Source organism: Oncorhynchus clarkii, chromosome 3 (genome assembly GCF_045791955.1).
Source record: "Oncorhynchus clarkii lewisi isolate Uvic-CL-2024 chromosome 3, UVic_Ocla_1.0, whole genome shotgun sequence".
Lineage (NCBI taxonomy): Eukaryota > Metazoa > Chordata > Actinopteri > Salmoniformes > Salmonidae > Oncorhynchus > Oncorhynchus clarkii.
This window is the reverse complement of record NC_092149.1, coordinates 27045389-27172077: the sequence shown is the minus strand read 5'-3', so window position 1 is coordinate 27172077 and position 126689 is coordinate 27045389. Positions and strand designations below refer to the sequence as shown.

The window sequence follows — 126689 nt, the reverse complement described above, 5'->3', positions numbered from 1 at the left end:
GGTTGGGCCAGGTTTAGGCCAGGGTTGGCCAGTTCTGACAGTTCTCCCAGGTTTGGGAAAGACACAGACGCTCTATTGTAGCTGGGGCTCAGCTGGAGTCTGACTGCTGAATGGGTCAAACGAGGCGGTTCTGCCACAAACACAATGGTCTAGAACCACGTCAACACCCCTCCCCATCTCCAGCCTGCAAGGTGTGTACCAAACACGGCAGAGTTGGTATTCCTCGGGCTGGTCATAGTCATAGATCCTCTGTGTCTGGACCAGTTTGTAACTGAAAGCCTTCCCATAGTAGTCTATGGTCAAGACAGACTGGAGTTCAGTCTGTTTGGCTGTGTTTATTTAGCTCAGGCCCAAGCCTTGTTGGTCTATGCCATAATGCCGCCCTGTCCTGACACATACGAAACATATTGTTCAGACATCCCACAGACAGACAAAGGCCTGAGTGTGTGGACTGAACATATCTCTGGGCATCTGACCCAGAGACCCCGACTCTGTGTATCCACATCAACTCCCTCCCACACACACACAGTGAGGGACAGCCCCTCCCTGTCTGAGAGGAGTTATTAAAGCCTCTCCACACTCCTCTGTCTCTGCGTTGACTCTACCTCTCCGTCCACCACCCCCAGATGGACTGATAGACTGCTTTATTAACTAGACCTGCTGCTGAGAGACAGACAGGCCAGGGGAGGGAACACATAGATACACACACAGTCGGTTATACACACACACTTTCTCTCTCCCTCACACACACATACATAAGCACTCTAACAAAGACACATCATTTATCACACATTAACTTTTCCCTTGGACAGACAGAGACACACACACACACGCACACACACACACACAGTCAGTAGCCATTTCATTAGCAGCTGTCCCAACACTGGTGTCTCCCACTAAGAACCTTTTCTCTGTGGTTCCAGTGGCCCCAGCACTGCCTGTGAGTTGGATGGGACTGGAATCCCCCCTCCTATTGGGAGTGTAATTTGCTTGATCATGCAGTGGTTTACCAGAGGGGTTACTGACTTAGACACCACGACTTCTGGGATTACAGCCCAGTGTTTACACAGCCGCGTGAACATAACCCCAACCTCCACCCACCTCTCATACAGCTTGTGTGTGTGTGTGGCGTGTGCGTGTGTGCTTAAAGAGAGCATAGAGGAGCTAGAAAGGTAACTGGTCTCTGACACCGGAATATGTGTTTGTCTGTATATGTGGTGCAACCCAAGTCTCCTGTTCCACCGACAATTACCTAGCTTGTATACTGTCCCTTCCTCTTCTCTCTCTGTCCCCTCCTCTCCTCTCTCTGTCTCCTGCTCTCCTCTCTCTGTCCCCTCCTCTTCTCTCTCTGTCTCCTGCTCTCCTCTCTCTGTCTCCTGTTCTCCTCTCTATGTCTCCTTCTCTCCTCTCTCTGTCTCCTGCTCTCCTCTCTCTGTCTCCTGCTCTCCTCTTTCTGTCTCCTGCTCTCCTCTCTCTGTCCCTTCCTCTTCTCTCCTATCTCTGTCCTCTCCTCTCCTGCCCTCTCCTCTCTCTGTCCTCTCCTCTCCTGCCCTCTCCTCTCTCTGTCCCCTCCTCTCATCTCTCTGTCTCCTGCTCTCCTCTCTCAGTCCCCTCCTCTTCTCTCCTTTCTCTGTCCTCTCCTCTCCTCTCTCTGTCCCCTCCTCTCTCTGTCCCCTCCTCTCCTCTCTTTGTCCCCTGCTCTTCTCTCTTCTCTCTCTCCTCTCCTGACCTCTCCTCTCTCTGTCCCCTCCTCTTCTCTCCTCTCTCTGTCCCCTGCTCTCCTCTCCTGTCCTCTCTCTGTCCTCTCCTCTCTCTGTCCCCTGCTCTCTCTGTCCCCTGCTCTCCTGTCCCCTGACTCTACCTCTCTTTGTTCCCTGCTCTTCTCTCTTCTCTCTCTCCTCTCCTGACCTCTCCTCAGGAGGATAGATTGCTTTATTAACTAGACCTGCTGCTGAGAGACAGACAGGCCAGGGGAGGGAACACATAGATACACACTCAGTCGGTTATACACACACACTTTCTCTCTCCCTCACACACACACACACACACCCACACACACACACACACACACACACATACATACATAAGCACTCTAACAAAGACACATAATTTATCACACATGAACTTTTCCCTTGGACAGACAGAAACACACACACACACGCACACACACACACACAGTCAGTAGCCATTTCATTAGCAGCTGTCCCAACACTGGTGTCTCCCACTAAGAACCTTTTCTCTGTGGTTCCAGTGGCCCCAGCACTGCCTGTGAGTTGGATGGGACTGGAATCCCCCCTCCTATTGGGAGTGTAATTTGCTTGATCATGCAGTGGTTTACCAGAGGGGTTACTGACTTAGACACCACGACTTCTGGGATTACAGCCCAGTGTTTACACAGCCGCGTGAACATAACCCCAACCTCCACCCACCCCTCATACAGCTTGTGTGTGTGTGTGGCGTGTGCGTGTGTGCTTAAAGAGAGCATAGAGGAGCTAGAAAGGTAACTGGTCTCTGACACCGGAATATGTGTTTGTCTGTATATGTGGTGCAACCCAAGTCTCCTGTTCCACCGACAATTACCTAGCTTGTATACTGTCCCTTCCTCTTCTCTCTCTGTCCCCTCCTCTCCTCTCTCTGTCTCCTGCTCTCCTCTCTCTGTCCCCTCCTCTTCTCTCTCTGTCTCCTGCTCTCCTCTCTCTGTCTCCTGCTCTCCTCTCTCTGTCTCCTGCTCTCCTCTCTCTGTCCCCTGCTCTACTCTCTCTGTCTCCTGCTCTCCTCTCTCTGTCTCCTGCTCTCCTCTCTCTATCTCCTGCTCTCGTCTCTCTGTCCCCTCCTCTTCTCTCCTATCTCTGTCCTCTCCTCTCCTGCCCTCTCCTCTCTCTGTCCCCTCCTCTCTCTGTCCTCTCCTCCCCTCTCCTCTCTCTGTCCCCTCCTCTCCTCTCTCTGTCCCCTCCTCTCCTCTGATTTCTCTGTCCTCTCTTCTCCTCTCTATGTCCCCTCCTCTTCTCTCCTCTCTCTGTCCTCTCCTCTCCTGCCCTCTCCTCTCTCTGTCCCCTCCTCTCTCTATCCTCTCCTCCCCTCTCCTCTCTCTGTCTCCTCCTCTCCTCTCTCTGTCCCCTTCTCTCTCTGTCCCCTCCTCTTCTCTCCTATCTCTGTCCTCTCCTCTATCTGTCCCCTCCTCTTCTCTCCTCTCTGTCCCCTCCTCTCCTCTCCTCTCTGTCCCCTCCTCTCCTCTCTCAACCCTTCATTCCCACGTTGCCAGCCTCTACGTTTTGTTTTTAGATTAACATACAATGCTGTTGTGGCCGTTTAGTCTGGACCATGCTCACACACAAATCACACACGCACGTCACATCACAGAGCAGGGGACACAGGGGAATGCAGGCGCTCTGTGAGGCCTGTGTGTATTTTGACTATGGCCCCCTGAAGCTCTAAAGAGCACCCGCTCTTTTCTCTTAGAGGGGAAGCGGAGCGGAAAATCTTTGTTTTGAAGAGAAGGTGATAGGACCATTCTCTTCTGGGGAAATGTTATCAACTTGTTGACATTTGTTTGGCTGTTTTTTGTGTTGCTGACGGGAGTGTACAGTGTTGCAGTCAAACTTCTTTGAACCCACACCATACATATCAATACACACTATCATGAACCCACACCATACATATCAATACACACTATCATGAACCCACACCATACATATCAATACACACTATCATGAACACACACATACAGTGGGGCAAAAAATTATTTAGTCAGCCACCAATTGTGCAAGTTCTCCCACTTAAAAATATGAGAGAGGCCTTTAATTTTCATCATAGGTACACTTCAACTATGACAGACAAAATGAGAAAAATAATCCAGAAAATCACATTGTAGGATTTTTAATGAATTTATTTGCATTATGTACATGTAGGTAGAGTTATTAACGTGATGATAACAACCTAGAGTAGCATCGGTGTAAAGGGGGGGCAATACAAATAGTCTGGGTAGCCATTTTATTAGATGTTCAGGAGTCTTATGGCTTGGGCGTAGAAGCTGTTTAGAAGCCTCTTGTACCTAGACTTTGCACTCCGTAACCGCTTACCGTGCGGCAGCAGAGAGAACAGTCTATGACTAGGGTGGCTGGAGTCTTTGACAATTTTTTAGGGCCTTCCTCTGACACCGCCTGGTATAGAGGTCCTGGATGGCAGGAATCTTTGCCCCAGTGATGTACTGGGCTGTAAGCACTACCCTCTGTAGTGCCTTGAGTTCAGATGCCGAGCAGTTGCCATACCAGGCAGTATTGCAACCACTCAGGATGCTCTCGATGGTGCAGCTGTAGAGCCTTTTGAGGATCTGAGGACCCATGCCAAATATTTTCAGTCTCCTGAGGGGGAATATGTTTTGTCGTGCCCTCTTCACGACTGTCTTGGTGTGCTTGGACCATGTTAGTTTGTTGGTGATGTGGACACCAAGGAACTTGAAGCTCTCAACCTGCTCCACTACAGCCCTATTGATGAAAATGGAGGTGCACTCAGTCCTCTTTTTCCTGTAGTCCACAATCATCTTCTTTGTCTTGATCACGCAGAGGGAGAGGTTGTTGTCCTGGCACCACACAGCCAGGTCTCTGACCTCCTCCCTATAGGCAGTATTGCCGTTTTTGGTGATCGGCCTTCCACTGTTGTCATCGGCAAACTTTATGATGGTGTTGAGGTCGTGCCTGCCCGTGCAGTCATGAGTAAAAAAGGAGTACAGGAGGGGACTGAGCACGCACCCCTGAGGGGCCCCTGTGTTGAGGATCAGCGTGGTGAATGTGTTGTTACCTACCCTTACCACCTGTGGGTGGGCCGCCGGGAAGTCCAGGATCCAGTTGCAGAAGGAGGTGTTTAGTCCCAGGGTCCTTAGCTTATTGATGTTGAACACTGAGATGTAGTCAATGAATAGCATTGTCACGTAAAGTTGAAGTCGGAAGTTTACAGACACTTAGGTTGGAGTAATTTAAAACAGTTTTTTCAGCCACTCCACAAATTTCTTGTTAACAAACAATAGTTTTGGCAAGTCGGTTAGGACATCTACTTTGTGCATGACACAAGTCATTTTTCCAACAATTGTTTACAGACAGATTATTTCACTTATAATTCACTGTATCACAATTCCAGTAGGTCAGAAGTTTACATACACTAAGTTGACTGTGCCTTTAAACAGCTTGGAGAATTCCACAAAATGATGTCATAGCTTTAGAAGCTTCTGATAGGCTAATTGACATAATTTGAGTCAATTGGAGGTGACCTGTGGATGTATTTCAAGGCCTACCTTCAATCTCAGTGCCTCTTTGCTTGAGATCATGGGAAAATCAAAAGTAATCAGCCAAGACCTGAGGAAAAAAATGGTAGACCTCCACAAGTCTGGTTCATCCTTGGGGGCAATTTCCAAACGCCTGAAGGTACCACGTTCATCTGTAGAAACAATAGTACGCAAGTATAAACACCATAGGACCACGCAGCCGTCATACCGCTCAGGAAGGAGACACGTTCTGTCTCCTAGAGATGAACGTACTTTAGTGCGAAAAGTGCAAATCAATCAGAACAACAGCAAAGGACCTTGTGAAGATGCTGGAGGAAACAGGTACAAAAGTATCTATATCCACAGTATAATTAGTCCTTTATCGACATAACCTGAAAGGCTGCTCAGCAAGGAAAAAGCCACTGCTCCAAAACCTCCATAAAAAAGCCAGACTACGGTTTGCAATTGCACATGGGGACAAAGATCGTACTTTTTGGAGAAATGTCTGATGAAACAAACATAGAACTGTTTGGCCATAATGACCATTGTTATGTTTGGAGGAAAAAGGGGGAGGCTTGCAAGCCGAAGAACACCATCCCAACCTTGAAGCACGAGGGTGGCAGCATCATGTTGTGGGGGTGCTTTGCTGCAAGGAGGACTGGTACACTTCACAAAATAGATGGCATCATGAGGGAGGACAATTGTGTGGATATATTGAAGCAACATCTCAAGACATCAGTCAGGAAGTTAAAGCTTGGGTCTTCCAAATGGACAATGACCCCAAGCATACTTCCAAAGTTGTGGCAAAATGGCTTAAGGACCACAAAGTCATGGTATTGGAGTGACCATCACAAAGCCCTGACCTCAATCCCATAGAAAATCTGTGGGCAGAACCAAAAAAGCATGTGCGAGCAAGGAGGCCTATAAACCTGACTCAGTTACACCAGCTCTGCCAGGAGGAATGGGTCAAAATTCACCCAACTTATTGTGGGAAACTTGTGGAAGGCTACCTGAAACGTTTGACCCAAGTTAAACCATTTAAAGGCAATGCTACCAAATACTAATTGAGTATATGTAAACTTCTGACCCACTGGAAATGTGATGAAAGAAATTAAAGCTGAAGTAAATCATTCTCTCTACTATTATTCTGACATTTCACATTCTTAAAATAAAGTGGTGATCCTAACTGACCTATGACACAGAATTTTTACTTGGATTAAATGTCAGGAATTGTGAAAAACTGAGTTTAAATGTATTTGGTTAAGGTGTATGTAAGCTTCCAACTTCAACTGTAGGTGTTCCTTTTGTCCAGGTGGGAAAGGGCAGTGTGGAGTGCAATAGAGATTGGATCATCTATGGATCTGTTAGGGCGGTATGCAAATTGGAGTGGGTCTAGGGTTTCTGGGATAATGGTGTTGATGTGAGCCATGACCAGCCTTTCAAAGAACTTCATGGCTACAGACGTGAGTGCTATGGGTCGGCAAGTTACCTTAGTGTTCTTGAGCACAGGGACTATGGTGGTCTGCTTAAAACATGTTGGTATTACAGACTCGGACAGGGAGAGGTTGAAAATGTCAGTGAAGACACTTGTCAGTTGGTCAACGCATGCTCTCAGTACACGGTAATCCGTCTGGCCCTGTGGCCTTGTGAATGTTGACCTGCTTAAAGGTCTTACTCACATTGGCTGCGGAGAATGTGATCACACAGTCTTCCGGAACAGCTGGTGCTCTCATACATATTTCAGTGTTATTTGCCTCGAAGCGAGCATAAAAGTAGTTTAGCTCGTCTGGTAAGCTCGTGTCACTGGGCAGCTCTCGGCTGTGCTTCCCTTTGTAGTCTGAGCCGGTATAGTGCGATTCGATTTTAGTCCTGTATTAATGCTTTTCCTGTTTGATGGTCCGTCGGAGGGCATAGCAGGATTTCTTATAAGCTTCCGGGTTAGAGTTCCGCTCCTTGAAAGCTGCAGCTCTAGCCTTTAGCTCAGTGCGGAGATTGCCTGTAATCCATGGTTTCTGGTTGGAGTATGTACGTACGGTCACAGTGGGGACGACATCATTGATGCACTTATTGATGAAGCCAATGACTGATGTTGTGTACTCCTCAATGCCATCGGAGGAATCCCGGAACATATTCCAGTCTGTGCTTGCAAAACAGTCCTGTAGCTTAGCATCTGCTTCATCTGACAACTTTTTTATTGATCTAGTCAATGGTGCTTCCTGCTTTCATTTTTGCTTGAAAGCAGGAATCAGGAGGATAGAATTATGGTTAGATTTGCCAAGTGGAGGGTGAGGGAGAGCTTTGTATGTGTCTCTGTGTGTGGAGTAAAGGTGGTCCAGAGTTTTTTTTCCCTCTGGTTGCATATTTAACATGCTGATAGAAATTTGGTAAGACTGATTTAAGTTTCCTTGCATTAAAGTCCCCGGCCACTAGGAACGCTGCCTCTGGGTGAGCGTTTTCCTGTTTGCTTATGGCGGAATACAGCTCATTGAGTGCGGTCTTAGTGCCGGCCTCAGTCTGTGGTGGTATGTAGACAGCTACGAAAAATACTGATAAACTCCCTAGGTAGATAGTGTGGTCTACAGCTTATCATGAGATACTCTACCTCAGGCCTCATAAAATGAACATCTGCAAACATATTTGACGTAGGTTAGTATGACAATGTTAGTGATGGTGATGCTGTTGTGGTATTGGGTTAGCGTTACAGCTGGGGACTGTTTGCTGATGTTTCCTCTGCAGAGAGGCCCACGGTAAAACTGATGCTCTATTTAGTCTAGAACAGGGGTGTCAAAGTCAAATGGACGGAGGGCCAAATAAAAAAATCAGCTACAAGACGAGGGCCGGACTGTTCGAATGTTCATTGAAAAATTTTTAAATGACGCATATAGTCTAGTGAACCTAATTGAACCTACTGAAAACCTAACAAATATATTACAATATGATCAGATAAATAAAGCAATATTTTCTTATGGCTCTGTCAGTAATCTTTAATTTTCAACAGACACAAAAGACAAATTTCCTTTATATAAATATCCCCATAACATGAACATTAAATGAAAGAAACCGGTATTCAAGGCACCATCAGTAGACTATATTTTCTATTTTAGCAAAAGTGGGCTAAATTTACTTCAAAGAAAAAACAATAATAGCAATTTTCTATCATCCACTCAACTGAAATATTTTTAAAATATAATTGGATTGAAATACAAAAAAATAAAGTGCAAAAATCTATTAATCAAAAACAACACTTTGTTTAAGGAGAAGTAACATGCAGTGAAAACAAATATTAAATTTTAACTTTTAAACTTGAACTGAGTAAAAACTCTAAATATGTGATTGCACAGTAATGTTCACTTGTTTGAGGTTGAGGGTGATACTTGGTGGTGTCCCATCTTTTCCACAAGTTCATCAATGTTCGGGGTAAGGCTCTGAGCTGAAGAAATCCTCAGAATTGAGTGGAGGTGTTCAGCAGTAAGTCGACTTCTGTGTGATGTTTTGTTCAGGTTCATCAAAGAAAACAGTTGTTCACACAGGTATGTGCTGCCAAACATAGACAACGTTTGAGCAGCCTGGATGCGCAGCTGGGGCATTGTGCCGGGGAGGAAACGGGCGAACTCCGCAGCACCCACTGCCGCATATTTTGCCCTCAGTGCATCATTGCATTGGAGGTCAATCAACTCCATTTGGAGGTTTGGTGGTGAGCTTTCCACGTCAACAGCAAATGGGTTACCGAGCAGTTCCAACCTGCTTTTTTGTGCTTCAAAGTCAGCAAATCGGCGTCGAAAGTCAGCGGCAAGCATACCTATTTTATCAGCCAACTGTGTGCTCGGGAACGCACTGGTAGAGAGCTTCTCTTTCATGGTCTGGCAGCTGGGAAAGTGGCTCAAATTTTCTTTCCGCATCTGCGTCTCCCACAGAGTCAGTTTGGTTTTAAATGCCTTCACTGTACTGTACATATCAGAGATGACACGATCCCGACCCTGCAGCTGCAAGTTTATTGCATTCAGATGACTCGTAATGTCACACAGAAAAGCCATTTCACACAGAAACATTTCGTCTCGGAGTTGTGTTGTGTCTTTCCCTTTGCTGTCCAAGAACAGACAAATCTCCTCACGAAGCTCGAAACATCTTTGAAGCACCTTTCCCTGGCTTAGCCATCGCACCTCTGTGTGATAAGGCAAATCACCATGCTCCGTTTCTAACTCCGTCAGAAATGCCTTGAACTGGCGGTGATTCAAACCTTTGGCTCTGATAAAGTTAACTGTGCGCGTGATGATGCTCATTACATGCTCCATTTTCAAGGCTTTACCGCACAACGCTTCCTGGTGTATGATACAATGATAAGCTGTCAGCTCACCTGTCGCGTTTTCCTCTTGCATCTTTTCCCGTATCTTCGCCACCAGTCCGCTCCTGTGTCCACACATCGCAGGTGCTCCGTCGGTTGTCAAACCCACGAGTTTTTCCCAAGGCAGCTCCATCTCATTTACACATCTTGACACCTCTTCATACAAATCATGCCCCGTAGTTGTGCCATGCATAGGACGTAAAGCCAAAAACTCCTCTGTCACGCTTAGGTTGGAGTCCACTCCGCGGATGAAAATTGACAACTGGGCAATGTCAGAAATGTCGGTGCTCTCATCCACAGCCAAGGAATATGCAATAAAATCTTTTCCCTTTTTCACAAGCTGCTCTTTTAGATTGATGGACAACTGGTCTACTCTCTCGGCAATGGTGTTTCTGCTCAGACTCACATTTAAAAAGAGTTGCCTTTTTTCTGGGCAAACTTCGTCACAAACTTTAATCATGCAGTTTTTGATGAAATCCCCCTCCGTAAATGGCCGGGCTGATTTAGCGATCTCTTCTGCCAAAATAAAACTGGCCTTGACAGCAGCCTGGCCTTGTGATTTGGCTTTTTTGAACAGAGCCTGTCGAGATTTGAGGCCTCGTTTTAATTCCTCTGCCTTTTGTAGCCTTTGTTCCATGTCCATATTCTTGTTTTTGTCCGCGTGTTTCGTTTCATAATGTCGTCTCAGATTATACTCTTTCAGTACCGCCACACTTTCTCCACACAGAAGACACACAGGTTTTCCAGCTACCTTCGTGAACATATACTCCGACTCCCACCTTGTTTGAAACCCCCGGTTCTCAGTATCCACCTTCCGTTTTGCCATTTTTGATGGGTATCTGAAAGTTAATTTTACTGTGATGCTGACGACTGCTGTGCCAATAAATATTGAAATGAAGCAGCCTACTGCTCGGTGCGTCACCTTTGCATTGTGGGAAATGTAGTATTGGTGCGTGTAAAAGATCTGCGGGCTGCCGGCTTGCTGCGGGCCGGTTCTAATAATAAATCAAGATCATCCCAGGGGCCGTAAAAAACCTTCTTGCGGGCCGGATGTGGCCCGCGGGCCTTGACTCTGACATATGTGGTCTAGAAGGTTCCACTTAGTTACTTTGTTGATCAAATAAAAATAGGAGAGGACCTGACTCTCTTATGCTTTAACCCCATCTTTTACGATGGAAATGTTTATCAAGTCCTGATATAATGGCCCTGTTAACCCAAAAGGGTTCTGGTTGTCTGGATGGAAAATGTCTGACAGCTCTTTTACTGCTATGTGATCGCCCATGTATTTCTGTCTGGGGAGTAGCAGCAGCAACTGAAGTGTTGATGTGGTTTGGACTTGGGTCTGTCACAATGGGACTGATTGTAGAAGGAAACCTGACTGTCAATCAATGCTTGATTCTGACAAAGGGGGTGGTGTTTGTCAGGAAGATGTTTGTGACTTCATGCATTTTACTTTGGCTAGTTCTCTCTCTCCTTTCTTTCTCTCTTTCTCTCTCACCCACACACAATTCTCTCCCTATCTAACACACTCCCATACTATCCCATTCTTTCAAGCATGAGCACACACACGCGCACTTTCTAACTCCTATCAATACACACACACACACACACAGAGATCTGATGTGTCAGTTCCCCTGGTGTCTCTACTTGTTCGTGTCTTTTCAGCTGCTGAGGAGTGAAGTGTGGACAGAGAGGCTTCTCTCTCTCTCTCTCTCTTATTTATATATATATATATATATATATATATATATATATATATATATATATATATACACCTGAGTCTCCCAATCAGAGTAGTAGTGACAGACAGACAGTGTCCAGCCTGGATTAGCCCTGTCGCTACCGCACAGCACAGGATTAACCATTGCTACACACACACTCCATCTATAGAGACATAGACAAACTTTCATGTATGTACTCAAACACCCACACACACAGAATATTTGCATAATCAATACATACATATCAACCTAAACTCTATATTCTGCTGTGTCTGCGTGCATTTGTGTTTATATATGAATGAGAGAGTTCAGCTTTTCCTCGGGGCAGGTCACTACAGCCATCCTCTTTTATGTGTGATTGGAAAAGATCTGAGGGAGTACGCGTGCGTGCCCGGTTCTCCTCCGTGTTACCCAAATGGAAACCCAGCTCTCAGTCAGGACAATAAGACACTGCTCCCTGTTTAACTGGCCCACTTCTACTGGCACGTTGCTGCTACTTCACACAGGCTTCTACTGGCACGTTGCTGCTACTTCACACAGGCTTCTACTGGCACGTTGCTGCTACTTCACACAGGCTTCTACTGGCACGTTGCTGCTACTTCACACAGGCTTCTACTGGCACGTTGCTGCTACTTCACACAGGCTTCTACTGGCACGTTGCTGCTACTTCACACAGGCTTCTACTGGCACGTTGCTGCTACTTCACACAGGCTTCTACTGGCACGTTGCTGCTACTTCACACAGGCTTCTACTGGCACGTTGCTGCTACTTCACACAGGCTTCTACTGGCACGTTGCTGCTACTTCACACAGGCTTCTACTGGCACGTTGCTGCTACTTCACACAGGCTTCTACTGGCACGTTGCTGCTACTTCACACAGGCTTCTACTGGCACGTTGCTGCTACTTCACACAGGCTTCTACTGGCACGTTGCTGCTACTTCACACAGGCTTCTACTGGCACGTTGCTGCTACTTCACACAGGCTTCTACTGGCACGTTGCTGCTACTTCACACAGGCTTCTACTGGCACGTTGCTGCTACTTCACACAGGCTTCTACTGGCACGTTGCTGCTACTTCACACAGGCTTCTACTGGCACGTTGCTGCTACTTCACACAGGCTTCTACTGGCACGTTGCTGCTACTTCACACAGGCTTCTACTGTCACGTTGCTGCTACTTCACACAGGCTTCTACTGGCACGTTGCTGCTACTTCACACAGGCTTCTACTGGCACGTTGCTGCTACTTCACACAGGCTTCTACTGGCACGTTGCTGCTACTTCACACAGGCTTCTACTGGCACGTTGCTGCTACTTCACACAGGCTTCTACTGGCACGTTGCTGCTACTTCACACAGGCTTCTACTGGCACGTTGCTGCTACTTCACACAGGCTTCTACTGGCACGTTGCTGCTACTTCACACAGGCTTCTACTGGCACGTTGCTGCTACTTCACACAGGCTTCTACTGGCACGTTGCTGCTACTTCACACAGGCTTCTACTGGCACGTTGCTGCTACTTCACACAGGCTTCTACTGGCACGTTGCTGCTACTTCACACAGGCTTCTACTGGCACGTTGCTGCTACTTCACACAGGCTTCTACTGGCACGTTGCTGCTACTTCACACAGGCTTCTACTGGCACGTTGCTGCTACTTCACACAGGCTTCTACTGGCACGTTGCTGCTACTTCACACAGGCTTCTACTGGCACGTTGCTGCTACTTCACACAGGCTTCTACTGGCACGTTGCTGCTACTTCACACAGGCTTTTCTTTTTTATTATTATTATTGTTTTATTTTTTTTATTTGACCCCTTTTTCTCCCCAATTTCGTGGTATCCAATTGTTGTAGTAGCTACTATCTTGTCTCATTGCTACAACTCATGTAGGGCTCGGGAGAGACGAAGGCTGAATGTGCAGTGCGTGCTAGCCAAGGTTGCCAGGTGCACGGTGTAGTCTCCGACACATTGGTGCGGCTGGCTTCCGGGTTGGATGCGCGCTGTGTTAAGAAGCAGTACGGCTAGTTGGGTTGTGTATCGGATACAGGGTTGGATGCGCGCTGTGTTAAGAAGCAGTACGGCTAGTTGGGTTGTGTATCGGATTGTGTATCGGATACACAACCCAACTAGCCGTACTGCTTCTTAACACAGCGCGCATCCAACCCGGAAGCCAGCCGCACCAATGTGTCGGAGACTACACCGTGCACCTGGCAACCTTGGCTAGCACGCACTGCGCCTGGCCCGCCACAGGAGTCGCTGGTGCGCGATGAGACAAGGAGATCCCTACCGACCAATCCCTCCCTAACCCAGACGACGCTAGGCCAATTGTGCGTCGCCCCACGGACCTCCCGGTCGCAGACGGTTACGACAGAGCCTGGGCGCGAACCCAGGGACTCTGATGGCACAGCTGGCGCTGCAGTACAGCGCCCTTAACCACTGCGCCACCCGGGAGGCCCACACAGGCTTTTCTGTTGAGTCTTAACCAGTTCTGTCTTTTTCTGGTTTATTTGGTTATTTTTACACTGGCTTGCCTGTGGGGATCATTTAGGAAGGCTAGACAAAAGAGCCGGAGGCCGCAGGCGGAAAAACAGGCCAGTTTATATGGCCCCTCAACTAACACACACAGCCTTGATACACACTCAGCCTTGATACACTGTGCTCTAGCAACAATGACGCTCTACACACTGGATCGTGTAGGTCACACACTGCACCTGACCGTGCACATCAGATACAGCACCCTGGCCTACACACTAGAACTCACCTCCCACACGATACACACTGAACCTTTCAGACGGAGCCATGCACACAAAAAGCCAGTACACACACACTTCAGCCAGGACTTTGTAAGCCCTAGACGATTACCCAGCTGATTGGAGTCCCTCTCCGGAGTCTCTAAACACACACAGTCTTTTAGAGCACTCACCACAGCCCCCCTACACACACAGCACTCTCCTTTCTCATGGAGATAAGGACGTCTCATTGTTGGGAGACAATTATCTTATCAAAGAGCCAATCCAATGTGGGGGGGGGGGGGGGGGGGGTGTGATGCGACAGGTGCCGTTGTAATACAATTTGTCTGGGAGGGTTTGGAAGCCGTCTGAACTTAATTGTACCGAGGGTCACAGTCCTCTCTGCTGTACTGTACATAATAGCATTGTTTAACAGTATGCTAACCACAGCATCGGCACAATGCAAATCTAGGATCACCTTGACATCTTACATTGCTAACTTGAGCGGACTGACAACTCAAATCAAATCAGATTGTATTTGTCACATACACATGGTTAGCAGATGTTAATGCGAGTGTAGCGAAATGCTTGTGCTTCTAGTTCCGACCATGCAGTAATATCTAACAAGTAATCTAACAATTTCACAACAATTACCTTATACACACAAGTGTAAAGGAATGAATAAGAATATGTACATATAAATATATGGATGATTTATGGCCAAACGGCATAGGCAGGATGCAGTAGATGGTATAGAGTACAGTATACATATGAGATGAGTAATGTAGGGTATGTAAACAGTATATAAAGTGGCATTGTTTAAAGTGACTTGTTTAAAGTGACTAGTGATACAATAATTTATTTATTATTATTACATCCAATTTTTTATTTTTAAAGTGGCTAGAGATTTGAGTCAGTATGTTGGCAGCAGCCACTCAATGTTAGTGAGGCTGTTTAACAGTCTGATGGCCTTGAGATAGAAGCTGTTTTTCAGTCTCTCGGTCCCAGCTTTGATGCACCTGTACTGACCTCGCCTTCTGGATGATAGCGGGGTGAACAGGCAGTGGCTCGGGTGGTTGTTGTCCTTGATTATCTTTTTGGCCTTCCTGTGACATCAGGTGGTGTAGGTGTCCTGGAGGGCAGGTAGTTCGCCCCCGGTGATGCGTTGTGCAGACCTCACTACCCTCTGGAATGAGAGCCTTACGGTTGTGGGCGGAGCAGTTGCCGTACCAGGCAGTGATACAGCCCGACAGGATGCTCTCAATTGTGCATCTGTAAAAGTTTGTGAGTGTTTTCGGTGACAAGCCAAATTTCTTCAGCCTCCTGAGGTTGAAGAGGCACTGCTGCGCCTTCTTCACCGCGCTGTCTATGTGGGTGGACCATTTCAGTTTGTCCGTGATGTGTACGCCGAGGAACTTAAAACTTTCCACCTTCTCCACTACTATCCCATCGATGTGGATAGGGGGGTGCTCCCTCTGCTGTTTCCTGAAGTCCTCGATCATCTCCTTTGTTTTGAGTGTGAGGATGTTTTCCTGACACCACACTCCGAGGGCCCTCGCCTCCTCCCTGTAGGCCGTCTCATCGTTGTTGGTAATCAAGCCTACCACTGTAGGCTGTCGTCTGCAAACTTTATTATTGAGTTGGAGGCGTGCATGGCCACACAGTCATGGGTAAACAGGGAGTGCAGGAGAGGTGGAGTGGAGATGTTGTTTCCTACCCTCACCACCTGGGGGAGGCCCGTCAGAAAGTCCAGGACCCAGTTGCACAGGGCGGGGTCAAGACCCAGGGTCTCGAGCTTAATGACGAGTTTGGAGGGCACTATGGTGTTAAATGCTGAGCTGTAGTCAGCATTGACAGCATTCTTTTTCTTTTTAAATTTTTTTTTACCCCTTTTTCTCCCCAATTTCATGGTGTCCAATTGTTGTAGTAGCTACTATCTTGTCTCATCGCTACAACTCCCGTACGGGTTCGGGAGAGACGAAGGTTGAAAGTCATGCGTCCTCCGATACACAACCCAACCAAGCCGCACTGCTTCTTAACACAGCGCGCATCCAACCCGGAAGCCATCTGCACCAATGCGTTGGAGGAAACACCGTGCACCTGGCAACCTTGGCTAGCACGCACTGCGCCCGGCCCGCCACAGGAGTCGCTGGTGCGCGATGAGACAAGGACATCCCTACCGACCAAGCCCTCCCTAACCCGGACGACGCTAGGCCAATTGTGCGTCGCCCCATGGACCTCCCGGTCGCGGCCGGTTACGACAGAGCCTGGGCTCAGAGTCATCAGATTCTCTGATGGCAGAGCTGGCGCTGCAGTACAGCGCCCTTAACCACTACACCACCCGGGAGGCCTATGAACAGCATTCTTACATAGGTATTCCTTTTGTCCAGATGGGTTAGAGCAGTGTGATTGCGTTGTCTGTGGACCTATTGGGGCGGTAATCAAATTGGAGTGGGTCTAGGGCGTCAGGTAGGGTGGAGGTGATGTGATCCTTGACTAGTCTCTCAAAGCACTTCATGATGACGAAAGTGAGTGCTACGGGGTGATAGTCATTTAGCTCAGTTGCCTTAGCTTTCTTGGGAACAGGAACAATGGTGGCCCTCTTGAAGCATGTGGGAACAGCAGACTGGGATAGGGATTGATTGAATATGTCTGTAAACACACCAGCCAACTGGTCTGCGCATGCTCTGAGGACGCGGCTAGGGTTGCCGTCTGGGCCGGCAGCCTTGAGAGGGTTAACACGTTTAAATGTTTTACTCACGTCGGCTGCGGTGAAGGAGAGTCCGCAGGTTTTGGTATCGGGCTGTGTCGGTGGCAATGTATTGTCCTCAAAGCGAGCAAAGAAGTTGTTTAGTTTGTCTGGGAGCAAGGCATTGTGGTCCGCGACGGGGCTGGTTTTCTTTTTGTAGTCCGTGATTGACTGTAGTGTCTGAGCCGTTGAATTGCGACTCTACTTTGTCTCTATTCTGACGCTTAGCTTGTTTGATTGCCTTGTGGAGGGAATAGCTACACTGTTTGTATTCGGTCATGTTTCCGGTCGCCTTTTCTGATTAAAAGCAGTGGTTTGATCTTTCAGTTTTGTGTGAATGCTGCCATCAATCCACGGTTTCTGGTTGGGGAAGGTTTTAATAGTCGCTGTTGGTACAACATCACTGATGCACTTGCTAATAAACTCGCTCACCGAATCAGCGTATTCATCAATGTTGTTGTTCGACTCTATCCGGAACATATCCCAGTCCACGTGATCAAAGCAATCTTGAAGCGTGGAATCAGATTGGTCGGACCAGCGTTGAACAGACCTGAGCACGGGCGTTTCCTGTTTTAGTTTCTGTCTGTAGGCTGGGAGCAACTTTATGGAGTCGTGGTCAGATTTGCCAAAAGGAGGGCAGAGGAGGGCTTTGTATGTGTCGCGGAAGTTAGAGTAACAATGATCCAGAATGCTGCCAGCCCGGGTCGCCCAATCGATATGCTGATAAAATGTAGGGAGCCTTGTTTTCAGATTAGCCTTGTTAAAATCCCCAGCTACAATAAATGCAGCCTCAGGATATGTGGTTTCCAGTTTACATAGAGTCCAATGAAGTTCTTTCAGGGCCGTCGAGGTGTCTGTTTGGGGTGGATGTTCATGACTGTGATTATAATCGAAGAGAATTCTCTTGGTAGATAATGCGGTCGGCATTTGATTGTAAGGAATTATAGGTCAGGTGAACAAAAGGACTTGAGTTCCTGTATGTTGTTATGATCACACCACGACTCGTTAATCATAAGGCATACACCCCGCCCTTCTTCTTACCAGAGAGATCTTTGTTTCTGTCGGCGCGATGCCTGTTAGCTTGAGCACAATGCTAATCAAATCAAATTGTATTGGTCACATGCACATATTTAGCAGATGTTATTGCAGGTGTAGCGAAATACTTGTGTACCTAGCTTCAACAGTGCAATAGTGTCTAACAATTCAATCTTAACCTATATTATGAACAGTGTTATCCATAGCTAACACCACAGGAGAGCATTTGGCTCAGATTCCCCTCAGCCTATTGGTCACCACTAAATGACAGAACATCTCTAAACCACGCATCAGAGATGGAGAGAAGGGACTGTCTATCCGCCATCACAGATGAATCCCAAGTTAATGACGTGTGGGAGTTCTGTTCATAATAACGTGTTAATCACTCCTATCTCTCTGTCTGGCCCTTTTCAGATAAAGAATCCAAGGACAAGAAAGTGTCTGCTGAGGGGCCAGTCAAGGAGACAGTGGAAGAGACTGCAGAAGAGCCTGTGAAAGAAGTGAAGAAAGAAAAGAAGGAGTCCTCTAAGGAAAAGAAGGAGTCGACCAAGGAGCCTAAAGAGCCCAAGGACCCTGGGAAAGAGTCAAAAAAGGAGTCTTTGAAAGAGTCCAAGGAAAAGAAGGAGTCCTCCAAGGAAAAGAAGGAGTCCTCCAAGGAATCTGGAAAGGAGTCTTCTAAGGACACCAGCAAAGAGTCTTTGAAGGAGCCTGGGAAAGAGAAAGTGTCAAGAAAGTCATCTGTGAAGGTCAAGGAGAAAAAGAAAGAGCCAGATGCTGCTGCTGGAGAGGGCTGATAATTTCATGCAATAAATACATTCAGTTACACACACCCACACACAGTCTCACATATACACTCATATTCATTGACAAACACACTTCTATCAGGGCGGATGCTGGTCCATAGTCAGGACTTCTGGTGTCTGTGTTAGATGAAGGTGTGGTGTAGAAGATGAGGCCCAGTCAGAAACTCCAGTAGAACAGTCTAGGAGTTGGACGTGCGACATCAAAGCCCTTCCCCTCCCTTCCTTCCAGTGGCAGCGTCTCGCAGTGGAACCCACAGCCCTGTGCGTCGGTAAGCCCTAAACACCCCGCCTACACGCGGGCACTCTGACATCTACCCCGCCCTCTCGCCCCCTCGTGTGGCACCATGCCTTGCCAAAGCCACACCCGCCTCAGGCTAAGAATAACCCCCGCGTTCCGTCCATCCCTCCGTATGTCCCCTCGGGTAAAACAAGGTCACTTTCACCCCCCCATCAGCAGCTTTCAGCACACAGAAGCAGGAAAACCTTAAAACTGAGACAATAGCAGAGAAATGAAAAGTGTGGGGGGGGGGGGGATTCAAGCAGCCCTCATGATCGTTTGTGAGGACTTGCAGGAACATACTCAATCACACACACCTGAATCCACAAACACATGCACACAAACCCAAGAATACAAACATGCACAACCATACATGTAAAAACACTAGCTAGCACCTGCTCGTATTCTGCAACACACAGCCCTGCAAGCGGTACAGTGTTTCCAGCCAGCCAGACCACCTTCTGTTAGAGGATCGCTGTGCCAGCCTGACCAATGACAATCCAAACAGCTCTTTGTATTGTACTGTACCTGTACGTCCTGTATCTGTGTGTTGTCTGTACGTGTCTTGATGAATTTAGATGTGTATCGTTTCCTAACTCAGCTTAATGAATGTATTATAGCAAAGGTTTTGTACCGTAATCAGCTAGTCTGATGCACCAGGCACCTGTTCTATGCCTGTTTTTGTAGACAAAGCAGGGTGATTCAAGTTAGTGCTATGAAACTATTGTTTAATGTTTGTATCTTCTTAATCGCCCTCTGTATGTATGTCTTTCTCTCTCCCTTTAGGTCTGTCTCTTTTCACTCCTTGCTTACTGAGTATGAGGGACAGTGTGTATGTTAGAGTATATAGGAATGGTCACTGTTAAAATGACTTTGTCCTTGGCCAGTGGCTTTAGGTTTGTTTTTTTCCTTACTGTTGTGTAAAAGGTCTGTGCAAATTTTCTTGAGCTCGGCACACGTAACTGTGAGACTCACTGTTTCATTTGGCCCGGGTGGTTTGTAGATGTTGCGTTAAAGTCACGTTGTGGAAGAAGATGGGGATGGACTCCGGCGGACTCTCCTCTCAGGTCTGTGTTATGTTATGTTATGTCTGTTTGACGTCAGTGGGTTCACTTTTTTTTTAATTCTCCTCAATAACTTGTGTCTTTGACTAAACGCTTTGTGGCGCTCTGTGTTTCACAACATGAATGTTGTACAGGACAAGTTCACGTGCAAAAAATGATTGAACTAGGACCAAACATTGTTACATGCCCCACTGTGAAAAACGAACAGTGCCGCACAGTTTTGAGAGAATGTAATAAAAAGCCCTTTGGATTAGACTTTTAGAAACAAATGGGTTGGTGTCATTTTTATTAAAGAAGCTGTCTTGTGAGAGGCTTAGGAGAGAATGTATATCGGATGTATGTGCATCAGAACAGTATGTAACGCTAATGTGTATCTGAGAGGAGATGAACTGTTATCCCTACTTCCCTGTGACAAGCTTGTAAAACGATGGAAAGTATTGAGTGTAGTAGGTCCCAGCCCCAGACTAAATCTACAGCTCCCACAATGCTCTTTGATAAATGCCTCTGTTTTTCCTCTCCCCTGTCTTAAAGAGACACTTATTTTCTCTGAGTGTTTTTGTGCATGATTGTGTTTTCTATGTCTGCGGTTCTATTCGAGTGTTCTGGTGTGTTTCTAGATGTGTGTGTGTGTTTCGTCTCTGATCGGTGCCCAAATGAAGTCGCCTGTGAGTCGCCCGCTCACACAGCTGTAGCCCGCGGGTACCCGACCTCTCACCCTGAAGAGGTCAGAGTTCAGGCTTGTTTTAAGTTTGGATGGAGCGAGGGTATCCCTGGATCCACCGTGGTGCTGCTGTCTGATCCAGGCTGGCGTGGGTCTGAACTGGACGGAGGTCGCGCTCCAGTCTTGACACGACAGCTGAGTCTAACCCCTTCCCCTCTGGACCCAGACCCACCGTCTGCCCGCAGTCTTAACCCTGGGCAGCTGACTCCCAGGGCTCTCTTAACGTCTGTGCAATGTCTCCACAACGTCTGCCCCATATCAATAAGATGTAGTAGTAGACACAATATAAAAAAATTCCCTTCACACTGATTACATACATATTGACTCAAGCAGGGACAGTGACACAAAAGCACAACACTCTATAATATCTGATATAATATATACCATTTAGTAGATGCTTTTATCCAAATCGACGTATTCATATTCACACAACAGCACAACACTATAACAGGGATGGACAACTCTTCCCCTCTTTTGTAGGCCCGTGGACCAGTTTCACCCCAAAATAAATCAAATACAAATATTATTATAATTTTTTTAAGGAACTTTTTTTGAATAATAGAATACACAAGGTGCAACTTGGAAATTTGGTTGTGCATCAGCAGCCACTCAATTAGCCCATGTCAACAACAACAAAAAATTGATGGTAAATTAGTCTAGTGGCCAGCTATCTAAACATGTAGTGAGCATGGTTGAATTGGTTGATCATCAGTTCTAATATTAAAAACGGCAAAGATTTGCCTCCAGCTATTGTAAAATGGGTAGAATTGCAGCAAACTTGTTTTAAAACGGAACTTTTCTTTACACCCCATGGCAAAATGTGCAGAATTACAGGAAATGTACTTTTAAACAATATATATATATATATATATATATATAATATATTCACTGTGACGAGGGGAGCTGCTGCGGCCCCTCATGTGACGAGTTCCGTTTTTTTGTGTCCCCCGACTCCATGAAAGTTGCCCATCCCTCCCTGCTCTACAATATATATGCCATTTAGCTTACGCTTTTATCCAAAACGTACTTATGAGTTGTCCCGTGATTCAAACCCACTACCCTAGCATTACAAGCACCATGCGCTTCCAACTGAGCTACAAAGGACCATACTAAGGAATACGACAGCGCAATAGGCCTATGTCGTTTTGGAGTGGAAGAGGGTCATTTATGGCACAGTTAAATAAATAACTGTTTCAACTCAGCATCTGTAGTAATCTTGCGGAATTTGGGAATAGACACCTCTACTTCAAAGGGATGCTCTTTGGCGCCATCTTGCGTTCAATATCAACACAACGTTAATCTGTACTGCTGCACACACACTATCGACACAAAGACAGTGACACACACTCTTTCTCTCTTATCACACAGACACACCATTCGCTAAATTTACTCGTCACTCGTGGCATGTTTACAATGCGAAGTAACAAGAGCAATAGAATTAGATCAAAGAAAACATTGTTCCTTGACAGTTAAATGCTGTAAATACAGGGTTGGGTCATAATTGGATCTTTGAAGAAATGCTTTTCCTTCCCATTTGAGGTTCTTCAGAAGCACAATTTTAAGAGTGACAAACTGTTTTAAAAGGTGTAGATTTCTAAATCTGTCTCAAACAACAGTAACAGACATTTCATGTCATGCAAGCTGGTTAATGTCGCCTAAACTAGATATGTGCCCTTATTATAGGCTATTGAAATGTTATAGATCATATATACTGAATTGACATCAGACCTTTGAAGTGGGGTCAAACAAAGAAAATGCCTAATTTATCAAATAAGTGTTGCATTGAGGATATGACTGGAAATGTAAAATATATGATACTGAACAGACAGACATTGTGGTGCGCCCCATCAATGCGGGTGGGGGGAGATCAACAATTGTGGGATGACGCTTGGTCCACGGGCAGCTTCGAGGGGCGCAGAAACCCCACCTTGATACAAAGTGGCCTGAATTAGTGAATTTTCGTTGTTCCATTCTCCGTTTCACACTGTTTTGCAGCGTGACCGTGTTGAGAGAGCGCAGCAGAGATTAACAGTAAAGACAGGTGAATCGCATGTTGTGTATCCAGGCTTGTTTGTAGTGAAACGAGATCCAGCCTCGAGATCTGATTGAAGTAGGTGGTTCTCTCACAGCGCGGTATTGTACGGAGTGTTTCATTACCAGAGCTGCAGCCAGCCGGGAGCAGCGGGCAAGATTGTACTTCAAATCACTCGGATTATTAAACCCCCGGCAACAATTGAAACATTGAGGGGCCGTTCTCGTTTTGTTTGGAGGAGGTTCCAGCACCCTGCGGGGATGTTTAACTGGAGTAGAAGGGTTTCTATTACGCTGGCAACGCCGTGTGCCTCAGTAGGAGCAGTTTAATATAACTTTGGGCTGGAGGTGATTCGCTTCTCGCGAGTGAGAGAGACCAGTGCCGGCTCGTGTAGCCTAACCTAAAGCCCGCTACTAAACCTGAGACAGTTGGACAGCATCTCGGCGCAAAACGGACCTACAATTCCAAACTCAACCGGTTTCTTTTAGCACTTGACAACAACTGTATATTTTTGATATTTCCAAACATTAGGATTTTTGAAGACATTTAATTACGAGTATATATTTAGGCTATTTTGGGGAATTTATTTCCAAATACTTGTATTTTTATTTTTTATTATACGCATCTGTTTTATTTTAATATTTTATGAAATTTGTTTTTCACTTTATTTGGAAACTTTTTCTAAACCCTGCACTTATTTTGGGAACACGAGCGCTCCTTGACGCGACATGAGGACTGTCGCCTGGCTGTCCGCACGGCATTGTCATTGTAATTTTCACGTGTCATGTCGATAGTCGGATGCCGGAGGACACGGGATGTCGTTTAGCATTTTGACAAACTGAAGGTTATGGTCTGGAACAAAACCAACTGAAGAACGCTATAGTAGCCTGAATGGGGGCAATTATGCTGGAGTCCCATATATTCTAGGGTTTTCATTCGCACACCAACCCATGGGGATTTAAACATTTATATATATGTATATTCTAGCATACCATTTCCTTTTTTTACGTTTTCCTTCTTTTTTTTTTACTGGACCAATTTTAGGATGATGTTGTATTGCTGCTCGAGCGCCTTGGAACTTTCTATTAAGTTCACCTGCAGCTTTTTATTCGTGTTTTTACTGTTCCAAATGCCACAGTCCTCCTCGCCTTTAATTACAGGTAAGATACATTGACTTGGCCTATTTGGTTTCAAAACATGTCAAGCAATTGACAAAAACAAGAAAAAAGCCCAAAAGCTAGCCTATAGGCCTAGAGGTAGTCTATGCACTGTTCCCGTTACTTCCCACTCCGCACAGACGTCAGCTCAATGTCTAACTCTAGTTTTGATTTACATTTGGTTGAATTGTCAACTAACTTGAAATCAACGTTAAATCAACAACAAATGTCATTAGATTGACGTTAAAAGTTGAGTGAAAAAAAATATGCTCTGTCGGGTAACTGGTGCCCCGGGCTCGTTTGAAACCTCATGACAGGAGCATTGGCTCACCAGTATAATTTGCCCATCTACTGTTGTTTAGGAAACTCGAGTTGGGTCGCGCTGTCGAGGTCAGTATCCAAGTCACCTGGCGCCTTATTGTGCAAACATAATCATTTATTTCAGGGGAAAGAAAAACCTGCGTATCGGTATCAGCTGAGTAGGCTACCATTAAATTCCCATGCGGTGTCGCTACCTGGTATTCGAAATATGCGGTATGTCATCTGTCTATTGTTTTCCCTGCAGGGCCTGGGTTGAACGCACCGTTTTCGTGGAAGAGGAAAGTTGTCTGGTTGTAAAAAGACAAATGCCCCCTGTCACTGTGCTCGGCTGCAAGAGATGGATGAAGAGTAAACAACATTTATAGGGCTATTCATTCATCTCTGCTTTATAAAAGAAGAAAAGCCTCATTGGATTTAGGCTAAAGTGTTGGGTTTCCCCACAATCACTTAAAGCTGTGCTGGTTTAATTACACGTGAAGGTTGTAGGGTACGCTACTGTCGGGGCAATTGCCCTGCTCCTGTAATTCTCACAGAAACCACTTTGTCACCAAATCCCCCCCCCCCCCCCCCCCCCCCCAACACTTTCCCTGGCTGCCACTACCCTGCTCAACTAAAAATGTTAAATCTCAACTAAATTTAAATCACTCTGACAAAAATATTCTGAGGTAAACTGATCGAATATTTCGTAATTTAGAAAAGGTTATAGGCTATAGCCTATATAATCCAAATAAATTAGAAATATGAACTTGTCGATAAAACTCAGACTATTAGGCCTACTTATTCTAACGTCTACAAAATATACGTTATCGCATAGCGGGTACAATTCGTGGTAGGCCTGAAGAAAAAACACATTTGGAATATGGCGAGTCTGTCCATGACGTAACTTCTCTTAGGCGCGAATTTATTGCCTCTCTCCTCGCGCCCTTCACAGGTACAGAAGCCAGCTGCGAGAACGAAGGCGAGGTGCTCCACATACCCAACATAACGGACAACCCGTGCATCACCTGCGTCTGTCTGGTGAGAACAAATCCCAATTCTTGCTAAATAACTTTCAAATGGTGTTAGGGCAGGTAATTGTTAGTTGACATTGAGCTTCCCTATTGGTTTTTGGCACGTAGGTGCCACTGAGGAGGAAAAAAACGCAATTGTTGTGCGTAATTCTTCCCTCTGCGCTTGACTGAATAACTTTAATATTCATATTGTGACCTAATTATGTATAGTCTATAGCCGAGTTGTAGGCCTAAGTGGGCAAATAGGCCTGTACTGTTTTTTCTATTAATCACAAAGAATGATGAGTAATGTTTAAATAAGAGCAGTAGGCTAGCTATGTAATTATTTCCCTTCTAAGCCCACACTGGCTTTTAAACAAAATGGAATTGTTTGTTTAAAGACCTCCTTGTCTTTATGCTGACTTTGCCACGACTTCCTGTTAAATCGAGGCTAATGTGAAAGGAGGCGTCTTTCCTGGAACATTTGCTCTTTGACCTCTGTCTCTCCTTGCTTTGAAGGTCATTGTTTTAGGGTTGAGAATGCAAGTAAGAGGCTTTTCTGTCACCAGCAGCCAGATTCAATAATGCTCTCCCTCACCTGTCTTTTTAGTCCCTCTTTAAAAGTGTCATGTGGTGAGGAAGTTTCTACAAATGTTGTGTTTGACTTGCAGGGTATTTGCCCTATGTGAAACAGAGAAACAGTGTGTAAGGTTATATATTTATGTGTGCACTGTGCACGCTACTGTGGCCGTGCTGCCTCGGCTGTCTGTAGCTGCTCTGATAGTCTCTTTGATATGTCTCCCTCTGCTAACCACCTCCTTATCAGGCTTCCATCACTAGGAGCCCTGCTGAATGCTATCAGTCATCAGAGGGCCACGGCTAGCCTTTCATCTTGGCCCGTCCGTCATGTCACTGGCCCCAGAGTGCCTCACAGGGGAGGGAGGCCAGCCTGAAAGACACTTGTGTCGCCATGCTGTCTTTTAGGGGGGGTTAGCAGATTTTAAAGGGTGGGGGGTGAGCTGTCAGGGCTCTAGTGTCAATCACAGGCTCCCAGTTGCGGCAGAGTATTTGTTAATGGCCCTTCACTGGCGGAAACTGAGGCACACAGAGAAGCCATTCTTTTCGCCAGCCATCTCACAAGACGCAGGAATCTGCCTCCCGCTCGCTAAACATAATATACAGGCAGCCAGGAGGCAGCTCTCATTAACCTGCTATCTACTACTCTCCCTCGCTTTTTGCCCCCTCTCCTCTTTCTCAGTAGCAGTGATTGATGAGCTCAGTGGGCTGACCAGTGATCTGCAAACATTTGGGAAGCCAAAGGTCCTTTCCTGTTCCAACCGCTCCACAAACATGGAGATCAATACTCACCGTGTACCTTTACAGTCTTTACCTCTGCCACTGGCGTTGTCAGTGTTGATATCTCTACATTCTTAGAAAAAAGGTGTTATCTAGAACCTTAATGGGTTCTTCAGCTGTCCCCATAGGAGAACCTTTGAAGAACCCTTTTTGGTTGCAGGTAGAACCATTTTTGGTTGCAGGTAGAACCCTTTTGTGTTCCATGCAGAACCCTTTCTACAGAGGATTCTACGTGGAACCCAAAAGGGTTTTTATCTGGAACCAAAAAGGGTTATCCTATGGGGACAGCTGAAGAACCATTTTGGAACCTTTTTTTTCTAAGAGTGTAGTATAGAAGACTCAAAGAAGACACAATCCTCCTTTATTTTCCGCTCTCTTTCTCCATCCCCCTCAGTTTTCCCATTGGTCTATAGAGCAAAGGTGGTGTTAGAGAATCGCCAGAGCAGCTTTGCTATTGGACCTCCCAGGATACTTCTAATAGAGGGGTAGAGACAACAAAAAATATGTATATATATCCAGGCTGTATCACAACCGTCCGTAATCGGGAGTCCCGTAACGCGGCGCACAATTGGCCCAGCGTCGCCCGGGTTAGGAGAGGGTTTGGCCGGGGTAGGCTGTCATTGTAAAATAAGAATTTGTTCTCAATTGACTTGCCTTATTAAATAAAGGTTAAATAACAAAAATACAGTACCAGTCAAAAGTTTGGACACACCTGTTAATTGAAATGCATTCCAGGTGACTACCTCATGAAGCTGGTTGAGAGAATGCCAACAGTGTGCAAAGGTGTCATCAAAGCAAAGGGTATCTACTTTGAAGAATCTAAAATTGTTTAACACTTTTTTTTGGTTACTACATGATTCCATATGTGGTATTTCATAGTTTTGATGTCTTCACTATTATTCTACAATGTAGAAAATATTAAAAATAATGAAAAACCCTGGAATGAGTAGGTGTGTCCAAAATTTTGACTGGTACTGTATATATGTTTTATAGTCACACACCAGATAGGTGCAGTAAAATCTGTTGTTTTACAGGGACAGCCATAGTAGTACGGCACAGGAGGTTGGTGGCACCTTAATTGGGGAGGATGGGCTTGTGTTAATGGCTGGAGCTGAATCAGTGGAATGGTATACAAATTCATCAAACACATGGTTTCTGTCCTCCCCTCAGCAGTCTCCACTATAGTACGACGCCCCTGGATTAAATAGGGTTAAGTGCCTTGCTCAAGGGCGCATCGACAGATTTTCACCTTATCGAATCAGATATTCTAACTGCTAGGCTACCTGCCAGGACATAAAGAAGGATAGGACAACAACCATCTGAATTCAAAGAAAAGTCATGGAGCTAGCCTACCTATCGGAGCCAAAAGTTACATTCAGTTCATTCAGCACCATTCACTTTCTACCACTGGTGCAGGAATAGGCCTACTTCTTGGATAGGCTTGTGACTTCTCAGTGAAATGTATATATTGTTGCCCTTATCTTTTTTTCATTCAGTTTTAAGCCACAACTGCTGCTCCTGTGGGGTCGCGACCTGTTTGTTTTGGAGGGAGGTGAAGGGTCACGAGGGCAAGGAGTCCAGCTTTAAATAGGCCTTTGATTTGAGTGCTTCTCTAAAAAGCCTTTTAGTGATCTCTCCATCCTTCCATGAAAGACCGACGGCACGGTGGCTGGCGAGCCTGTCAGCTTGTTTTGACATGCCCTCTGAGGTCAGACTGAGAGAGAGAGTGATAGTGGAAAAGACTAGGAGAGAGATTAGGAGGGAGGGAGAGATAAATTATCCATAGACCATGGTTTGACTGAACACATTTTGATTATCTGAAGTTGGCAAATGGAGATAGTGAAACTGACTGTGCTGTCGCCATCTAGTGATCATCTTTCCACAGTACATGACCATCACGTCAGTGATCAATGCATCTTACATACTCTACATATATCTTTTTAGATGCTCACATTAACCTATGTTATTACCCCTCAGGTCAAATATTTCTCTAGTTATTACAAGAGATTAGCAGTAGTCCAATAACAATCCCCAGACCACCCGTTGGCCTATTAGAAGCCACGACATACCACCAGTAGACCAGTAGACCAGTAAGAAGCCTCAGAAAGTGCACGGTATGTTGAGTGTTTATGAGGCGTGGTGACCTGATTTGACCCCTAATCTTTGTTGAGAGAAGTCAAACCTTTTCACACCACTTAGTGTTAATGGCTGCCGAGTGGAATGGCTCCAAAGCCCAACTGGGAAAGCACAGGTGTGGAGAGACATAAAGATTCAAGGACAAATACGTGACCTCTATGACACTACTAGATATTCCAAGATGGCGTAGCAGTGCAGACATGTTTTGTTCGTCCTTTCGTGTACTTTTGTATTTTTTCGTCTTTTTTGTATATATTCAATTTTATTTTCAATCTCTTCTCCATTTTAGTTCAATTATATCTTCCGGTAACCTGCCTCACCCAATGTGATGCGGAACCGCTATTATTTGCCACCCTGGATGGTTCCGACCTTGAATATGTGGACATCTATAAGTACCTAGGTGTCTGGCTAGACTCTAAACTCTCCTTCCAGACCCATATCAAACATCTCCAATCGAAAATCAAATCAAGAGTCGGCTTTCTATTCCGCAACAAAGCCTCCTTCACTCACGCCGCCAAACTTACCCTAGTAAAACTGACTATCCTACCGATCCTCGACTTCGGCGATGTCATCTACAAAATTGCTTCCAACACTCTACTCAGCAAACTGGATGCAGTTTATCACAGTGCCATCCGTTTTGTCACTAAAGCACCTTATACCACCCACCACTGCGACTTGTATGCTCTAGTCGGCTGGCCCTCGCTACATATTCGTCGCCAGACCCACTGGCTCCAGGTCATCTACAAGTCCATGCTAGGTAAAGCTCCGCCTTATCTCAGTTCACTGGTTACGATGGCAACACCCATCCGTAGCACGCGCTCCAGCAGGTGTATCTCACTGATCATCCCTAAAGCCAACACCTCATTTGGCCGCCTTTCGTTCCAGTTCTCTGCTGCCTGTGACTGGAACGAATTGCAAAAATCGCTGAAGTTGGAGACTTTTATCTCCCTCACCAACTTCAAACATCTGCTATCTGAGCAGCTAACCGATCGCTGCAGCTGTACATAGTCTATTGGTAAATAGCCCACCCATTTTCACCTACCTCATCCCCATACTGTTTTTATTTATTTATTTTTCTGCTCTTTTGCACACCAATATCTCTACCTGTACATAACCATCTGATCATTTATCACTCCAGTGTTAATCTGCATAATTGTAATTATTTGCCTACCTTCTCATGCCTTTTGCACACAATGTATATATAGACTCCCCTTTTTTCTACTGTGTTATTGACTTGTTAATTGTTTACTCCATGTGTAATTCTGTGTTGTCTGTTCACACTGCTATGCCTTATCTTGGCCAGGTCGCAGTTGTAAATGAGAACTTGTTCTCAACTAGCCTACCTGGTTAAATAAAGGTGAAATAAAAAATAATTAAAAAAAAAAAAAAATTTAGACCTTATAGCAAGAACCACCTAGCCATCAGAAACTAACCAGCTAATTAGCTACAAGCTATTTAGTCATTGTTAGCCACTGCTAGCGGCCTTTACCTTCTGCACATGTACCAGCCCTTTTTTTAGCTTGGATAATACTCGCCAGCCTACCAGTAACGGACTGTCTCTCCACTACTACAACAAAATTCTCCTGATCTTCACAGCTAGCTAGCACCCACCGAGTTACCCAGTACCGAAACTATCCCTGAGGCCCACCTCCCGGCCTACTAAGTTGTTCACCCGGACTCCACCCAAACATGGCTAGAACCCACTACTCCACCGGATCCTTGCCATAAGCTCTGGACCTTGGCACCGGATCACCGCTGCTACCGAGTGGCTAATGCCCCTGCCCCGAAGCTAGCACCAGTTAGCCGTGAGCCAGGTGCATCTCCCGGATAGAAAACTAAATTACTACAACTACAATACCTCTTTCGCCATCTGGCTTGGATCCTTAGTCGACACGGCGATCCCGCTGCACCACCACGACAGGTCTGCCGACGAATACTCCATCCACTGTGCCTTCAACCGGCCTCCGCCGGACGTCGGAGCAGACACTCCTATTAGCCCCGGGCTACTAACTTTAAACGTTGGTTCCCCCGCTAGCTTGTGTGGTAGCGACTACTCCGCGGCTTCCCTGTTCCATCGATTGCTGCCCCCTGGACCCTATGATCACTTGGCTACATAGCTGTTGCCCGCTGGACTGTCCATTAATCACGGTACTCTTTTTATTTTTTATTTTATTATCATTTATTTATTATTATTATTTTCTTTTTTAATCTGTCGGCCCTAGCCGCAAACTCAGGCTTTGTGTGTAGTTAACCGACCCTCTCTGCCCATTCATCGCCATTTTACCTGTTTTAGCTGATTAGCTGTTGTTGTCTCACCCGTTGTTGTCTTAGTTAGCTCTCCAAATCAACAACTGTGATTACTTTATGCCTCGCTGTATGTCTCTCTCATATGTCAAAATGCCTTGTATACTGTTGTTTAGGTTAGTTATAATTGTTTTAGTTTACAATGGAGCCCCTAGTTCCACTCATTATACCTCTGATACCTCCTTTGTCCCACCTCCCACACATGCGGTGATCTCACCCATTATAACCAGCTTATCCAGAGATACAACCTCTCTTATCATCACTCAGTGCCTGGGCTTACCTCCGCTGTACCCGCACCCCACCATACCCCTGTCTGTACATTATGCCCTGAATCTATTCTACCACGCCCAGAAATCTGCTCCTTTTATTCTTTGTCCCCAACGCTCTAGTTTTGATAGCCTTTTAGCCGTACCCTCATCCTACTCCTCCTCTGTTCCTCGGGTGATGTGGAGGTAAACCCAGGCCCTGCGTGTCCCATGCACCCTCATTTGTTGACTCCTGTGATCGAAAAAACCTTGATTTCATGCGTGTCAACATCAGAAGCCTCCTCCCTAAGTTTGTTTTACTCACTGCTTTAGCACACTCCGCCCACCCTTATGTCCTTGCCGTGTCTGAATCCTGGCTTAGGAAGGCCACCAACAATTCTGAGATTTCCATACCCAGCTACAACATTTTCCGTCAAGATAGAACTGCCAAAGGGGGAGGAGTTGCAATCTACTGCAGAGATAGCCTGCAAAGTTCTGTCATACTTTCCAGGTCTATACCCAAACAGTTTGAACTTCTAATTTAAAAAATCAACCTCTCCAGAAATAAGTATCTCACTGTTGCCGCCTGCTATCGACCCCTCTCCTCTTCCAGCTGTGCCCTGGACACCATTTGTGAATTGATCGCCCCCATCTAGCTTCAGAGTTCGTTCTGTTAGGTGACCTAAACTGGGATATGCTTAACACCCCGGCAGTCCTACATTCTAAGCTAGATGCCCTCAATCTCACACAAAACATCAAGGAACCCACCAGGTACAACCCTAAATCCGTAAACATGGGCACCCTCATAGACATTATCCTGACCAACTTGCCCTCCAAATACACCTCCACTGTTTTCAATCAGGATCTCAGCGATCACTGCCTCATTGCCTGTATCCGCTATGGGTCTGCGGTCAAACGACCACCCCTCATCACTGTCAAACGCTCCCTAAAACACTTCTGTGAGCAGGCCTTTCTAATCGACCTGGGCCGGGTATCCTGGAAGGATATTGACCTCATCCCGTCGGTCGAGGATGCCTGGTCATTCTTTAAAAGTAATTTCCTCACCATCTTAGATAAGCATGCCCCGTTCAAAAAATGCAAAACTAAAAACAGATATAGCCCTTGGTTCACTCCAGACCTGACTGCCCTTGACCAGCACAAAAACATCCTGTGGCGGACTGCAATAGCATCGAATAGTCCCCACGATATGCAACTGTTCAGGGAAGTCAGGAACCAATACACTCAGTCAGTCAGGAAAGCAAAGGCTAGCTTCTTCAAGCAGAAATTTGCATCATGTAGCTCTAACTCCAAAAAGTTTTGGGACACTGTAAAGTCCATGGAGAACAAGAGCACCTCCTCCCAGCTTCCCACTGCACTGAGGCTAGGTAACACATAAATCCATGATAATCGCATTTCTCAACGGCTGGCCATGCCTTCCTCCTGGCTACTCCAACCCCGGCCAACAGCTCCACCTCCCCCGCAGCTACTCGCCCAAGCCTCCCCAGCTTCTCCTTCACCCAAATTCAGACAGCAGATGTTCTGAAAGAGCTGCAAAACCTGGACCCGTACATATCAGCTGGGCTAGACTATCTGGACCCTCTATTTTTAAAACTATCCACCGCCATTGTTGCAACCCCTATTACCAGCCTGTTCAACCTCTCTTTCGTATCGTCCGAGATCCCTAAAGATCGGAAAGCTGCCGCAGTCATCCCCCTCTTCAAAGGGGGTGACACCCTAGACCCAAACTGTTACAGACCTATATACATCCTGCCCTGCCTATCAAAAGTCTTCGAAAGCCAAGTTAATAAACAGATCACTGACCATTTCGAATCCCACCATACCTTCTCCGCTGTGCAATTCGGCTTCCGAGCCGTTCACGGGCGCACCTCAGCCACGCTCAAGGTACTAAACGATATCATAACCGTCATCGATAAAATACAGTCCTGTGCAGGCGTCTTCATCGACCTGGCCAAGGCTTTCGACTCTGTCAATCACCGTATTCTTATTCGGCAGACTCAATAGCCCTGGTTTTTCTAATGACTGCCTCGCCTGGTTCACCAACTACTTTGCAGATAGAGTTCAGTGTGTCAAGTCGGAGGGAATGTTGTCCGGACCTCTGGCAGTCTCTATGGGGGTACCACAGGGTTCAATTCTCGCACCGACTCTTTTCTCTTTATATATCAATGATGTCACTCTTGCTGCTGGCGATTCTCTGATCCACCTCTACGCAGACGACACCATTCTGTATACTTCTGGCCCTTCCTTGGACACTGTGCTATCTAACCTCCAAATGAGCTTCAATGCCATACAACACTCCTTCCGTGGCCTCCAACTGCTCTTAAACGCTAGTAAAACCAAATGCATGTTTTTCAACCGTTCGCTGCCAGGCACCCGCCCACCCGACTAGCATCACCACCCTGGACGGTTCCGACCTAGAATATGTATACCTAGGTGTCTGGCTAGACTGTAAACTCTCTTTCCAGACTCATATTAAACATCTCCAATCCAAAATCATATCTAGAATCGGATTTCTATTTCGCAACAAAGCCTCCATCACTCACGCCGCCAAACTTACCCTAGTAAACCTGACTATCCAACCGATCCTCGACCTTGGCGATGTCATCTACAAAACAGCTTCCAACACTCTACTCAGCAAACTGGATGCAGTCTATCACAATGCCATCCGTTTTGTTACCAAATCACCTTATACCACCCACCACTGCGACCTGTATGCTCTAGTCGGCTGGCCCTCGCTACATATTCGTCGCCAGACCCACAGGCTCCAGGTCATCTATAAGCTAGGTAAAGCTCCACCTTATTTCAGTTCACTGGTCACGATAACAACACCCACCCGTAGCACACGTTCTAGCAGGTATATCTCACTGATCATCCCCAAAGCCAACACCTCATTTGGCCGCCTTTCCTCCCAGTTCTCTGCTGCCTGTGACTGGAACTAATTGCAAAAATTGCTGAAGTTGAAGACTTTTATTTCCCTCACCAACTTTAAACATTGACTATCTGAGCAGCTAACCGATCACTGCAGCTGTACATAGTGCATCTGTAAATAGCCCACCCAATATACCTACCTCATCCCCATATTGTTTTTTTATTTTATTTACTTTTCTGCTCTTTTGCACACCAGTATCTCTACTTGCACATCATCAATCTGCTCATTTATCACTCCAGTGTTAATCCACTAAATTGTAATTATTCGCTCCTATGGCCTATTTATTGCCTACCTCCTCATGCCTTTTGCACACACTGTATATAGACTTTATTTTTTCTACTGTGTCATTGACTTGTTTATTGTGTTATTGGCTTGTTTATTTTTTCTCCATGTGTAACTCTGTGTTGTTGTCTGTGTCACACTGCTTTGCTTTATCTTGGCCAGGTCACAGTTGCAAATGAGAACTTGTTCTCAACTAGCCTACCTGGTTAAATAAAGGTGAAATAAATAACATAAAAAACTACTGTGGTCGTCAGAAGACGCATAACTCTCCACTCTTTCTATTTCTTTATCTCTCTCTCTCTCTCTAAAAATCCATCTCTCTCTCTCTTTCTCTCTCAAAATCCATCCCTCTATCTATCTGGCATCATATATCTCACTCTCAGACATATTTGTCTCAAACTGGCTGTTGAAAGTGCTCTGAAAATCTCTATGATTTAGACCAGTGGTTTGGGGAGCGCTTTACAGAGACTATGTATGGATCCCATGTGCCTTCGCCTCTCTCCACCCTTCTCTCGCCTTCACTGATGGCATCACCCAAACCAGCGTGGTTAGAGAACCAGTGAAGGCTCTCTGTAAATAAAACCGCCCAGTTTTATTTGAGTTATATGGGCCACGGTCCAGCTTTGAAGTTGACTCATTATACAGTCCAGTTAGGTTGCACTGAGTAAATGGGGACTATATAAAGGGAGTGTATAAAGCTAGTGGCAAAGTGATAATGTTTAGCGAGTATATAAAGTGGGGTTGTATATAAATTGAGAAGAGAGAAAGAGAACATCTGCATAAAGTACATGTAACCAGAGTTCATTTTAGCCTGTAAAAGGGGAGTGTGTCGACAAAGAATGTGTAGGAGACTTTATAATGTGAATACACTGATGGCAATCAAAAAGCATCTTCTTTCTCTCCCTCTATCCCTCCGTCTCTCTCTTCCTCTCTCTCTCCCCCCTCTTTCTTTCTCTTTCCTCCCCCCTCTTTCTTTCGATCTCTATCTCTCTACCCCCCCTCCCACCCTCCCCCTCTCCATCAGAAGGAGAAGGCAGACTGTAAACAGGAGAAGTGTCCCCTGGTGTCTGAGGACTGTGCTCTGGTTGTCAAACAGACGGGAGCCTGCTGTGAGAGATGCAAAGGTGAGCAGCACACACACTCTACTACTCTCATCACCATGAAAACATGCGGTCGAAGGTTAGGGGATGCATGTACTGTTCTGTAGTCTCAGCGAGACCAATAGACTTGGAACTTTGTCTAGTGGAGTGAGTTAGGTCTATCTCTGAATCTCTTTAGTGTTGATGTATAGACCTTGCTGCAGCATTGCAGTGATGTTGTTTGACGGTCATTGATGCTACCTGTAGGAGTGAGGGTGACGTGACAGCTTGAGTCCCACAGTAGAAGACAGTCAGTCCAGCTGCACTGGTCATCCTACTTATTTAACCACTACTGCCTCCTTGTGGAGGAATGAGGAATAGTTTTTCTTCCCACAGCACAATAGTTACTATGCGTGTGTATGTATGTGTACTGTATCAGACCAATTGAAGATTCTGCTTGAGGGTAAATTGCTACATACACAAACACATATAGCTATTATTTTCCAGGCTTCTGCTCACATACACCCACAAACATGTGACAGGCGTACAGCAAATCGTATTTAAGTCTTCAGACCTATTCTTTCTCACACTGTTTGCCAGCATCTCTCTCTCTCTCTCTCACACACACACACACAAACACACACACACACACACACACACACACACACAGCTGCAGTGGTGGACTTCTCCTCTCTGGGACGGGTTGGGACCCGTTGGGGTTCAGCGTTGGGTTTACGGGGCACAGAAATAAACCTAGTTTTACGAGCCTCTCAGCCTCCCAGACTAGGACCGCACTCATTCACCTCCCAATCAGAACACACAGGGGTCGCGTAGTGTTGGGATCACCTTGGACACGGTCCACAGCATTGACCACCTCATGGTCTGGGGCGCGGTCCTTTGTTTGCGGTCAAGATTATACGAGACTAGAGTTAATTCAAATGAAAAGAGGTGGAGCTCGCTTAAGTCGACCATGGAAAGCCCTATGTTGTCATGGTGAACGGTATTAGTGCCTATTGTTCCTCCATTGTGGTTGACTTTGGGTTTTATTCATGACCATGTCTACATTTAGAACAGGAACTTGCTCGTGTCAGCACAAAAACCTCCCACTGTTCAAGTACTTAATGCAGTGGTTTTATCATAGGAATGGTTTTGCTGTGTTTCCATAACCAGACAACCCTATATCTGTTGAAATTGAAGATCGTATTAATTTAGTCCCTTATTGACTGTGGGTGGTGTATCTGGAGCGTTGTGATTGCTCATAGTGGATCTCAGGCCCATTTCACATGGTGTTTTTATCATGCCCTTGGAATGGACCTGGACACTTCACAACAACATGTTCTGGTATCTTGATACATCTATGTAATGGATTAGGGTTGTCAGAGTGTGTGCATGCCTGTCTGTCTGTCTGTCTCAAGTGTCTGAATTGCACATAACTGACAGTGTCGAGACTACTAAACCTCACCATCACTATGCCAAATCATGACAATCAAAGAAAGGTCTTCCCAAGCCATAAGGGGCACTATAGCCAGCTGGCTCTGACGGTGGTGGCAGACAGACTCCCTCCAGGCATCGCATACAGTGGATTCATAACCCTGTGTTAAATCTGTCTCAACACGTATGGTCTGGAGAGGCAAACAGCTTTATGTTCACACATGTGGTCCATTTAGTGCTCCCTGTAGACTTTTAGTTTCCACGAACTAGTAAACATTCACATCCAGGTTTGGAGTGCTAACTTTCTCTCACTCTCCCTCTCTCTGTCTCTTTCGCTCTATCCCCCCTCTTTCTCACTCTCTCTCTATCCTTCCCCTCTCACTCTCTAGGTTGTCAGCTAGATGGAGAGTCCTATAATAGTTCTGTCTCCTGGACCAGCTCCATCAAGCCCTGCATCTCTCGCCGCTGTCAGGTGAGTGTCACACAGAGAAATGAAAGAGAGAAAGGGAGGGTGAAAGACATAGAGAGAGAGAGAGAGAGAGATGATGATGAGAAAAGTAAGTAGAGGGAATGTAAAGTAAATGACGGAGAGAAGGAAAGAGGGAGTACTAAGCCAGAGGCAGACAGGGAGAGGGAAAGAGAGAGAGAATGAAAGAAGGGAGTGAGTGGAAATGAGGCAAATGGACAGAGGGGGAGTGAGTGAAAGAGAGACGGGTGGAAAGGGAGAGAGAGATTAATAAAGAAATGGAGAAAGATAAGTGGGGATCTAGGGAAAGATAGACATACATTTAGAGTGGGAGGCTGAATGACGCAGACAGAGACACAGAGTTGGGGAGGGAACGAGAGGTGAGGGAGAGAAAAAATGAGACAGTGGACAGATAGCCAAGGGGTTGGAGGAAGAAGAGACATAAAGAGAAAGAAAGGCAGATGAAGTTGGGGGGGCTGAGAGAGAGCGAGTGAAGGAGAGGGATAGAAAGATAAAGGAGGATGATATATGTCTCAATATCTTTGGGAGAGGAGCCAGGTGAACTTGGCAGTACAGTCCACCCATCTGGTTCCAAGCCTCCCCAACCCAGTGTCGACCTCACAAGACTAACCCCACACGTCTCCTCAAAACACACTCAAACCACATGTACACCCAACCTCACTTACTGAATACACACCACGCACTCACAGGGTCCCACAATACCACTTAAAACACAAAACACACGCACAGATCTGAACACTGTAAGTCAATGGCTGTCATTGTAAATATATATTAAGAATTTGTTCTTAACTGACTTGCCTAGTTAAATAAAGGTTAAATGTAAAAAATAAAACAAAATAAAATGGCAGTGGACACAGCTGTGTGAGGGAGTGTCAGCTCCAGTATTGGGGAGGTCCAGTCAAACTAGGCTATGTGTTAGTCTGCATGTTGAAGGGTGGTGTGCGAAAAAAGCTGAGCTCCACACACCACTCATTTACTCCATCCCCAAGATACCCACTCGGAGGGAAAGGGGGGGGGTCTAACCAGTATCCAGACCTCACACACAAACAATGTGTTGAGGTCCCTAGTTCTAACACTCCTACTTCTAACAATCCTAGGGTATGTATAATACATGTCACTTCTATTGAACTAAACACATGGCAGACTACTGAGATCTGCCCAACAAGGGAGGTGTGTGCGTGTGTGTTTCTGAGCTTCAGTTTGTGGTTCTCATGGAATATGTTGTTGATTCAGGATATTTTTTCAGGTACATTTCCAGTGAGTGATCAGGGGTGTCCCAGTGTGTAGAATAGTTGCATGTGTGAGATGCAGAATGGAATGTTCCTATCTAATGGTATGTCCCTATCTAATATCCTGCTTACGTAGTACATGCCTTACATAACTGAAACAGGATTCAAACAGCTAAGCAACCGAGAGACGAGTTTGTCTAATACAGGAATGAGAAGTATGCAGCAGAATATTCACTGATGTACGTAGCCTAGGACTGGACAGGGATGCTGCTGGGAATATGTCGTAGTAAATTTGCTCGAACAATAATAAATAAATCGCTGTTTTAATTGCTTCCTGGTTTTGACAGGAAGGTGTCGTAACTGAAGCGGAAGCACAATGTGTCGTCCACTGCAGGAACCCCAAGATTCACCCAAAGAAGTGCTGTCCAACGTGCCCGAGTGAGTGAGTGAGTGAGTGAGTGAGTGAGTGTGTGGGTAGAGTCCAGTGTGTGTGTGTGTGTGTGTGTGTGTGTGTGTGTGTGTGTGTGTGTGTGTGAAAAAAAGGAAATACATCGATAATAAAGCTAACCTGTGTGTCTCTTCTGTTCCAGGCTGTATCTTGGAGGGCCATCTGTACAAAGAGAGGGAAGAGTTTCACCCTGAAGGAAAACCCTGTATTAAATGCACCTGCACTGTGAGTATACACTGTATAGACATGCATGTCTCCAGTCCCCACAGTACAGTAACTGGCTCTCTGTGGTCCAAATGAGTTTGTCTTGGCTCTCAGGGGACTCACAGTGGTCACGCTCCTCCTCCCCTTAGTAAACAAACAGGGGAGGTGAGTGAGTAAACACATTGTGAGGTGAGTCTATAAACACATTAACGCCTCAGTGGGACTAGTGTACACTGTGTCCTGTACCAGCCGTTAATGAGGGCACACTGCTACAAGGCCAGGGGGAACTGTGAAAACCGTCTGGCATCTAGAGTAGTTGTGTTTGTGAGCTGTTAAAGGTAGCAATCCGGGTTTCACAGGTGCAGACAAAGGTAAAAATGATATTGTGTAAGGGAAATGGTCATTAAGTGGAGATAAGTTGAGTAATGCATAAGAGAAGATTAATGCAGCGTTGTTCTAACGTCTATGTATATAGCTTCCTTATTCTTCTTTCATTGGAGTATTTTTTTTAACTTTAGTTTATTTAGTAAATATTTTCTGAACTCTATTTTCTTAAAACTGCATTGTTGGTTAAGGGCTTGTAAGTAAGCATTTAAGGTCTACACCAGTTGTATTTGGCGCATGTGAGAAATAACGATTTGATTTGATATGATATGCTGTGTTCTTTCAGGGAGGGCGGACCCTATGCGTCAGGGATGTGTGTCCTGTCCTCTCATGCCCCGCCCACCTGAGCCACACTCAGCCCGGACAGTGCTGTCCCAAGTGCCTCGGTAACACCCATCTCTCATCAAATACCTCATAGGACTCTCCGATAGAAGTCTGGAGAACATATTCATATTTCATGAATTATTATTATTAAAACATCACACATTAAAACATCTTAAGTCAGAATAATTATCATCAAGCATATATTTTTTTATTTCTCTCTCCGTCAGGTCAGAGGAAAGTGTTTGACCTGTCGATGGGGAGTTGTCTGTTCCACAGTGAGGTCTATGAGGACGGCACCTCTTTCAAGCATGACAACTGCACCACCTGTACCTGCAAGGTAAGAACTGACCAGAGAACCAGGCCCCAGAACTCAATTCAATGTATGTGCCATATCACCAAGTTACCATCAATAACTGACCCCTTCTCCTTCTCCACCTTCTCAGAATTCCACTGTGGTGTGTAGGAAGCGCTGCTCTCGGCCGGGCAGTTGCCATGGTGACCAGTGCTGTGAGGCGTGTCTGTCCTTTGTGAAGGTAGCGGAAGTGAAGTACTGCCGGGCCAGGAACAAGATCTACCGGGTGAGACAGTCTGGGACAACAAGTCCTAATGCTGCATCCTTGATATCAACTGGGAAAATAGAACCTTACCATTGCCTCAACATTCAACACTGATACTTATCCACCGCAGTTGTCCTCATTCTTACATTTATATGCATATTTATACAGCCATTAATACTTGTTTGATTGATGTGATGGTTGATTGGTTCCCTCTCTGCTTCTTCCTCTGCTCTAGGAAGGAGACATGTGGTCGTCTGTGAACTGCACCCTGTGTGCCTGTGTCAAGGGGGCCATCGAGTGCCAGCCAAAGCAGTGTGTGCCAATCACCAGCTGCCCCTCGGTGAATGACAGGCTCAAGGCCCAATCACAAACTGTCTCTCTTTGTATTGCGCCTTTTCATTCCAGGAATTTTTCAATGAATTGATGTGAATGACAACATTGATTAGAATAGACTTTAAAAAAATATTAATGCTCACTCACTTTACCTATCATCTTAAAGCTGGAATCTGTACTTGATGAAACTGCTACACTCGTTTGCGATATTACATCAACAAAGAAGTTACTTCAAACAACAACCCCTGTTTTTTTCTTCATTGGACCCATGATAGAACAGCAGAGCATGTACTGCAAATAATTTTTACCACGATACTGAATGCTCCTCTCCTCCGTTTCATCAACAAAATAAAAACGAGAACAAATGCTCTGGGGCGGACAGTGGCGCTGTTTCACCATATGCAGATTTCAGCTTTAAGCAATTTCCCATCTGCAACTTAAATGCACTTATGTTATGAACACTGCCTATATCTATAGGACATAGCCCTGGGGTCCCTCTGTTCTCCCTGAATCATCAACATGAGACAGTCCCTTTCACACTTCACCACGTCCCCATCCATCTGGTCCCCCTCCCGCTGAGACAGACAGAGGCTGTCTACTGTCCAGAGTTACTGTCTGTGACTAACCGCCACATGTTCAATCCACTTGCGTGACGTGTTGGTGTCACAGTAGGCAGCTGACTGGAAGCTGATTTTGCGGTGGAGCGTTAAGGAGGAGTCAAAACCGATTCACCTGGGCCAGAACAGTGTGGTGGGCCAAGGCACGACCCTGGTAACTTACCACAGTAACCATAGCTTCAGCTGTCAAGTTTTTTAGGCTGAGTAACAGTCCCAGTTCACAGGGGGGTCACCTGTCTTGGGGTGATGTAGTAGATTCTTTGCATTCCAGCGACCAAATGATCAGTTACTTATTCATGCTGCCGTAATAGTCGTAATAGTCACATAACAGCCAACTGAGACACGGTCACCTAGCGGTCAATTGCAATATAGATCTGGTCACATAGCGGTCACCTGTCATACAGTATCACAACATCCACTCATCATACCTTCCTGGTGGTCATGTAGCATTCACTTGTCACACGGTCACAGTGTGGTCACCCATGTGTCTGCCCCTCCGTCCCATAGGAGACACACAGTCTCCAGTCAGGTCTTTGTCTGGGTGAAGTTTGAGTGACAGTAAAGAAGAGCTTCCCTATATTTAGATCCTGAAAGCCAATCTCTCCTTCTCTCAAAGAGCTTCAAAGAGGGAGAGCCCTTTGTGCACTGTGATGTGGGTCAGGTGGGACCCGGGTGTGTGTGTTTGTGTGTGGGGGGGGGGGGAGTGTAAGTGATGAGGACAGCCCTGGGGCAAAGGTAAGTGGAGGTTGAAGGGGATAGAGTTCTCAAATGTGCACCTCTGATGGAGGTTGAAACGTACCCCCCACCATCTCTCTTGCAAACACACACATACACCAGGCAGAGAGTATAAATTGTCTGTATCAATGTCTCACTGTCTGGCTGTCCACGTTTGACTGGTTTTATCTGTCTGTGTCTATGTGTGTGGGTATTAATGTGTAATGTGTCCAACTGTCCAGTTGACTGTCTGTCTCTTGCACTCTGACTGGCTGCCTGCTGATCTCTCACTGTCTGTGTATCTATTATTATTCTCTTCTAGAATAAGATCCTGAACAGGACAGGCTGCTGCCCAGTTTGCACTGAAAGTGAGTAAGTTACTCCCCTCTTCCTCTGCTGAGTCCTCACACACCTTTGTGGGTTGCATTTGACAGTTTTGTGGCGGTTGTTTCTTTCTTGATCTTCTCTCAAATAGACATTTAGTTATGTTGTATTAAACACAGATTTCTCATGCAAAATACAGGAATACAAGTTGGATCAAATTGATGCCCATAATTAAACACACTCGCCTCTCTCTCTCCCTCCTATCACTTCTTCCAGAGCCAGGCGTATGCACTGTATTCGGCGACCCCCACTACAACACCTTCGACGGGCGCACATTTAACTTCCAAGGAACCTGCCAGTATGTTCTAACTCGAGACTGTGGTGGCGCCCCCTCTGGCGGGGGTGGAAACAGCGCCGGCTCTGACTCTGGCTTCACGGTTGTGGTGAGGAACGATGCGAGGCGAACCCGCTCCTACTCCTGGACCCAGTCAGTGGAGCTGAGGATAGGAGGGCTGAGTCTCAGCCTGCACCAGCACCTAACGGTGAGGAGGAACGGCACACGCATCTCCCTGCCCTACCATGGCCCTGGGGTCCACATCGACCTGGATGGATACCTGCTCAAACTCACCACCATTGCAGGTTAGACAGGATTCATGTTAACTTCATTGGAACCTAAAGGACACTGCTAAAGTGCATTTTAGCTCCTTTTTGAAGCATAACTCTTGTCTCTTTCTTTCTTTCTCCCTCCTCCCCTTCCCTCAGGTCTGGAGATCACATGGGACGGGGACAGCTTTGTGGAGGTGGTGGCTGCTCCTCACCTGCGCGGTCGTCTCTGCGGCCTCTGTGGGAACTACAATGGACACAAGCGGGATGACACCATGGGCAGCGACGGCCTCTTCAAGTTCGTGGTGGATGAGTTTGCAGAGTCGTGGCGCGTGGAGGGGAACGAGGTTTGTGCCCAGCCCGTTAGGAGGCCCACCTCGTACCTCTGTCCCGGCAGTGTAAAGGTCAGGTTCCGCGCTCACAGGGAGTGTCAGAAGCTCAAGTCCTGGGAGTTCCAGAAGTGTCACCAGGTGGTGGACTTTGCCTCCTTCTTTAGGTCAGTGGTTCTTGGGGTGTCTCAGGAATGTTGGGGAGCTTAATTTGTAATGAGATTTGTCCTAGAATCTGCAACATTTCAAAATGCTCTTGTGACATTTTGTTCATATAGCAAATGTGATATTTGATTGTCTCCAATGTGCATAAAATGTCCAATGTTAAATATGGAACCCTATCAGTATAGAAATACATTTAATCCAGTCCATTCAATTTAATTCAACATGTATTTGTCTTATCTCTCTCTCTTTCTCCCTCTGTCTCTCTCTAGGTCCTGTGTAACAGACATGTGTGAGTGTCCGGTGCATAAGAACTGTTACTGTGAGTCCTTCATCGCCTACAGTCGGGCCTGTGAGAGGGAAGGAGCCCCCTTCTACTGGAAGCCAGAGGCTGCCTGCATGGGTGAGTGACAGCACACACAGCCTATCACTAAACTTCATGGAACAGGGGACTCCCCCCACATTCAATTTGCTCAATAGAATTGATCGACGCATCTCTGAAATCCATTCATGTTAGGCGATCTGCAGTTATTTCTAACCAACTCCCATCTTCTCAGCCACCCAGTGTAAACACGGAGCGGTGTACGACACCTGTGGCCCGGGCTGCACCAAGACCTGTGACAACTGGAATGAGATCGGGCCCTGCCACAAGCCCTGCGTTGCCGGCTGCCACTGCCCAGCCAACCTGGTGCTGTTCCAGGGCCGCTGCATCAAGCCCACAGCCTGCCCTGGCCGGTGACCCTAGTGCCCCAGGGGAAGGGGGCTGAGAGAGGGCCAAACAGCCAACACTGCCTAGCACTCAGGGTCCATACCTGAGGAAGGGAGGAGTGGGGGGGACATTGGGGTGAGTGTGGGGTGATTAATGGATTTGTAGACAGGCAACGATGGACTGAAGGGATTCTCAGAAGACAGGTGGGTCAGGTAGAGGCCTCATCCACTCTGAGGGAGATAGATACCGGCCATCACAAACTGGAGTTTGGAACTCCGCTGTCGGCTGCTCTTACTCGTCCACCACTACCTTGTGTTTCCACAGGATGGCGCCCATGTTGTCATTCAAATGGGATAGGAATCTGGAGGGAAACATCACCCTTGTAGTTAAAAGAGGAAGAGACCCTTTGGGAAAGCCTTTGTGGCTACGCTTCTTTAGTTACTGGACACTCAAGGGACATTCATCCAGACTGTCATGGACCTTCAGGAAAAGGGTGGGGCTGGCTCTGTGTTGAGCCAATATGGCCTCAGTGTTTCACTCTGTTGCAGCACACAGACATTCAAAATCAGGAAACCAACCAATGCATCTTAAACAAGCATGTTCACCCTGCCAGCATAAGAGATAAGCTCTATGATGAACATATTGAACAACCCCCAGGTATCACGTGCATAAGATTATTTTATACTGTAAACTAACAAGACTTGCATAAAAACAGATAGCTTTTTGTATTATTATTATTGTTGTTGATATTGTTAATTTATATAGCGATCAATAAATATGTTGTAGCAAGAGCCAGAATCATAAATGTAATTTTGTTATAAATGATTTAAAGGGAAAAAAGCTATTTATGTGTTTGTGTAATTGTGTCTTGTGTGAAGAGAAATGCCCATATGTGACTCGGTTGTTGCATCATCGCAGGGAAGAAACGTACTGTATTTTTAAATGCTCAGTGTACAGGTTGTTGTGTGTTGATTCTCAAACTGAAGGTGTTCCTCAAGACGTACATTTCACTTGACCTTGTAAGTTATTATTTAAGACCAGCAATATATAATTTTCATGAAACTCATCGCTGACTGTTTTCTTCCTTTATTTTGGTTGACTGATAAAAAGTTAATTCCAATTGAAATACATGTGCACACTTTAATAAACCTCAAAGCACATAAAACTAGAGATAGAAGTCAACCACTTTGATAAATGTGTCAAGAGAGGTTGTACTGGGACAGTAACAGTATGGGTCAGAAATAACACTGGATGCCAGAGAGACACAAATTGGAAATAGCGTTAGCCATCCAAGTTCATGGATCCAAACTGCTGTGAAAACAAAACATATTACATTTGTATACCCATCGCTGTATACCCATGTCCCAGACACACAACAGCACCAGTTAAATACCATTTAAGCACCTTATGAACACACATCCGAACTGGGCACAAACTGGTTGAATCAATGTTGTTTCAACGTAAATTTGTCAATGTATTGTAACATGGAATCTATGTGGAAAATATATTGGATTTGAAAAAACTATTGTTTTGAGGGTGAAATGTCAACCACAGGATTATGTCATCGTTGTAACCCCTTTTCAACAAAGACAACCCTTGTGTAAAATATGTTGAATTTGTACCTTTGAAACAACGTCAGATCTTCAACGACATATCCACTATCAGAAAAAAAAACAATAGGCTCAGCAGCACCTTCTGTTGGAGAGATGATCTATATACAGTTATTCATTTGGTCTCCCATCCAGGGTTTTAACCAAGCCCATTCCTTTCACCAAATATCAACATTTGAAGGAGATGTATCTTCTGATTGGATAGTTGCATCTGTACCACTGACTTAGTCTGGCTTTAATTCCAGTTCGTCTACAAATTAATTATTGATATGTTGAATTCATGTCTCCATCTCAACCAAAAATCTAAGTTAAAGAATAGGACTAAATCACATATAACTTTAAATGCACTTCAACTTTGATTTAGTCCTATTCTTTAATTTTGATTCTTGGTTGACATAAGTTCATGTAGACAAACTGGAATTAAAGCCATACAAAGTCAGTGGCAAAAAAATATACATCTCCTTCAAATGTTGATATTTGGTTGTGTTGACAATCAAACACAATTCAATATCATTTTTGCAATACAGTAAATAGCCTATTAATTTGACGACAAATTATATGTTGGATTCACGTCTCCAACTAAACCAAAAATAAAAGTTAAAGAATAGGATTAAGCCAGTGGCTCAGATGAAACCATCCAAGCATTAGGCTATTTTACAAACTAATGTAAAGGTATTTATTCAACCTTAAAACGAGTAACGCACATCCATGGCCAAATTTTGAGGTTAGCCTACAGTAACTATACATATCTTCTGTAATAATAGAAATTGTGCATGTTCCAAGATAGCATGCAAACACCGCAGGTTTGTGGTGATCTTCACAATTGCTATAATAATCTGCGCAGATTCTAGCGCGCTATTGATCACTGTCACAACAGTTGCTAAATTAAAAGATGTGATCCAATGTGACTGCTATCACTCCAAATCTGTTGAATCTATGGAACTAATGAAAAAACAAGTGGTCAATGTATAGCAGCTGTTACATGTTATGAGTAACTCAGTCTAATGAAAATATACTTATATCTAAGTAAAAATAGATGTTCAGCGTCTGTATTCTAAAAAGTACTTGTTTTGCTTCTTTGGTACTTCTAAAAATGTCTACACAGGTCTGAAACTAGCCCAGTGATATATGGTTGGGAACTTTGGACAGTGATATATGGTTGGGCCAGTAACCAGGTTTCCATCCAACCTTTTTATGCGAGTAAAGTCGGATTAAAAAAATGCCACGACAGGCCTGATGGAAACAGCACATTTGTCGGTAAACTTTCCAAATTTCGACAAAACTAAATACGCTAGACAAGGTGGGATCTTTTTCTGTCTGTAAAATGAATTATGCGAGAAATATCGGTGGAAACGCATTTATGTGCAAATATTATTATTTTTTTTTAATTTTACCCCTTTTTCTCCCCAATTTCGTGGTATCCAATTGTTGTAGTAGCTACTATCTTGTCTCATCGCTACAACTCCCGTACGGGCTCGGGAGAGACGAAGGTTGAAAGTCATGCGTCCTCCGATACACAACCCAACCAAGCCGCACTGCTTCTTAACACAGCACGCATCCAACCCGGAAGCCAGCCGCACCAATGCGCCGGAGGAAACACCGTGCACCTGGCCACCTTGGTTAGCGCACACTGCGCCCAGCCCGCCACAGGAGTCGCTGGTGCGCGATGAGACAAGGACACCCCTACCGACCAAGCCCTCCCTAACCCGGGCGACGCTAGGCCAATTGTGCGTCGCCCCACGGACCTCCCGGTCGCGGCCGGTTACGACAGAGCCTGGGCGCGAACCCAGGGACTCTGATGGCACAGCTGGCGCTGCAGTATTATGTGCAAATATTGATGTAATAACCGTCATATAGAAGTACATTTGGAGTCATGTGATATTGTGTGGTCCTCCCACTACGACTCAGGAAAGCATACAGTTTATTAGGCTATATGAAATAAATGATAAACTTCACAGGGTGGTGAAAGTGCACGGTGATGAGCCTTTCCAATAAATATCGAGGGTCTTATTCTGGTGACATGATGATCGATGCTTGGCTGCCGTTTGACAAATACAAATAATCATGCTCTTATCCGTAATAATCTCATCATGTAGACTAGCCTACCTGCAAACTGTTGGCTAGAGCGCACGTGCAAAGACCAGAGATTCGCAATATAACGCAACATTTTTTCTTAAAAAAACAGCAAATGCGACGGAAACCCATTTAACTTGTATTTAAAGGTAATTAAATCGCAAAAGGTGTTTTTATGTGCACTACGTCATCACGCACAGACTGTTATCCGCAACAAGTCAATGTGATGGAAACATCTCTGGTGGGAATGTGCACATATTGTTTTAATGCGGATTTTAGAATATTCGCATGAAAATCTGTCACCAATAGGATGGATACCTAGCTATTGAGTGAGACAGAATCAGAAAGTCAAATGATTGATGTGGAAATAGTAGAATATTAGCTATAAAGGGTATGGTGAACTCGAAGTACTGGGTGTTAGTTGCATTTAAAGATCAGAAAGGTGCTGTTAAAAGCAATGCAAAATATTTTAGGTGGAAACTGCTGAAAGTGTTGATATTACAATTAAACTAAAGTGCTTTGACATGTAAAGGATTGACCCCGGCTCATTTACATGTTACTGATATTTACCTGTTCACCAGAACAGGTCAATATTCCAACTAAAACCGTTAAGTGGTAAATTGAAACTTTAGAAAATGATTTTACATAAAAAATATGAGTATGTCCTTTTGTATCATCTGTAGCTTAGATCGATGTGAGCTGTACCCTGGCCTCTTGAAAGACTGATTTTTGAAAGTGTCATGATACTGATAAAAACATGGAATGGGTGAAATGCTTTCAGTGCCTTCTTTTGATTTCCAGATAAATAGGGAAGATGGGGGTGATATTCATCCCCTGTGATGAAACAAGAAAACAACAAAGACTTGTGATACAAGTTGATACAACTAGGAGCTCTAACTACAGAAAATATGTACATGCATTCTAATATATATTCTTTAGCATGTTTTCATATGTAAAAGTATTTAAAAATACAAAACAAAATATACAGCTAATCAAAAATACACTATTAAATCTCCAGGTTCGCCGGCTTCACAGAGACATTAAAAAATACAATAAAACCAGACTTTACAGTTGGGTCGGTTACCACAGCAACGAAACAACGGAACCAGGCAAAGAGAAGAAAGAGGAAAGCAAGATGGTGTAATAATGAGAGGTAGAAAGAGAGGGCAGGAGAGAGACTGGGGGCAGTTCAGTCGTCACCACTGTCGCTGCCTGACTCGCTCAACTGGAGGTCATTCCCTGTGGACACACCAACACACACATTACTACATTGCAACCACAACCTAAATACTTCTATCAAGAGATAAATGATTAGTAGTAATCCCAACGTAGAGTGCTGCCCTGGTACTCACTGAGCGTGTTCATGAGCTGGTTGCTGCCCTGTTGCCTGTCTGCTCCTCCGTTGACCACGGGGTTGGGGGAGGGCTGGATGTGGGGGAGAGGGAGTAGGACAGGTTGGGGATGAGGGGCGTCATGCTCCCCATCACTGCTGGAGCTGTCGTCCCCACTACCAGAGCCACTGGCAGAGTCAGATGAGCTGCTGCCGCTACTGCTACTCATTTGTTCAATAACATCCACCTCCGCTCGCAGCTCTGTGCCAGGCCAGGAGGGGGCGACAGAGTCAGTACACAGACAAAGTCAATAGAGAAACAAGAATGATCACTGGGTAAAAGTGCTGGCAACACATGAAGAGGCTCACCTCTCTTGATGTCATCTAGCTGGGGCTCAGGGGAGGGGTTGTCCTTGGAAGGGGAGGGGGAGGTCTTGGCCCCTGCACCAGGCTTAGTGGGGGCACGGAACTGCGCTGGAGGCTGGGTGGCAGTGGCACGCACCGACTGTTGCTCAATCCTGGCCTGGATCTTACTGCTGCCCTCCGCTCTGAAAAACAAAAGTCAACAGCTGCACATGTACTGTCACAAATGATCTGCAAAACACACTTCTCCTAAAGGTTAATTGTTACTATGCATTTTTGAGACAGTGTTTTGGTTAACACCTGGTTTTCTTGACCTGGATACTGCTGCTCAACTTCTCCAGCATGTACTCCCCAGTGTCATGATTGATGATAAGAACACAGTCTTTCTGATATGGCCGCTTATTCCCTTTGAATACTGTCATGGGTGGTGTAGAGCCCTACGCACAACACAATAACAAGTATCATGATCAAGTACACAGGTTGCTTTCATCTTTCTGCAGTGGAGTTATCAGAAATAACTTTTGTCATTGTACAGCACAGGCAAAAGACCACAGTTGAGTAACAATGACTAAAAAACACCCACTCTTACTGGAATGTGAGGTAATGTGATGGTGACTTCCTCTCCTTTACCGACTTGCAACTCTCCCTCGCAGCTTGTGTCAATTGAAGCTGGTTTGAAATCATCTACAAGTGTGAAAGAGTGAGAAAGGTAATTATGTCAGAAATACTACTTACCTGTCCAAAATTGTAATCAGTAACCTAACTTTTGGATTAGGCAAACTCAGTAACGTAATCTGATTACTTTCCCCTTAAGGGGCATTAGAAGAAGTAAAAAAGGACCCATCAAATGCATTTGGTGTGTCATCATAGTGGTCTCTGACTTGTGGTCAGACTAGCTCAGGTGGAACAACCTTAAAATTAAAAAACTTCTTCAGGATTGGTGGGTCCCCTGCGGGACGGTTGAGCTAACGTAGGCTAAAGCGATTAGCATGAGGTTGTAAGTAACAAGAACATTTTCCAGGACATAGACATATCTGATATTGGCAGAAAGGTTAAATTCTTGTTAATCTAACTGCACTGTCCAATTTACAGTAGCTATTACAGTGAAACAATATCATATTATTGTTTGAGGAGAGTGCACAATTTTGAACATGAAAAGTTATTAATAAACAAATTAGGCACATTTGGGCAGTCTTGATTACAACAGTTTGAACACAAATGCAATGGTTCATTGGATCAGTCTAAAACTTTGCACATAGATTGCTGCCATCTCGTGACCAAAATATACATTGCACCTTGTCTGGAATAATACATTATGGCATTTCTCTTGCATTTCAAAGATGATGGTACAAAAAACGGTTGTTTTTTTCTTTGTATTATCTTTTACCAGATCTAATCTGTTATTTTCTCTTACATTCCTTCACATTCACATTTCCACAAACTTCAAAGTGTTTCCTTTCAAATGGTACCAAGAATATACATATCCTTGCTTCAGGGCCTGAGCTACAGGCAGTTAGATTTGGGTATGTAATTTTAGGCGGGAAAAAAAGGGCCGGTCCTTAAGAGGTTTTTAAACTTGCACCTTTTTTCAGTACTGAATTGAATGTCATTGAGAAAACAGAAAGGTATTAATGTATTTTTTTGCAAACATCCTTTCTGAATTTAAAAGGAATGACCTATCTAATGTACACTACCTACGTTTTCAAAAGTATTTGTAATCTGATTACAATAGTTTTGCTGGTAACGTTCTATTTTACCGGATTACCGTTCGTTTTTTTGTGCTAGCTAACTAACAATAACTAGCTACATTGTTAGGTAACGTTAGCTAGCTGACGAAGATAGTTAGCTAACGTTATCTAACTTACAAACTTGTCAAAAGGCGTGACTAAAGTTGGGTATAGTAAAATAAACGTAACATATTTACACATTTATATTTAATCAATAAAAATTGTCTACTAACATCTGATGGTGTGAAATGATGATTTTGGCCTCTTCTCAAAGCTCTCTCCGAGCTTCAAAACATGTTCTTCTTTGTCCAAGAGCGGATTTGTACTCCCATTCATGACTCTGCTAGAAGTTTAATATTCACATTTATTTAAATTATGCTGCGTTATAAAAGTGAATGATAATAACGTAGTATATAAGATACTTCAGCTAGCTATGCAGCTAGCTAAGCTATTTTGAAAAACAATCCCTACGTCACATGACCACTCCTTTTCCTGTTTGTTCCAGTGCTGAAATGTCGCCGATAGGATCTGAGCACCCGAATCGGGTTTACCCCAAAATAAACACCGACAAATCAGCATATTTACTACATTAGAATTAGTAACGATGTATTATTAGCTATTAGTATAATAATACGATTTTCACTCACACGAATAAGTACAACGTTTTTACTGACTGAGATGAACAGGCCGGAATCATCGTAATCAAACACTGTTCCCACACGGATGAAGAAGACTGTATGCCACACGAGAAGTCTTAGAACATTTATGGAACATTTGCGTTCATAAAAAATGTATGTGAAAATATTTCCTGCATTTTCAATAACAGTCTATCTATCACTATAAAGTGTTAGTGCCATCCATTAACATTAGCAAGATAATTTAATGTGGATTGATGAAATAATAGATTTGAGGATGTCAAGGAAGTTCTGCTATTAGCTTCTGCCGTTAATTACAGTCGTGCAAGTTATGGCACTATCAAAGCAAGACGACACCTCCAATGTTGTACTCCCTGGAGAGGAACCCAAAGACGGGTTGCCATGTCTTACCCCACCTGTCCAAAGCAAAACATCTACTGGCAGGACTTTGAATGAGAAAGAGATGGAGAAACTGACAGGTGACCAGACTTTGGTGTCTGACTTCAAGCAGATGAAGTTGGAAAAGGAGGCACAGAAAAACTGGGACTTGTTTTACAAAAGGAACACAACAAACTTTTTCAAGGATAGGCATTGGACCACCAGAGAGTTTGAAGAACTGAAAGTGTGCCTTGAGGTAAGACAATGGCGTAGGAAGTTGTTAGGTTTCCAACTAGGGGTGCATCTCAATAAATTTCTCAATATGGTACGTTTCTCTTTCAGTTTGAAGCCCAGAAGCTGGTCCTGCTTGAAGCTGGCTGTGGGGTTGGGAACTGCATCTTCCCACTACTGGAGGAAGACCTCAACATCTTTGTCTATGCCTGTGACTTCTCACCACGAGCTGTGGAGTTTGTGAAGGTAAGAAGATGTACCACTGATGACCCAGAGCCAGTGGGACTTTTAACAAAACAACCCTGATATCCAGTGTTATTTTATCTTTGTCCTCAGCAACACTCCCTGTACTGCGCTGAGCGCTGCAGTGCGTTCCAGTGTGACCTGACTAAGGATGACCTGAGGGGTAACGTCCCAGTGGGATGTGTGGATGTGGCCACGCTCATATTCGTCCTCTCAGCCATCCACCCAGACAAGATGCAGCAGGCTCTGGACAACATTTACAGGGTGAGACAGGGCTGAGGAAAAGGATGAAACTGCAGTAAACACTTTAAACACCCTCAAAATAACTTGTGACTGAATTGACGTTCTCTGTGTCAGGTTCTGAAGCCAGGGGGCATCATTCTGTTCAGGGACTATGGCCTGTATGACCACGCCATGATGAGATTTAAGGCTGGAAACAAACTGGGAGAGAACTTCTACGTCAGACAGGATGGTACCAGGTCTTATTTCTTCTCCAAAGGTCAGTCCATTCATCTTTCCTCTCCTACATTTTCCCTCATAGTTATTTTAGCTTTTTTGTCTTTTTTTTTTTGTCTTTTCGAATTACCCACAAGCAGTAAGCAGTCGGTCTGGTCTCTTCTATGGGACTATATCTCTGTTTATACATTTTGAATCATGGTTTTTGTCTTATCTTGATTATTGTCCAGTAGTGTGGTCCAGTGCTGCAAGGAAAGACCTAGTTAAGCTGCAGCTGGCCCAGAACAGAGCGGCACGTCTTGCTCTTCATTGTAATCAGAGGGATGATATAAATACTATGCATGCCAGTCTCTCTTGGCTGAGAGTTGAGGATAGACTGACTGCATTACCTCTTCTTTTTATAAGAAATATTAATGTGTTGAAAATTCCAAATTGTTTGCATAGTCAACTTACACACAGCTCTGACACACACACTTATCCCACCAGACATTACACCAGGGGTCTTTTCATAGTCCCCAAATCCAGAACAAATTCAAGAAAACGTACAGTATTATATAGAGCCCTTATTGCATGAAACTTCCTTCCATCTCATATTGCTCAAATAAACAGCAAACCTGGTTTCAAAAAACAGATAAAGCAACACCTCACGGCACAATGCCTCTCCCCTTTTTGACATAGATAGTTTGTATGTATGCATTGATATGTAGGCTATGTGTGCCTTTTTAAAAATGTATGTAGTTCTGTCCTTGAGCTGTTCTTGTCTAATGATGTTCTGTATTATGTCATTCTGTATTATGTTTCATGTTTTGTGTGGACCCCAGGAAGAGTAGCTGCTGCTTTTGCAACAGCTAATGGGGATCCTAATAAAATACCAAATCTGAACGTCTGTGTTTCAGAGCTCCTTGCAGACCTGTTCAGAGGGGCGGGTTTCGAGAGTGTAACCAATGAGTACGTGCTACGAGAAACGGTCAATAAGAAGGAGGGGCTTTGTGTGCCCAGGGTGTTCCTTCAAAGCAAGTTCCGAAGGCCAGACCAATTACAGGGCTCCTGAAGTCCCTTTCCTCAACAAATGTTTGAAACCTTCAAAGGCACAAATGGACTGAAACCTTCATATATAAATGGACATCATTGGACAAAAGTCTACAATGCCGTATCGCTGATCAAGTGCTGCTTGTTTGATTATGCCTTTTTATTATTAGAACTCAGTGGTGGAAAAAGTACCCAATTGTCATACATGAGTAAAAGTAAAGTAAAGTTTTTTTTTTAAATAGTATAATCAAAAGTAAATGTAATTACTAAAATATACTTAAGTATCAAAAGTAAAAGTAAATGCTATACATAATTTTAAATTCCTTATATTAAGCAAACCAGAAAGCACAATTAGTTTTATTTACTGATAGTCGGGCACACTCCAACACAGACATAATTTACAAACAAAGTATTTGTGGTTAGTGAAGTCTGCCAGATCAGAGGCAGTAGTGATGACTGCGCGTTTTTTTGATAAGTACGTACATTTTACAATTTTCCTATCATGCTAAGCATTCAAAATATAACGAGTACTTTTGATTGTCAGGGAAAATGGGAGTCAAAAGTTTTTTTAAATCTTTAGGAATGTAGTGAAGTAAAAGTTGTAAAAAATATAAATGATAAAGTACAAATACCCCCAAAAAACTGCTTAAGTAGTACTTCAACGTATTTTTACTTAATTACTTTATGATTACCAATGATAAAACTGTATATGATGGATAATTTCTTAGAGAGAATGGTTTGTTTGTGTAGTTTCAGAGTTGTTAAAGTTCCAATACTATTTTTTGCTGCCAACTTTTCCAATCATGTAATACATTTTCTTTACCACAAGGGGGCAACAAAATCTGTATAAAAAAAAAATCTAACATCAAGTGCTCCTTGGTTAGTCAAAATAAATATTCATATATTTTATCCTGCTCAATTTGTTGAATGTTTCCAGTTGATCATGTTTACCTAGCATTCATACACAATGTGCATAGTTGGCAAACCCATGTTGACTTCTAAAAATGTAAAAGTGATGATTTAATGTAGATGTCATGCACCTACTAATCTCTCGTGGACAGATGCATGTAACATATCTGACACAATTATGCTAGATTTGAGTTCTTGGTGTCTGAGATTATGCACCTTAATGATTTTAAGTGGGCAGGATTTGTTTTAGTGCAACAGTAACAGATCCTGATATTTTAAAATTGAAAATACCTCTGATTTTATGTCTTTAGGCACTGAACAACAAGCATTTGGATTAGTTTTTGAGACCACCTCTTCTTTTTCTGCTTTCTCCCCCCTCCAAATCCACCCATCTGTGACACCACAAAGTGACCCCTGGCCCTGTAGTAGGGTGAGTCAACAGCAAGAAGCTGAAATTGTTAATCACATGTAACCTTTTCAAAGACCTTACAGGTGTGTGTGTGTGTGTGTGTGTGTGTAGGTTTTTTGTGTGTATTTTTTCATGTGGAACTGACCCCACCACGCGTTTGCCCTTTCCAACAGTAGACTGGGTCTGTGTGGGTTTGTGCCATGTCACCTTTGGGAGATGAGACAAGTGTCACTCCTCACATCACCAGGAACGGGAGGGCAGCTGTATCCACAGCACACGAGGAGTCTGACATTCAGGGAAATGCCACAACCCCACCAGACACTTGGGGCTCAAAGGCCAGCTCCCTTCTAGCTTTTTATAGCCAATTCTGGGTTTACTGATACAAAGCACTGCTGTTTAAAATGGGTCTGACCATCATTTCAACATCCCAGAACCAAAGTCTTGCATCTACTTTGTTTATTTAACCTGGCAAGTCAGTTAAGAATAAATTATCATTTACAATGACAGCCTACCCCGGCCATTTACAATGACAGCCTACCCCGGCCATTTACAATGACAGCCTACCCCGGCCATTACAATGACAGCCTACCCCGGCCAAACCCAATTGTGCGCCGCCCTATGGGACTCCCAATCACAGCCGGATGTGATTCAGCCTGGATTCGAACCAGGGACTGTAGTGACACCTCTTGCACTGAGATGCAGTGCAAGACCGCTGCGCCACTCAGGAGCCCATTTTAACATCTGTCCACAGACCGCTGCGCCACTCAGGAGCCCATTTTAACATCTGTCCACAAGAGATTAGTCTGAGAAAGGCTTTGCACAGTTTCACTGACATTCATCTCTGACAGAGATCTATCATTTCTTTAGAAATTGGGTTGATTTATAGATCAGATAATCAGTGCAGCTCCCAGGTCAGACCGACCCTACCCACTGAGTACAGAACTCAATTCAACGTCTATTCCACCTTGGTTCCACGTAATTTCATTGAAACGATGTGGAAATAACATTTATTCAACCAGTGTGTGCCCAGTGGATAGTGAATAAGCACAGTACCCGCCATTTCCATATCCCGTCAATAGGAAGTCTATAGCAACACAATGAGTCGTTGAGGGAGTACACAGGGGCTCCCAGTCCTATTCAAGGTCCCCATCATCACTCATCACCTGTCACCATTATAACGTTCGTGACACAGGTACACACCCTGATCCGTCCTGTACACACACACACACACACACACACACATAAACAGTCTTTCTATCGCGTGACAAGGGGTCTTACTGATGGTTCAGGGGAATCATTATTGTGAGTCTCTACCCCCAATAATGTTCTCTTAATGTAACCCAGTCCACATTCATTCACTGCTATAACACTTGGCACTTTTCCCCTAAACATTTACAGCACTGTGGTCCTTATCAGCTTCTTAGGATCCTTTGTATATGAAGATGCTATAGATGCACCTGGAATGTTTTGTGAGGTGGAGCCCCCACGAGTGTGACGTTGCATAAGAGGAATGTGATAGGAGGGATTGCAGGGTATGATTTCATATTTCTCGCCCCCTCTCTTTTTCACTCTCTTAGTCAATTGGGCAGAATGTTCCTTGTGTCTCAGAGATAAAATATAGTACATATCTCTATCCTCAATGTTCTGAACGTTCCGCCCTACTCAACGGGACCATGCCAACATCCGCCGCTCTTATATTGCTGTCTTTTCCTTTATAGAGAGGGCACTTCCTGTAGAAACACAGGCTCAGGCTGAGGTCAGCTCTGCTCCACAAAGTGGAAGAGAGCATTGAAGAGGTCTTCTAGTACTCTATATCTGGAGGGGTTTGACATATCCTGTTATTCAGATGAATTCCTTTGGGTGGACAGAACATGCTGACTGCTGTAGATGACCTTGTGCTTTTGATAGTAGTTACGGTGATGTAAAGTGGGAAGCTGTACGCTTGTGAGATAAGGCTAGTACACTGTTCCCTGTATAATTACCGTGGAAGGGATCCCTTCCTTAATGATATTGATTTAAGTTTAAAATATATATATATATACACTGCTCAAAAAAATAAAGGGAACACTAAAATATCACATCCTAGATCTGAATGAATGAAATATTCTTATTAAATACTTTTTTCTTTACATAGTTGAATGTGCTGACAACAAAATCACACAAAAATGATCAATGGAAATCAAATTTATCAACCCATGGAGGTCTGGATTTGGAGTCACACTCAAAATTAAAGTGGAAAACCACACTACAGGCTGATCCAACTTTGATGTAATGTCCTTAAAACAAGTGAAAATGAGGCTCAGTAGTGTGTGTGGCCTCCACGTGCCTGTATGACCTCCCTACAACGCCTGGGCATGCTCCTGATGAGGTGGCGGATGGTCTCCGGAGGGATCTCCTCCCAGACCTGGACTAAAACATCCGCCAACTCCTGGACAGTCTGTGGTGCAACGTGGCGTTGGTGGATGGAGCGAGACATGATGTCCCAGATGTGCTCAATTGGATTCAGGTCTGGGGAACGGGCGGGCCAGTCCATAGCATCAATGCCTTCCTCTTGCAGGAACTGCTGACACACTCCAGCCGCATGAGGTCTAGCATTGTCTTGAATTAGGAGGAACCCAGGGCCAACCGCACCAGCATATGGTCTCACAAGGGGTCTGAGGATCTCATCTTGGTACCTAATGGCAGTCAGGCTACCTCTGGTGAGCACATGGAGGGCTGTGCGGCCCCCCAAAGAAATGCCACCCCACACCATGACTGACCCACCGCCAAACCGGTCATGCTGGAGGATGTTGCAGGCAGCAGAACGTTCTCCACAGCGTCTCCAGACTCTGTCACGTCTGTCACATGTGCTCAGTGTGAACCTGCCTTCATCTGTGAAGAGCACAGGGTGCCAGTGGCGAATTTGCCAATCTTGGTGTTCTCTGGCAAATGCCAAACATCCTGCACGGTGTTGGGCTGTAAGCACAACCCCCCCCCCTGTGGACATCGGGCCCTCATACCACCCTCATGGAGTCTGTTTCTGACCGTTTGAGCAGACACATGCACATTTGTGGCCTGCTGGAGGTCATTTTGCAGGGCTCTGGCAGTGCCCCTCCTGCTCCTCCTTGCACAAAGGTAAAGGTAGCGGTCCTGCTGCTGGGTTGTTGCCCTCCTACGGCCTCCTCCACGTCTCCTGATGTACTGGCCTGTCTCCTGGTAGCGCCTCCATGCTCTGGACACTATGCTGACAGACACAGCAAACCTTCTTGCCACATCTTGCATTGATGTGCCATCCTGAATGAGCTGCACTACCTGAGCCACTTGTGTGGGTTGTAGACTCCGTCTCATGCTACCACTAGAGTGAAAGCACCACCAGCATTCAAAAGTGACCAAAACATCAGCCAGGTAGCATAGGAACTGAGAAGTGGTCTGTGGTTACCACCTGCAGAACCACTCCTTTATTGGGGGTCTTACTAATTGCCTATAATTTCCACCCGTTGTCTATTCCATTTGGAGAACAGCATGTGAAATGTATTGTCAATCAGTGTTGCTTCCTAAGTGGACAGTTTGATTTCCCAGAAGTGTGATTGACTTGGAGTTACATTGTGTTGTTTAAGTGTTCGCTTTATTTTTTTGAGCAGTGTATGTTCACAGTCCTACATGTGGCATTTTGGGGCATATGGTTTAGATAAGTATTGGAGAAACACAATCCTGATTTCACATTGGTTCTTGATATACTGCATACTCCCACTCCCCGCCTGATCACTGCCATCCTACTGGGCTGTATACAATATATGTGATCCTCCTAAATGAGGCATGTTATTCTCTGTCGGTGAATGGGTAGCGGATGTATTCCAAGACGGCTTTCCAAACGGGACACGACCCAATCAGATTGGAGCGCTGTGGGAAAAGTCATTGAGGTTTTCCTGACTGGTTGATCTGCTTCCTCCCGTCGTCGTGTCTCGTTGTTAACACTGTCGGTGAACTGGAGTTCTAACAGGCCCGCTCTAGCTGCTCTGTCCGATGGCTTTAAGGTGAGCAGCCAGACAGTCTGAGTTACATAACTGTCAAAACAATCACCCCCCTTCAATCTGCCCGTCTGCTTGCCAGCCATCCTCTGCTTCTCTCTTTTCCCCTCTGATGGGCATGGGGAATGAAAACAAGGGTGTCTGGATGTGGGTATGACAGAGGGAGAGAAAAAGAGAGAGCGAAAGAAGGAGCAAGTAAGCACCTGTGTTTGTGTTGACTGTATCTGTGTGAATACAGGTCCAAGAGGTGTGTGTTTGTGTTGACTGTACCTGTGTGAATACAGGTCCAAGAGGTGTGTGTTTGTGTTGACTGTACCTGTGTGAATACAGGTCCAAGAGGTGTGTGTTTGTGTTGACTGTACCTGTGTGAATACAGGTTCAAGAGGTGTGTGTTTGTGTTGACTGTACCTATGTGAATACAGGTCCAAGTGGTGTGTGTTTGTGTTGACTGTACCTGTGTGAATACAGGTCCAAGTGGTTTGTGTTGACTGTACCTGTGTGAATACAGGTCCAAGTGGTGTGTGTTTGTGTTGACTGTACCTGTGTGAATACAGGTCCAAGAGGTGTGTGTTTGTGTTGACTGTACCTGTGTGAATACAGGTCCAAGAGGTGTGTGTTTCTGTTGACTGTACCTGTGTGAATACAGGTCCAATAGGTGTGTGTTTGTGTTGACTGTACCTGTGTGAATACAGGTCCAAGTGGTGTGTGTTTGTGTTGACTGTACCTGTGTGAATACAGGTCCAAGAGGTGTGTGTTTGTGTTGACTGTACCTGTGTGAATACAGGTCCAAGAGGTGTGTGTGTCTGTTGACTGTACCTGTGTGAATACAGGTCCAAGAGGTGTGTGTGTCTGTTGACTGTACCTGTGTGAATACAGGTCCAAGTGGTGTGTGTTTGTGTTGACTGTACCTGTGTGAATACAGGTCCAAGTGGTGTGTGTTTGTGTTGACTGTACCTGTGTGAATACAGGTCCAAGAAGTGTGTGTTTGTATGTGTGGGAGAAAAAGAGGGTGTAATACCTGGATGTAGTCCCACACTGCAGAGATGCTATCCTCCTGTCCTAGCTATGGGAACAGCCCTAAAGGCATGTCCGTGTCTGAGTACCCTGTACTTACGTACTGTAGCTCACCTTACTATCCACGGCTGTCTAATCACGCACAGCAGCACTGATAAGGACCTCTTATATTCTGAGGTTAATGAACAAAATGGGCTGTTGAGCAGAACTGTGTCAGGATAAGGGTCCTTCACTGATGATGTGAATGGGTGCTATTTGCCTATCCAACCATATTAAGTATATCTGGGTCACATGGTGTCTGAATCAGGATGGGACAAACACAGATAACAAGACGTGAACCTAATGGAAGATTAGATTGTATGGGCTCAATAACATTGATAGGTCTGTCCTGTCATCATAGTGCACTGCAGTAAAATAACTGGAAATCCAGCATTCTAATGGTAGTTGAATGATAACCACGCCTTATGTTCTAATGTCAAGCAATTGCACTGATAGGTGTCATTCAAAGCCTCTATCACTTCACAAACTCTTTATAACATTACCAGCTACACATTACATTGACATACTGGGCATTCCATTACCTTAGATTGAGAGAAAGTGAGAATTAAAAAGATGTAGGTCAAACATGTCCATGAAGAAAGGGGACAGTTCCACTCAGATGTACAACATCCCAGATGAGTCCTGTCTAACATGATTGGTGAGTATAATATAGAATATAGGATGAAGAGAGTATATGGTATTTTGGAGTTGGCTAATACAAAGAGGGTATCTGGTTGGGTATGGCTAACTGGTCTATGTGGAATGTAGGGGCAATGAATATCTAAGGGTATTCATTAAATACCAATTTCATTCATTATTATCTGAAATCTGTAACATTCTATTTTGGGAAGAAATATATATTAAATACATTTATAAAAAGGTATTGAGTTTCCCAAATTGTATATTCAGCATGTTATAACTGTTTTACCACACAGTAAGTCGTCTCTGATGGTACATAAATGCATCGGTTTGGACAGCAGAAGGGGCGTAACGTTACGCTGTAGATAAAAGTCATTTCATCATCACTTCCTCAGTGGCTCGGTATTGGACGCAGACAGAGTGCTGCTATGTCAATTGACATACAAGACGATTATCACTCTTTTGTCGTTCAATGACCTGTATAGCGCTTTGATATAGATATAAATATTTCAAACGTCGTTTTTATCATCGCTAACGTTGCAGTGTGATTGGGCGTGTTCGTGAAACTCCTGTCACGCGGTTAGAGCGTCTCTTGGAAATTGGCTTTGTTCGCTCCGACAGCACACAGTCAGTCTGCGTGATCATCCAGAATGGACCATTTGGAGAAGGAAAATAGGTCTGACGAAGATTCGGAATACGAAGAAGAGGAGGTGGACCCTAGAATTCAGGTACGTTATAATAACAATTGCTCTTTGTTTCAATTGAGACTAACTAATTCATTCATTTAACTGCATTTGATACATCCACTATTCAGTGCACATCTTAAGAGTATGTATTATCCCTGGCAGAAAGTCTTATCTGATTTTAAAAAATAAAATTAAAAAAATGTAAGAGTTTTGAATGTATTGATTTATCAAGAGTGTCTGTCTACCTTGAACAAAAGGTCAGTATTGTACCTGACTTAGTTGCGATGTAGGCCTACTGGTTATGTTTATGATTGTCTATGTTTTAGCCAAACTTGTTTTTGATTTAATGGAATGCATGGGAGTAAAGGCCTGTGGGAGTAAAGGCCTGACACTCAAATAGCATGTTCATCTGAATATACCCTCTGCTGTGTATTAGGCTATTCATTGGTTGAAAAATAACATAAAAGCTATGTGCATTTAATATATCCATAAATCAAGATAGTAGCTGATTCTTGTGTTCGTTCAAACCATCACTCTGGCTAACTTCTATTGTCCAGTCTAGTATTTCAGCCTAGTGTAACACATTCCAGATGTTGCAGACTTCCCAGATACTGTACATTCCTTTCTCTTGGTGTTGCTCAATATTGTCCTATGCTCTCTTTCTTACAGGGAGAACTGGAGAAACTCAACCAGTCCACAGATGACATCAACAGATGTGAGACACAACTGGAGGTAAGACCGTACACACACACACTTTCAAGTTTAACATACATTTTCCCTCCAAAGTGCACCACATGGCTGACACTGATTAACAATTACAAGGTGACCCCCTATCAAAGAATTCCTTTCGACCATTAGACATTGACCTCTGTATATGAAAGATGATTCGTTCTGGTCATTGAGGTGGTTTATGTTGCAGAATGATGATCTTTGGATGCTGTTAAATGTCAGTAAAATAGTAGCACACAGCTCTGTCAGTCATATACCGTTTTGGACCTGTATTACAGTAGAACGTCTCTTTAGGACATCCGTTTGGGTCAAAGGCATTCAGTCTATAAAATACCTGTCATTTCTAATGTTACTGGATCCTCACCGCCTTGATCAGCATAAAGCTTAAAGAACTTGTACAATGTTTCCATTGATCTTGAGGTTCAATGAGTTCTTGTCGAATGCTTAGTTGTTTTTCGAGTTCAGATATACCCCCATTGTGGTGTTGTTGTTGAGTCAGCGGATCATGGTCAAATCTGTTTGTGTAGACCCAGTTTGATGTGGTCTCAATGCAAAGCTGTCTGCCGTTGGAGTAAACGGTGCACCAATCGGTGCTTCGGTGAAGCGTGTCTATTTGACATGGACTTGAGTCCTTACCAATGGCTCCTCCGATCTGTAAACGAAATTAATGTCTCAAAATAACAGATTTTTAAAAAACACACGAAAACACAAACAAGATAATATCCAGTATGTTTCTTTTCTGAGAGAGCAAGGAATAATGTCCAACTTTTTTAATGCATTTGACTTCAAAGGGGATAACACACAGATGTACTGATTCACCATTTCTCAAGTACATACCCGAGGGAAGTAGGGGTGCTGAGGGTGCCGCAGCCCCCCCTAAAAAAATCACAACATATGAAAGGAAGAAATGTTAACTACTGCTCAGTGCAGATTTGGCAGAGCTTCTGGGGTTGATGGAGTGATGAGGATCGCCAGCAGCAGAGCCCAGTGGATGTAGGCCTGTCATCATGCCCTGGTAATGGACTATTGGCTGTAGGGTTTGTATTGATCATGTTAAGGAGCACGTGTGACTGCTTTTGTTGACAAGGGGAAAAGCAGAACAATGACTAGAGTTCCATAACATCTGAGAATATTTTGTTGAATTCAGAGGCCTTTCATTAATATCAGTATCACCATCCAAGTGGAAAAATATGTATCTGGGTAAAGGGCAATACAAATGGTTTGGATTGAATTCAGATATTTGTAGGTTTACGACTGTGTGTTTGACATGGTGTTCAGTGTATGAGGAGGCTGTGACAGAGGAGATGAAATGCGTCACAAAAGCAAAGCTCTGCTCGACCCTGAGGTGTGAGAGAGAGAGACTGCACTGTAACCTCTGAGGTGTGAGGGACAGAGAGACTGCACTGTACTGTAACCTCTGAGGTGTGAGGGACAGAGAGACTGCACTGTAACGTCTGAGGTGTGAGGGACAGAGAGACTGCACTGTACTGTAACCTCTGAGGTGTGAGAGACAGAGAGACTGTACTGTAACCTCTGAGGTGTGAGAGACAGAGAGACTGCACTGTAACCTCTGAGGTGTGAGGGACGGAGAGACTGCACTGTAACGTCTGAGGTGTGAGGGACAGAGAGGCTGCACTCTACTGTAACCTCTGAGGTGTGAGAGACAGAGAGACTGTACTGTAACCTCTGAGGTGTGAGAGACAGAGACTGCACTGTACTGTAACATCTGAGGTGTGAGAGACTGTACTGTAACCTCTGAGGTGTGAGGGACAGAGAGACTGCACTGTACTGTAACCTCTGAAGTGTGAGAGACAGAGAGACTGCACTGTAACCTCTGAGGTGTGAGAGACAGAGAGACTGTACTGTAACCTCTGAGGTGTGAGGGACAGAGAGACTGCACTGTACTGTAACCTCTGAGGTGTGAGAGACAGAGAGACTGCACTGTAACCTCTGAGGTGTGAGAGAGAGAGACTGCACTGTAACCTCTGAGGTGTGAGGGACAGAGAGACTGCACTGTACTGTAACCTCTGAGGTGTGAGGGACAGAGAGGCTGCACTGTAACGTCTGAGGTGTGAGGGACAGAGAGACTGCACTGTACTGTAACCTCTGAGGTGTGAGAGACAGAGAGACTGTACTGTAACCTCTGAGGTGTGAGAGACAGAGAGACTGCACTGTAACCTCTGAGGTGTGAGGGACAGAGAGACTGCACTGTAACCTCTGAGGTGTGAGAGACAGAGACTGCACTGTACTGTAACATCTGAGGTGTGAGAGACTGTACTGTAACCTCTGAGGTGTGAGAGACAGAGAGACTGCACTGTAACCTCTGAGGTGTGAGGGACAGAGAGACTGCACTGTAACCTCTGAGGTGTGAGAGACAGAGACTGCACTGTACTGTAACATCTGAGGTGTGAGAGACTGTACTGTAACCTCTGAGGTGTGAGGGACAGAGAGACTGCACTGTACTGTAACCTCTGAAGTGTGAGAGACAGAGAGACTGCACTGTAACCTCTGAGGTGTGAGAGACAGAGAGACTGTACTGTAACCTCTGAGGTGTGAGGGACAGAGAGACTGCACTGTACTGTAACCTCTGAAGTGTGAGAGACAGAGAGACTGCACTGTAACCTCTGAGGTGTGAGAGACAGAGAGACTGCACTGTAACCTCTGAGGTGTGAGGGACAGAGAGACTGCACTGTAACCTTTGAGGTGTGAGGGACAGAGAGACTGTACTGTAACCTCTGAGGTGTGAGGGACAGAGAGACTGTACTGTAACCTCTGAGGTGTGAGGGACAGAGAGACTGCACTGTAACCTCTGAGGTGTGAGGGACAGAGAGACTGTACTGTAACCTCTGAGGTGTGAGAGACAGAGAGACTGCACTGTAACCTCTGAGGTGTGAGGGACAGAGAGACTGCACTGTAACCTCTGAGGTGTGAGGGACAGAGAGACTGTACTGTAACCTCTGAGGTGTGAGAGACAGAGAGACTGTACTGTAACCTCTGAGGTGTGAGAGACAGAGAGACTGTACTGTAACCTCTGAGGTGTGAGAGACTGTACTGTAACCTCTGAGGTGTGAGGGACAGAGAGACTGCACTGTACTGTAACCTCTGAAGTGTGAGAGACAGAGAGACTGCACTGTAACCTCTGAGGTGTGAGAGACAGAGAGACTGTACTGTAACCTCTGAGGTGTGAGGGACAGAGAGACTGCACTGTACTGTAACCTCTGAGGTGTGAGAGACAGAGAGACTGCACTGTAACCTCTGAGGTGTGAGGGACAGAGAGACTGCACTGTAACCTCTGAGGTGTGAGGGACAGAGAGACTGTACTGTAACCTCTGAGGTGTGAGAGACAGAGAGACTGTACTGTAACCTCTGAGGTGTGAGAGACAGATAGACTGTACTGTAACCTCTGAGGTGTGAGGGACAGAGAGACTGCACTGTAACCTCTGAGGTGTGAGGGACAGAGAGACTGTACTGTAACCTCTGAGGTGTGAGGGACAGAGAGACTGTACTATAACCTCTGAGGTGTGAGGGACAGAGAGACTGCACTGTAACCACTGAGGTGTGAGGGACAGAGAGACTGTACTGTAACCTCTGAGGTGTGAGGGACAGAGAGACTGTACTGTAACCACTGAGGTGTGAGGGACAGAGAGACTGCACTGTAACCTCTGCTGTATCAGCTAGAGGAGGAAAAGAGGGAGATGGTGGAAATGAGAACAGAAAAAAGGGATGGATTAGAGTGGGGGAGGAAATGCATTATGAGGAGAGATGGAGAAAGGGGGGACCCATCCTCTGAATTTTCTCTATTGAGCAAATGGCAAACAGCGGTGGTGGAGCCATCTCTGTATTTGGTTCCTTGATCTGCATACACACTGAATGGGAAGGAGGCTAGGTTTAGGGGCTAGGGTTCAGGGGCTAGGGTTCAGGGGCTAGGGTTCAGGGGCTAGGGTTCAGGGGCTAGGGTTCAGGGGCTAGGGTTTATGGGCTAGGGTTTAGGGGCTAGGGTTCAGGGGCTATGGTGTGTGTCCTCAGATGCCAGCTTGTTGCAGGATGACTGATGATGTCACAGGAAGTGTGTGTCCCTGCCCTGTTCTCACAATTGGCCTTCCATCCATCAGATTTGAACCGGTAACAGGAAGGATATCTTGGTCCAGAACACTGGTGCAGATTTATTTATTGTCTCTTTACATAAAATCCCATGGTCAGATTGAACCTTTCAAAGAATTGAAAACAATCCAATAAACTTATTGCATAAGTCCAATATATTTTTTCCAAACTGACATCTCCAGGAATCTGTTTTCATGCTTGTTTTTGTTTTCTGTCCACCATCATGTCTCCTCCTGTACGTCACACTTGACCCCACTTGCTTGTTCTCAGAAAAATCTCCTCTGCCTTATCTAAAATGGTTTCAAGGCAAATTAATGTTTGGGATTAGATGAGGTTTGATATGATTGAATGGAGGCCTGTTATTGGCTTCATCAGCCTGCTTAGCTGGGGCTTTTACATCTGACCACCATGACCGATGAATAAACATTAACAGTAGCTGATGGTGTGTTGCATAAAAGGCTATTTCCTATGATCATTTCCATATGGCCATTTAGTTGTTAATTACCTGTGCTTCTGTCTGGAGGTTACATTGACATAGCTGCCCCTGTTAACTTGATCAAAGACTAATGCACTTTTAGGACACTGGCCTTTTCAATTCTTATAATCGAAGGAGGGAGAGCCCCGACTCGTACGTCAAAATGAATTGAATTACCTTAAGAGTCTGAATGAATACTCTGGTTTTGTGAAATCCTGCTGCGGCTAACTTAATATTTGCTGTCAAGTGTTAACTCCGGTTGGTTAAACGGTTAAGAACAAGGACGTAATGATGTCATCGCCTAAACATTGAGATGACTGTTGAGTCTTCTATGACCTTTGTGAACATTCATAGCAAGCAAAGGATTGGAAGTTCGCTACAGTCCTAGTTAACCTTTTCTCCCTGTTTCCTCTCCAGGATGCCAGGCAGAAGTTCCGCTCGGTGCTGGTTGAGGCCACGGTGAAGCTGGATGAGCTGGTCAAGAAGATTGGGAAGGCGGTGGAGGAATCCAAACCCTACTGGGAGGCCCGGAGAGTGGCCAGACAGGTGGGACACCACTGGGTGAACAGGGGGACTACGGGCCGGGGGTCTCGGCTCAAATTGACCCGTAGAAACAGTCCAAAATCTTTTATTTATCGGAAATGCTTTATTTGCCTAGTTTGCATTCTATTTGCCTAGTTTGCATTCTATTTGCCTAGTTTGCATTCTATTTGCCTAGTTTGCATTCTATTTGCCTAGTTTGCATTCTATTTGCCTAGTTTATTTGGGATTCATTAAAACCAGCACATACTATTTGATACCAGGTTGACTACACATCATTTCTAAATGCTCAGCAAAAATCACATTGAACACCAAATGGGCTGGACTATTAAATGAAGTGTTACCTATTTACCTAGCTTGACTTGCTTTGACAAGTGAATGGCCTGCAGGGTTTTGCCCTCATTTGTCTAATTGCCCCTCAATACACGGTAACAATGAGTGATGGCTCTAACAACAATGACATCACTAAGTGTTAAAGCCCCGGCTGCTTAATGAGGGGGGGCTCTGTGTGAAGCTGTGATCTTGGTTCCCTAATCTGCAAAGCCATAGTTATTGTTAGAGGGGAGCTGCTGCCACCTGCTCATCTGGATGATAGAGCCCTGCAGCTGGAAACAGTCAGAGAGGAATCACCAGGACCAAACCAGACGTGAAAAGGCTTTGTCCCCTCTGGTGTTCTTAGCTCTGCTTTGGGCATTGTGTTCCTCTCATTCAGACAACCTCTACAGTGCCTTGCGAAAGTATTCGGCCCCCTTGAACTTTGCGACCTTTTGCCACATTTCAGGCTTCAAACATAAAGATATAAAACTGTATTTTTTTTGGAAGAATCAACAACAAGTGGGACACAATCATGAAGTGGAACGACATTTATTGGATATTTCAAACTTTTTTAACAAATCAAAAACTGAAAAATTGGGCGTGCAAAATTATTCAGCCCCCTTAAGTTAATACTTTGTAGCGCCACCTTTTGCTGCGATTACAGCTGTAAGTCGCTTGGGGTATGTCTCTATCAGTTTTGCACATCGAGAGACTGACATTTTTTCCCATTCCTCCTTGCAAAACAGCTCGAGCTCAGTGAGGTTGGATGGAGAGCATTTGTGAACAGCAGTTTTCAGTTCTTTCCACAGATTCTCGATTGGATTCAGGTCTGGACTTTGACTTGGCCATTCTAACACCTGGATATGTTTATTTTTGAACCATTCCATTGTAAATTTTGCTTTATGTTTTGGATCATTGTCTTGTTGGAAGACAAATCTCCGTCCCAGTCTCAGGTCTTTTGCAGACTCCATCAGGTTTTCTTCCAGAATGGTCCTGTATTTGGCTCCATCCATCTTCCCATCAATTTTAACCATCTTCCCTGTCCCTGCTGAAGAAAAGCAGGCCCAAACCATGATGCTGCCACCACCATGTTTGACAGTGGGTATGGTGTGTTCAGGGTGATGAGCTGTGTTGCTTTTATGCCAAACATAACGTTTTGCATTGTTGCCAAAAAGTTCAATTTTGGTTTCATCTGACCAGAGCACCTTCTTCCACATGTTTGGTGTGTCTCCCAGGTGGCTTGTGGCAAACTTTAACCGACACTTTTTATGGATATCTTTAAGAAATGTCTTTCTTCTTGCCACTCTTCCATAAAGGCCAGATTTGTGCAATATACGACTGATTGTTGTCCTATGGACAGAGTCTCCCACCTCAGCTGTAGATCTCTGCAGTTCATCCAGAGTGATCATGGGCCTCTTGGCTGCATCTCTGATCAGTCTTCTCCTTGTATGAGCTGAAAGTTTAGAGGGACGGCCAGGTCTTGGTAGATTTGCAGTGGTCTGATACTCCTTCCATTTCAATATTATCGCTTGCACAGTGCTCCTTGGGATGTTTAAAGCTTGGGAAATATTTTTGTATCCAAATCCGTCTTTAAACTTCTTCACAACAGTATCTCGGACCTGCCTGGTGTGTTCCTTGTTCTTCATGATGCTCTCTGCGCTTTTAACGGACCTCTGAGACTATCACAGTGCAGGTGCATTTATACGGAGACTTGATTACACACAGGTGGATTGTATTTATCATCATTAGTCATTTAGGTCAACATTGGATCATTCAGAGATCCTCACTGAACTTCTGGAGAGAGTTTGCTGCACTGAAAGTAAAGGGGCTGAATAATTTTGCACGCCCAATTTTTCAGTTTTTGATTTGTTAAAAAAGTTTGAAATATCCAATAAATGTCGTTCCACTTCATGATTGTGTCCCACTTGTTGTTGATTCTTCACAAAAAAATAGAGTTTTATATCTTTATGTTTGAAGCCTGAAATGTGGCAAAAGGTCGCAAAGTTCAAGGGGGCCGAATACTTTCGCAAGGCACTGTATATGGCTTCTTAATGAGAAGGCACCTTTTTGTGGTTGTGATTTATGTTAATGCCCCTGACAACACAAATTAAGTTTCCTTATGGAAAAAGGAAGTTACTCTAAGTTTGAGGATATTGGATTGTATGAGTTCCTCTGTCTACCTTTCGCACATCTACTCAGGTGCACAACCCCCCCACATTGAAATATAATTTTTGTCCCCCAGCAGTTTTATCATATCATTTTATCAATAAAATGCAAATTAATTACTTAAAAATCCTACAATGTGACTTTCTGGATTTTTGTTTTAAATTCCGTCTCTCACAGTTGAAGTGTACCTATGATAAAAATTACAGACCTCTACATGCTTTGTAAGTAGGAAAACCTGCAAAATCGGCAGTGTGTCAAATACTTGTTCTCACCACTGTAGCTGGCAAGTTAACAGCTGTTTGATTTAAGACTTAAAAATAAAAAAAATATTTGTAGTGCTGAGCTAGTAGTGTAACTGACATGTAACGTTAGCTAATTCTCGTCTGAAGAGAATGAACTAGCTAGCTAGTAGCTACCACAGCCAGTTCAGCTTTAGCCTCTAGCTATCTGTCAGGGAGCAGCATCTAACTGCTTTAGTGTGTATGGAAATGTTTTGTAGCCCTATTGTCCCGTTTCAACAGAAGTAAATTAACTTGGCTAGTTTTCGCCAGTTGATGTCCCATTAGAGCTAGCCAAAAGTTGGCTAAGGTTAGCTAGCTAGATCACTAACTTTAGCTATTATTTTTTGCCTCAATCACACTAGACCTGAATCAATAAACCCAGGGGCCAAACGATTGAAGACCGATATTCATCTGAGCAGGATCAGATGGTGACAGGGGTCTCAGCAGGGTCAGTCAAATAGGGAAGACCAGTCTGTGACGGCGCTGAGGTGAACTTTTGCAAAACCAACACTTTATCTCTCTGTGCAGCAAACACTGGACAAGCCAGAAGCTTCAAAGATGTATACAATTTTAAGGCAGTCTGACTGACAACCCTCTAAAGTTGATTTCCAAACTGTATCAAGGGTTTATAGAGGCTTTTCCTGATGACACAAAACATGGCCAAAAAAAATGTGACGAAGACCTGGGAGACACTACTGATGATGGATACCGATATGTTTGAATGCCCAGTCATGTTCATATAATCTCAGACATAAATGACTGCAGTTTAAGACCATCCATAGAGCGTCATCTATGCCAGTAAAACTGAATATCTTGCACTCAGAAATGTAGTTCCTCTGCTGGTGGTGTAAAATCCGAAAGGGGACGTATTTGCATATGTTATGATCTTGGGGCTGAGTTCAGGAAAATAGTATGTTCTTTTATCTCAGCATGTCTACAGATTCTCCCTTCCCGCTGTTTTTATTTGCTTGGAAATGTTGATACTGGAGACAGTTATCTGAAGAAACTATGTAACCTAGCATTTATAGAGGCTAAGAAATGCATTGCTATTAATTGGAAGGTTGGTCATCCTCCCAGAATGTCACAATGGGTGGCAGAAAGGTCAAGTTATGCATCACTAGATGTGGTTTATTACAAGATGAAGGGTTTACTGTGCATCTTTCACAAGGTCTGGGTGCCTTATATGGAATACTTTATGACAAAAAGGGTCTGTATTGAAAACACAAGATTTGTTTTAGTCGAGCAGTTATTTTTTTCATTGGCACACTGGTCTGATTTGCACTGGTCTCAGTGGAGTAATCCAGGGGCCACTGGGATGGCACGGTCCAGGGATATGGGGATTGGGGCTCAGATGCACAAGGCACGGCTCTCCAGAATGCGCGCTCTCCCGCCATTTTGTGTGTATTCATTGCTACATTACTTCATCGTGTGCCTTGTTTGCTGTGTCTATCAATTCCCCATTACATTTATCACCAGTAGTGGCCTATATTTGACCATTAATTCCAATTATTTCTAATCTGAAGTGTTTGTTTGGTTACGGTAGTTTTTGTTAATGCATTGAATATATTATTATTACAGTCATCTATTGTTCTTATTTTCGGAGTGGATGTGTGAACTCACGACCTATGCTACACTTGTGAGAAACAAGTTTTTATTTCATTCCATTTACGAGTTTTGTCAATTTATTAATCGCTCCTGTCAACGTTGAGTAAGGATGCACACCTGTTTACGCATATAGAAGTAGGACTAGTCTACCTGGCTTGCACACAAATTTAGGCCCATAAATGTTCCTATAATGAGCTGTGGAGCTTCTCCAACATTTTTCTTCACCTCAAACAGCAAGTTAACAAAGTCTGTTTTTACAATCAATTGAGAATGACAATAGTTTCTCAAAGGATTTGAACGATATTTCCAGCTCTCTCCCTTTCGATTAACATTTGACATGAAAGTGAAAAATGTAAAGCTCTGATCCAGTGGAAACGTCATAAAATACCTGATTACTTCATATCACTTTCACAAATGGCCAACAGCTGTGTCTGTCCAGAGCTCACTGCTGCGGGAAACTGAGGGCCCAGAATATTTCATACAATGTTTCAAGTTTGCAGGCACAAGTTTCTGGGTGACACAGTTCATAGTTGATGCAATGTTTCAAGTTCATTGCAGACAGGCCATGCGTAGCCAATGTGATTCATAGGATATTTATTTTATATCAGGATATTTTCTACCTGCAGGCTGCAATGTTTTTATGTGTTGGCTTTATGTACGCTATTTTTACATAGTCAGCAATGCAATAAAAGTTACTTTTAGATTTTCATAATTTTCATTTAGATAGAATGTAAATTAACCACAGATTATTTTGAGAAACAAAGACTTATAAATTTAATTAAACTGTACCATGAAAATGTGCATATAAAAATCAGAACTAGCATGCAGACTGGTAGAAGTGGTAAGATAAATTGGCCATTCAAATAGAAAAGGTTGCTGGTGTAGCCTATTGCCGGCAACTTCAGAAGCGTAATTCTGCGAAGCGGGAGCAGCGGGATTTTTTTTATTCTTTCTTCTGGCTATCTTGATCTCTGGCTCTCTCTTGAATCATTTGTGTGTCTTAGTTATTTAATCAAACAGCCTGCCTAAAGCATCAGACAAGTTCAGTACATATAGTTGATTTTATTAAATCACTTAGGGTGTGTCTATATATAGAAAAATACACGTTTGAAAATTTCAACCAATAAAAGAAAAGACTACTCTTGGTTGACCAAGATTACATTTTTGTCGGTGACAGCACTAGTAGAAATGCATAAAATGAGCTTCAGATGCCCGGGTTATGTCCCCCTCATTCCTAAAACCAAAGTTGCACCCCTGCATCTACTGGCCCAGTTATTTCACTGAAAGCAATGGTATGAAGCCATGATGTGTTGTTCAGGAATTCAATAAGAGTTTGGCACATACTCGAGGGATTGAGACTGAAACTTTAAAAAACAACTCTGTGGCTCTTATTTCCACATTAAGTTGGCAGGCATCTTAATTATGAACAAGTGCAGGACTCGCTTGTCTGTCATACAATGCTGAGCTCTGCAACAAGAAGTCAGTGGGACCTGACTGCAAAGGGCGATTCTAGGGCACTGGTCACACACACACACACACACACACACAGGTCTCATAGGTCGATGGTGTGGTTGGGAGCATTACAAAGCGGTTGAGGTTGAAATGGATCAAAGGTGCGGTAAATGGCTGCCTCTCTGACATGGTTGAGTTAATCAACCTCACAGTGGTGACTGGAGCAGAACCCATCCTAACACGGCAGTCCTGAATCAATTATGCAACATAAACACTCTTCCTCTCTTTCCCTATCTTCCTATTCCTCTATACTCTATCCTCCTCTGTCTTCCTCCTCTCCTATTGCAACGTATCTCCACCTCCATCTTTCCATTCTCCGTCAGTGGGTGAGCATGTACACAACTTTGAACTTGAATCATTGTTTGCCCAGAGGGGTGGAAATTCTCTATCTCTCTGGTTTGTTGAAGTAGCCTACATGAGCAATACATTATCATTTGCTTTAGAAGGCTAATGATAAGGTACACGGGGAGTGGCAGCGCTGTGGAAAAATGCCCTTGACTTTGGTCTAGATACACACACACACACACACACACACACACACACACACACACACACACACACACACACACACACACACACACACACACACACACACACCATAACTCAGGCTTTTACGTAACAAAACAATAGATGGTTACTTACCTTAGATGTTGAGAAGACTTGTATATCCTGAGGTAGTACGTGTCACAAGTTAATGGCTGACTGCCCTTGTAAGTGGATCAGAGACGGCTTGCCGTCGTTTGGGCACCCTGCACTGTATGTTTCCTGAGGGGTCGTTTGGGCACCCTGCACTGTATGTTTCCTGAGGGGTCGTTTGGGCACCCTGCACTGTATGTTTCCTGAGGGGTCGTTTGGGCACCCTGCACTGTATGTTTCCTGAGGGGTCGTTTGGGCACCCTGCACTTTCTTTGACAGCTCCCATTTTTAAAGTGCTGAATCAGCCTCGATTGCTGCAGTCACCAGTAGTGTAAAATGATGAAAAGTGCTTTTCTTATACCTCATGAAATATGTTTAGTTTCCTTCTCGTTCACCTCAGGTTTGAAGAGTGTGACTTGACAAAAGTAGACCAGTCATAATTTGGAATTGGGATTGGAATTTGGTTTACTTTCTTAATTAACTGGAATTGAAACAGAATTGACCCCATCCCTGGTTAGCATTAAACATTGAAGTCCTATTGCCCTTCCCCCTCAGCTGCCCCATCTTGTCTGGGGAGTAGGTACAGCTAGTGGGGGGAAAGGTGGAACAATAGAGAGGAGGAGAATGGTGATGTGTTGTGGCTGGTGGTTTGGGCACAGTTTACCTCCCCCCTCTATCTCGCCCCCTCCCTCTCTCTCGCTCCTGCACGGCCCGTTACCGACAGTGATTACCACGTAGCTGAACTGAAGTGCACAGTCGAGATCGTCTCACCCCCTGCCTGCCTCAGTCATCTAACCGCAGTGTGTCTGGAGGTGGGAAGAACAAAGGAGAGACGGATAATGAGAGAGAGGAGGGGAGATGCCTGAGGTCCAGAACAGAGGAGACCGACTGTGGATATGTCTGTGAGATTAGTTATGAACTGACCGTGATGGCCATAGATTGAACAGATGTGGGGCTTAGTGGTGTCTGGCTGGGGGAGGAAAGCAATGAAAATCCTTCAGGCCTGGAGGAGATCATCCAGTAGATTGGTTGGATTTGGTACAGCTGGAATAGATTCAGACTGGGGGAGAGAGCTGTCTCTAGCTGATGTATGGGATTGTTCTCTGGCTCTGAGTCAAGGGCAGATGGATCACAGCTACAAAGGAGACTCTATAGGTCCCTGCACATCTTTGTCAGAGGCTGGGGGCTCTAATACGTCAACCTGTCACCATAGTGTCCGGGATAAAGCAAAAGGACTGGGAGAGAGTTTGTAGGAATTTATATGGTCATACTGTAAATATTGCATTTTATTACAATTACAACATGCATTCTTGCAGTGCAAGAAGAATGTTGTCATGTCTTTCCCTAGAAAGATACTGGTTGTGGTAGAATAGGGAACCTTGTGCCAGACAGTCTCCTTTACCACCCCAGTAACTCAGTTATAAACCCATGTATTATAGAACAGCCAGTATATCCCTGAGGGTATGGAGATTGGATTAAGACGGTTAGTGTCATTTTGTAATCCTGAAAAGTCAAGAGACCATCTGTGACCTGTCTCTTTCTCTCCTGTGGAGAGAGGTTTTGGCAGGCTTATAGCACTGAGCGGGTGAAGGTCATGGGGGCTAGGATGGGAAGGATGGAGAAGGGGAGCAGAGACAAGGTCATGGCCGTGTGCTGGAGCCATGCTCTGGCCTCCTGGGAGGTGGGACGCCAGCCTATCCTGTGGTGCATGTTGATGCTGGTCAGCCCTGGTTACATCACTGCTTCAGCAAGCAGGACTGGAGCTGTTTTAATAATGGCAGCTCAGCTTGACAATGACTCAATACAGCTGTGTGTGAGCTGTGCATGTGGCTATTGTTCTGGTTGGCTAACTTTTGTGTGTGTGGCTGTCGACAGGGGCAGACTGGGACCTGTAATTAGCCCTATCATTTCTAACTCGCCGGCCCATTTATTTTCTCGAGGCCCCCACACCAGCCCATTTCTTTCCCCATTGTTAGCCAAATAATTATCATTTTGCTCTAAAATCCCAAGTTCGACAGGCCCTCTGGGCTAAAAATGGCATTTCGTGCCGTCCGCCCCTGGGTGTCAACGCTTGCTGTCCAAGCCTGCAGCCATGGAACATTGTATGAGTGTTGCTGAGGAATCCAAGAGGCAGCTGTTCATTACAAGTGGTTCTTCAGCACATTAGACGTGGACTAGAACACTGAAGTTAAACAATGGCTAAGCAACCACCTGGAACAAGTGGCTTGCATCCCCATGTCCACGCCGGAACACGGTTGTCCTTCACTTTGCCTCAGAGAACATTCAGACTGACCTGATTGATCTACAGCTTCTAGGTTGTTGTAGCATCAGGCCATGAAGCATGATGAAGACGAGCTCTCCCTGAGTCATGTGCGGTATAACGACTTCTCCAAGATTAACTCTGTGGGTCTCTGACATATCTAGGCCAGTCACAATTTGTTTGTGTCTCACAGCAAAAGGAACCGTCTCAATCGGGACACAATTAAGGCCAAGGCTTGCGAAGCGTGACTGCAGAGATGCATGTTTACTATCTGACTGTAAATCAATGACCTCCCATTGAAAAGGCCCTTTTCACCCCATCTCACTCCCTTTTCACCAAGATTAATTGCCCTGCTTAACTGGGGAGATTAAATCAGTTAATTCTCTTGGAAAATAGCTGTGTGTCTGTGTTCTCTTCTGAAAGCTGATACTATTCCAGTGTTGATAGCCTATGCTGAGGAATGTTTAGCTGAAACGCTCTGGTCTTTGAAGTGTTGGCACGTCTTGTCAAATTTCTGCTGTGAAGATTATAGGAAGGCTTTATATTTCAAAGCTTCTCTTACATGCGTGCAGCCATGGAAGGCAAGCGTGAATATGTAGCAACGAGATGTTTATCTGAACATGTGCCGGTTAACCAAATTAATACTCTGTTAGGGCTCCGAAGAGCGCAAGCTCTGAATAATTTAAAGGCTGTGTCGAGCGGGATACGATTTTCTTATGCCCAAAGAGAAAGCATAGTCTTTTTTTATAAAGTTCCACTTTACTTACACTTGCATATGCACGCGTTGGTGCTTGTTTGATTCACATTTACAGAGCCCTACTGATTTAAAATATGAGTAGGGCTGTAATTATTTGATCAATTATTTTCCTGTATTTGAGTTACTATAGATATGGGTTGATATGTAATAAACATGAGAGAAATGGAAAAAGTTAACCATGAGTGTTTAAGTACCATATTTAATGAAGCAGTTTGGTGGCTGTTTATCATCATCTGATGTAACTATGTACTGATGATCTTACCTTTGACCTGTGTCAAATGTCTGCCAAGTGTTGAATGTTGTGTAAAATTTGACTCCCGACTGGATTCGAGGACACCCTGATAGTGTTTCTGTGACACTGTGATTCTGTAGCATCTGATGTTGTGACTTCCTACAAGCCTCCTGGTGTTTACAGAACATTCGGTGCTGTGTGATTAATGTAGTTTGACATTTTCTCTGCTCCTATTCTGGAGGCGTCTCCCTGTAATTGATTTGATCAATGTCTGCTGTCCATTTTGTTCACCTGGAAATCCCTGTTACCTATGATTTGTCTGTGTGATGGAGAGAAGTGGTAGACCTTATGATCTATTTACACAGACAGAAACTGCAGCAGAAATGCAGAACTGATGTGGTATGAACATCTTTCTAGAGGTCAAATATACACCGGTGGAAAGTTTGTAACCGCAGTCCTTTACAGTCCTTAGAGAGGACAGTGAATAACAACACAATACTTAATTGGAATGTGCTGAATAAATAGACTAATGCCTCCACTTCCATCCTTCTCCCCGCCTCCGTAATAATCCATCTCTCTCTCCCTCTTCCCTCCTGTCGTGAGTTCCTGAGAGGCCCAGCTTTGAAAGGTGGCTGAGAAATTATGCTCAAGTCTTTTTAAAATTTTAACACCATCACTGTGCAGCTGAAAATGAAGGGTAAAGATGGGATGAGTAAACTGAAAAGAATAGAATGATGGATCACGGTGGCAGCAGGACTGAATTGGTGATGGAGGAGAAGAGTAGGCAGAGGAGAGATGGATTAAGGAGAAGGGCTGGGTTGCCAATCATTTATAGAGGAGCAGGTGTACAGCAGTAGGCCTGCTGTGAGAAGTCTCTCTGTTGGCATTCAGTTTATCTGCAGTATACAGTAGGAACAGAACACTACTAAATACTAATAAATGTACTTATATATTTATGAAGTGCATTCGGAATGTATTCATACCCCTTGACTTTTTCCACATTTTGTTACGTTACAGCCTTATTCTAAAATTGATTCAATTGTTTTCTCCCCCCTCAGTCTACACACAATACCCCATAATGACAAAACAAAAACAGCAGTATTTTTTGTGTGTGCAAATGTATAAAAAAAATAATAATATCATATTTACATAACTATTCAGACCCTTTACTCAGTACTTTGTTGCATTACCTTTGGCAGTGATTACAGCCTTGAGTATTCTTGGGTATGACGCTACAAACTTGGCACACCTGTATTCGGGGAGTTTTTTTTCTCTGCAGATCCTCTCAAGCTCTGTCAGGTTGGATGGGGAGCTTCGCTTCACAGCTATTTTCAGGTCTTTCCAAAGATGTTTGATCGGGTTCATGTCCGGGCTCTGGCTGGGCCCCTCAAGTACATTCAGAAACTTGTCCCGGAACCACTCCTGCGTTGTCTTGGCTGTGTGCTTAGGGTTGTTGTCCTGTTGGAAGGTGAACCTTCACCCCCAGTCTGAGGTCCTGAACGCTCTGGAGCAGGTTTTCATCAAGGATCTCTCTGTACTTTGATCCGTTCTTATTTTCCTCTTTCCTGACTAGTCTCTCAGTCCCTGCCACTGAAGTGGTGGCATAATGCTGCCACCACCATGCTTCACCGTAGGGATGGTGCCAGGTGTCCTCCATATGTGACGCTTGGCATTCAGTCCAAAGAGTTGGTTTCATCAGACCAGAGAGTCAGAATATAATGATGTAATTACGTGGGGAAGGTCTTCATGGGTTCTCCACGTGGCCCGTTCAGGCTGCTCAATGACGCACTTCTCCGGCGCAATTCTCTGGTTGTCCTCACGATTTCAGTGTCCTTTTGGCTTAAGAGTCTGTTCCCTTGCCCTTGTTCTGGAAGGGCTCTTCTGAGGACAGACCGCTCTGTAGCTCAGAGCTCACAACGTAGGAATGAAACAGTGTAGATACCACGATTCGATGGGAGGTGGAGGCTAGGTGGTTCGACTTGAATTCACCCGCTTAGACACAGCTACTCATCCGTAGCTTGGGTAGAAAAATATTTCTTTGTCTTCAAACTTGTTTTGGGTTTGTTGACTTTTTTAGACCTCGGCTGCAGCTTGGGTCACGTAGTCTCCTCTGTAAATTCTTCACGCACAGGTTTTATACCCTCGGGTCAGAAGTGGGCGTAACCGCCTTTAGGGCAATTCTCTGGGCATACCTAGTTAAGAGGCAATGTCTAGACTTTACTCAAATCCAATTTTAGACAACTAACTTCACATTTCATCTTTACCAAAACATTCTCTTTGATTTGGACATTTTCCATACAACGTACAATGTATAAACATCAAACATATACTAGGTAAACTGTTGACGTTACAATGTTTTCGTAATAACGCCATCTATTAACCTTTTAATAACAAAACAAAAATGACATACATTTTCATATTCCATCCATCGTCATGACCACCATTGTGGCTGACGGAAACCATTGTTCCAAAGTCCCTTTATTTCATGTTTAATGTTCTGGGGCTGGTTCTTCATAGTAACAGAACAAAGGAATTTGTCTGTGGCCTGAGATTTACCAGGGGCGTGAGGGGTCATAAAACCCCCACATCTTCAGACCCCTAGATCTCTCCTCCTCTGTTGGGGTTGAGAGATAATCCGTAGGATTGTGGTCTCCTGTAACCTGACCTGATCAGGACAGTTATGACAAATGGAAACAGGATGCACCTGAGCTAAATTTCAAGTCTCATAGCAAAGGGACTTAATACTTATGTAAATAATGTAGACAGACAGACAGGGTATCTGTTTTTAATAAATTTGTAAAACGTTCTAAAACCTTTTCGCTTTGACATTATGGGGCATTGTGTGTAGATTGATGAGGAAAGACATGTACAGTGGGGCAAAAAAAGTATTTAGTCAGCCACCAATTGTGCAAGTTCTCCCACTTAAAAAGATGAGCTAGGCCTGTAATTTTCATCATAGGTACACTTCAACTATGACATACAAAATGAGGGGGAAAAATCCTGAAAATCACATTGTAGGATTTTTAATGAATTTATTTGCAAATTATGGTGGGAAAAATCTTGCTTGTTTGTAGGTGACCAAATACTTATTTTCCACCATAATCTGCAAATAAATTCATAAAAAATCCTACAATGTGATTTTCTGGATTTTTTTTTTCTCATTTTGTCTGTCATAGTTGAAGTGTACCTATGATGAAAATTACAGGCCTCTCTCATCTTTTTAAGTGGGAGAACTTGCACAATTGGTGGCTGACTAAATACTTTTTTGCCCCACTGTATTTAATCCATTTTAGAATAAGGCTGTAACGTAAAAATAAAAATGTGGAAATGTCTGAATACTTTCCGAATGAACTGTAAGTGTGCCACTAAGTAGCCTGCTATCTAGGAGTGGTTCCTGCTGAAGTAAAATAAAGACAGAGATGGATGCACAAAGAACATCGTGCTGTACAGTATTATGCTTCAATGCAGTATTATTTCTATGAACTGAGTTAGCCATTAGACTTTGTCTGATGAATAGTCCTTTCTCCAGAGATCATTCCTTGTACATTATATTAAGTGGACAACACAGGATGCACATAGGGAGTTCCTGGGAGTGGGCCATGTTTTCTCAGCATGTACACTGCTTGTTGGGGTTAGTGGGAAAACAACTATGCAGAATAATTTTATAGTAGATCACTGAATGTGCTTACGGAGCGAGGGAGAAAGAGGGAGAGACTTGTCCGAATGAGAGCATGTGTATGTTGCAATTCTCATGAACAACACGGCAAACCATTTTGTGAACGTGAGGCCCCGGTTGAATTCCTAGGCATTCAAACTCATGACTCATCCATACAGTGAAGTGATAGACACTGGTTAGCATGTGGTTGGACCCAACTCTCTATGTGCACGCCAAGCCCATCCATGTCATGAGAAGGTCTGTGAATGGGTTGTGTGATCACCACAAGGCATTTGGAAGGCTAATTAAATTACCATAGTAGGGAATGGGATGTTGTCTAAATCAATGGAATATCTTGGCTTGCAGATCCTTGTCTAGTAGAGTCTTGGCGTATACCACATACTGCTCCATAGGTCATGATGAGAGCAGGAAACAATGATCACTTCATTTCACTTGTTTTCTTTACGGTGACTCGATGTGTTCCTCACTTAAATTAGTTCAGCAGAATCTCTAGTCACATGAGATCCTGTTGGAATTCTCCTCTGCTGTGACTTATTCATAAGTTGCTTGCAGCGAAGGAGACATGTCAGTGTAGATCTACCTTCACTTCCTCCCAAACTAGTCAGGCTACTGTAACTGAACAAAAGTTCAGTTGGGATTTAGTTTTTGGCAGTTCAGAAATGTTTTATCCTCCTTACTGTAAAACGTTGGAATGATATTTAACCTCTACAGGAAATGTACCCACGGACACACACTCATGCCCACACAGATACAGTAAATCACCCTCCCTTGACCCGCTATTGGTGGGTTTGGGGCAAAGTGTTGAGTCAACGCTTTACTAGTACCCACAGAGCAGAGAGGGGTTTAGGGTATTAGTTCTAGCTACAGGGGGGTTCTGTCAGTTACTATGACTGACAGAGCAGAGAGGGGTTTAGGGTATTAGTTCTAGCTACAGCAGGGTTCTGTCAGTTACTATGACTGACAGATCAGAGAGGGGTTTAGGGTATTAGTTCTAGTTACAGGGGGGTTCTGTCAGTTACTATGACTGACAGATCAGAGAGGGGTTTAGGGTATTAGTTCTAGCTACAGGGGGTTTCTGTCAGTTACTATGACTGACAGAGCAGAGAGGGGTTTAGGGTATTAGTTCTAGCTACAGGGGGGTTCTGTCGCTTTACTAGTACCCACAGATCAGAGAGGGGTTTAGGGTATTAGTTCTAGCTACAGGGGGGTTCTGTCAGTTACTATGACTGACAGAGCAGAGAGGGGTTTAGGGTATTAGTTCTAGCTACAGGGGGGTTCTGTCAGTTACTATGACTGACAGAGCAGAGAGGGGTTTAGGGTATTAGTTCTAGTTACAGGGGGGTTCTGTCAGTTACTATGACTGACAGATCAGAGAGGGGTTTAGGGTATTAGTTCTAGCTACAGGGGGTTTCTGTCAGTTACTATGACTGACAGAGCAGAGAGGGGTTTGGGGTATTAGTTCTAGCTACAGGGGGGTTCTGTCAGTTGCTATGACTGACAGATCAGAGAGGGGTTTAGGGTATTAGTTCTAGCTACAGGGGGTTTCTGTCAGTTACTATGACTGACAGATCAGAGAGGGGTTTAGGGTATTAGTTCTAGCTACAGGGGGGTTCTGTCAGTTACTATGACTGACGGAGCAGAGAGGGGTTTAGGGTATTAGTTCTAGCTACAGGGGGGTTCTGTCAGTTACTATGACTGACAGAGCAGAGAGGGGTTTAGGGTATTAGTTCTAGTTACAGGGGGGTTCTGTCAGTTACTATGACTGACAGATCAGAGAGGGGTTTAGGGTATTAGTTCTAGCTACAGGGGGTTTCTGTCAGTTACTATGACTGACAGAGCAGAGAGGGGTTTAGGGTATTAGTTCTAGCTACAGGGGGTTTCTGTCAGTTACTATGACTGACAGAGCAGAGAGGGGTTTAGGGTATTAGTTCTAGCTACAGGGGGGTTCTGTCGCTTTACTAGTACCCACAGAGCAGAGAGGGGTTTAGGGTATTAGTTCTAGCTACAGGGGGTTTCTGTCAGTTACTATGACTGACAGAGCAGAGAGGGGTTTAGGGTATTAGTTCTAGCTACAGGGGGTTTCTGTCAGTTACTATGACTGACAGAGCAGAGAGGGGTTTAGGGTATTCGTTCTAGCTACAGGGGGGTTCTGTCAGTTACTATGACTGACAGAGCAGAGAGGGGTTTAGGGTATTAGTTCTAGCTACAGGGGGGTTCTGTCAGTTACTATGACTGACAGAGCAGAGAGGGGTTTAGGGTATTAGTTCTAGCTACAGGGGGGTTATGTTGCTTTACTAGTACCCACAGAGCAGAGAGGGGTTTAGGGTATTAGTTCTAGTTACAGGGGGGTTCTGTCAGTTACTATGACTGACAGAGCAGAGAGGGGTTTAGGGTATTAGTTCTAGCTACAGGGGGGTTCTGTTGCTTTACTAGTACCCACAGATCAGAGAGGGGTTTAGGGTATTAGTTCTAGCTACAGGGGGTTTCTGTCAGTTACTATGACTGACAGAGCAGAGAGGGGTTTGGGGTATTAGTTCTAGCTACAGGGGGTTTCTGTCAGTTACTATGACTGACAGAGCAGAGAGGGGTTTAGGGTATTCGTTCTAGCTACAGGGGGGTTCTGTCAGTTACTATGACTGACAGAGCAGAGAGGGGTTTAGGGTATTCGTTCTAGCTACAGGGGGGTTCTGTCAGTTACTATGACTGACAGAGCAGAGAGGGGTTTAGGGTATTAGTTCTAGCTACAGGGGGGTTCTGTTGCTTTACTAGTACCCACAGAGCAGAGAGGGGTTTAGGGTATTAGTTCTAGTTACAGGGGGGTTCTGTCAGTTACTATGACTGACAGAGCAGAGAGGGGTTTAGGGTATTAGTTCTAGCTACAGGGGGGGTTCTGTTGCTTTACTAGTACCCACAGATCAGAGAGGGGTTTAGGGTATTAGTTCTAGCTACAGGGGGTTTCTGTCAGTTACTATGACTGACAGAGCAGAGAGGGGTTTAGGGTATTAGTTCTAGCTACAGGGGGGTTCTGTCAGTTACTATGACTGACAGAGCAGAGAGGGGTTTAGGGTATTAGTTCTAGCTACAGGGGGGTTCTGTCGCTTTACTATTACCCACAGAGCAGACAGGGGTTAGGGTTCTAGTTCCTGGGGGGTTCTGTCGCTTTACTAGTACCCACAGATCAGAGAGGGGTTTAGGATATTAGTTCTAGTTACAGGGGGGTTCTGTCAGTTACTATGACTGACAGAGCAGAGAGGGGTTTAGGGTATTAGTTCTAGCTACAGGGGGGTTATGTTGCTTTACTAGTACCCACAGATCAGAGAGGGGTTTAGGGTATTAGTTCTTGCTACAGGGGGGTTCTGTTGCTTTACTAGTACCCACAGATCAGAGAGGGGTTTAGGGTATTCGTTCTAGCTACAGGGGGGTTCTGTCAGTTACTATGACTGACAGATCAGAGAGGGGTTTAGGGTATTAGTTCTAGCTACAGGGGGGTTCTGTCAGTTACTATGACTGACAGAGCAGAGAGGGGTTTGGGGTATTAGTTCTAGCTACAGGGGGTTTCTGTCAGTTACTATGACTGACAGAGCAGAGAGGGGTTTGGGGTATTAGTTCTAGCTACAGGGGGGTTCTGTCAGTTGCTATGACTGACAGATCAGAGAGGGGTTTAGGGTATTAGTTCTAGCTACAGGGGGTTTCTGTCAGTTACTATGACTGACAGAGCAGAGAGGGGTTTGGGGTATTAGTTCTAGCTACAGGGGGTTTCTGTCAGTTACTATGACTGACAGAGCAGAGAGGGGTTTGGGGTATTAGTTCTAGCTACAGGGGGGTTCTGTCAGTTGCTATGACTGACAGATCAGAGAGGGGTTTAGGGTATTAGTTCTAGCTACAGGGGGTTTCTGTCAGTTACTATGACTGACAGAGCAGAGAGGGGTTTGGGGTATTAGTTCTAGCTACAGGGGGGTTCTGTCAGTTGCTATGACTGACAGATCAGAGAGGGGTTTAGGGTATTAGTTCTAGCTACAGGGGGGTTCTGTTGCTTTACTAGTACCCACAGAGCAGAGAGGGGTTTAGGGTATTAGTTCTAGCTACAGGGAGTTTCTGTCAGTTGCTATGACTGACAGATTAGAGAGGAAAATTGGATAAATGAGAAAAGGATTAGCTTTGCAGCAATGCAACACACACACAGAAAGTCTAAGCCTAAGCTTCTACTTTGTACTGTACCTCAGCGTAACTGAGGCTGGAGGAGGGAACTGTTTTGGAGTTTATCCATTACTATGTGACCCGGTTGGGCTAAAATAAGGACAGAGAGTAAAGGGGTAATACTTGTATGTTCTCTCTGGCAGCAGTCTACGATGTTTTGGTGGACCTCAGAACAGAACATTCAGAGTGGGTAGGGAGGGATGGGTTGACATAAAGCTGGATGTTACTGAGACCTTCTGATAGAACCAATAGATAAAAATAGTTACTGAGACCTTCTGATAGAACCAATAGATACCAATAGGAAAACAAGATGTGGAGCCTTGTTTTATACACACAGGCAGACAGACAGGCAGACAGACAGGCAGGCAGACAGACAGACAGGCAGACAGGCAGGCAGACAGGCAGACAGGCAGGCAGACAGACAGACAGGCAGGCAGGCAGACAGACAGATAGGCAGGCAGGCAGGCAGGCAGACAGGCAGGCAGACAGACAGACAGATAGGCAGGCAGGCAGATAGGCAGGCAGACAGGCAGGCAGGCAGGCAGACAGGCAGACAGACAGGCAGACAGGCAGGCAGACAGACAGATAGACAGACAGATAGGCAGGCAGGCAGACAGGCAGGCAGGCAGACAGACAGGCAGGCAGACAGGCAGGCAGGCAGGCAGGCAGACAGGCAGGCAGGCAGACAGATAGGCAGGCAGACAGGCAGGCAGGCAGGCAGGCAGGCAGGCAGGCAGACAGACAGGCAGGCAGGCAGACAGACAGACAGATAGGCAGGCAGGCAGGCAGACAGACACGCACACACGCACAGACATCTGTGCACACAGACACGCGCAGACACAGACGCACACAGACGCACACAGACACGCGCACACGCACAGACACACGCTGCAGGCACAGCAGACACAGATGCACACAGACACGCGCACACGCACAGACACACATGCGCACAGACACACGCTGCAGGCACAGGCACAGCCGCGCGCACAGACACAGGCACAGCCGCGCACACAGACACAGACACACAGGTGACGTGTTTGACAATAACTCTATTAGCTGTGAGGTCTTTGAGCCCTAAATCTCTTCCCCTGCTGTATACAGTAAGTGTCAAATGAGACGATGCAGGTATACTTTGCTTATACAACCATATGTCATGCCGTCATGACCTTTGTGTTTTCTCAGAAATTAGTCCTTTTGATGTTAGGAACATCTTATGTACAAGACAGTTTGGCGTGTTTCCATAGTCAGTCACAAGGACCTTTAGTGGCTTGTTTGTTATTTCGCCTAGTTGCTATTTTTCATGCTGACTCAACAGCTGATTTGGTTTATTCCTGTCAATGTTTGAGCTAAAAGTTTTGTGTCTCTTGTTTTTAAAAACAGCATTTTATAAGAAGTGCTTACATTGTAGTTATATAGAGACACTAGATATAGTAATTTCTTGACTGAAAAGCCCATTGTTAATTTCCTGTGAGAGGAAAGTGTTCTCTTGAGGTGTATAGATCAAGGATTTGGCCTAGTATGGACATTGGCCAGCTGCCAGTAGGTCAGGGGTTCAACCCCTATGGCCAGACATGGCCCACATAATATTTTATGGCGACAGATAACTTGGCTGGCGACAGAGTGTCATGATCTCTTGCGGTGCCCGTCTGGTGGGCTGTCACTCTACCCGTTGCCCAGGCCCAGCTAGAGACCCAGTCATGAAGTATGTCTGGTAGGGTCTCATCCCATCTGTTGTGCAGATGATTCTGGAGGAGACCCAGTGAAGGTCTGGTTCTGTGGCTGATCTCAGTGCATATCTGCCATGTTGTCTCTCTACCCATTGCCCAGGCTCAGCTGGAGGCCCAGAGAGCCACCCAGGACTTCCAGAGGGCCACGGAGGTGCTGCGTGCGGCCAAGGAGACCATCGCCCTGGCAGAGCAGAGGCTCCTGGAGGAGGACACCAGGCAGTTTGACTCAGCCTGGCAGGAGATGCTCAACCACGCCACCCAGAGGGTGAGTACCGTACTGCACGGAGGGGGAGGAGGGAATGGGGTGCTGCGAATTGCATTAGTGCAACATGACTGTCTGTCAAACCTACATTTGACACCTGAATGTTACTATTCAAATGTGGATGGAAATTGATGCTTCGCAAGTTAGGAAGTCACATTGTCACATTTCCGTGTAGTTGCGAGACTGAGTTCTGATTGGCTGTTGCAGGTGATGGAGGCGGAGCATACAAAGACGCGGAGTGAGCTGGTGCACAAGGAGACGGCAGCCAAGTACACGGCAGCCATGGGTCGCATGAAACAGCTGGAGAAGAAACTCAAACGCACCATCAACAAGTCCAAGTGAGTCCCATATGACTGTGTTGCGACCACAACCCAACTACACTGTAGTTAAAAGACTGAGAAGTCAAAGTGAACCTGATACAACCACTGCATCAATTACCAAATGGTCTGCGACTCACACATTCACACATCCATGTTTATTTGTCGACAGTGACCTTTTCCAAGACATTGATCTTTCATGGAGGAGATTTTTCAGTAGCTTGAAAAAGGTCAACTTGAACAAAATAAATGAATATAAATGTGCAAAACGTAAATGTGCGTGCAACAGTGGAGGCTGTTGAGGGGAGGACGGCTCATAATAATGTCTGGAAAGAAATGAACGGAATGGCACCAAACACATGGAACCCATGTATGTAATGTATTTGATACCATTACACTTATTCCTCGAGACTGTCCTCCCCAATTAAGGGGCCGCCAAACTCCTGTGGCGTGCAAGTGTCCTTTTCAACCTCTGATGATGAAGTAGTGGCTGTTTTTGTTCCTAGCAGCACAAAGAGAGACACTGTGGTGGTGTTCTGGTTAGTATATACTGTCAGGTTTTTACTAAACTCCATAGACTGGAGGTCTGTGTTGGGGAGGGAGTGTACAGTGTAGAGGAGTTTCCCTGCTGTGACTGAGGCTGTTGACAATTACATATAGTCTTAAAAAGCTTCCTTGTCTCCTTTCCGTCATCACCACAGATCATGTACTTGATGTGTGTAATTAGTATGGTTGAAACCTATTTAGTGTCATGAAGATGAGATGAGAAAAGAGACCGTTTTAGAGTGTTGGGACTGAGCCTGTCTTGCTCTGTGTTGCCTCAGCTCTCTGTCTAATCCTTTCTCCATGGTTAGCTCATCTAATGTGATAACCCTATATCTCACCCTGTTGCCTTGGTGATATGTACACAGCTGTTCTGAGTTGTCATTGCCTCTAATCTTTCTCCTTCCCTCTTTTTTCCCCCTTTTCCCGCTCTCTTTTTGATTGACATCTCTCCCGCAGACCTTACTTTGAGTTGAAGGCAAAGTACTACCTACAGCTTGAGGTATGTGTGCACTACACTACACTATACTACACTACACTACACTACACTGGAATTTGCCTGCCTTTATCGACCTTTTTAAAGGTCTTTTAGATTTTAGGAGTCTTACTGTCTTGTTATTGTGGACTCTGCACTGTGGTTAGATCTTTACTGATGTGACCTAGGTCAATAAACTTTGACCTTGAACATATTGCCATGTCATCTCAGGTCTAAACCATTTATGGCAATGATGGTTTCTCCTTCTGCCTTTGCGTGAGTGTGTGTACTTAACTGTGTATAGCAAGCTAATGCTAACAATGACTCCCTTTCTGTCTGTCTGTAGCACCTAAAGAAGAACGTGGATGAGTTGCAGGCCAAGCTGAGCCAGGCTAAAGAAGGGTACAAGACGGCTCTGAGAAACCTGGAGATGATCTCAGACGAGATCCACGAACGCCGACGCAACTCTGCCATGGGCCCCCGGGGCCGGGGCGTGGGCGCCGATGGCGACAGTGTCGCAGTGGATGACATTGCCAGCTTCAAGATGGAGTCAGATGGCATCTCCAGTGAGTACACTTACAGTGCATGATGTTCTGGTCATTTCATTTCTGTGCTTGAAAACTGCAGAAACTGTTCTTGGATCAGCTGTCCTACATAGTGAGGCTAAACAGCCAGCCTTGCCTACTTTTCACTAGTAGTTGGGTATGGCACATAAACACATACACACCCTGTTGACTCTCCTTCTGACTTGTTCTTCGAAACCTTCGTAGGAATTCCTAGAAAACGTCATCATTGACATTGTGCAGGGAGGTCTTAATAATGTCTATTCTTTGAAAACGTCAAGATGATGTCCGGGCTCCTGAGAGGGTTGCCTGTTTTCTTGGAATGTTTTCCTAGAATTGGAACATTAAAGGCGCACAGGATGTTTGGAGTTGACTTTAATGAAAGTGAAGCACTGCCCTGCGTTGGTGTCTAAATAATGTACAATACATGCTAAATGTATGTAAATAATGTACAATACATGCTAAATGTATGTAAATAATGTACAATACATGCTAAATGTGCTCTTTTGAAGTCTGTTAATTACATTTTCTTTCAAAGGAAATTCCTGTTTAATTTAAAATGCCTGTATTGACTTTGCAGAAGATCCCATGATATGTCAACTAGCCTAGAGACAGCGTTACTGTTTAAGCTCCTATGGTTAAGGTTAGGACTTGACTATTGACAGCTGATCCTGAATCAGTTAAGTGCTGAAGATACACACTGTGATGACATTGAAGCTGAACTGTAGTCAGACGAAGACCGTGGATGTTCACAGCAGTGTGTGTCACTCACTGATCCATCTCCCATTGTGCTGCATTATGGGCTGCGGGATGATGTTTCCATGGCAACCTCAGAGCCCTACTGCTGGCTGACCCACTTAGCCGCCATTGGCTAAGGTTATTGCTGTTGCACGTTAACCCACATAAACAGTAATATGCTGTGTCTGTTTCAAACTCTCCAATGGCAGTAAACAAAAGAATCAGCGATTGCCCATAGTTCAAGGTCATAAAAACATTCCTTCATTCATTCAGTCGCCATCCATGTTGGAATTTGTGACTTTTGACCCCTACACGGGAAATGGATCTCATATTAGTCTTGAAGTGCTGTATGTCTCTACACTCCCACTTTCAGTGTAAAGTATGTGTCTGCAGTATTTCAAGGAGTCTCTCTCCCCCTTCTACCCACCATCTGTCTCCCTCGTTTGCTTTTTCTTCCTACTCCCTTTCTCTACGTTCCTTACCCTTGCCCTCTCTCTCCCTCCCCTTTTCACCTAAACCCCTTCACACTCAATCTCCAGCTTCCTGTTTGCTCTTTGGAGAATTTGGATTTTGTGGATGCCACATTGATGCTCGGCATGTACACTCAGTTGTACAGTAAAGGCTTGTTACATCTCAACCACTCTTCCCCTCTCTCTGTCTCTGCAGTGACGTCCGAGTCGTTTGAGGATGAGACCTGCAGCAGCAGTGCCATGTCAGAGGAGGACTCAGAGACCCGCTCCACCTGCAGCCTGGTCTCCTCCTCCCACTCCCCCAACAGCCTCCAGGACCTCCCCTCGCCCTGTCCCTTTGCCAGCTCTTCCTCGCCCTGCCCCTCCTCCTCCTCTTCTCCTGCTCCCTCCTCACGCCCCTGCAGTCTGGACCTTCCCAGCCCAGTCTCGCTGTCTGACTTTGGCCTCATCTCTCCTGTCCTGGGACCACGCAGCGAGTGTAGCGGGGCGTCATCACCTGAGTGTGACCTGGAGAGAGGTGTGTGTGTGTGTGTGTGTGTGTGTGTGTGTGTGTGCGTGGGCCAAAAAAGTAAAAAAGGAGAGCTGGGTTTAGAGCGTGTATTTGCATACTGTATGAGGTAGTGTGTACATATGCAGACAAGTGAAAAAGGAGAGAGATTGATGTTGTGTGTGTGTTTATTTTCAGTAAGACATATTGTCTTCTGCTTCCTGTCTGACTTGCACCTGAGCCAGAGGAGAGACCTATTAGTCATAGTGACAGCTAGCCTAGTGCTTAGGCCAGAGCAGGTGAAGAGGCACAGGTTAGCAGTACTGCTGGGGAATACATCCTAATCTCCACTGGGTCCCTAAGAGCCTGCAGAAGGTTTTGGACCAGTGAGAAAGGGTAACAGAGGGAACTTTTAGAAAAATACTTGGGTATGACAGTCTACGGGTGTGTGTGCAGGGCTTCCTACACACAAAGGATATTCATTACTGTTTACGTGAGTTTTTTGGGGGGGGGCTCCCAATATACTTTATCTATCTCGATCACCAGGCTCACACAACATACCTCTCTGTGTGTTTCAGGTGACCGAGCAGAGGGAGCGGAGGGTGAGCTGGACAATACTGTAAACAACAACGGCACCACCGTCCCAAACACCAAGAAGACCACGGGCCTGGAGGGCCGCCTCAGCTTCCTGTCTCTTCGACGCTCGCGCAACGACAGCACCAAGAACGCCAAGCGCGAACGCCAAAGCCGTTCCCAGACCCCCACCCAAACTGTGGTTCTGATCAACGGGGTGTGATGAGGAAAGCTAATCCACAAGCTAACCCCATCACCGGCTTTGTGTGCCAACGTGCTGTATTGCCAGTAACCACACACACATTCCATTCTACCCCATGAACTAATACTGGCTAAGTAAACAGAAAGTGGCTCAGTATGAGATACTATGAACTAAATGGTCAGTGTATATACAGTTCATATGGATTATGATGAGAAGAGACTTAAGACCCAACCCAGGGTGAGTGATGTCATGAAACCACCACTTCCTATAGAAAGGACCTTTCACCCTTTGACCTCCCTCCCATAGCGTTGAGACCTCAGTCAGATTGGCTTCCCATAATTCCCTACTGTACTCCACACACATGAAGGACAGTGCTGGCTAACATCCTATGGGTGGGGGCCCATGGTATATGAGGGGAAATGGGACAAAGTGTTTTTTTTACTGTGATATTCTCCCTGAGAGGGAGCTGCACTTCTAGACAAGATGTGATTCTATTGTTGGTAAATGAAAGAATGCACTCCTAGCTTCGACTATTAAAAATGGGGATTATTTATAAAACCTGATGTCTCAGTGAATGTGCCACCTGTTTTACCATTACAGAAATTTGTCAAATACAAAACATTGATAGCAATATGTGTTATGCTTTTGTAAAAGAAGAGCACGCATGAGGCCAAGATTTAAAGTCAAGATTTCTAAAAATAAATAAGTACATTTATGGAGTTGAAGTTTTGTGAATAACCCTCATAACTTGTAATATTACTCTGCTATATCCTCTCTCAGATACTTGACATGTGAATACTCTCACCATTATGTAATCCTGTGTACGGCATATAGAGCCTATGGCAACTGCTTTGTTACCATGGAGACGTAACACCCCCCTGGCTGGTATCTCTTCGGACAGCCTGTGCATTTGTCCAATAGGGGTCTTCAGAATTGGACTTAAAATAACTGTATTCTATTGCACAACTAATTTCCCTGTGAGCTAACTGTGAATCCATCTCACCTGCAGTACACATAAAGCTGGACTTGGAATCTGATTGAACGAGAGTATAATAATTGTGTGGGGTGAGGCTACAGTAGATATACCCTCCCCTCTTTGCTCCCTCCATCCTGTGGTTCTTCGGTGCCAGGAAAATGGGCCTCCAGACACTGTCACCCCCTCTAGCCCTCCTTCCATCCATCTCCCTGTCATGGCATCCCCAATGGCCCGGTACTGGGGGACAACATCCACCCACGGACGGTAACACTAAGAACTGAGCAATAGCGCACGGACAGAACTTTTGATAACCATATCTGCCCATGGACACGTTCATATAGAGTTCTCTGTAACGGAATGCAAATGGCCAGCCTGGTAATTCTCAGAATCTGAGGATGGTTTTGTCTTGGACCAATCTTGAGGATAAAGTGAAACTAGATGACTGAATGAAACTGATGGTGAAGAATGATGAGGCCTTTTGTGGAAACTGACAGAATAATTGATAAAGAGTGTTGTGATTTCTGATGGACAGTATCAGCTACAGTAAGTTGTAGATCCATATTGGCTAAAGTGGCACACAGTAGACTGTCAATGTTTGTGAGGCCTAGTCGTCTGTCTCAAATAGTGTTAAATTGTCTTCCTCTCCTGGTCTCCTTATGCTCCATGGCCACATGGGAAAGGTATTTGGTCACTGAGTTATGAGAAAAGCAAGATATTGCACAAGCGTATGCAGTCTATTTGTTATTGTGAACGCTCCAGTCTATGTATGTAGTGTACGTGTACAAATGTAATGTATCGATGTTTATCTCTGTCACCCTCCGCTGTGGAATATAAGGATATGACCATGAACAGTCCCTGTCATAGCCGTTTTCTTCCATTATGTTAAGAGTAACTTTCCATTGTGTCTCCAGTTTATGTGCCTGTTTTCTGAAAATAATCCAATAAACTGATGTTCACTGCAGTAAGCCTTTGTTCATTTCTGAAGTTCTATACAAATGTAGATCAACTAATCTTTTGTCTTTTTTTCCTCACTAGCCTGAAATTCTTCGGTCAACTGGTTAAATGACCCATTGACCCAAATTCCAGGTAGGTTTAAAAGTTATTCTATAAAAACACGTCTGTCAGAACCCTATACAGTAATTGACTAGCCTGTAGCCATTCTGACTCCAACTGAGCTATACTGATATTTTCTTGGTCTTGATGACATTGTCAACAGTTATTGGATCGCTGCATATAGCCTATTGCAACAACAAAAAAATACCATTGCTTTCTTGCAGGTTGTTTACATCACCCTGGCTCCTCATTGGAAAACCTTAACATGATTAACCACAGCAGAAAAGTAGCTGACTCGCGCTGGGATTCCCCACGTATAAGCCATGTGCTGCTGACTGTAGGGTTACAGGGTTCAGAATGTTAGCAGGTTTGACATTAGCCACGGCTAAGCCATGTGCTGCTGACTGTAGGGTTACAGGGTTCAGAATGTTAGCAGGTTTGACATTAGCTACGGCTAAGCCAAGTGAAGATCTTTGGTGGCAAGGCAGCACAGAACTAGATTATAGGATCCTGTTCACGCTAACAAAAGTTAAACTGGTTTTCAGATTTCTTAGCAGTATTTGTCAGTTGCCAAATCTGGCCCTGGGGTTAAATTCCTGCCTTTTACCTAGACAATTGTTTTGTTCGTTCTCTCTTTACTGCACTTCCCTGTCTCTCCTCTACCTCTCCAGATTCCTCCCTCAGGCCTGGTAGTTGGTCTCTCTGCCCTGTGATTCTCATTAGAGTTTGTGACCAGCTGCTGCCCACGCAACACGCTCTGTTTTCAAATGCTCTCAGACAGGAGAGAGGCCAGATCTTCAACACACACAGACAACACTTTTTCTGATTTCCTTCAATGCCATGTTTGAATACATCATTCCACATTTAGTGCAAGTTAAGCAAAATCATACAAGACTATTGCATTTGACATAAGTGGCAACAGCAGCAATTAGTTGCCCTTTAACAGTCACTGGAGGGGGAAGAAAACAAATGTAATTCTACGTAAAGAAGAATGAAACGACAAAGAGCAGCCATTTTGCTAATGCAAAGGAAAGTCCATGCTTTCCTTCGTAAAAAATAAAGTATGTTTGAGGAGCGGGTCTTGTCCACAAGACTGTATAGCATTGACACTTCACAGTAATTGTCCAGAAAATGACAAAGCCACTAGCAGTCTTGCCTGTTTGACAAAATGTTAACAGAGAAGGAGAAACCGCTGTGAAGTGTTCAAGTCCTTGCTGAAGTGTAAACAAGAGACTGAAGATTGGCGATACGTTTCAAATGTCGTTTTCCATGCGAGTACACACACACACAAGCAAAATTCCAGGAACTAATAAATTCCTTGGTTTTCCTTAAATCCCAGTTGGAGGATTCCAGGAATCTGGAAAACCAGGGAATTTATTTAAAGTTCCTAGAATTTTGCAACCACACACACGTCCTGCATGCCTGTGTCACGCATCCTTAGAAATACCAAAGATTAGTCTTCATGCCTGTGTCACATTCCTGTGCAACAGAGAAATCCCTGTCGTGGTGCGGTCTCCTGAGAAAAAGACAGTAGCGGTTGCAGTTGAGAACATCACCCTTCGTTCTTGGTAAATACCAGCACTGCCTCGAGTACCTAGACTGGCGGTCAACAAGCGCCAAGTAATTGAACATTGAAAATCATAAGGGCCATAGTTGTTGTGACATCATTTACTGTATCTGTCATTATGGCAAAGGAGGAAGGAAGCACCTCCAACATTCGCTCTGATAGTTTACATTTTTTGGTACATGTTCTTACACACCCCTCAGCACAGAGGGCTAGGTTCCATACCAAACACTTGTCCCTTTCCAAATACCCTTGATAATAAAATAAATCAGTCTCTTTTGGGTACTCCTGCAGTCGTAACAAGTTCCACCCAGAGTTCAGGAAACAGTGAGTGTCCATGTTGTGAGTGTCCATGCTGTGAGTGTCCAAGTTATTCCTGGTGTCACACCGGAATCCTTCCCCCCTCTCCTTACTGGAGCTGGGAGACCTTTAGGGGCGTGGTGCTGCTGAAGTCCAGGAAGAAGGGTCCTTCCTGTTTGGGCAGGAAGGTGGTGGGGATGACGTTGTAGATGCCAGCGGGGACATGGTCCGCCTCCATGTAGCAGAAACCACACCTACAGAGAGAGAGGGAGCGGAAGAGTCACTATGGCTTTGTCTCAATAGTCTCAAATAGCACCCTTTCTAATCTCCATTCCTTCATAACCTGTTGTTACAATGCAGTCTACCGCTATTCCTGGACATTTTCTGTTTCATATTTCATTACCCACGAATAAATGCATACAATGTGTTCAAGAGCTGATTATGAATGATTTATAGAGATCATCTGTTATTGAATACGAATTTAACCTGCTTCAACCTCATCCACAGGATAATATTGCATAATCAACAATCATGGTCTAAATGTGAGGAAAATGTTATATCTTTACTTAAATTATTTCAAAATCATTTCTGACACACACAGTCTTTGCCAAAAGATCTAACTCAAAAGGCATTCCTTTGTGCAAATGTGCAGCGAGACTAATTTCAGTACACCCTCAACCTTTCAACTAGGCTAACTCAATTAGCATAGACATCCCAGAGGTCAGACACGAGGTCCTCAGATGTGACCTTTTGACCTGTGGGGAATGTATAGAATGTTCCCTCGTTGTTGTGACTGTAGCCACCACATTTAGGCAGCATGTCAGAGTCTCAGCTTTGGAGAATCATGTGTCCCCAATATATGTTCCAACACTGAACTTTAACCTGTGCATAGCATTTTATGATGGATGCATTAAAGCGGTCACCATGCCTCTGTTTTAGTAAAACGCTGAGGGACTAGAAAAATGAAGCCACTTTCAAATTCATAGATGGAAAGGGGATACCTAGTCAGTTGAGCCGCGACAGCAAGGACTGACCATAGATGATTTCAACCATGTTGAGGCTATATAGTGTTTGTTTACATTTATGTTTACCAACATTGGATAAACAAGCTCAGAGTTTCACAGTAGGAAAATGACACTCATACCCGGGTTGAAAATGGCCGATTTGGAACACAGTAGCTGTAACATACTATACATGAGGTCAGAGTCTCCGTGTCACAGCTCTGTATGGGTTTTGACTGAGCCGCCTGGAAGTTGAGCACCGTACGCGACAAGAAGTTGCCCCCATTCGGTCTGCTAACTGGGCAAAACATTTTGTCGTCCGAGTGACAGAAATGCTGTAAATTAAGAGGACTTGACGTATTTTGAAAGATGAAACGCTGAGGATTATAATAAATACCACTGATGTCATACAAGCGAGCCAAACACGCGTGAGCCCAAATGTGCACTTCACATTACCATATGAAACTCATGTCATATACAGTGTCAACGTTTATGATCACTATGTTCGATGTACAGTTAGTTACAAGATGACATGGCGTTATAACCTGGGATGTCCTGAACACAATGAGCCTGTGTTTGTTTTTGGGCCTGCGGACTACACATTTGAATGCACTCATGACTCCATTCTATGCGCACCAAAATTACCATCTGCTTCTCTGAATTGGCTTGTGAAAGCATACTGTAAAATCATATTTTTCAATTTAATGACGCCAACCTGACCCAGATTGGAATTTATAATGGCCCGTTTATGGATTGCGTAAACAACAGTCATTTAAACAAAAAAATGTAACAGTAATTGTGTGATGGCGGGGATGCAGGGCTGTGTTCCAAACAACAACTACCAGTGCGCTTGCTCGGCACAGCTAGGAGAGATCAAAAAAAGCACCTTGTAGTTGAAGACTCGTATTTTAGTCATAAAAGTGTATTGAAGTTACTTAGGAACTGTGCATACCTAGGAGAGGTGTGTGTGGCCACTTAAACACCAGCTTGACCTCTCACTCAAACTCTTGTCAATTTTCTGTCTTATGTTGGACCTACCCCAAACCATGAATATTCTTATCATGTTACTGAAGGAGTATTTTCAGATCTCGTTATCATTAATACAATACACATCAAATCAACAGCAGAATGTTTGGATTCAGTCGTGTCTGGTGAACTGTTGTATCCTCAACTTTAGTCTAATTATTTCCCCATAATCTCCAAACTGTTCCCTTTAAATTGCTACCATTGCTATGCATATGCTTTCCATATCTCTTCTGTAATAAATATTCCCATTTAGCCCCATCTATATAGGCCAATTCCCACGAGTGTAAAGGGTTAACATTAGGATTGATACTGAACTCATCTGGACCGCAACACTATGTACTGTCCCTGAATACCTCTATATGCTGATAGACAAACACACTATCTCCTGTGAATCCTGGGTGAGTACCTGTAGTCTCCACTGTTCTTCTTCGGGTGGCCTGCAGGTCCTGGCTCTACTACAGTGGACACAGTCACCATCTCAAAGCCCACACTGTACTGCCTAGAGAGGGAGAGACCGAGACAAGATAACAACACCACAAGCAACCAGAACCTGCACTCTACTGCCTACAGACAGAAAGACAGATTTGAATTAGGAGCACCAGATTATCTACAGTGCCTTGCGAAAGTATTCGGCCCTCTTGAACTTTGCGACCTTTTGCCACATTTCAGGCTTCAAACATAAAGATATAAAACTGTATTTTTTTGTGAAGAAGAAACAACAAGTGGGACACAATCATGAAGTGGAACGACATTTATTGGATATTTCAAACTTTTTTAACAAATCAAAAACTGAAAAATTGGGCGTGCAAAATTATTCAGCCCCCTTAAGTTAATACTTTGTAGCGCCACCTTTTGCTGCGATTACAGCTGTAAGTCGCTTGGGGTATGTCTCTATCAGTTTTGCACATCGAGAGACTGAGATTTTTTCCCATTCCTCCTTGCAAAACAACTCGAGCTCAGTGAGGTTGGATGGAGAGCATTTGTGAACAGCAGTTTTCAGTTCTTTCCACAGATTCTCGATTGGATTCAGGTCTGGACTTTGACTTGGCCATTCTAACACCTGGATAGGTTTATTTTTGAACCATTCCATTGTAGATTTTGCTGTATGTTTTGGATCATTGTCTTGTTGGAAGACAAATCTCCGTCCCAGTCTCAGGTCTTTTGCAGACTCCATCAGGTTTTCTTCCAGAATGGTCCTGTATTTGGCTCCATCCATCTTCCCATCAATTTTAACCATCTTCCCTGTCCCTGCTGAAGAAAAGCAGGCCCAAACCATGATGCTGCCACCACCATGTTTGACAGTGGGGATGGTGTGTTCAGCTGTGTTGCTTTTACGCCAAACATAACATTTTGCATTGTTGCCAAAAAGTTCAATTTTGGTTTCATCTGACCAGAGCACCTTCTTCCACATGTTTGGTGTGTCTGCCAGGTGGCTTGTGGCAAACTTTAAACAACACTTTTTATGGATATCTTTAAGAAATGTCTTTCTTCTTGCCACTCTTCCATAAAGGCCAGATTTGTGCAATATACGACTGATTGTTGTCCTATGGACAGAGTCTCCCACCTCAGCTGTAGATCTCTGCAGTTCATCCAGAGTGATCATGGGCCTCTTGGCTGCATCTCTGATCAGTCTTCTCCTTGTATGAGCTGAAAGTTTAGAGGGACGGCCAGGTCTTGGTAGATTTGCAGTGGTCTGATACTCCTTCCATTTCAATATTATCGCTTGCACAGTGCTCCTTGGGATGTTTAAGGCTTGGGAAATCTTTTTGTATCCAAATACGGCTTTAAACTTCTTCATAACAGTATCTCGGACCTGCCTGGTGTGTTCCTTGTTCTTCATGATGCTCTCTGCGCTTTTAACGGACCTCTGAGACTATCACAGTGCAGGTGCATTTATACGGAGACTTGATTACAGACAGGTGGATTGTATTTATCATCATTAGTCATTTAGGTCAACATTGGATCATTCAGAGATCCTCACTGAACTTCTGGAGAGAGTTTGCTGCACTGAAAGTAAAGGGGCTGAATAATTTGGCACGCCCAATTTTTCAGTTTTTGATTTGTTAAAAAAGTTTGAAATATCCAATAAATGTCGTTCCACGTTATGATTGTTTCCCACTTGTTGTTGATTCTTCACAAAAAAATACAGTTTTAGATCTTTATGTTTGAAGCCTGAAATGTGGCAAAAGGTCGCAAAGTTCAAGGGGGCCGAATACTTTCGCAAGGCACTGTATTAAAGATGACCCCCTACAGGATGACGTAAGGGAGTCGAGTAACACTGGAAACTGACTGTTAGTCTTGTCTGGTCACATTTACACCTGGCAATCGTATTCTGTGACAGCTCAAATTTTCCAGATGTGCCATGACAAAGTCTCATTGGAGTTAGACTGTCAGACACAATGCAGACCATGCATATTGTAGTCATTTAGATTAGATTCAACTTTGTCATTGAACAAGTACAATATAACTAAATACAGTTAGCATCTGACCAGAAGTGCAAATAAAAGAGTGCAAAAAATGTACAAGTAAAACAATTAAGTACAATGTATGATATTAAGTGGGATGTATGAAAGTGCAAGGAGGCATGCAACTGAAATACAGGGAGAGCAGCAATGAGGTTACCGAGGTGGGCATGTACAACTGAATAATGTCCTTTTATACAGACTTTGCAAAGCAATGTCAGAGTCCAGTAGTACTGTGAAGAGTGCAAAGAGAGTAGTGCAACAAGGTCCCCGAGAGGCAGTACTAAGATGTGGGCGGGTGGATATGGCTGTTACAGTGTTCAGCAGGGTTACAGTAGCTGGAAAGAAACTGTTCTTGAGCCTGCTAGTGCGGGAACGTAGAGACCTGTACCACCTGCCTGATGGTAGAAGGGCACACAGTTTGTGGCATGGATGTGAAGGGTGTGCAGCTTTTAGACTTCCTGTAATCTACAATGAGCTCCTTGGTTTTCTTTGCATTGAGGGCCAGGTTGTTGTCAGCGCACCATGCAGCCAGGTGCTTGACCTCCTCCCTGTAGGCTGACTCGTCATTGTCACTGATCAGGCCTACCACCGTGGTGTCGTCTGCGAACTTGATGCTGTTGGAACCGTGTACAGGAACACAGGTGAGGAGGGAGTACAGGAGGGGGCTCAGCACGCAGCCCTGTGGCACACCGGTGTTCAGGGTTGAGGAGGTGAAGTTGTCTAACCTGACAGAATGTGGTCTGTTGGTCAGGAAGTCCAAAGTCCAGTTACATCCCTAGGTCATGGAGTTTGGTGACCAGCCTAGAGGGAATGACTGTATTGAATGCTGAGCTAAAGTCTACAAACAGCATTCTCACATGTGTTGGTTTTATCCAGGTGGGTCAGGCAGAGTGTAAAGCTGTGGAGAGTAGTCCTTCTGCAGTCACCTCGGATTAGAGAAGGTTTGACGGACAGGATGAACACTTGAGTATTAAAAGTGCTGTGTACAAGAGGACATTCATTTTATATCCATCAATTGTGATTGAACCATAGTGTCCCCACTGGGTGTAGTGCCCCCAGTGGTGTGGAGGTGTGAGTCTTACCTGGAGCCTCGTAGCTCTATGAGCATGGGTCCTGGGCGCTCCAGGTTAAACTGGTAGATGGGGTTGTGCTTGTACGAATCCTTGTAGTTCCCACAGCCCCCCGCACTCGGCCCTTTCCACTGGCCATTGATCTGCACAGGGAGAGAGAGGGGGCTTCAGCTATGTGAGATGGTGATTTTGTTATCATGCCAATAGAGAATGTGAACAAAGAGACAAGTGGAAGTAAATGTTACCCGTTTGGTAAGAGTGAAGGGCGTTGGGATCTTGGAGAAGGAGAACTTGCATCCAGAGTAGACCTGTTGGAGGGAAACGTCTATTACTCTGTTGGAACTGAATGAGCAGGGATGTGATCAGCACAACATAGAAACATCAGGAAGAAACTCCAGGAAGAATACTGGCCAGCTCTTATACAGATGGAAGAAATCATGTTCGTTCCGTACCTCACGAGAACTCTTCACTAATTCTCCAGATTATTTTTAAGGAAGTGAGAGTGCAGGAATTGATTTCACAGCCAGTTTGCTGCTTGTCAGTCAAGGCTAGAGATATTCCTCTGGTGATTGGCTTTTCTCTTTCATACTTAGAAAGACACACATGCAACTACTTTCAGGGTTTCTTCTCTTCTACAGAGGCCAAACATGTTGTTTTAGTGAGACATCAGATAACAGCTCCTCAAAGACTTCAGATCAGTTGGCAAGGGGAGTTTATGAAATATAAATGAGCAAAAAAAGGTTTGGGTCACATACTCACACACAAAACATAAAACCTTTTACTCATATACAAACCAACAGAAAGTCTCTCTCCATCGCTCTGTCACACACAGCAATTAATTGCAGACAAACTCACAAGCTCTCTTTCAACTGATTTCACAGTTCTGCAAGTGGGTTCTGACACAGAAATGTTTCTAATGAAATAATTAGCACACGGTTAATTTATGACTCAATCTGCATGGATATGAACACACACTCACAGACTAGAGGACAAAGGAGGCTGCTTCATGTTTCAGAATGTAGAATTATACAACTCAGATCTAGTTTCTATTCCTTGTGTATACGGTATATGTACGTACACTTCACACTCACCAAGAGGAACAAGACACTTTCCTCTTTTCTCGCTCTTCATCTGCCCCCACTCCCTCTTCTTCTTCACCCCCACCATCCCACTCTCTTTTCTCACGCTCTATTGTGAGGTGCTTGAGGCATGCTACATGCACACTTCTGCACCGCAGTACAACAGGATCGCAGTGTTTACCTGCCAGCGACAGATCTGACACTCAGGAGATGTATCTGACACAATGTGTGTGTGTGTGTGTGTGTGTGTCTCACCCTCAGGGTGTAGTTGATGGTGTTCTGCTTCTCGTACTGTGACACCACCAGTGTGAATGTGTGTGTTCCAGCGCTGGTTAGTCTCATCTTGGTCAGGTAGTGGGGGCTGTTGATCCTGATCCCATCTATGTAGGGGGGAGGGTCCGCTGAGGAGGAACATACGAGACAGTCAGAGGAAACACACACACACACACACACTTCCATGAGAAACTCACCAGGGTAGTAAACTTTCTTTCCCTCTGTCTTGTAAACCACCAAGGTGATGAACTCCCTGTTTTGTGCAAAGTCGTCCTGAACATCAAAAGGACAACAACAGAGTGATTATTGTTTCTATGGGAGAAAATGAGACATTGTCTGATACTGTGTGGTGGTGGACAGCCAGACAGACAGTGTGCGCACCTTGTCAGTGATGTGTCTGGTCAGCAGCACCCAGACAGCGGTGCCCCCTGCAGGACAGGTCACCTCCAGCCGGTACTGAGGGTTGTTGGCCAGACTGTAGGCATCCTTCACCGGGCCCTGCTTCCCATCCCAGCTACTGCAGGGACACACACAACCAGAAATATACTTCACATATCATACACGTGTATTTTTTATACACATACAGTGCATTCGGAAAGTATTCAGACCGCTTGACTTACTCTAAAATTGATTAAATAAAAATAAATCCTCATCAATCTATACACAATACCACATACTGACAAAGCGAAAACAGGTTTTTAGAATGCTTTGCAAATAAACTGAAATACCTTATTTACATAAGTATTTAGAACATTTGCTATGAGACTCGAAATTGAGCTCAGATGCATCCCATTTTCATTGATCATCCTTAAGATGTTTTTACAACTTGGAGTCCACCTGTGGTAAATGTAATTGATTGAAAATGAAAAGGCACACACCTGTCTATAAGGTCCAACAGTTGACAGGGTATGTCAGAGCAAAAACCAAGAAATGAGGTCAAAGGAATTGTCCGTAGAGCTCTGAGACAGGATTTTGTTGAGGTACAGATCTGGGGAAGGGTACCAAAAAATGTCTGCAGCATTGAACACAGTGGCCTCCATCATTCTTAAATGGAAGAAGTTTGGAACCACCAAGTCTCTTCCTAGAGCTGGCCACTCAGCCAAACTGAGCAATCGGGGGAGAAGGGCCTTGGTCAGGGAGGTGACCAAGAAGCTCCAGAGTTCTTTCTGTGGAGATGGGAGAACCATCCAGAAGGACAACCATCTCTGCAGCACTCCACCAATCAGGCCTTTATGGTAGAGTGGCCAGATGGAAGACCCTTCTCAGTCAAAGGCACATGACAGTCCGCTTGGAGTTTGCCAAAAGGCACCTAAAGGATTCAGACCATGAGAAACAAAACAATGACCCTAAGCACACAGCCGGGACAAGTCTCTGAATGCCCTTGAGTGGCCCAGTCAGAGCCATCTCTGGAGAGACCTGAAAATAACTGTGCAGCAACGCTCCCCATCCAACCTGACAGAGCTTGAGAGGATCTGCAGAGAAGAATGGGAGAAACTCCCCAAATACAGGTGTGCCAAACTTGTAGCGTCATACCCAAGAAGACTCAAGGCTGTAATCGCTGCCAAAGGTGCTTCAACAAAGTACCGAGTAAAGGGTCTGAATACTTATGTAAATGTCATAATTGCGTTTTTTATTTCTAAAAACCTGTTTTTTCTTTGTCATTATGGGGTATCGTGTGTAAATAGATGCGGGGAAAAAACGACTTAATCAATGTGGAAAAAGTCAAGGGGTCTGAATACTTTCCGAATGCACTGTATAGTAGGTATTTATAGGTATAGTAGACCCTTGTGGGAGATATAAGATGGCTGTTGTTGACTGACCTGTGGATACAGGAAGACTCTCTGAACAGGGCGGGGCTCCAGCTCAGGTAGATGACATCATAGTACTGGCACAGGTCCTCAAACGTGATCCAGAACACACCGTTATCAAACTTCTGTGCGGTCTTGGGATCAAAGTTGAGGTATTTGAGAAGTTCTGGGGTCCAGTTTTTCTCGTCCCGTTCACTGAAGCGACCTTTCCACCTCAGGTGGCTCCACGGGTTCTTCAGCTGCAGGAACCGCTTCCCCTGAGAGCCAGATCAAATGGCAAAGAAGCTTAGCATGCAGGCAGAACACTATTAGTGTAACTAAAGTTACAAAGTTCTGCAGGCTCTAGTTTTGTCTTATCTCGATTATTGTCCAGTAGTGTGGTCCAGTGCTGCAAGGAAAGACCTAGTTAAGCTGCAGCTGGCCCAGAACAGAGCGACACGTCTTGCTCTTCATTGTAATCAGAGGGATGATATAAATACTATGCATGCCAGTCTCTCTTGGCTGAGAGTTGAACTTCCACAAAGCGCCGGCACACACACTTACCCCATCAGACATGCTACCAGGGGTCTTTTCACAATCCCCAAATCCAGAACAAATTCAAGAAAGCGTACAATATTATATAGAGTGATTATTGCATGGAACTCCATTCCATCTCATATTGCTCAAATAAACAGCAAACCTGGTTTCAAAAAACAGCTTAAGCCACACCTCACAACACCTCTCCCCTATTTGACCTAGATGTGTGTATGCATTGATATGTAGGCTACGTATGCCTTTGAAAAAATGTTTTATGTAGTTCTGTCCTTGAGCTGTTCTTGTCTATTAATGTTCTGTATTGTCATGCTAACAAGCTACTGTAACAACCATGGGTGGGTATGCTAAGTTAACACTAACACTTACTTTGTGCTCCCGGATATCCAGGACAGCGTAGGCATGCGTTGGCACAAGGCCCCACCTCTCGCCTTCCTCCTCTGTCATCACCCCCGTTGCTGTGGTGATTAAGACGTCGCCCCGGTGAAACCTGTCATGAGAGGAGGGGATGTGAGAGTAGTAGGTCAGCTATCTTGGCTAGGAGACAAAACTCTTTGGTATTGATAACCATGTCTATTACCATCGGGCAGCAAAGGTAATCATGACGAATTACTACTTGAGGATGGATTAGTGGCATTACTCGGTGTGTGTGTGTGTGTGTGTGTGTATCTTTTTACAAATGTAATATGATTTGTGGATTCAAATAAAGTATTTCAAATGTGTAAGAATCTGTGAGTCATATCTCTTGGTGTGAACTGTATGTGTGTGAATTCTACAGAGCAGATGGACTATGTAGGTCTTTAAGTGTGTGCATGGGTGAATTAATGAGTGTGTGTTTGTGTCTGCGTGTCTCACCTCTGGTAGAGCATGCGGAAGGTGTCGTCCTTGATGAATGACTGATTGTCTGAATGCATGGCGATACGCTCTGGGATCCAGCCAGTGAGTGCGTGCAGATCGATGTTCTACAATACAATAAGACAGAACGGATAGAGATCACACTTTAGAGAACATAAATAACAAGGTGGAGAACAGAGCCAACTGTCCAATATCGCACAATTGATAAAATGTGGAATTCAGCCCACGCCGTGAATTTGAGGGAACTCTTGTTAGCTCTGAAAAATTATCCAAAGTGAAACATTTGCTTCTCTCATATCAGTTCAGTAGGAGACAAGGAGATGTAGCCAAAGCAGATAATTGAGTTGCACGTTTGGCTATTGGACAGAGCCCAGTGCAAAAGGGGTAGTACTTTCACAGGGGGAACTCCCTCACCGAGTTGGAGCCGGGGAAGTCATAGCCTCCCATGACCTTCATGTAGGCCTTCTCTATGAGGGACACCCACAGCTCGTTCCTGTTGCTGGAGTAGGAACACAGCAGCTCTCCATTCTGACCACATGGCAGGAAGTCGTCTATAATGACCTGCAGGGAACATGAGGGGGAACACTTACAACAATACAACCCATTGGTAGACACTGTCAGAGACATGGCAGCTTTACAGTGACAGTCTAGTCATTTAGAGAGTGAGGTTTGCTAGTTTATCTCACAACGACATTGAGCACCAGGGGACCCAGTTCCCAGGTTTTGCAGTGTGTTACCTTCCTGGGCACACCGTTGATGTGAAGCTTCACCATGTACTTCCCACAGGGGTTATACTCTGGCTCCCCGCGCCGGTTCTGGGGGTAGATGATGCTGGTGATGAGCTTCTTGTTGTAGCGTCGCTCATAGGCAGCGCTGATGGCTAACGACGCCACGAACGAGCAGTCAGACACCACCGTCTAACAGGAGAGGGTAGGTGATCAACAATAAGAGTATGAGACTGACATCGGACCACCAGGATGGGAGGTAAATCTGTCAGTTTTATCCGTCACATTGACAGGTATTCAGCATAGAGCAGATTGTCTATAAAGTAGGTAGGTTTTATCAGACAAAACATACGTACAAGTGGCGCCATCTGATGTTGAGTCAATTCCAATACAACTCATATAGCTACTGCACTCTTAGTGGTCTACACCTTAAATAATGATGTATTTTACAGGGTACGTTTTGGTCTTGATTATTGATAGTGAATATTGACGGCTGTGTGTGTGGCCGGACCTGTTTGATGCTGAAGCTGGATACAGATAAGATCATGGTGGGGTTATTGCAGATCTCGTCAGGGCGAACCCAGCGGGAGAAGATGGTTCTCTGCTTTGGAGACAGGGCCAGCTTGCCTAGTTTGTCCCTGGGAAACATCCACAGAGAATAAAAAGTCTGATGTTAATCACTAATTAACAATTGATGCAATCAAGCGGCACTCCATCTAGTATCTGCTTTCAGATGGAAATTGGTTGTCAGTAGAAATGTATTATGTGTGTATTCTACAATCTGTACACCCACGTACTAAGGAACTTTTTTTACTCAGCCAAGAATATCCTGACTTACGAGAATGGAACAGGAAAGGCAAATCTCTCCTTCAGGTCCACGCTCATGAAGGGGACGAAGGGTATGCCGTTGATCTTGGACGTGCTCCTATTTGAAAAGGAGGAGAATCAGGAGAAATGTAACATGTGTAACTTACCCAGCAGGTGGAAATGTAGATGAGAGTCAAACCTGAACCTTCACCAAACAAAGGTGTGTTACTAGCTAACCTTTAGAAAAACCAGTCACACACTGGCATTATGCTCCTAGGGTAATGGGGATGATTATGGAACCACAGATCATTGCTTCTTGGGAGCCTAAACTCAATGTGTTGACCATGTTCTTTAATTCTCCAGAGTCCAGATAGATCCCAGTCTGCTCACCTGAGCACCTCGATCTCTTCTGAGGTGTAGCGCTGACCCTGAGGCTCGCTGGACTGGACGGGCCTGACTGGCTGGGGACGGTTCTGGAGGGAGAAGTCAGGTCCAAGGGGGAAGAACTGTCTGACGGGGCAAGGTCCCCCACTAGGTTTGGCCCCTGAGGGCCCCGGCCTGTCCTGTGGCGACTGGGCTAAGGGACTGGCGGACTGGGACTCCTTCAGCCCCTCCGTCCTGGAGAGAAACAAAGTGCTTGGTTGGTTGGTCGGTCGGGTTAGTGTTCCTTGATCATTTACAGCGCATTCGGAAAGTATTCAGACCCCTTGACTTTTTCCACATTTTGTTAAGTTACAGCCTTATTCTAAAATGGATTTGAAAAATACTGTTACATTCGCCAGTTTCTGTGTTGTGGTTTTGTTTGTATATTTGTGTTTCAGCTCTGACGAAGGTCGACACGTTAGCTTATTAAAGATCAGTGATACTACCAAGAGCAGTGTGCGGTTTCCTTTTTCCTTCATCTTGTTCAACTGTTGCCAGGCACCTGCAAAGAGATGGCTCAGATGTACTAGTGCCTTTTGAATTATGTTTGTGTTTCAGGAAATGGCTTCCCCCAATCAGCTGATTGGAGCTGACCCCGCCCTCTCGTCAGAGGATACAGCTGTATATCATCACAGACTCCTTCTGAAGCTAGAAAACCCCGTGTCCCTTTGTTAGGAGAGAGCTGATGGTTATGTCCTGTGTTGGTTGTTGCTGAGAAACAGGTTTTTGTTAAGTATTTTGTTGCCGCTGATCTGAGGTATGTGTGTGTCAATAGGACGCAGTGTTTTTGATTCTTCAAATTGTTTACTTACGTTTGTATTATTCTGTTTAATTTGTTCCCAGGGGGGAAGGGGAAGGCACCTAGGGTGTGCTTAAACAAGAGGCCTGCGGTCATACATACACCCGTAGTATTTACTGTCTATGAACACTAGGTAAGACCTAGGCAGACCACTAACTGTATTTTGGTTAGCGCACCAGGTGGTGCTAGTTAGGTAAGTAGTGGGTAGGCAGGTTCTTTCCTTTCGTCCAGCCTCTTTTTCCCCAAATTACCGTGTGACGGAATAAATTCCCTGTAAACGGTAAGCTCTCCGCCTTTGTCATCCTTACTCGCACCTACAATCCAATTCATCTTTCACGCCACGGGGAGTTGAGTTGTAGCAGGGTGTTGCGTTCCCTCTTCTTAGAGGCGTACGTAACATACGTATCAATCTACTCACAAAACCCCATAAAGACAAAGCAAAAACAGTTTTTTTAGACAACGTAAATATCACATTAACATAAGTATTCAGACCCTCTACTGAGTACTTTGTTAAAGCACCTGTGGCAGCAATCACAGCCTTGAGTCTTCTTGGGTATGATGCTACAAGCATGGCACATCTGTATTTGGGGAGTTTCAACCCATTCTCTGCAGATCTTCTCAAGCTCTGTCAGGTTGGATGGGGAGCATCGCTGCACAGCTATTTTCAGGTCTCTCCAGAGATGGCTCTGACTGGGCCACTCAAGGGCATTCAGAGACTTGTCCCGGCTGTGTGCTTAGGGTCATTGTCCTGTTTGAAGGTGAATCTTCAGCCCAGTCTGAGGCCTGAGCTCTCTGGAGCAGGTTTTCATCAAGGATCTCTCTGTACTTTGATCTGTTCATCTTTCCCTCGATCCTGACTAGTCTCCCAGTCCCTGAAAAACATCCCCACACTATGATGCTGCCACCCCCATGCTTTACTGTAGGTAAACTCCAAGCAGTCCATTATGTGCCTTTTACTGAGGAGTGGCTTCCGTCTGGCCAGTCTACCATAAAGGCCTGATTGGTGGAGAGCTACAGAGATGGATGTCCTTCTGGAAGGTTCTCCCAACTCCACAGAGGAACTCTGTCAGTGTGACCATCGGGTTCTTGGTCACCTCCCTGACCAAGGCCCTCCTCCCCCGTTTGCTAATTTTGGCTAGGCGGCCAGCTCTAGGAAGAGTCTTGGTGGTTCTAAACGTCTTCCATTTAATAATAATGGAGGCAACTGTGTTCTTGGGGGCTTTCAATTCTGCCGACATTGAAAGCTTTGACACAATCCTGTCTTGGAGCTCTACGGACAATTACTTCGACCTCATGGCTTGTTTTTTTCTCTGACATGCACTGTCAACTGTGGGACTTTATATAGACAGCTGTGTGCCTTTCCAAATCATGTCCAATCAATTGAACGTACCACAGGTGGACTCCAAGTTTTAGAAACATCTCAAGGATGATCCATGGCAACAGGATACACCTGAGCTCAATTTCAAGTCTCACAGCAAAGGGTCTGAATACTTATGTAAATAAGTTCTGTTTTTTTAATTTGTAATACATTTTCAAAAATGTCTAAACCTGTTTCACTTTGTCATTATGGGGTATTGTGTGTAGATTGATGAAAATATGTATGTATTTAATCCATTTAAAAATAAGGCTGTAAAGTAACAAAATGTGGAAAAAGTCAAGGGTCTGAATACTTTCCGAATGCACTGTATACAACACTAGAAATGTAGAAATATTACACTATAGAGAGGAGGGGAGAGTGACCTCCTTACCTATCGAGGGCCTGACGAGCCAGCTGCTTCAGTTTGCCCTGCAGCCCCTGGTCTGTTGTATCATGAGACTGTGAGAAAAGAAAGAGAAAGTGGGAGAAAAGGAGTGAGGGGGGGGTTACACTTGACACACATTATGTACCCTAGAGACTAGGTCAAGAGGGATGTCAATACATACAATGAAGGATAGTGGGGCATCAGTCTGTTCATGGCCTAATCCAAATAAACAGTTCTTATACCTGTTCCTGACTACACCTCCATTGGACCTGGTGATGACCCAGGAATTACCATCCTGTATAAATGTCTGATACAAAATCAAATCAAATTTTATTTGTCACATACACATGGTTAGCAGATGTTAATGCGAGTGAAGCGAAATGCTTGTGCTTCTAGTTCCGACAATGCAGTAATAACAAGTAATCTAACTAACAATTCCAAAACTACTGTCTTGTACACAGTGTAAGGGGATAAAGAATATGTACATAAGGATATATGAATGAGTGATGGTACAGAGCAGCATAGGCAAGATACAGTAGATGGTATTGAGTACAGTATGTACAAATGAGATGAGTATGTAAACAAAGTGGCATAGTTTAAAGTGGCTAGTGATACATGTATTACATAAGGATACAGTCGATGATATAGAGTACAGTATATACGTATGCATATGAGATGAATAATGTAGGGTAAGTAACATTATATAAGGTAGCATTGTTTAAAGTGGCTAGTGATATATTTACATCATTTCCCATCAATTCCCATTATTAAAGTGGCTGGAGTTGAGTCAGTGTCAGTGTGTTGGCAGCAGCCACTCAGTGTTAGTGGTGGCTGTTTAACAGTCTGATGGCCTTGAGATAGAAGCTGTTTTTCAGTCTCTCGGTCCCAGCTTTGATGCACCTGTACTGACCTCGCCTTCTGGATGATAGCGGGGTGAACAGGCAGTGGCTCGGGTGGTTGATGTCCTTGATGATCTTTATGGCCTTCCTGTGACATCGGGTGGTGTAGGTGTCCTGGCGGGCAGGTAGTTTGCCCCCGGTGATGCGTTGTGCACACCTCACTACCCTCTGGAGAGCCTTACGGTTGAGGGCGGTGCAGTTGCCATACCAGGCGGTGATACAGCCCGCCAGGATGCTCTCGATTGTGCATCTGTAGAAGTTTGTGAGTGCTTTTGTTGACAAGCCGAATTTCTTCAGCCTCCTGAGGTTGAAGAGGCGCTGCTGCGCCTTCTTCACGATGCTGTCTGTGTGAGTGGACCAATTCAGTTTGTCTGTGATGTGTATGCCGAGGAACTTAAAACTTGCTACCCTCTCCACTACTGTTCCATCGATGTGGATAGGGGGGTGTTCCCTCTGCTGTTTCCTGAAGTCCACAATCATCTCCTTAGTTTTGTTGACGTTGAGTGTGAGGTTATTTTCCTGACACCACACTCCGAGGGCCCTCACCTCCTCCCTGTAGGACGTCTCGTCGTTGTTGGTAATCAAGCCTACCACTGTTGTGTCGTCCGCAAACTTGATGATTGAGTTGGAGGCGTGCGTGGCCACGCAGTCGTGGGTGAACAGGGAGTACAGGAGAGGGCTCAGAACGCACCCTTGTGGGGCCCCAGTGTTGAGGATCAGCGGGGAGGAGATGTTGTTGCCTACCCTCACCACCTGGGGGCGGCCCGTCAGGAAGTCCAGTACCCAGTTGCACAGGGCGGGGTCGAGACCCAGGGTCTCGAGCTTGATGACGAGCTTGGAGGGTACTATGGTGTTGAATGCCGAGCTGTAGTCGATGAACAGCATTCTCACATAGGTATTCCTCTTGTCCAGATGGGTTAGGGCAGTGTGCAGTGTGGTTGAGATTGCATCGTCTGTGGACCTATTTGGGCGGTAAGCAAATTGGAGTGGGTCTAGGGTGTCAGGTAGGGTGGAGGTGATATGGTCCTTGACTAGTCTCTCAAAGCACTTCATGATGACGGATGTGAGTGCTACGGGGCGGTAGTCGTTTAGCTCAGTTACCTTAGCTTTCTTGGGAACAGGAACAATGGTGGCCCTCTTGAAGCATGTGGGAACAGCAGACTGGTATAGGGATTGATTGAATATGTCCGTAAACACACCGGCCAGCTGGTCTGCGCATGCTCTGAGGGCGCGGCTGGGGATGCCGTCTGGGCCTGCAGCCTTGCGAGGGTTAACACGTTTAAATGTCTTACTCACCTCGGCTGCAGTGAAGGAGAGACCGCATGTTTTCGTTGCAGGCCGTGTCAGTGGCACTGTATTGTCCTCAAAGCGGGCAAAAAAGTTATTTAGTCTGCCTGGGAGCAAGACATCCTGGTCCGTGACTGGGCTGGATTTCTTCCTGTAGTCCGTGATTGACTGTAGACCCTGCCACATGCCTCTTGTGTCTGAGCCGTTGAATTGAGATTCTACTTTGTCTCTGTACTGGCGCTTAGCTTGTTTGATAGCCTTGCGGAGGGAATAGCTGCACTGTTTGTATTCGGTCATGTTACCAGACACCTTGCCCTGATTAAAAGCAGTGGTTCGCGCTTTCAGTTTCACACGAATGCTGCCATCAATCCACGGTTTCTGGTTAGGGAATGTTTTAATCGTTGCTATGGGAACGACATCTTCAACGCACGTTCTAATGAACTCGCACACCGAATCAGCGTATTCGTCAATGTTGTTATCTGACGCAATACGAAACATCTCCCAGTCCACGTGATGGAAGCAGTCTTGGAGTGTGGAGTCAGCTTGGTCGGACCAGCGTTGGACAGACCTCAGCGTGGGAGCCTCTTGTTTTAGTTTCTGTCTGTAGGCAGGGATCAACAAAATGGAGTCGTGGTCAGCTTTTCCGAAAGGGGGGCGGGGCAGGGCCTTATATGCGTCGCGGAAGTTAGAGTAACAATGATCCAAGGTCTTTCCACCCCTGGTTGCGCAATCGATATGCTGATAAAATTTAGGGAGTCTTGTTTTCAGATTAGCCTTGTTAAAATCCCCAGCTACAATGAATGCAGCCTCCGGATAAATCGTTTCCAGTTTGCAGAGAGTTAAATAAAGTTCGTTCAGAGCCATCGATGTGTCTGCTTGGGGGGGGGATATATACGGCTGTGATTTTAATCGAAGAGAATTCTCTTGGTAGATAATGCGGTCTACATTTGACTGTGAGGAATTCTAAAATCAGGTGAACAGAAGGATTTGAGTTCCTGTATGTTTCTTTCATCACACCATGTCACGTTGGCCATGAGGCATACGCCCCCGCCCCTCTTCTTACCAGAAAGATGTTTGTTTCTGTCAGCGCGATGCGTGGAGAAACCCGTTGGCTGCACCGCTTCGGATAGAGTCTCTCCAGTGAGCCATGTTTCAGTGAAGCAAAGGACGTTACAGTCTCTGATGTCCCTCTGGAATGCTACCCTTGCTCGGATTTCATCAACCTTGTTGTCAAGAGACTGGACATTGGCAAGAAGAATGCTAGGGAGTGGTGCACGGTGTGCCCGTCTCCGGAGTCTGACCAGAAGACCGCCTCGTTTCCCTCTCTTTCGGAGTCGTTTTTTTGGGTCGCTGCATAGGATCCACTCCGTTGTCCTGTTTGTAAGGCAGAACACAGGATCCGCGTCGCGAAAAACATATTCTTGGTCATACTGATGGTGAGTTGACGCTGATCTTATATTCAGTAGTTCTTCTCGACTGTATGTAATGAAACCTAAGATGACCTGGGGTACTAATGTAAGAAATAACACGTAAAAAAACAAAACTGCATAGTTTCCTAGGAACGCGAAGCGAGGCGGCCATCTCTGTCGGCGCCGGAAGACAGTGGTCTGAATAGCAGAGAGTATAGCTAATGTTGTTGTTTTGCTCAATACAAGAGCATTGGTGGTGAAAGTTGCCTCTGTAGTCTCAGTGGGCCTAAAAGATGCCTGGGTCTTTCCTAATCAGTCCCTACCGTCTGGATGCAGAGTTCCACGGCCTGTGTGTAGAGCTCGATGGCCTCGTCCCCATTGCCCTTCTCATCCTCCTCAAAGGCCTGGGTGACCAGGAAGTGGGCCCGCTCCAGATCCACCTGCTGCTTGCTCTTCAGAGGATCGCTACTTTGAGCTTGAACTGCATGGGGTCAAAGGCAAGTAGGACACAACGGAACATTAAAAATGTAGATATTTTCACATACACTGGATAGGTGCAGACAAATGTTGTTGTTTTACAGCCATACTAGTACGGTGCCCCTGGAGCAAATTAGGGTTAAGTGCATTGCTCAAGGGCACCGACCGATTTTTCACCTTGCCAGCTCAGGTATTCAAACCAGCAACCTTTAGGTTACTGGCCCAACGCTACAACCGCTAGGACATCCTCAATGAGAGGCTGACTATAAAAATAACAACTGGATGAGGGAAAAACGAGGTGTTATATATTTGAGGTGATGTGGATATGTTAGGATAGCTTCTGCCAACTACAGCATTGAGAAACACTGGAAACAATGAAAGAGGTTTCCTCTAACCAAATAAGGCTAGTGCCTCATATCAACTTGAATACAGTAACATGACCCTCTTGAGCGACAGGGATATTAAAAGAGGCTTCTATGCCCGGGAAACCGTATAGTATGAACCTGAGTCACACCCACTCTCCAACTTAACGGGACATTCCCACACACCCTTTGTTGCTTTTATGTATTTTGCTTTTTGTGCTATTGCTCTGTCTGCTATGTGTTGCTTGTCCTATGTTGCTCTGCATGTGCTCACTGTTTGTCTGTATTGTAATTGTTTTTAAATAGCCTGCACAGGGACTGCGGTTGAAAATTTGCCGGCTGGCTAAAACCGGCGCTTTTACTGAAACGTTCATTAATGTGCAGTCCCAATAAAAATAAACTCAATCTGTGGGCCAGTTTCATAAACACAAGCAAAGGCCCTCACATCTCACACGCAAAGTGAAGTGTAGGTCATGGAAGGAATGACTCAGAAGGAAACTCACTAAGTTTACTGTGACCCAACATTAGATCGGCTAAGGACTAGATACGGTGCATTCAGAAAGTATTCAGACCCCTTGACTTTTCCACATGTTGTTACATTACAGCTTTATTCTAAAATGTATTAAATTGTTTTTTCCTTCTCAATCTACACACAATACCCCATAATGACAAAGCACAAATAGGTTGACATTTTTGCAAATGTATAAAAATAAAAATGAACTGATATGACATTTACATAAGTATTCAGACCCTTTACTCAGTACTTTGTCAAAGCACATTTGGCAGCGATTACAGCCTCAAGTCTTCTTGGGACACCTGTATTTGGGGAGTTTCTCCCATTCTTCTCTGCAGATCCTCTCAAGCTCTGTCAGGTTGGATGGGGAGCGTCGCTGCACAGCTATTTTCAGGTCTCTCCAGAGATGGCTCTGGCTGGGCCACTCAAGGACATTCAGAGACTTGTCCCGAAGCCACTCCTGCGTTGTCTTAGCTGTGTGCTTAGGGTCATTGTCCTGTTTGAAGGTGAACCTTCGCCCCAGTCTGAGGTCCTGAGCTCTCTGGAGCAGGTTTTCATCAAGGAGTTATCATCTTTCCCTCAATCCTGACTAGTCTCCCAGTCCCTGCTGCTGAAAAACATCCCCACAGCATGATGCTGCGACCACACTTCACAGTAGGGATGGTATTGACCAGGTGGTGAGTGGTGCCTAGTTTCCTCCAGATGTGACACTTGGCATTCAGGTCAAAGAGTTGAATCTTGGTTTCATCAGGCCAGAGAATCTTGTTTCTCATGGTCTGAGAGTACTTTAGGTGCCTTTTGGCAAACTCCAAGTGGGCTGTTTTGTGCCTTTTACTGAGAAGTGTCTTCTGCCTGGCCACTCTACCATAAAGGCCTGATTGGTGGAGTGCTGCAGAGATGGTTGTCCTTCTGGATGGTTCTCCCATCTCCACAGAAAGAACTCTGGAGCTTCTTGGTCACCTCCCGAACCAAGGCCCTTCTCCCCTGATTGCTCAGTTTGGCTGGGTGGCCAGCTCTAGGAAGTCTTGGTGATTCCAAACGTCTTCAATTTAAGAACGATGGAGGCCACTGTGTTCTTCGGGACCTTCAATGCTGCAGAAATGTGTCCCCAGATCTGTGCTTCGACACAATCCTGTCTCAGTTTTTGCTCTGACATGCACTGTCAACTGTTGGACCTTATATAGACAGGTGTGTGCCTTTCCAAATCATGTCCAATCAATTAAATTTACCACAGGTGGACTCCAAGTCCTAGAAACATCTCAAGGATGATCAAGGGAAACAGGTTGCACCTGAGCTCAATTTCAAGTCTCATTGCAAAGGGTCTGAATACTTATGTAAATAAGCTATTTCTGTTTGTTTTTTTAATACATTTCTAAAAACCTGTTTTTGCTTTGTCATTATGGGGTATTGTGTGTAGATTGATGAGGAAAATATGTATTTAATTAATTTTAGAATAAGGCTGTACCGTAACAAAATGTGGAAAAAATCAAGGGGTCTGAATACTTTCCAAATCCACTGTAGGCTACTCACTGATATGCTTTGTGAATACGGGCCCAAGCATTCTGGATGGAGTATGAGAGTGAATGAAGTTGGATCAGAAGTGGTTATGGAGGATCACCACTTTCCCTACACTGTTGAGGTGGACTCACCAGCATTGTGCAGGGCCTGAACCCGGTCCAGGTACTCATTGACTTTATCCTGGATGCCCTCCAGTTTAGACCCTGCCATGCCGGCGTAGATCAGGGCTTGTGCCGCCTCCTAATATCACATACAACACCGACATTATTGCTCTCAAAATGACAAATACATTTTCTTGTAGCAAAATACAAGAGTGTCTTAACCATGGGTCAAGTACCACTACAATAGTAACTTACCCTATATTATTTGAGCTTCTGGATACACCTTAAAGACTGAATACATACCGTTTGTTACACTGGGATGCCACTTCTAAAGGCTAAAAGTGCATCAGTGATCAAGTAGTCTATTCCACAAAGGTGACCATAAGATGCAGGTGAAAGTAAAAGCCAATGTGGAGTGCGGCAAATTATTCCACAACATCCATTTCAGAGTCCTTAACGTTACCTTATAATAGAAGACAGCCTCGTTGTATTTTCCATTCTGGTCGCAGATGACAGCAGTTTTAGCAAATTTAACTGCATCGTGCTCCAGTGCCGTGCAATCCATTTTGTTCTAACGTTTTTTCATACAGCCTGGAAAATATGACTGTCCCTGTCATTCGTAACTAACGTTAACTAGCTAGCGGCGTTAGCTAGCAAGCCGAACTTGACAGAACGTTAGACAGCTAAATCAAAGCAATGAGTTACAGTCCCAAAATATGGGTTTTTAAAATAAGATCATAAAATGAATGGAATACAAACAACCACCATATCCGTAAACCATTATGATATACAGCTAGCAAGTAGACGAGCTACTTTCTGCTCGATAACAACAACAACAACAAGTGATTTCCAAGATTTAGCTTCCGGGTAGCTCCAACGATGACGAGAGCTTTTACCCTCCAATCCAGTTGCTGGCAGTTTTGCTCCCTCCAGTCCACATTGAAGAGTATTCATGATCGAAACATAACACAGTACATACAACTCGACGTGCATCACATGTTCATCGTGAGTTTTACGCACATTGGCGTTGTTAACTCATGTTTTGACTGTGTCCCTCGTGAGATGGCGGTGTGTGGAATTGAAAGATTGCGCTTAATTAAATAGTTTGTCAAAGTTCAATTTCCTCCATGTGTGTGAAACGCATAGACTTGCATTTCCTATTCAATTAAACTGTGTGCATGCATGCTTACTTTGTTATTCCACCATTCAACACTTTTCTATCTAAAGGTATCAGTCTTTTGTGAAAAGCTAGTTTTTTTTTTACATAACCTAACATGTTATTTTTCAGTCTGGTGAAAGTCTTCAAGAATGAAACAAGAATATCAGGACATTATTCTACAGGAGTGTGGTGCAAAGGCACTGCGTGTTGGTGACAAAATCCAGACACTGGAGCGGGTATGGCCAGATTGTGAAGGTCCATTTAGATGGCTGTTACCGCCCCTCGGTCGTTGTCAAACATGTCATGTTTCCAAAGGAGGCCGAGCACCCTGGAGGCTGGAACACAGACCTGTCTCACATGCGCAAGATGAGGTCCTACCAAGTGGAGACACTGGTACCAAAACTACTCCACCAATGATGGATGTCGAATGCCAGCCTCTCTGGCTGCATGTTGATACGGGGACGAACAGCTGATAGTTCTGGAGGACCTGGATGTGGTGGGCTTCGACCAGAGAAGAACCAGCGTTAGGGATGCAGAGATGAGGTCCTGCATCAGCTGGCTGGCCCACTTCCATGGCCTCTTCCTGGGGGTGGTGCCGGAGGGGCGTCACGCCCTGACGAGCTGGATGCCATGTACAACTCCCAGCTCAAAGCAGCTGCCGGGGAGATTGACAGGATCCTCAATGAATGCCGCTTCAAGACCATCATTCACGGAGATGCCAAACTAGCCAACTTCTGCTTCCCTGGGAGTGGGCAGGGTGTGGCGGCAGTGGACTTTCAGTACGTGGGTAGAGGCTGTGGGATGAAGGATGTTGTCTACCTCCTGGAGGAAATAGAGGAGAAACAGCTTGAAAAGAGGGTTCCCAGCCTGCTGGACTACTACTTCACAGAACTGAGGGCATCAGTAACCAAGCAGATGGACTTTGCTGCCCTGGAGAAAGAGTGGAGGGAGATGTTTGCCTGGACAGACTTCCATCGCTTTCTCCTGGGATGGATGCCAGGACACCAGAAGATCAACAGATACACTAAGCAGCTGACTAAAGAGGTGCTGAGGAAAGTGAAACGGTGACTTAAGCCTCTGCCATTTAGGCTCATCAATCACCTGCTTATTGAACTGGGTTGTATTGAGGGATGTAGATCAGAAAAACTGATTTGCTGTGTGTTGTGTAAAATCAGACATTGAGCCCAATTTTTGGTATACAGTCAAACAATGCATTTAAAGTTTTCCTTACAAGCTAGAATATTTAAAATGACATTTGAACTTATTTTAGTGTTTGGTTCTTCAGCTGCTCGAAATTTGAGACAATATCAACTGTAAAGTTTTGTTTACCCAACTATTTAGAGCACAGGCACTGAAGATGAATGTCTATCACCTGGTACATGCACAAAACCAAAACCACGTAAACACCCGGTAGTATGCATCGCGTGCATGTTCTTAAGCCGGTTTAATAATGCTTTCCCGTGGATGCGTAAAATAAGATTGACCAGTTGACGGACCAACACCACGGACAATCGACCGAGGTAAAGACAGTTTCTGGGTTGGCGCCCCCCCCTTGGGTTGTGCCGTGGCGGAGATCTTTGTGGGCTATACTCTGCCTTGTCTCAGGATGGTAAGTTGGTGGTTGAAGATATCCCTCTAGTGGTGTGGGGGCTGTGCTTTGGTAAAGTGGGTGGGGTTATATCCTTCCTGTTTGGCCCTGTCCGGGGGTGTCCTCGGATGGGGCCACAGTGTCTCCTGACCCCTCCTGTCTCAACCTCCAGTATTTATGTCACACCCTGACCATAGTTTGTTTTGTATGTTTCTATGTTTTGGTTGGTCAGGGTGTGATCTGAGTGGGCATTCTATGTTGGATGTCTTGTTTGTCTATTTCTATGTCTGGCCTGATATGGTTCTCAATCAGAGGCAGGTGTTAGTCATTGTCTCTGATTGGGAACCATATTTAGGTAGCCTGGGTTTCACTGTGTGTTTGTGGGTGATTGTTCCTGTCTCTGTGTTTTGCACCAGATAGGGCTGTTTTTGGTTTTCAACGTTTATTGTTTTGTAGTGTTCATGTTTATCTGTTTTTATGAAACATGAATCAATATAACCACGCTGCATTTTGGTCCGCTTCTCTTTCACCAGAAGAAAACCGTTACAATTTATGCTGCAGTAGTTTGTGTCGAGGGGCTAGGGTCAGTTTGTTATATCTGGAGTACTTCTCCTGTCCTATCCGTTGTCCTGTGTGAATTTAAGTATGCCCTCTCTAATTCTTTCTTTCTTTCTTTCTCTCTCTCGGAGGACCTGAGCCCTAGGACCATGCCTCAGGACTACCTGACATGATGACTCCTTGCTGTCCCCAGTCCACCTGGCCGTGCTGCTGCTCCAGGTTCAACTGTTCTGCCTGTGATTATTATTATTTGACCATGCTGGTCAGTTATGAACATTTGAACATCTTGGCCATGTTCTGTTATAATCTCCACCCGGCACAGCCAGAAGAGGACTGGCCACCCCACATAGCCTGGTTCCTCTCTAGGTTTCTTCCTAGGTTTTGGCCTTTCTAGGGAGTTTTTCCTAGCCACCGTGCTTCTACACCTGCATTGCTTGCTGTTTGGGGTTTTAGGCTGTGTTTCTGTACAGCATTTTGAGATATCAGCTGATGTACGAAGGGCTATATAAATACATTTGATTTGATACTTTCATATCATGCTATTAGACTTAAATCTGTAAGCTTTGTAGGCCTTCAATTCACATGGGTGGTTCATATGCTCTTTTTAATCACAGTAATAGGCAGGAATATGTCAGTCAGAGTGAGACGTGAAAGAATCCTTTTCAAAGCATCACTTCCATATAGACAAATCCTTCTACGTTGAGTATTAGAACACAGTTTACAGAACCTGATAATGACTTGATATTTCACAACAAGCCACCTGCAGACACCTTTCAAAATGCAATAGTGCATTTGAGGGTTTGTTTTTCTGATGAAAATAGTTATTTGATGCATGGCCCACTATTTCCAACTGGGAAAATAAATTCCTACGTCTTTTGTGAGTAAAATCCTTTTTCCAAAATTGATTTAGGTACATTTTTGTGAAGAGGTATGGGGGGTTGTGATATGGGTCATTTAATAGTAAAATCATTTAAGGGATCAATACATTTCTATATTGCTTCCCCAGTATCTGCATGAACCATCAGGCCAAGTGTTTTTGGTTGAACCTGCTGGACAGAAAGAGAAGGAGGAATCGGATCACGCTGCGTTCAAATTCAGGTCTTAGTTATTCCATTGTACTGGATCTAATACATATTAGCATTTTACCTACATTCATAAGTGTAATAATTTGTTATGACATACTGTGAAAAACTCTTGGCTGCTGGCTCTGTCACTTTCAGACATGCGCAGAGCAGACTGAAAGGGGAAGGGTAGCTCTTGACTTGAACCACAGGGGTTCTCTGTAAAGAGAGAGTAATTCAAAAGGCACAGACACACCCCTTGACTTTCAATTGGCACCGTTGACCTGTATGTATTCTCTCCTGCTTGGCTCTGTGGTGCACAGTCTGGTACTCTGACTAAAGTGCCAGAGGTATGAGGAGAGACATCCTCCTTTGTATTTATGAGAACAAATATTTCCTAACACTTTGGATCCTATTCTTGGACAGTTAGAAACAATGCAAAAAAATAAAAATGACTAATTACTGTCCATGAGTAACCTCAACCTTGTGGGTCTGTGGGTGTTTGGGCCAATAAAGTGCCAATTCAATTCTACCACTGACTAGTCTCTCATGCCCCTATGAACGGGGACACAGGGCAATAGTTTTTAATCTAAACCTTTTTTACTGGAGTACACTAAACCCTAATTGGGGCAATTTTCTTGACACATAGTAGCAGTTTATCAGATAAGAAGTCAAGAAGATCAAAAAGTAGATTGTAGTAAGGGTGTATTACATCCTGTGCTGGCCACATTGTCATATCCATTCTGGATTCTGAGTGGTAAAATCATAGCTGAAAAATGCCTCTATGTATGTGTATACATTTTCCCCCCCAAGACAGAACTGCCAAAGGGGGTGGAGTTGCAATCTACTGCAGAGTTCTGTCATGCTATCCAGGTCTGTGCCCAAACAGTTCGAGCTTCTACTTTTAAAAATCCACCTTTCCAGAAATAAGTCTCTCACTGTTGCCGCTTGTTACAGACCCCCCTCAGCCCCCAGCTGCGCCCTGGACAACATATGTGAATTAATTGCCCCCCATTTATCTTCATAGTTAGGTGACCTAAACTGGGATATGCTTAACACCCCGGCTGTCCTACAATCTAAGATAGATGCCCTAAATCTCACACAAATTATCATGGAACCTACCAGGTACAACCCCAAATACAGACTCGGACACCCTCATAGATATCATCCTGACCAACCTGTCCTCTAAATATTGTTTTTATTTACTTTCTGCTCTTTTGCACACCAATATCACTACTTACACACCATCATCTGCTCATCATCATCTGCTCATCTATCACTCCAGTGTTAATCTGCTAAATTGTAATTACTTCGCTACTATGGCCTTCCTCATGCCATTTGCACACACTGTATATAGACTTTCTTTTTTTCTATTGTGTTAGACTATACGCTTGTTTATTCCATTTAACTGTGTTGTTGTTTCTGTCGCACTGCTTTGCTTTATCTTGGCCAGGTCGCAGTTATAAATGAGAACTTGTTCTCAACAAGTTTACAGTGGGGCAAAAAAGTATTTAGTCAGCCACCAATTGTGCAAGTTCTCCCACTTAAAAAGATGAGAGAGGCCTGTAACTATGACAGACAAAATTAGATACTTATTTTCCACCATAATTTGCAAATAAATTAATAAAAAATCCTACAATGTGATTTTCTGGATTTTTTTTCTAATTTTGTCTGTCATAGTTGAAGTGTACCTATGATGAAAATTACAGGCCTCTCTCATCTTTTTAAGTGGGAGAACTTGCACAATTGGTGGCTGACTAAATACCTTTTTGCCCCACTGTACCTGGTTAAATAAAGGTTAAATAAAAAAACACCTCGGCTGTCTTCAACCAGGATCTCAGCGATCACTGCCTCATTGCCTGCGTCCGTAATGGGTCCGCGGTCAAACGACCACCACTCATCACTGTCACCCCTCATCACAGTCAAACGCTCCCTAAAACACTTCAGCGAGCAGGCCTTTCTAATTGACCTGGCCCGGGGATCCTGGAAGGATATTGACCTCATTCAATCAGTAGAGGATGCCTGGTTATTCTTTAAAAGTGCTTTCCTCACCATCTTAAATAAGCATGCCCCATTCAAAAAATGTAGAACCGGGAACAGATATAGCCCTTGGTTCACTCCAGACCTGACTGCCCTTAACCAACACAAAAACATCCTATGGTGTTCTGCATTAGCATCGAATAGCCCCCGCGATATTAAACTTTTCAGAAAAGTTAGGAACTTATCGGCAGTCTCAACAGCCTTGGTTTCTCAAATGACTGCCTCGCCTGGTTCACCAACTACTTCTCAGATAGAGTTCAGTATGTCAAATCGGAGGGCCTTTTGTCCGGACCTCTGGCAGTCTCTATGGGGCTACCACAGGGTTCAATTCTCAGGTCGACTCTTTTCTTTGTATACATCAATGATGTCGCTCTTGTGGCTGGTGATTCTCTGATCCACTCCACTACACAGACAACACCATTCGGTATACTTCTGGCCCTTCTTTGGACACTGTGTTAACTAATCATACAACTCTCCTTCTGTGGCCTCCAACTGCTCTTAAATGCAAGTAAAACTAAATGCATGCTCTTTAACCGATCGCTGCCCACACCTGCCCGCCCTCCTAGCATCACTACTCTGGACGGTTCTGACTTAGAATATGTGGACAACTACAAATAGCTAGGTGTCTGGCTAGACTGTAAACTCTCCTTCCAGACTCATATTAAGCATCTCCAATCCAAAATTAAATCCTATTTGGCAACAAAGCATCCTTCACTCAGGCTGCCAAACACCCTCGTAAAACTGACTATCCTACCGACCCTTGACTTCGGCAATGTCATTTACAAAATAGCCTCCAACACTCTACTCAGCAAATGGGATGCAGTCTATCACAGTGCCATCCGTTTCGTCACCAAAGCCCCATATGCTACCCACCACTGCGACCTGTATGCTCTCGTTGGCTGGTCCTCGCTTCATATTCGTCGCCAAACCCACTGGCTCCAGGTCATCTATAAGTCCTTGCTAGGTAAAGCCCCACCTTATCTCAGCTCACTGGTCACCATAGCAGCACCCACCCGTAGCACGAGCTCCCAGCAGGTATATTTCACTGGTCACCCCCAAAGCCAATTCCTCCTTTGGCCGCCTTTCATTCCAGTTCTCTGCTGCCAATGACTGGAACGAATTACAAAAATCACTGAAGCTGGAGACTCATATCTCCCTATCTTTAAGCACCAGCAGTCAGAGCAGCTCACAGATCATTGCACCTGTACATAGCCCATCTGTAAACAGCCCATCCAACTACCTCATTCCCCATATTTTTTATTGTTTTGCTCCTTTGCACCTCAGTATCTCTACTTGCACATTCATCTTCTGCACATCTATCACTCCTGTGTTTATTTGCGAAATTGTAATTACTTCGCCACTACGGCCTATTTATTGCCTTACCTCCCTAATCTTACCTCATTTGCACACACTGTATATAGACTTTTCTATTGTGTTACTGACTGTACGTTTGTTCATCCCATGTGTAACTCTGTGTTGTTGTTTGTCACACTGCTTTGCTTTATCTTGGCCAGGTCGCAGTTGTAAATGAGAACTTGTTCTCAACTGGCCTACCTGGTTAAATAAAGGTGAAATAAAAAATTAATTCAATTATGTGGGAATGTCTTATGTCCGTTCTACATGTAGTGTTGGTACATGGAATATTCCTCAACTGCATAGATCATAAATTGCTATTGTAAATAGAAGTATTATGTTCAACAACTGACATTTTCAGATATTATTTTGACAAACACACTTTGGTGCTTACAGTTCAATCTCTATTGTCATAGAGTTGGTGGGCACTGTCATCTGTGATCTTTGTGATATGACTTTCTTTAAGCACATACTGATGAAACTGTCACTTAATATTTTTTTCTTGAAGTCTACAAACGCTCGACATTTATTCACTCTGTGATAGTGTTGGATCCTATATGCTACTTTTATTATTGTCCTGTGAATGGTTCAGTGCCTACAATTTAGGCTGTGTGTAGAATGGGGCATAAATGAAATTACCTCTACTAGATTATAGTGACAAGGAAAACAGCATTCAAATTTGGCTTGTGTATTAATTTGCCTATAACTAAATCAGAATTCCATTATGTTTACATAAAAAAGAGAATACTTCAAAATGAGAAGATCCTGCTATGGAAAAGACGACTGGGTGGAAAGGAGTGGAAAGTGGAAAGGAGGGGAAATAACTCCCACCATGCAGCAGGACACCTTCAGCTGTGGAGTCTTTGTAATGCAGGTTTGATAGTTATATTTTCAATAATGAATTGTTATGTGAGCTGTTATGTGACTATTAGGTCAAAAAATATTTATTTTTTTGATGTAGCTGGTCAAGGAAGTTGCACAGAACTTCCCCAACATCCTCTCCCAAATTGATATGGAACCTTCAAAAACACATGGAGCAACTACGAAAATAAATGGCTGAGGATATACTAAAAATGTCTGGTATGTAATGACATTTAATTCAAAGTAAATGTAAATTCTTTATTTTTATGTAGTTGTGTGGGACAGCCATATGTTCAGTTCATGCCTATGATTTCAGAGTTCAACAAAGCCAACAACTGCTTCATGTGTGTCACTGATAAAGAACCTGGATGTGGCCCAAAGACTGGCTGGGTTAGTAACTTTATTGAACATGTTTATACTCTTTTGACAACAGTGACGGCATGTAAGAAAATGTATGACATAACACAATGGATGGCTAATTCGTCATTCTGCATTGATATTTATAATGTGTTACTCTTTGTTTTGTTTTAGATTGCATGTTTTGCATGCCAACGGTGGTTCCATGTGATGTAACTAGGAATGAAGACAAAATAGTTCAGAGTAAAGAACACAAACTGGAAGTGCAGTCTTTGATGTTGAAAATGTATGCTTATACCCCATCCACACTGAAGAGGCTCTGACATGTACATCAAACAGGAATAAAGAGAAAGTTAAGTATGAAACATTTCAGTGTTACATGTCTGTTGACATGTTGGAAAAGATTAAAGGTCTACAATTTGTTTAATTTGTCAATATTACATTTTTATTCATTGATTTACTGGCCACCATTACTGTGGTTACATGTTCAGTATATGTATTGACCAGCAAGCCACTGCAGCCTACCTCACCAGCTCACTCTCCATCCCTGCTTTGGACAATTAATAGCATGACTCTCGTACTTATCCCTTTTCCTTTATGGTTGATATTAACAACGAAAGGAGATATTATCTG

The 126689-nt window shown here is 44.6% G+C and overlaps 6 protein-coding genes across 11 annotated transcripts in view; 4 read left to right on the top strand and 2 right to left on the bottom strand.

The window, feature by feature from the left end:
• The window catches only part of LOC139392123 (Bardet-Biedl syndrome 9), a 210835-nt gene extending 190592 nt beyond the window's left edge, over positions 1-20243 (top strand). For all 3 annotated transcript variants that reach the window (XM_071139862.1, XM_071139846.1, XM_071139854.1), the window contains one exon: positions 18245-20243. In XM_071139862.1, the coding sequence (XP_070995963.1) occupies positions 18245-18624 (380 nt within the window). In that variant the 3' untranslated portion in view covers positions 18625-20243. The remainder of the gene's footprint in view (positions 1-18244) is intronic.
• Positions 20244-22645: 2402 nt separating this feature from the next.
• Positions 22646-45920, top strand: LOC139392085 (BMP-binding endothelial regulator protein-like). Its single transcript, XM_071139807.1, has 15 exons — positions 22646-23887; positions 25137-25222; positions 35489-35588; positions 37364-37446; positions 39038-39128; positions 39281-39363; positions 40013-40112; positions 40278-40387; positions 40494-40628; positions 40843-40947; positions 42594-42639; positions 42872-43234; positions 43358-43694; positions 43962-44092; positions 44247-45920. Exons 1-15 carry the CDS (start codon positions 23773-23775, stop codon positions 44426-44428), a joined length of 2067 nt encoding a protein of 688 aa, XP_070995908.1. The 5' UTR covers positions 22646-23772; the 3' UTR covers positions 44429-45920.
• Positions 45469-52002, bottom strand: LOC139392106 (ELL-associated factor 1-like). Of its 2 annotated transcripts, none has more exons than XM_071139836.1 (6): positions 51735-52002; positions 50364-50458; positions 50075-50211; positions 49781-49959; positions 49434-49673; positions 45469-49320 (listed from the first exon to the last, which is right to left on the bottom strand). In XM_071139836.1, the coding sequence occupies exons 1-6, from the start codon at positions 51835-51837 to the stop codon at positions 49271-49273; spliced, it is 804 nt and encodes a 267-aa protein (XP_070995937.1). In that variant the 5' UTR covers positions 51838-52002; the 3' UTR covers positions 45469-49270. The 2 variants fall into 2 exon arrangements, with proteins under 2 accessions (XP_070995937.1, XP_070995929.1); XM_071139828.1 differs by having other exon boundaries at positions 47885-49320; positions 50358-50458; positions 51735-51979.
• A 2-nt stretch (positions 52003-52004) lies between these two features.
• On the top strand, positions 52005-55392 carry LOC139392096 (tRNA N(3)-cytidine methyltransferase METTL6-like). Its single transcript, XM_071139817.1, has 5 exons — positions 52005-52770; positions 52857-52991; positions 53082-53252; positions 53346-53487; positions 54341-55392. The coding sequence occupies exons 1-5, from the start codon at positions 52468-52470 to the stop codon at positions 54493-54495; spliced, it is 906 nt and encodes a 301-aa protein (XP_070995918.1). The 5' UTR covers positions 52005-52467; the 3' UTR covers positions 54496-55392.
• A 6493-nt stretch (positions 55393-61885) lies between these two features.
• On the top strand, positions 61886-93956 carry LOC139392082 (SH3 domain-binding protein 5-like). The gene is made up of 9 exons (XM_071139795.1): positions 61886-62218; positions 62846-62908; positions 67899-68027; positions 87486-87650; positions 87855-87985; positions 88967-89009; positions 89329-89548; positions 90950-91270; positions 91819-93956. The coding sequence occupies exons 1-9, from the start codon at positions 62141-62143 to the stop codon at positions 92034-92036; spliced, it is 1368 nt and encodes a 455-aa protein (XP_070995896.1). The 5' UTR covers positions 61886-62140; the 3' UTR covers positions 92037-93956.
• A 905-nt stretch (positions 93957-94861) lies between these two features.
• LOC139392073 (calpain-7-like) lies at positions 94862-117963 on the bottom strand. 3 transcript variants are annotated; one of them, XR_011629638.1, is made up of 19 exons: positions 117543-117937; positions 117110-117218; positions 114431-114588; positions 110519-110586; positions 107939-108166; positions 107580-107666; positions 107253-107379; positions 106754-106933; positions 106431-106577; positions 106017-106123; positions 105531-105651; positions 104643-104887; positions 103204-103339; positions 103020-103095; positions 102805-102950; positions 101716-101778; positions 100165-101613; positions 98342-98542; positions 94862-96162 (listed from the first exon to the last, which is right to left on the bottom strand). XR_011629638.1 is itself a non-coding variant. In XM_071139774.1 (19 exons), exons 1-19 carry the CDS (start codon positions 117642-117644, stop codon positions 96018-96020), a joined length of 2469 nt encoding a protein of 822 aa, XP_070995875.1. In that variant the 5' UTR covers positions 117645-117963; the 3' UTR covers positions 94862-96017. The 3 variants fall into 3 exon arrangements, 2 of the variants coding, with proteins under 2 accessions (XP_070995875.1, XP_070995866.1); XM_071139774.1 differs by having other exon boundaries at positions 98342-98434; positions 101483-101613; positions 117543-117963; XM_071139765.1 differs by having other exon boundaries at positions 98342-98434; positions 101483-101613; positions 102805-103095; positions 117543-117929.
• Positions 117964-126689: the final 8726 nt, after the last annotated feature.

What these genes read in the sequence shown, in the direction of transcription:
- LOC139392096 (XM_071139817.1), top strand. Translation starts at nt 52,468, where the DNA reads ATGGCACTATCAAAGCAAGACGACACCTCCAATGTTGTACTCCCTGGA. An exon ending in GAGCTGTGGAGTTTGTGAAG is followed by an intron (nt 52,992 to 53,081) that starts GTAAGAAGATGT and finishes CTTTGTCCTCAG; the next exon opens with CAACACTCCCTGTACTGCGC. An exon ending in CTCTGGACAACATTTACAGG is followed by an intron (nt 53,253 to 53,345) that starts GTGAGACAGGGC and finishes TCTCTGTGTCAG; the next exon opens with GTTCTGAAGCCAGGGGGCAT.
- LOC139392085 (XM_071139807.1), top strand. Translation starts at nt 23,773, where the DNA reads ATGATGTTGTATTGCTGCTCGAGCGCCTTGGAACTTTCTATTAAGTTC. An exon ending in GTATTAAATGCACCTGCACT is followed by an intron (nt 39,364 to 40,012) that starts GTGAGTATACAC and finishes GTGTTCTTTCAG; the next exon opens with GGAGGGCGGACCCTATGCGT. An exon ending in CAATCACCAGCTGCCCCTCG is followed by an intron (nt 40,948 to 42,593) that starts GTGAATGACAGG and finishes ATTCTCTTCTAG; the next exon opens with AATAAGATCCTGAACAGGAC.
- LOC139392082 (XM_071139795.1), top strand. Translation starts at nt 62,141, where the DNA reads ATGGACCATTTGGAGAAGGAAAATAGGTCTGACGAAGATTCGGAATAC. An exon ending in CGCACCATCAACAAGTCCAA is followed by an intron (nt 87,986 to 88,966) that starts GTGAGTCCCATA and finishes TCTCTCCCGCAG; the next exon opens with ACCTTACTTTGAGTTGAAGG. An exon ending in TGAGTGTGACCTGGAGAGAG is followed by an intron (nt 91,271 to 91,818) that starts GTGTGTGTGTGT and finishes TGTGTGTTTCAG; the next exon opens with GTGACCGAGCAGAGGGAGCG.
- LOC139392106 (XM_071139828.1), bottom strand. Translation starts at nt 51,837, where the DNA reads ATGAATGGGAGTACAAATCCGCTCTTGGACAAAGAAGAACATGTTTTG. An exon ending in TACCTCACATTCCAGTAAGA is followed by an intron (nt 50,212 to 50,357) that starts GTGGGTGTTTTT and finishes TGTTGTGCGTAG; the next exon opens with GGCTCTACACCACCCATGAC. An exon ending in GCTAGATGACATCAAGAGAG is followed by an intron (nt 49,674 to 49,780) that starts GTGAGCCTCTTC and finishes GGCCTGGCACAG; the next exon opens with AGCTGCGAGCGGAGGTGGAT.
- LOC139392073 (XM_071139765.1), bottom strand. Translation starts at nt 117,644, where the DNA reads ATGGATTGCACGGCACTGGAGCACGATGCAGTTAAATTTGCTAAAACT. An exon ending in ACTTCCCCGGCTCCAACTCG is followed by an intron (nt 106,124 to 106,430) that starts GTGAGGGAGTTC and finishes ATTGTATTGTAG; the next exon opens with AACATCGATCTGCACGCACT. An exon ending in CCATCAACTACACCCTGAGG is followed by an intron (nt 101,779 to 102,804) that starts GTGAGACACACA and finishes TCCCTCCAACAG; the next exon opens with GTCTACTCTGGATGCAAGTT.